This window comes from Sminthopsis crassicaudata, chromosome 2 (assembly GCF_048593235.1).
Source record: "Sminthopsis crassicaudata isolate SCR6 chromosome 2, ASM4859323v1, whole genome shotgun sequence".
Lineage (NCBI taxonomy): Eukaryota > Metazoa > Chordata > Mammalia > Dasyuromorphia > Dasyuridae > Sminthopsis > Sminthopsis crassicaudata.
Window position 1 is genome coordinate 33,893,739 of NC_133618.1, and position 125,041 is coordinate 34,018,779.

The window sequence follows — 125,041 nt, forward strand, 5'->3', positions numbered from 1 at the left end:
AGGAAGATCGTTGGCAATAGGGTCAAATAAAGAATAGGAAACATGCTCCTTCCCTTTCCCCTTGAGAGCAAATAAGGAGAAGACACAAAGAAATTCTAAGATGAGGGTTATAGATTTGGATCTGGTAGATTCCTGCATAATCATCTATTCTAGTCTAGTGCTCTATTTTACTGGTTTGGAAGCAGAGATGCAGATTAAACAATCTGTACTGATAGAGTCCCTATCGGAACCGGGGTCATCCTTTGCTTCTTGTCTGTTGCTGTATGACACTGCTCAGATCTCTTAAATAAGCTAATAAAATGTATACATAATCTTTTAAGGTTTGCTATATCCCCAATAACTCTGAGAATCAGGCATTCTTTATTTACCTTATCTTATAGATGAGGAAACTGAGGCATATAGAAGATAAGAGCCTTGCTAGAATCATATAGCTAGTGTCTGAGACAGGATTTAAACTCAGGTCCTTCAGACTCCAAGTCCATCAATTTATACACTGCACCACCTAACTGCCATAAATGCCTGGAGGGAGGGGGTTAAGTGTTTATCCATGCTTTTTTGTTTATTTGTTTAAATCATTCTAATTTTCCCCAGTATTTCTCCTTTGCCTTCTCCCACTGGGCCATCTTATAAGACAAAGAGAGAGGAAGGGAGGGAGGGAGAGAGAGGAGAAAAGGTAAAGGGGGAGAGAGAAACTCAGACAAAAATTAGTATTACTGATCAAATATGGAAAAATTCTGAAAATATGTGCAATGAATAAGACCTATAGAGCTCCCATCTCTGCAAGGGGGTGAAGTGGAGTGCCTTTTTATATGTTTTCTAAGAAATGCTTGTTCTTTAAAATTTACATTTTATTTTTTTTGGTGGCTGTGCTTTTGTTTTTGTTTTTTCATTGTTACAATCCTTGTGTATATTATTTTCTTGGCTCTGCTTTACTTCACCTGCTTTAGGGTTCATGTAAACTTTATCATGCTTATCCATCTTCATTGAATTTTTCCTTTTCTTACGATAGTTATGTTCCATCACTCTCATGCCACAACTTGTTTAACTATTCTCTTACCAATGAATATCTACTTTGCTTCCAATTCTCTGCTGTCACAAAAAGTGCTGGTAAAAAGATTTTGGTGTACATAGATAGGGCTTTTCTTCTTATCAAAGGTATATAAACCAAGGTCAAAGGGTGTGGACATTTTATTCACTTTATTTGAAGAATTCCAGATTGTTTTCCAAAGGCTTGTGTTGATTCACAGTTCCCGGCATAAAGCAATGAAATATGGAATAATAGTTCAAGTCTTTCTTCTGACACAAATGGGTCATGGCAAGTCTAAAAGTCAACTAGTTTTGTAGCAAGTATTTAATAATCCAGTATAATAAATACCCAGAATGATAGACTCTGCCCTAATGGAGCTTACATTCAATGGGAAGGGTAATACATAAAAGGGAGTTTCAAAGATGGGGAAGGGGGTAATATGACAATATCTGAGTGGGGGCATGGCAGAGAAAGTCGGATGAGTTAGCAGTGCTACCTGGGGAGGAAAAGAACCCGAATCACTGGGCCTTCTTCTTAAAATGAAAATTACAATAGGAACCAGTTATTGAGGAGACGCTGGAAGAGAAAGATGCTTCCAATAGGAGGAATTGAGGGCTCCAGAAGTCTCCCAGGTAGAGGGATAGAAATGTTACTTCTATGTACCTGTTTGGACAATAAATCGCAAAAAATGTACTGATCTGCATGGATAGAGGGAGTTAGTTGACTATATTGATGAAACCATGGATCTGGTCCCTAACCTTAATTTCTCAGTTGAGGAAATTAAAGAACAGAGAAGACTGAGAGTTGGTCAAAAGTCACATGATGACCATTTTTTTAGAAAAATGAGTCACAATAAGGGCTGAAAGAATAAAAACTGTAATGATAACATCTGGGATTTTAACAGAGTGATGTATTGATTTCTAAAATCACTGCCAACAGCAGCCATGAGACTTCATCTGAGATTACCAGCATAAATTTATAATAGATAAAAGGATACTCTACAGGTCAGAACTTCTGTTCAAATTTCCTTAGATCCTTCCATTTGAATGAATAAATTTTTTTTTCTGTTTCTGGTACTCTGCTGAATACCAAAAACTATAAATTAGAAAAGACAGTCTTTGTCCTCAAAGAACTCACATTCTAACGGGCAGAAGTGATGCAATAGGGGACTGGTGCTCAATGAAGGGAGTTTTGGTCTGGAATGTCAAAGATGGAAAGCTTACCTAAAGGACACTCAATTGAATGTCTTTTCCATATTTGATGGTAGTACTGATTTGAGTGTCCAAAAAAAAAAAAAAAAAAAAAAAGTATTTCACAGCAGGTATATGGCAAAATGACATAGCTGGGATGTGAGATGAATGCAAAGCCTTTCATTTTATTCAGGTTGCGATTCTATCTGTAGCTCATGAAAGTTTTAGGGCAACTTCATCCCCACACCCACTACCATCGTCAAGAATTTAGGTTTTGAATATAACCCCCCCATTTGGGTTCCCAGCTAACAATCCAGTGCAAAGATTTTGACCTATGTGCTTCCTTCTAAGACTATGACTTAAGAATCAATTTAGTGAGTCAACCTTAATATGTGTTACAGGAGCCAAATATTACCCCAATATCTGTGGCACAACCTCCCACAAGTACAAAAGGACCTGGGGAAAGTGGGCTCAAGCTTAGGAGCTGAAACTCCTTTTGTATTATTTATGGAGGGCCCTTCCCCACACACAATAATATTTTTTTTCCAATTACATGCAAAGATAGTTTTCAATATTCATTTTTTTGTAAGATTTTGAGTTTCAACTTATTTTTTCCCTCCTTTTCTTCCCTCCCTGCTCTCCACGATTGTAAGCAATGTGATGCTGTGTTAGAGACTCTAAGTACCATGAGTCTGTGGGATCTTTGTCCTTGACTCCCAATGCACTCACTACTGCAACGAGTAGTATTAATAGCAGCCAATCCCGAAGTGACATTTAAGACACTGACAGTAATTCTAACTTTCTCAGACCCTCGAAAGCTCTAACTCCTCTGGCCAAAGTTCATTGTGGGGAGAATGAAGGAAATTTGGCTGAAATCAATGCCTCTTCTCCCATCCCGGCTCCCAATGGTAGTAGTTAATGTACTCCAAAGCCACATATATTCATATTTCTGGATAGACTCCCCTTCCATCTATCGACTCACTCTTTTATACATGATCTAGAGGGTATAATAAAATTAGCCAATTGCAACACACGTTTTTCTGGGCTCATTCCACTTCAAGACTTTTAAAGACTTTTCAAATTTAATCTAAGGTCTTCTGATTCATGTAATAGTCATCAAGCTACTATATGATGAGGGTTGCATTCAGTCCCAATCTTATGCATCTATTTTTAGGTTCTTATTCCACCTTTTAAAAGTTTTTTTTTCCCGTTCTTGTTCTTGACTATTATCCCTAATCTAGGGATATTCTAGTACTTAAGGACTTTATTTACCATGTTACTGTAAGTTTCCTGGGGTGAAGAAGGGAATCCCTACTCTGGAGGTATAAGGTATAAGACATCTACATTAGGGAGTCACAAGAAATACTGTTGGCTGTTCATGAATCTATTTATGCTTTTAGAATAATGAAAGTGAGACAACTTTCAAATTGTTGATTTACTGCTTAACAGAAAGAGAGGACGAAGTTTAACATCTAATGGGGAGCTTAGGCTTAATCGTCAATTGCATTTTCCATATATTTCACTCTTACTAGCTGTAGCCCATAGATTTTTATCCGACAATCCTTTCCCTTCCTCTGAAATCCTACAGCAATTGGTATATTGGCAAAATCTTTGGATTGAGTCGGGAGATAGGTCGCTATGTGACAAATCACCTGCACCGGTAACTGCTTTTCTGAGGGCAAATTGCCCATCTTTTGCCATTTTTAACAATTTTCTGGGAATGGTTGCTGAGGTTTCTTATTAGTGACTTATTACAGTTTTTCATGAGACCATGAATAGTTTGCAATGCTTCTTTTGAAAACTGTTTATATCCTTTAACGGCAGGGTACCCTTTTTTGTTTTCGTTCTATTTGAATATTATTTTTTCTGACTGAACAGCTTTCCTCATTATTCCGGTGGCACGGGGTGGACAAGAGGTTTTAGATTATGTAAGTGAAATTATGTGATCTTTTTAGGATCAGTTCTCCCTCTTCTCCAACTGAGAACCTCCCCTCCCCCGCCTAGATGTAAAATGTCCTTTTTCGTTTTTTTATTTTAATGCTGTGAATAATGAATACTATCCACTAATTAATTAATAACGGATGAGGGTGGTATAAAATATAGGTCTACAATTAATTTCTGCCAGATTCTTGTTTTCCCAGGAGTCTGACAAATAGGGAGCTCTTCCACGTAATCTCTGCTCTTGAGCTTACACGGGGTTGTATTTTTCCGGTTTTCTCGGTCCGTTGCACGGATCTGCTTTTTCCACAGCACTAGACAGCTCCGCTTACTAGTTCTTTACATTTAGGACAAGCTCTCTAGGCCTCCAATGCAGCCGGAGGCTGGGCCGGGCCTCCTCCCTTTGTCCTTCAAAGCCTTCCCCCATGGCTGCCATCTCCTCATCCCGCACCTTCATTCTTCTGCCTCAGACAAGCCTTCCGAGGCTCCCGCCTTTCCGTCTCCACCAACAAGCCCATTGCGCTAAACTGACTCAATTCTACACGCTCTGCCCTTCAAACACCGCAGGTCCCTCCAAGGTTTGGCCATTCTTCATTTCGCTCAAGATGGCGGGCCGTCCACGTTCCAAAACCAAAAGGCTGTGTCTGCGCCTGCGCTCCCGGACGCCACCTGGCTCAGCGGCCTCCGCTGGCGTCCGAGCTCCGCCCTCACGAGCCGGGTGTCCTTGCGCTGGTCCCGCCCCTCCCGCCGACTCACTCCTCCCTCTCTCTGAGTACGCCTGGAACCGCACGTAGAACTCTCCCCCGGCGGCTTTACCCTCCCCCTCCAAGATCCTTCCGCCCCTCTGAGGAGCGTCCTTGATCCTAAAGAGCAAAAGGCGTTAGTCCCCAAAACTTTACGGGTGATTCTTCCCTGGGGATAGCACGACTTCCTTTTCCGCTTTCCACAAAGTTGAGCGCTTCTGTGGGGGGGGAACTCTTTTATATAGACCCCGGTTCCCCGTTGGGAAAGAATAGGCCGCCGGCGGAGGGATCTTCTGATTCCGCGCAGTAAGTCTGACGGGAGGGGGGGTCGTACTGGAGTTGGAAGGGAGGGGGCGGGAGGGACGCTAAGGGGGTGGGGGAGCCAAGGAATTGTTTTCCCCTTCACCACGCCTCTGGATCGGTGACCAATAGTAGAAGCCGAATCTTCCAGAGGCCCCGCCCATCGCCCTAGCGCTGGCCAATCAGCGGCAGCAGCGGCTGGAGGGGGCGGGCACGGGCTCTGTGCGTGTCTGGCTAGAGCGTTTGGACCGAGCCGGAGGGAGATCACGGTCGGAGGCGCCGCCGTCCGCGGAGCAGGAGCGCCGGCTAAGCGGCCCAGCCTCGGGCGCCGGGGGTAGCCCGGAGCGCACGGCCATAGAGGCCGCGGAGAAGGGCGAAAGTGCGGGACGCCGGCCGGTAAAGCCCCGGCGGGGCCCGGGCTCGGCCGGGACCGGGTGGGGCGGGAGGGGACTGCCTGGAAAGGGCGGGGTGCGAGGGCGGGGCGGTTGGGCCGCCTCCCCGGGGCTCCCCCGGGGCCGCCTTAAAGGCCGTCCAGGCGAGCGGGGCCGCGTGGGCCGGGCGGCGCCCGGGGCGGGGGCGGTGCCGCCTCCCCTCCCCCCTCGGCCCGCTCCTCCTTCCCGGGCGCCTGCCGCCCCCGCGCCCGCCCGCCCGCTCCCCCTTGTTTTCCTTTAAAGGGAGGCGGCGGCGGCTGAGCCCGAGCCGAGTCCGCCCCCCGCGAGCGCCAGCCCGCCCGCCCACCGCCGACATGGTGCTCACGCTCGGGGAAAGTTGGCCGGTGCTGGTCGGCAAGAGGTTCCTGAGCGTGTCGGCCTCCAAGGAGTGCGGGGGCAGCGGCCACAGCTTCGACGTGGAGCGCGTGGACGAGTGGCCCTGGGTGTCGGGCACCATCCGCGCAGTGTCCCACATCGACGTGACCAAGAAGGACCTGAAGGTGAGGGCGCGCGGGGGGGCGGGGCCCACGCCGCGGCGGGGGGGCGGCCTCCTAGCGCGGAGGACGCGTCTCGGGGGTAGAGGGGGGCTGCAGGTAAACTTCGGAGGCGTGTTGGAGGGTAAGCGTGACTTTTGGGAGGCGGGGCTTGCCAGAACTGGCGGTGTCGGGGTGGGCGCTTGTCCATATATGGCGGGTCAGGGGTGGGGGCCTGCTTGTATAGGTTGAGGCTCCGCGTGGGTGGAGCTGTCCGGGGTGGGCTCGGCGGTGCCCGCGTTTGGGGGCCTGGGCACGGGGCGCCCCGGGGCTCGCAGCCCAATCGCCGCGAGCTCTGCTCGGAGCAGCGGCTAGTGCCATTCGCTAATGGAATCAGTCGGCTGGAAGGAGCGTGGAACCCCCGGGAGCGGAGCCATTGTGTCAACAAAGAGCCCTTTGTGCGCGGAGAGCTCGCCCGGGGCCTCGCCGGCTTCCCGGGGCCCCCTGGGGAGGGGGCTTCTGGCCCCCCGGAGCGCGCTCCGACGCGCCCCCGCCCCTGGTTGGGGAAATGGTGTTCGAGGCCGACTCGGTGCCGAGGAAGTTAGAGCGGCCACAATGGACGGGAGCCCGTTGGAGACAACTTGGTCGGACCGCCGAGCGGGTTCAAAGACAAAAGTGTTGTGAGCGGGGCTGTGGGAAGTAGCCTTCGTTAAGTAACGGCAGCAGGAGGACTGTCCCAGAGAAGCTCCGCCGACGTTACTAAGAGCTTCTAGAACCGGGCACTCGGAGGGGTCCCGAAGAGAGCCGATATGGAGCAGCCTGCTCCAGGAGTGAATATTGAAAGGCAGTAACCTGTAAACCGTAGAGTTCTGTCGGGCTGGCCCGCGGTTGTCGGACCGAACCACCCTTGTACTCAAATGTCTACAGCCTAAATACAGAGCAGTCAGTGATAGTGCCTGGATCAGGGAAGGATCCCATAGAAGATGTTTGAGCTTGGAGGGGATGGGTAACAAAGAAGGGGATTTGGTTGAGTCCCCAAGTGCTTGAGGGTTGGGTGCAGAGCAAAGTTGGGAAGGTAGAATGGGGCCAGTTATGAAGAAAAAGCTCTAAAATAGAGGAGTTTGTACTTATCCTAGGGCCATAGGGGGCCAATAGAGAAGTACTCCTGCATGAGGCTGCAATGGGGGAGGAGGCTGTGGGGGAAAACCAGCTTGAGTTGGGAAGCTAGTTAGGAGGCTCTTGGCTAGAGGTGAAGGCCAAATGCAAGGATATGGACTATTCAGGCTTAGGGTGAGTTACGAGCTTAAGAATTGGAAATGGTGGTACCTAGGACAGAAATGGGGGTCTGGAAGGAGAGAGGGGAGGGGAGGCTTTTTGAGGAAAGACAATGTTTTGGACATGTTGAGTAGGTTTCTCCAGGATATCCAGTTTGAAATGTCCTGTGGGCAAGGACTAAACTTGGGGAGGAACTGGGCCTGGATATATTTAGATCTATGAGTCTTCTGCCTAGTTAAATCCATGGGGGTGATGGAGTTACCAAGGGGGAAGACAGTCTTCAATGAGGGGTGTGAGGTGCATGGTGATGATCTACAGTGAGACAGGGGGAAAGAGGAGGCCCAGAGAGGAGTTAGGGGCATTCTGAAAAGTTGGCGAAGAGGATGCGGGAGGGAGGAGGTTAGCTGGTAGGAGGTTTGGGAAATGGACAAGTAAGATGCTGTTGATGACTTTGAAGAGAGTAGTTTTGAGACTTGAAGTCAGGTTACAAAGAACTGAAGAGTGTGGCATGAGGATCACCTGGGCTTCAGGCACAGGTTCCCTTTGGGCACTTGGTTGGAGGATTGATTTTAGAAGCAAAGGCATGACGGGTCTTAAAGGGGTAGGTTATAGCAGTCACATGTCTTGCCTATACCTCATGGTTTGTTTTTTTTTTTTCTCTTTTATATCTGTGCTTATGTCTCCTGCATGTTCTGGTATGGAAGGAAAATTAGTTTAAGATCCCTTTCTGAAGTTGTAGATTGAATGTAAAGAGAGGTCAGTAGTCCAGCATAGTTGCTGTGTCCCATCAGCCTCCTGAGGTAGGCTTTCTTTAGAAGATGGGCTCTTGATATTGAGCCTTTGAAATTAAACAGCAGCCAAACTAAATCTTAGTTTCATCTCTTTGGATCAAAATGATTTGACCAATTGATTAAATATCAAGAATATACTAAGAATGACTCCACTTGGATGCCGGTTGAGCTCCCTGAGCTTTCAGCCTTCTGTTTTGGTGGATTCTGTTTACTGGAGGGGCTCGTCATTGTTCTTAGGTTTTCATTGGTGAAATTTTGACAGGAAGTGGGTGGAACAACCAAGAAGTGAGTTGAGTTATCTTTGAATAGATTGCTGGACCAATTTACTGGGTTGAATATGGTGATTCCAGTTTTGATATGTATATTTGGGCTAATTTTATGCAATAAAAGTTTTTCAAAATACTAGAAACTTAATGACCATGTCCAAACCCACATATTAAGGGGAGTGCTGGATGAGAAGGCTTGAATTAGCAGCAGCTGTCACTACTGGGAAAAAAAAAAAAAACCAACTTCAAAAAAAATAACTTCATCCCTACCATTGATAAAGTGCTTTACAGATTTGTTTGAACAACCCTGGGAGGCAAGTGCTATTATTTCCTTTTTTTTTTTTTTTTTTTTTTTTTTTTTTTTTTAAACTAATGAAAAAATTGAGGGAGTCAGGGGTTGAATGAATTTCCCTTGGTCCCAGAGCTAGTGCTGAGGGAGATTTGAATTAGGGCTTCCTGACTTTTCAAGCCCAGTTCTTGATCCACTGGCCATATCTCTCCAACTTTATTGCCTAACCTCCTAATAGAGGGGAAAGAGTACTATCTTTGACAGAAGACCTTGGTTCAAGTACTGTCATTGCTACTAGCTAACATTGTGATTATGGGTAAGTTACTTAATTTCTTTAAGCCATAGTTTACTTATGCGTAAATTAGGAATAATTATGTTTTTAGGATTCTAGAGAACCCAAGGAGTAAAAAGAAATTAGGCTGTTGGCAATATACATAAAAAGTTGGATGTCAGGAAAACTACATCGAGTGCCAGGGACACTGAAGAACTGAAGGCCCACGGTGATGTGAGGAGAAAGTTAGCCTAGTCCTTAGAGAATTGTGTGTTAGCAAAAGGGGTGAAATGAAGACAGCCTGACAGCTCTATAGGCATCCTTGAAAAGTTGGGAGAAATTGAGAAAGGTCCCTAGCCTGATGGGTGCTGGGCTATAGCAAACTTTTGGGAAGACTTGGACGAGGGTCTCAGGGACAAATGAGTTTTGTGTGATCTGCATTGTTAAAAGGAACTTCTGACTTGATGAGATCATCCTTAGAGTTGGAAGGGGTTTCAGAGGCCAACTTTGTCATTTAACAGATGAAGAATCCAGCTTAGAAGAGTGATATGATCTGACTGGGGTTAAGTCGCTAGTAAGAGGCAAAGGTAATCTTTATCCAAGTTCAAAAACCTGCTTCTCCTAGGCCCCTTTGAGTATTTAATAGGACGAACTGCTCCCTTGGAGCCCTCCTTCAGACTGAATTCTGTGCTCAGTGGGTCTTAGGTAGATTTAAGAGCAGGAAGACTCACATGTCATTTGATCCTATTCCAGGCCCTATTGTTTTCAAAGGCAGTTTTCTCTTTTGATCATTTGGTATTTCTTTCTGAGACTTTGGAATTTAGTTTTTACATCAATTACATCTTTATGATTTTTTATTAATACTTTTTCTTTGTCAATTTTTGAGGCATTCTTTTTGTGATTTATGCATGCAGCTGTATTTAAAAAGCAATCTGGAAATAAACAATCTGGGAAGTCTATTCTTTTATCTGTTCATCAGATTGATAAACACCCTGGAAATTTAAAAGCATGCCCCACCTTTAAAAAGGTTTTACTAGTCTGTTAGGCTGTTGGGATATATGGATTAGGATCTCTTATAATTTTAAAATCTGTTTTGTATTTTGTCAAGCCTCTATGATCACTACTTACCAAAAGCTAGATAATGATTGGATACTGGATGTGAAGATAGCAAAAAAAAATTGTGTGCAGTTGAGTCTATATTGTTTGATTAAATTATAAAATAACTTTAGATATGACACTTTAAAACAGTGCACTTACTCATTTTTATGTGTATTCAGAATATTTTCATATATTTAGTAATTGTGTTGATCAAGTGGATTTAGGTGTAAAAGGTGTCCATCCTTGCTTGTCTATTCAGTATCATTTTGGTTAGTATTCTCCTGTAAGATGCCACCCTGAGTTCACTCAATGTGCCTAGGTTCCTTCCCCATTAAGAATGTAGTAGAGAAGCAACTGGTCAGTCCAGTTAACCCTCACTCTGGCATCCTATGCCAGTACACTTTAGGTGCAGTCTGCTCACACCTCTCCATTGCCCTCTGATGATAGCCATCTTGCATGTGATTTATCTAAAATATTTACATTTTTAAAATAATGTATAATTTTAGCTCTAATTATGATTTGTCCTGTAAATATGGTGTAACCAAGAAGTCACTTAATCTCAGTTTACTTATTTGTAAAATAGATGCCTTAATCTGTCTTTTAGACAGATTTTCTAAATGGCTTAATAACTGTACTGTTTCCTTAGTCGAAAACTTTGTTAATTTTATTGTGTCATATTAAGAGGGCTTATTTTCTTGTGTCAGCTTTTTCTTATGAATAGTTTTGATGCATCATGAATTAACCTTAATTACTAAAGATTGAATTCAATTAACCTAAGACCCTGTTGTTCTGCTGTAACTTGGAGTTGATGTCATTTTCCTAATCAAAGTAAATTCAAGATATATTTTACTAGTATCTAGATAGATCTGGGATTTCTTCCATATGGGTATTCTCTCCATGAATGTAGCTCACAACCTAGCCATGCCTTCTTATGTTTTCATTCTCGTCCATGTCTTTTAGTAAAACTGCCTTGGCTGGGCCAGTCAAGGAGCAAGGCGTCCTTACTCAAACTCTCGGCTTTTTTGGTTGTTCAGTTCAGTGATGCCTGACTGCTGTTGCTTTCGCCTTCAGTCTTTCCCAGCATCAGGTCTTTTCAACAAGTCCTGCCTTGGACTTATTTGATCTTCCAGGAATAGCCTGAATTTTAAGTATTGGCTGATTTGATCTCCTTGTCATCCAAGGGATTCTCAAGTCTTCTCCAGTACAAAGTCCATTCATTGTTCAAAAGCATTAATTCTATACCACTTGGCTTTCCTTATAGTCCAACTCTCACAGGAATGCATTCCTACTGGAAAAACCATAGCTTTGACTCTAGGACTTTTGCTGGAAAAGTGATGTCTGTATACTGTCCAGATTTGCCATGGCTTTCCTTTCAAGCAGTAAGTGTCTCAGCTTTATGGCTGCAGTTGCTGTCTACAGTGATTGTTACTTTTCTTCTAACTCTTTTCCAGAAAGGGGACAAGTTGCCAAAAATCTTAGGTTTTTTTGATGCTTATCCTCTCCTCTTTCACCCTTATCAAGATTTCTTAATTCTTCTTTACCTTCTTTATAAAAATGGTATTTTCTGCATTATTGAGATTGTTATTTCTCCTGGCAACCTTAATTCCGGCTTCTGATTTTCCAGCTTGGCATTTTGATAGATGTATTCTGCATATAAGTAAATAAGGTGACAGTGTACATACAATCTTGTTTTGTACTCCTTTTATAGTCTTAGGCCAATCAGTTCCATGTTCAGTCCTAACTTATTTCTTGGCTGGTATATAGGTTCCTCAGGAGAGAAGTTGATCCCATCTTTTTAGCACTTGCCATGTTTTGGTTTTGATCCATATAGTCACAGTAGTGTGATTGATCAGTGAAGCAAGAGGCATTGTTTACTTTCTCCATAGCCCAGAAAAGGTTGGCAATTTGGTCTCTAATTCCCCTGTCTCTTCAAAAACCAGCTTGCTCTTCTGGTAATTCTTGGTTAACATTGCTGCAGTCTATCTTGCAGAATCTTAAGTATAACCTTGTTCCCATGTGAAATGAGCACAATGAACATTCTCTGGTATTGCCCTTCTTTAATATGCTGTGATAAAAATTTGTGATAAAGTGAAGCTGAAGCAATAAGTGAGATCCTGAGCTCCTAAGTGATATAATAATAGTAATAGTAATATAATAGTAATAGTAATATAATAATAATAGTAATAGAGCAGACAAAGTGGTTTACATAGAATGGGTTTACATTTAGCTTGACTTACAGGAGGGAATTTCCAGTACTTGTGATTGTTTTCTCCACTAATCATCCTTCTGTAAAGCACCTGTGAATTAACAGGTTGGAGAGGCATAATATCTTGTTACTCCTCCTGTTCAACAAGAGTTCAAACTGTAATCCAAAGAAATGGGGAATTTACTCTTATTAAGAAGTTAGACCCTTGCTAATGTTAAGTAGTCAAAACTGTCCTTTAAATAAATTTCTCAATAATTAATGTAGAATAAAATGAGATAAGTTTCACAAGAATTGGGACATACACTGATTCCCTCCCCCCCCCACCCCCAATCCATTGACCACTCTGGAGTTTTCCAAATCTGCTAGCATTGAGTGCAGCTCTTTTACAGTATCATCTTGTAGGATTTTAAATAAGTCAGCTGGATGTTCCATCACCTTCACCAGCCTTATTGTTGGCAGCTCTTCCTAGGGCTCACTTGACTTCACTCTCTAGAACATCTGGTCTTAGATTGTAGATCCCCTTGTGGATATTAGGGATGTTAAGTTCTATTTATTGGGGTTACCTCTTAATGTCTTCTATTTCTATTTGTCTTTTATCGTGCCTATTTGTATATGAAATTTCCCCTTGGTAACACTTAATTTTCTTGAAGAGATCTCTAGTCTTTCTCATTCTATTTTTTCTTATTTCTTTGAATTGTTCCTTTGAGAAAACCTTACTGTTCTCTTGGATACGTCTTTCCTTTTCTCCTTTATCTTTCACTTTTTTTCAGCCTCATTAGACAGCCAGTTTGTTTTCTTGATCTTTTTACTTGGAATGTTTTTGTTGTTTGCTTTGCTAATCTTTGTCCATGATTCTTCCATGGTAGAGGTATTCCCTCTATCAGATCTAATCCCTTAAATTTATTCATCACTTCCTTCATATTTATGTTATTTAAGTTACACTTATTTGGCCTGATGGTTTTCCCTACTTTTTTCAATTTAAGTCTAATTTTGCAATAACAAGTTCATGATCTGTGCTACTGTCAGCTCTAGGTTTTGTTTTGACTGTTTGGAGCCTGTCCACCTGACTGCAAAATGTAGAATCATTTTAATTTCAGGATTGACCATGTAGTGAGGTTACTTCTTAGGTGAAAAAGAGTTATTTGTTGTGACTACTGAGTTATTTTGATAAAACTTTTAGTATTTACCATGCATTATTTGTAGTCTCAGGCCAAACTTGCCTGTTATTCCAAACATTTCAATTCCCTGTGATGAATCTTGATTCTTTCTTGATGTTAATTATAGAAGTTGTAGGTTTTCATAGAATTGATCATCTTTAACCTCTTCAGCATCAGTGATTGTAACATAGACACTTGCATTGCTGTGATGTTAATACTTTGTCTTGGGGGCAGCTAGGTGGCACAGTGGATAAAGCACCAACCTTGAATTCAGGACCCTCCCGAGTTCAAATATGGTCTCAGACACTTAACACTTCCTAGCTGTGTGACCCTGGGCAAGTCACTTAACCCCAGCCTCAGGGGGGAAAAATACTTTGTCTTGGATTTGTGTCATTTTTGAGATTATACCTTAGTTCTGCTTTTCACACCCTTGTGCTGACTAAGGTCTATTCCATTTCTTCTAAGGGTTTTTTACCCACCATAGTATTTGTAATTACTTAATCCATTTCCCCCATCCATTTAAGATCACTCACCCCAGATGTTGTTAATCTTTCTATCTCCCATTTGAATCCATCCAGCTTACCTTGGTTCCTAGAGCTTACATTCCAGGTTCCAATGCAATACCTTGATGTTGTGCAGCATCGATTTTCCTTTCATCACAACCACAGCTGAGTTGCTTTTTGCTTTGGCCCATTCTTTCTGGGACTACTTGTAGATGTACTTTGTGTGGTTTTCTTAGCAAAGATACTGGAGTGGTTTGCCTTCTTCAGTGGATCACCTTTTGTCAGGACTCTCCACTATGACCTTTTCGTCTTGGATTCCTTATAACATAGCTTATAGCTTGAATTACTCAAGTCCCTCCACTATGACAAGTTAGTGATGTTGAGGGTGAAAGATACCTCAGCAAAGTTAAGGGTTCCCCAGGTCTGTTTTGCAGGAATGGCTAAAGAATTCTCAAGCTCAGTTTGTTACCAAGTTTTAAGGGGCAAAGATTTATTATGGGCTAAGGATGAGCAAAAGAATTAACTAAAAGGATTAGTAAGGAACCAGGAGCAAGAAGATAAATTTATAGGAAAAGTCAGATCAGGTTCTTAATGTCATTGATATGTCTCAGAAGCCCGTTATCACTGACCAACAGATTTGACAGATTGTAGGACAATAGCACTCTTTGGAGTGCTTAGGGGCCTCAGGATTACTGCTGTAGATTTCCTAAAAGCTGCACCCTATCAGTGCTATCAGGGCTTTAGTAGGGGCTAAGTACCATTAGATTCTGTGAAATTGTGTATCATTTTATAACTTGCTTTCTACATGACCACTCTTCTATGCCTTATGCTCTTTCTCTTAAACAAGACATTTGCAAGTTGCTCAAACCCTCCATAGGCTTCATCATTGCTGTTTGGAGCACCCCACAACCTCTTCCTAGCCCCTTACAGCATCAGTGGAAGAATATGTTGCTAAATTTGGACCTTTGTTTGAGGAGGAGATTTGGGATCATTTGGAGGGCTGTGATGTTTCCCAAAGGCTAGCCTCGTCCTCCACCTTTTTAGTTTTAGGCTCAACTCATTTTCCATCTTCATTTGTGTGTGTGTGTGTGTGTGTGTGTGTGTGTGTGTGTACACACATAGCTCTCTGTCTTTATTTGTTACTGGGAACAACTCAGTGGGCTGTCCATCCAGCTGTTTATCATACTCTATATAATAAACACTCTTTATCCATTTTTTCCTCTTTATGACAGCTAGGTCAAACAAGAGTTGTCAGTGATTGTAGATCTTTAGAATGTTCTGGGATTTGATGCAGCTGGCCAGAAGTTATATACAAACAGCTGGGGCTGGTGGTGGGAGTCAGGAGATGGGCAGTAGAATCGTCCCCCACAGGGAAACTTTATGATGCAGGACTTTGTGGCTGCGTGTGCATGATGGGCAATTTCATCTCATTTTGCTTGTGACAAGGCAGCTATACAGCTTCCTGTAAGCTCCTTGAGGATAGAAACTCTGTATCCCTCTACATCTTACTGTTTTATATCTTAATTTTGAGGATTGTCTGGACAAAGCTCTCTCAGCTATATCTTTGCAGGCTTTTTTTGCCTTGTTTGTGAGAGACAGTTTTTGTTTTTTTGTTGTGTTTTTTTAAAGGAGAGTCTTGCCTCTTTATAAGCAATAAATGCTTATTTGTAAAGTTAGGTGTTTTCTAAGCCAATTATTACTGAATCAGATGTGGTTTGCTGCACAATATTGTTGGGAAAAGCCTGCCTGTTCGACTCTCTAAACATGATCAAAGATCCCCCCTCAAAGCTTGTATCAATTTCCTAGTCATTTCTAGGACAGGCATGTCATCAGTTTGCATATTTTCTCTAATCTTTGCTTGCATGCCTTCTGTGCAGCTTTTAATCCTGTCATATGTTGCCTTAATATTATTTTAAACTCCTCCACAAATGCTGCTGCCTGCTTGTGTCCACTGTGTGCCTCTTTATTTCCTTTGAGGAATGGTACTCATTTCTCTCTAGTTACAGGTTGTTGTTTTTTCCATGACTGTTTCCTGACATTTGCCTGGCCATCCATTTTTTTTCTTTTTATGGTAATATTTTAACAAAATAATGTAAAAATTATATTTTAGGGAGATACTCAGATGCCATATGTAATTTCTAGTCCAGCTTCCTTTGTTTTACATGTGACACTATGGTCCAGAGAAATGTCATAATTTACAGTTAAAGGTAGAACTAAGCCTAGAATCCAGGTTTCCTGACCCTTCTAGTGTTCTTTCTATACCTCATTCTAGTAAATCCAAATTCAACTAGATCTAAAGCTAAATCTGAAGGCTTTTTTGACTTTTCAGCAGCATCTTGACACTGCTGAAGATTTTTAAAATTGTATCTTAATATTATGTTTTTTCTTTAATTTCTTAGTACCATAAAAAATTCTTCCCCTGAATTATAAATGTATGGCTAGAATTGCGTTACCTATCTCTTAATCACTTTTAAGATTTAAAATTATTCTCTCACCTCCAGAGTAGGTTCTGAATCAGGAATTTCATTGGTATACAGTCAGGCTTCTTAAAGTTTTTCCACTTGTGACTCCTTTTCACAAGGTGAAATTTTAATTCATGTTCCCAGGTGACAGACAGCCCTTGGATAAATTTGGACTAGATGGCCACCAAAATCTCTTCCAATTCCCACACCCCCTGTTACTGTTTTTGGCAAGTTTTCACACCCTCTCCTGTTATTTTTCCCCCTAGATAAATATCAGTCATTTAACAAACAACAATCAATTCCAGTTCCATATCACCAATGGCCTATTGATCATGGCAAACTGGATGTGCCATAGGGAAGACTACAAAACGGAATTCTTTATTTCACCCACAAACGTTCCTGTTTTCTGTTGAAGACATGAACCATCTTACAGTTACAAAAGTTCACAACCTCTGAGTCATCCTTGACTCATCTCTCCTACCTACATAATCAGCTTGCCAGGTTTTATTGATTTTACCTCCACAATAGCTCTTAGATCTATTTCCTCTCTACTGACATTGCCAACACTCTAGTTCAGGTCAGTTTTTGCCTTGTAAGCTTCCCAAGCTCCTTTGCTCAAGACTCTCTCCCCTTTCCAATCCATCTTCTATCAACTGACACAAAGTGAGTCTAAAAAGAAAGCTGCAGGCCTGACCTTGTCATTCCTGATAAATGAAATTTTTTGTTTAATCTTTTTCTCAATTACATGAAAACCAAAAATTTCAATATTCTTTTTATTTGTTTTGATTTTAATATTCTTTAAAAAAATTGTTGATTTAAATTCTTTTCTTCTCTGCTTCCCTCGCTCTTGAGAAAGCAAGCAATTTGATATAAACTAAAAGTAGTCATGCAAAACATTTCCATATTAGCCATATTGCAAAAGAAAATGCAGACCCCCCAAAAAAATTTCCTCAAGAATAATAAAATTAAATATATATATACACACACACACACATATACTTCAGTCTTCATTGAGTCTCTCCGTTCTTTCCTGGGTAGCATTTTTCTTCATAAGTAAATCCTTCAGAATCATCCTGGGACATTGTATTACTGAGAATGGCTAAGTCATTCTTGATCATAGTACAGGATTGCTGTACTATGTTCTCATTTCACTTTGCTTCACTTCATCTAAGTTTTCAGGTTTTTCTGAGGCCATGCTGCTTTGTCTTATAGTATAATAGTATTACCACAACTTATTTGGTTATTCCCTAATTGTTGGACATCCCTTCAAGTTTCTAATTCTTTGCCACCACAGTGCTGCTATAAATATTCTTGTACATAAGTGTCTTTTCTTTTTCTCTCAGTATAGACCTAACAGTAGAGTTGTTGGGTCATAGAGTTTGCATAGTCTTACACTTTTCTAGGCATAATTCCAAATTGCTCTGCAGAATTGTTGCATCAGTTAACAACTCTATCAACATATCTCCTCTAACACTTGTCATTTTCCTTTTCTGTCATTGGTATTCTGGTAAGGATTAAGTAATTACTCAGTTTAACTCGCATTTCTGTAGTGATTTAGAGCATTTTTTTTCCCCATGTGACAGCTTTGATTTCTTTGGGAAATGCCTTTTCATATATTTTTATTATTTGGGAAATTAATTCTTTATAAAATTGATTCATTTCTCTGCATATTTGAGAAGTATGTAAATTCCTTCCCTCCTCCCTAGGTTTCCTTCTAAGCTTGGCTGTATTGATTTTATTTGAGTAAAAACTTTTTAAGTTTGATGTAATTAAAATGAACTATTTCACATCCCATAAAACTTTCTATTTCTTTTTTCGTCATAAATTCTTTCCTTATCCATCAATCTGACTGTTAAAATTTTCCATACTTCCCCAATTTGCATCTTTTATCAACTCTTTATGTCTAAATCATGTACCTATTTTGACCACATCTCAGGTATATAGTGTAAGATGTTGAACTACTTCCCGGATTTCCTAGTTTTTGTCAAATAGTGTCCCAAAATGTTGGATCTTTGGGTTTATGAATTTTACCTTTTTGTCATGGACACGTGTATCTATCTAATCTATCTTGGCTATCTTATCTGTTTATCTGTTTGACAGTGAAAACCCTTCACAATCTTCTTCCAACTTACCTTTTCAGGTTTATTGTACATTGTTTCCTTTCATACATCCATTCCAGTTATTCTGACCTATTTATGATCTATCCATCTCCCATCTCAGTGTCTTCAAAATCCTGTAATTTTTAAGCCCCATATATACTTGATGTTCTGGGGATATAAAGACAAAAATTTACAATTTTAAGTTTACAGTCTAGTTAGGGGATGGGGAGATGTGTACATATAGAAGTACAATATAAAAAGAAGCCTGTGGAGTAGTTCAAAAAGATGTAGACTAGGTATGGAGTGTCTTGTATGAAGAACATCAAGTTTTTTTTTTTTAATTATTATTATTTTTTTTTATTTTATAATTATAAAAATTTTTTGACAGTATATATTCATGAGTAATTTTTTTTTTAAATACCATTATCCCTTGTATTCATTTTTCCAAATTATCCCCTCCCTCCCTCTACTCCCTCCCCCCGATGACAGGCAATCCCATACATTTTACATGTGTTACAGTATAACCTAGATACAATATATGTGTGTAAATACCATTTTCTTGTTGCATGTTAAGTATTAGATTCCGAAGGTATAAGTAACCTGGGTAAATAGACAGTAGTGCTAACAATTTACATTCACTTCCCAGTGTTCCTTCTCTGGGTGTAGTTGTTTCTGTCCATCATTGATCAACTGGAAGTGAGTTGGATTTTCTTTATGTTGAAGATTTCCACTTCCATCAGAATACATCTTCATACAGCATTGAAGTGTACAGCGATCTTCTGGTTCTATTCATTTCCAAGTGCTTAGTTTTTAACCTTGAAATAAGATTTGGTTAGGGGATTTTTATTTATTGATTTATTTTTTTGAAGTCTTTTTCAGGTCTAAAATTTTCTAATTTTTTTGTCATACCTTCTAAACTAATGATTAGAAGTTTATTAGGGAATAGAGATAATCCGTGGTCTCATAGATAAAGAGAGCTGGAGTTTAGACTAAAAGGCATGGTATCAAGTCCTGCCTCGGTCACTTAATAACTGTGGCTCCAGCCAAGTCCCTTAACCTTTCTGAGCCTCAGTTACTCAGCTGGAAAATGAGTGAGTTGGCCTCTGCCATCCTTTCCAGCCCTCTGCTCTGTAATCATATGACTTCTATTTTGAAGTCTCTCTAGGGTTCCTAAATTAAGTGTTCTCACAATGTTTGATTCAGAAGAAGCATCATAGATTTAGAGCTAGAAGGGACTTGACAGATCATTTTCCTTTACAGAGGAGGAAATTGGTATAGAGCATTTTAAGTTACACTATAACTAGCTGGTCTTTTAAAAATAATTAGCATTTACAAAGGGCTTTAGTCTTTATGAGGCATTTGATAAACCTACATTTGGTTTGATCCTTTCAGTAATTTGCTATAGAGTAATAATAATCAGCTCACATGTTTTTCAGAATTTTACTCACAATAAAACAACCATTTTATTTAAAAAAAATGTTTTTAATCAATACCAAGCTTCTCCTTTCTCCCACATCCCCTCCCCCCAGTGCCATCCCTTACATTAAGTAGAAAAACAAAACAGTTCAGCCAAGCCTACCCCCAGAGGTAGTTTTCCGTAAACTAGCTGCTGCTCCTTCACACTAGCAGTCTTTTATCAGCCCTTGCCGGAAGCTGAAGCCCCTGCTTTGTCTGGCTCAAATTCTTGGGTCCTCCCTGATCCAGAGTGCTTCCTTGCACTGTGCCTCATGTGCAAATCACCGTTGCCACTGAGGGGGAACTTGAGATCACGAGCAGAGAGGCTCTTCACTTAGATGAGATTTGTTCAGTCCCGGCTCAGGAGCGGCAGTTGTGAGGATGTGCAGTTTGCTTCAGCATTCCCATCTCCTGCCATAGACCATATGATTTTGCTAGGACTAAGGGAGGAAGAAAGGTGATAGTGGCCAGTAGTCTCAAGGAGTACAGGAAGTCCTGGGGAAAATTGCATAACCCAACCTGTACCACGTAGGACTTGCCTTTTTTTTTTTTTCATTTGATTAACTTGAAGTGACCTGTAGTTATTTTTCCTGATTTGAAGTTTTGCAAACCAAAAAGCCTGTTTTACTTTCCTTATTCATCATGAACAAGGAAACATGATAATAGTACTACAGAGTGGTCAAAGGACAGAGAAAAATAAAGAGAAAATTCTGTATCTGAGGTTGTGGCTTTGGGCCAATAAACGTGGGCGTGGGGTAGTATCTTTCTCTGTTGCCTGGTTTGCATAGTACTGTTTGAATTAAATTTTCTCTTTCTCTGTTCTCCCTCTGTGCTAGGTATGTGTGGAGTTTGATGGAGAATCATGGAAGAAAAGAAGATGGATAGACGTCTATAGTCTCCAAAGGAAGGCATTTTTAGTAGAACATAACCTGGTTTTGGCTGAACGGAAGTCTGCTGAGATTGTGCAGTGGCCAGCAATAGTGAGTAAAAAAATATATATATTTACTTTATATATGTATATAAATATATATATATACGCATATGTAAAACCTTATGAGCCTTCTGCGGTGACATGTAAGAAAAAATCTTTAGTAGTTTATATTATCCTTGTCCTGATTTGGGAAGGAATACTGGATATTTGAAATTAGCTGGCTGCCTCACTAGATTGCTGAGCACATAAGTGAAAATAACTCAAAGTACATTTGTTTCTTGTTAGTTGACAGTAAATGAAATTCAGGAAATATTTTAATTGGGATTTTTACCTTGTCTAAAATAGTTTATTTTAACTTCATGTAGCTATTTAAAACCTAGGAGTTAAGTCTGACTGTCTCTTGAAATCTGTCAGGTCTTCATAATTTTCTAGACTATAAAAATATGAAACCTATGTTGGTTTATGGAACCTAAAAATGGGGGTGGGCTCCTGTGGCCCATCCTCCAGGATATCATTGCTCTGGGTAGGTATTTGCCCAACTGTGTGTTCTTGACCCCCTTCGGCCTTTTGGATGTGTGTAGAAGAGGAATATAGTGTATGGGGCCCCCTCTGAACTTTGGAATGGTTTGTCTTTCTGGGTAGTTCTGTGACTGCCACAGTTAAAGTGAATGAAGTTCATGGGTGATTTCAGAGGAAGGAAGAATTAATGGAGGTTATAATCAGATCATAAGTGTCAAGAATTGGGCCAAAATTTGAGGTCATTTTGTCTATAGCTTTCTCATCTATACTGACTAGCTAGGATCTCTGGTATTCTCTGAGTGGTACAGAGAGGTAACTTGGTAGAAAAGGTAAAATTTGTGCCATGCCTTGAAGGAAAATTGAATTTAGATTGTATTGCTGGTGTGTGGGGATGACCCTGGAGCAGAGTGAACCAATACAATATGCTACATTAGAAATAGTACATGCTTACTTGTCCGTAGCAGGAGAATGATTGCAATCTTAGGACTTGGCTTCATATTAGAGGTGTTTAATATACAGTTTTGGAAAGGGGAGATTGGGGCCAGATTGTGGAGAGCTGCAAAGGTGAGATAGAGCGTCCAGAGGCAGCCTCAGTAGGAGCCAGTGATGGCCCTAGAGCTTGTTAGAGCTGCTTTGTTTTGGGGGGCCTTTGTTTCCTTGCCTACAAAATGAGACTCCTCTCCTTCTGAATCCTGCAAATTTGACACAGAAAAGTAAAGGAATAAAGGGCTGGTGGTTTTGTTTTAGAGGGTAGGAAGTGCAAGTAGGCCCTGAAAATGGGGACTTCAACTTCACGGTTCAGAGACCAAAGGTAGTATTAGCCTGGGAGCACCATGGGAACAAGGGCAGGGCTGCACTTTGTTTCCCCTGGGGCCTCTGTGTTGGGTCCAGCTGTTTGACCTGATTAGAAAGAAGCTGGGGGATGAACCATTCAGGTCTTATAACTTTGCTGATGGGAGACAATAATTGTGTATGGTTTTGTGGGAGGAGAGATAGCCTACGGGTGCCAGGGGAAGCAGCTTGTTAGAAAGACTGAAGGTAAATACAAGGAATAAACTGGAAAGTGCTTTATTAGAATAGGTGAGCTCTGCCCAGGGAAGACTGAGGAAGGAGGACAGGAAAGATGGCACTGGGGCAGGGTATGGAGGGGCCCTATAGACCTGGTCAAAATTGATGGTAGGGTCCTCCTAATTGCTTTCTATGACCTCTCTGTTTTCCAAAACATTGGCACAGAAGCTTTAATTTGTTGTGGTTTTCTGACCTGGCCAGAGTGACCCTCTTTGCTTCTGCTCCTGGGGACTTGTCTTATTTGAGCCAGACTGGGTACTGAGGCATTTATCGGCTTTTGCCCCAGTGCAGCTCAGGATTCTCCAACTCAAGTTATCTACCAGCCCCAGCCTCCTGTGGCACCCCAGACATTGCTGGTCCAAACCATCCTCCTCCAGGTACTTGTCAGCTTGGGTTTTGCTGATTGGAGGCTCTCTGCCATTCCTGGTTAATACCTCAATTCTAAAGCTGTGTCTCCAAGAGAACATTGAATGAAATAAGTGTAGTAATTGAATCTGAGATATGAACCAAGGAGACTTGACTATGCCTCAATATATTTTTAAAAGACACTGAGCCTTGAAGAGTATTTGGGATATATTTTTAGCTTGGTAGAATGGAAAGCTCTTGGTAGAGAAGATTCTTGAATGTTTCTTTGTCCCTGTCTGAAGCTTGCCATACATTTGCTGACCCTTTCCTTAGAGAAGGTACTAATTGAAAAGTTAACAGCAGGTAGAAGGGAATTTGTAAAGCTGGTAAAGCTTTTACCAGGTGAAGAAATCCATACCTTTTTTTTTTTTTTTTTTTTTTTTTTTAGATTAAGAGATGAGATCATCTTCCAGACATACAGGATGGGGGGGATGAAATAGTGTGCTTATTGACAATCTAATGCAATACCTAGGAAATCCACATGAGAGAAAGCAAAGGATTCTACACTAGAGGCACTTAATTTTGTTTTAATTAATTGGAAGGACAGCCAAGGAGCAGCTTTTGTTTGGACCCAGCAAAGCTGGAAAACTGATTTTCCCTCTTCCTCAGTGACTAGGCCTCAGTAAATTTGTTAGGGAATTTTATCAAGGCCCTCTAGGAATTAAAATGGGGAGAGATGGGCACCAAGGTTGTTGGAAATCTAGTTTGGTTTGTATGAAGTAGACATGGCAGAAAATTGTTGTCTATTGTTGGGTCCTTCCCACCCCCACCCCTCAACCTCTTCCCTTTATTTTAAACAAGAAGAAATAGAGATGTTGAGAGGTTAGATAAGTGTCCCAGGCCCATGAGATACAGTCAGGAAACAGCAGAACTTGTATTGAACCCAGGATCTCTGACACCACATTTTCTATTCCCATACCCCTTCCTCCCCACTCCCATTGAGAGTGTAAATGAGGATGGCATTGAAGGGGATGCCCTGGAAAGGCTGGGGGAGGGGGAGAAGTGAAGATGATTATCTAGGTTCAGGGGATTGGGGGGGGGGTTGAAGCTGAGAGACAAGGAGGAAAAGTTAATAGGTGAAGAAGGTTGTCAAAGAATGGGAGAGTCACATTAGAGACCACTTCTGTGTGTGATGACTTCCAGATGGGAGGCTGCTGCTGGTGGATGCCCAGACGAGCAGGGAGTGTTGAAAGGATGGTGAGGCTAGGTGTCTGACTCTGTATCAGGGGGCCTGCTGATGTCCTGGTGTTAGGAGATAGAGGTAGGGAGGTAGAGAGGAAGAAAGGAAAAAGGAGCCAGACGGCACCCAGAAAGGTGGCAGAAGGTGTACCGGGCAGCATGAAAGCATTCAAAAAACAGTCATGCAGCTTGAAAATTTGAAGCAGTTCAAAGATTTGTTTTAAATGCACTGACTGACATGGCACAGTCAAACAAATTTGATTATTTGAATCTGACAAAGTTTGTTATGAGAAAAAAATATTGTAGATTGCTTTGCTTTTAAAAAAATTCTTCCTGTTTCCTGGGTTATGGGCATATTACAAAATCATTAGTTTTCTTTTATGTGATTCTTTATATCATAAAGCTTATAATTATGCTTTGATCCTCCCTGCATCTCCTAAATATAATCTCTTACACTCAGGTGTTAATTATCCCCCTTGGTTTTTTTTTCTTCCCCAAATAAAAAAACTAATTCAGAGGAATTGGGGTCATTTGTCCAAGTTCACATGACTACAAAGTGGTCAACTTGAACTTGGGTCTTCTGACTGGACCTTTTATTGCCTCATTATAGCTCCTGACTAAGTGGTGGCATTTTAAATCACCTTTCCCTGATAATTTTGCTTCCATCCCTCCCACTCTGTTTTGTGTCATTCTTTTTATTTTAACTTGTACAGATATATCATTTGTGTATGTAAACATAAGGCAAAAGAAAAAGGAAGACCAGGAAAAAAGACACATTTTAAAAATAATTGGGCATTTAGGCAATCTTTCCATTTCTCTATCCAGAGGTTCTTTGTTCTTTCCTACTTTTCCATAACAATTGCATTAGTATTTCTGATAATCTGGATCTTAGATTTCGGCCTCAGAGATCTTGGTGGGGGGAGGGAGAAGGCTGAATCCTCCCTTAAACCAAACCTAGAGACATTGGCTCACCTTGTGTGTATGTCACAGTCTTTGGTTCCAGTTCTGGTCCTGGAATGACCAATCCTTAAGACCTGGCCAAGGGAAAGCTTTCTTTCCCTTAGGGAGAAAATTACACTCTGGTTCTTTTTTTAAAGAAACACTGTTGACTTTTAGGATAGACTTTTTTAGAAGAATTTGCTGGGTTTTCCAGATACAATTGTTGAGGGAAGTAGCATTTTTAGATTTTAGAGAGGAAGACTTTAGGAGAACTTGAGCTCTGCCTTTAGATTTTCCAGGCTATTTTGCATACCTCCTGGAAGGCAGGTTTTCTACATAAGAAAGAATTCCCCCCCAAATTATGCCTAATTAAAAATAGAATGGATTCTTTTGATGGGTTTCTCTGTTGCTGCCAATATGCATTAAGAATGATCTTTGTTTTAGAACAGGAAGGGAATACTTGAATACACTATAGGCCTGGAGAAATGTAGTGACTCCTTTAAGGTCATACAACTTGTTAATGGAAAGAGATTGAACTCTTCCTGATTTCTCTTTCTCTTTCCTTTTAATTCCATTATAATAAATATCAACTGAGCAACACTTAATTTTTCAACTGTAGCTTTTTCTTTTTTGTAGGTTCTTTTAACTAAACTGTAGGTATATCTCAAGACAAGAATTTTCAATTTCAGCTGGTCAGTAAATTAGCATTTTTAACCCCTTCGATGTTCCAGGCTCTATGTTAAGTCTAACTGTGCAAAAAGAGGTAAAAAAATCCTTGCTCTCAAAGGTCTTACTCCCTTGCAACATCTCCCAACCATTTCCTCAGACACTGCCAACACCCCAGTGCAGGCCCTTGCCATTCCTGTCCTGGAATATTGCAATAACAACTGGGGGTCTGCCTACCTGATTCCTCCTGAATGAAATACAAACTGCTCTGCTTGGCATTTGTAGCCCTTGCAATCCAACCCTCTCCTCCCTTTCTAGTCATCTTGCATCCAGTGAAGATGGCCTCCTGACTGTTTAGCAGAGGAGATATTGCATCTCTTGCTTTGGGCATATTCCTCATGCCTGGAACACTTTCACCTCGTTTTTGCCTTCGGGCCCCCTTAGCTTCAAGGGTCAAGATTCAGTTAAATTCACATCCCAGTCCCTGTTAATTCTAGTGCCTTTTTCTCTTTCACTCTTGGCCTTTTGTATGTAGCTTGTTTATACATACTTGTTGTCCCTCCCATTAAATTGTGAGCTCCTTGAGGGCAGGGCTTATTTTTTTCCTCTTTCTGTATCTCCAGTGAACAGCACAATGCCAGGCATGGGGTAGATGCATAGTGTTTGTTGATTGACTCTATTCTGAACTCTTCTCTGTATCCTCTGGGTCACCTGTGTTATTAATCCTGAGCAGATAACTCAAATCTGTTCTGCTAGCCCATGTCTCTCTTGAACCCTTTCTGCATCATGAGCTGCCCGCCTGTGGAATGTCCTGTTGGCACAGCAGATTCAGTATTTCTAAAGCAAACTCCCTAATTTTTTCTCGGTTTCTGACCTTTCCTCTCTTAGAGCTAAGGCCCCCATCAGCCTTCTAGTCATTTCCACGGGGAATAATCCTCTTCTCCTTACTCATGTTCTCCCATTTCTGGTGTACTGTCAGAACTTGTTGGGGCGTTCTTTATGCATCTCCCTCGTATTTATTTCCCTTTCTCTCCCCTCCATTTGCCCTTGATTTGTTGTCCAGACTGTTAGGAGAACTTTGCTGATCTCCCTCCGTCAAGCCTCTGGTCCATTTTCTACACCGATGCTAAAGGGATTCTCCTAAAGTGCAGATTTCATTTGCCTTCTGCCCCACTGGAGAAGCTTGAGTGGTTTGTTTTACTTTAAGGATGAAATCCGGGTCAACTCTTCTATTTGCCATGTAAAGGGCTTCCCGTCCTGCCCATCCCCTGTCTGTTCATCTGTTCACACTTGACTCTTGTGTCCCCTCAATATTGACCTATCAGTTCTGCTGTCCACATAGCACTTTACTCTTCTCTGTGCCTCTTCTCTTGCTCTTTCCCATGTCTGAAACACTTCTCCCAGAGGCAATGTGAAGCACCAGCTTCTTTATGAAGTCTTTCCAGGTCCCCCTCATTCTCTCAACTACCTTGAATTTGTTTTATGAATTTTCTTTATATACTGCTGTGAAGTCCACAGCCTCATTACAATGGAAGCTTCTTAGGGGTAGACTTAAAACTTTTTCGTATCCAGAGTACTTCAGTCATCTGATTGATTAATCTGTCAACAACAAATTAGGAAACAGTGATTTGGATAGGAAACATCTGGTTCCTAAGTAATTGTGATACTTTTATAACAATCTGTGATTAAAAATTGGAGGCCAGAATTTTTTTTTTTTTATAGAATGCTTTAAAGTTTGCAGAGTACTTTGCATAATAAAATTGAATAATAATTGAAAGTTTGTTTTAAAAAAAAAAAAACTATGTGACCCTGGGCAAGTCACTCAATCCCAATTGCTGCAGCAAAAAAACAACCACCACCAAAAAAACCCCTTTCATACATTATTTAAATTAAACTTCTGGTCTTACACTCATTTCAGAGACTAAGGAAGCAGCGTGGGGTAGTAAGAGACAGAAAAGCTGATCTGAAGGAACAGAAAGCTTGGGGGCAAGTCATTTAGCTTCTCAGTGTTCCAGATCATTGCTGTCAAAGCCAAATAGAAACATATCCCTGTTTGCATGTATTGACTTATATTAGGTTGTATTGTGTTCTTACTTTGTTAAACATTTTTCTGTTGCATTTTAATTTGTTTAAAATGAGTTTGATACTCTTTGCAGAGAAGGTGCCTAATTGCATTGATAGAGGGAGAACTCTTATTTATTTTGGGTCAGTAATATCACAGGTCCAGTTTACAGAAGAGGGAAGCAGGCATTAGGTTGATTGGCTTGCCCATTATCTACCCCTATAGGGTAGAATTTGGGTCCCCTTCTCCTTTAACAATCTTCCTATCATACTACACTGTTTTCTGCTTCCAAAAGTTTGCTTTTTACTTAACTAGCTTAAAAATTATTTTAAAGGCCATAATTTTTCCTTTAATCAATCTTATTCTACTTTAGAATACATGTAACACATAAGCATTGTTTGTTATATTTGTTTCAAAGACATTTATTGCATCTATAATAAACAAAGCTACATTCTGATTCTCTCTTAATGGAGAATTACCTGTTCTAATTTTCAAGAGTTGTGCTGGTGTCATTTGTACTGATACTTACATCAAGAAGTGTGTGTAAATGTGGCTTTGTTTTTGTGTGGTTTTAGCTATACAAATCCCTGTTGGACAAGATTGGTTTAGAATCCATTACTTCTATTCGTTTTCTTGGAGAAGACAGAAGAATATTCATTTCTAAAGACCTTCTGAAGCCCATACAGGTAAACTTCAAATTAAATCTGCTGTAAACATACAACAATTAAAAAGTTGATCTTACTACTGGGTTCTAGCAGTGGGTTATCATACCTAATTAGCTTATAAAAAAGAGCCATCCTTAAGCTTTAGGGTTGACAAGTTGAGACTTTGCTATGGGTTCAGCTGTTGCTATTATTTTGGGAGAGAACAGATGGTAGTTATGGGAGTTAGTTTCTCCAGCCAGTAAAGATCACAGGCTCATTTACATATTATTCCACATACATAATTCCACAAACTTCCCTTTCTCTCAAGAAAATTGGATTGTAAGGATGATTTTTCCCCCCTTCTTTTCATGTATATCTTCTATTTTATGCTGCCTTTTTGAATTTTTTTTTTTCCTATAAGATTGCCATTTTCATATTTATTTGACTGTACCTATATGCTAATATTAGAAGAAGTTGTAGTAGTACTGTTTTGTCAGCCCTGGGGAGTTCTTCATTTACAAAGTTAAGTAGTTAATTCTCTTGTTTCCAGCAGTTCAGTCAATCTGAATGTCAGACTATGTTAACTACTTACTTTTGGGGGTTAAGGGACATTAAAATAAACATCAAACACATAAAATCTACCCCAACTTTTGAGCCTTTAACATGGCAGAAGCAAAGAAATTGTGAAAGAACTGACAAGCACCCAAGAGGCTTGCCTTTGACCTTCATCTGTTTTCATGATGGTTGAAAATGTCAGAAACTCCCCTCCCTTCCACCCCCCCCTTTCTTTTCCTTCTTCCGCTCCTTCCCCTCTTCTCTCTGCTGCTTACTTCTAAACACTTCTCTATGTCCATCCGACAAAATTCAGATACTTGATGGCCTTCAATAACATTGTTTGTGCCTTCCCTCATTACTAGTTCTTGGTTTTTGGATCCTGGAGTTGATACTGTAAGACAGTTCTTTTTGCTTTTCTTCACTGAATCTAATGGGCAACTCAGCTGTTATTACTAGTCTTAGAAAGCAGCAGAGACATTAATTGATAAAGGAACTGACCCGAGTCGCAGACAGCCAGTTTTTGTCAAAGAAAAGACTGGAGTCCTGGCCTTTGTTAAACTGAATTCCTCCATACTCTATTCCAGCTGTTCTTTCTCATATGACTTCGGTTTCCCGTCCCCGTTGAGTTGCTCACCCTCCCTGGTCTTAGAGTGTGCACCCCCTTGGCCCCACCCCCCTTTATGTTGTTTCCTTCCCTTCCCCCAGTTCTTTAGGCAGCTTTCTATCATTCTCTGAAGTTTCTAATGAACTTTTCTATTCAGACCTCTTTTAAGTATTTTTTCATTAAAAATTTATTTGACACTTCATAATTATCAGAATCAACATTCAGATAGATGGTCATTCATGGCAGCATAAATCCCAAATTAAAGTTTTTTTAAATGAATACATATTTAACAATATATGGTCCATTTGTTACCCCTACTCCTTCCTAATCTTTGTTGAACTTAACTTCCTCTGGCCTTTCACATTTTGCTTGTTCATCTCTTAGATGCAATTGTATTATTATTTCTCCTAGACTAGAAGCTTCACAAATGGAGGCAGTGTGTCTTATTCCTTCCTTTCACAATAGCTTATAGAGAATATGTGTGTGTGTGGGGGGGTATGTGTACTTGTACTCAGCTGCATAACTTTAAAAAATACCCTTTTTAAAAAAATTGCTACTTATTTCTTTTAACATTTGTTTCATCATTTTAATTCCAGTAAACATTGTTTCTAGTGGTCTGCCTAAGAAGCATGCAAATTGTTTGGTTTGAAAAATAGTTTAGCTGCAGGAAGTAGGTGGTAACTATTTACTTCAGAGATCTCTATTTTATCAGGATGTAAATGGTCTTCGACTTTCTCTTATGGATCATCAAAACATCAGTAAAGAATTTCAAGCCTTGATTGTCAAACATTTAGATGAAAGCCATTTATTACAAGGTATGTATATGTGTGACTTGGATATTTATAAGATATTAAGGCCAAGTTGATCTTTTGTAATTTTGATTGTCTCTCTCACCATGGTAAAGTTTTTTATTTTATGCTTCATTTGTCTAATAGTACTTAGAAATGCCTTCCTGCCCCCCCCCCTTTTTTTTTGATGCAAACTGTATTCTGTGGCAAAACTTGATTAATTCATGAATATTATTACAAAGAGAATTCAGAGTGCCTGAAATTGTCACATTTAATCAGCTAAAAGATGCACATCTAGCTAGTCTTGGCCATAGAGCAGCAAACCCTCAAAATATTAAGTCTTGCAAAATTGATATAATAGAAGAAATTTGGTATGCACAATCACATATTTCCCATTACAAAACATTATTGTCTTGCTCTGGCAGTTTCATAATAAAAAAGAAGTTTACTGAATCTTGTAAGCTAACTAGACTTGGTTTCCTCGGCAACTTAAACCAGTCTGATTTGTTAGTTTAGACGAGGTGAGATCAGGTGTGTTATGGCAAGTCTCAGGTGTCAGTGAGAAAAGGGTAGTCATTAAAAATTCTGTGTAACAATTACTATCTTTAAAAGAACACACCTATTCCTTCCAGAGATCCCAGATTTATTTTTCTCTCCATTTTTCCTACACTTAAGGCCAAGGAAAAGATTATATTGAAAAATTGGTGTTAATGGAATAACTAGATAAATTTTAAGGTTCCATTTTTCTTTTTTTCTTTTTAAGGTGACAAAAACTTAGTGGGTTCAGAAGTAAAAATTTATAGTTTGGATCCATCTACCCAGTGGTTTTCAGCAACTGTTGTAAATGGCAATCCAACTTCAAAAACACTTGAAGTGCGTTGTGAAGAGGTAATTTAAGCTCTTAGAATTTGTGAAGGGCGGGGAAGGGGATAAGTCTCCTCAGGGGTGGTCTTCCCCTGCATTGAGAGAAATGCAGAACCATTGTGGTATCCTAGTGCTTAATAGTTCTTTTTTTAATTCATTAAACATTTGAGGTCTCCTGGTGGACTAGGACATGTTTCTGCCTTCTCCACGATTCTGTTTTCCAGAGTAATGGTCCCTTTTTAGTCCTTCCTCACCTAAAGTGAGGAAGAAGATGCCTAAGTGGTTGCCCTAAAACTGAAATTAGAGCCCAGTGCTCCTCTCCTGTGTGGCCATGGACAAACCTGAATCCAAGATCAAATACAAACTGCTCCAGCCATGGATTTTGAAGCCATTGTGGCCCGGTTTTTCCTGGCTTGCCCGGCCTTCTGTTATTGCAGCTCTTCCTGTATTTAAAGGCTCCCTTAGAGCAAGAGGTTCTCTTGTCTGTTCCTCACTTGTCTCTATGCTTGGCACTGGCCATACCCCCATGCCGTGCTTCCCCCCTGCATCTCTTTCTCTTGGTTACCTTGGAGACCTATCCTAACATGAAGCCTCTCCTGGTACACTCCTTCCTTCCAAAGTCACCTCGATAGATGCCCATTGTTCCCCTGAGAAGTGGGGTTTCTGGGAAGAGCTGTTTGCTTTTTTTTTTTTTTTTTTTTTTTTTTTTTTTTTTTTTAGTATAATGCCTGTCAATTAATGCTCCTTGGTTCATGAATTGGGAAGATAAGACTCCAGCTTGAGGATTTCAGTAACAGGGAATTTCCTAACAATTTGAGGATGGTGTTTTGTGAACCACAACAATAAAAATTGGCTCATAGGGAGAGTTCCACCTGTATTGTTTGGCTGTTAAGTTCCTCTACAAATGGCTTTTGTCCTAGTGAACAATTTTAGAAAATTTTCCCCTAGTAAAATAACTTTTAAAAACTTTATGCTTACACTCTTTTTGTCCTTTGTTTAAAGATTCCAGCTCTAAAAATTGTTGATCCAGCACTAATTCATGTTGAAGTTGTTCATGACACTCTTGGGAATTGTGGTAAGAATTAATTGCTTGGTTCTTCCAATGCATGCCTTGCCTTCATTTTGATATTAGAAAAGAAAAAGGACCTTGACAAGTCTTTAAAAATATTACTTTTTCCTTAAAGTAATATTTCCCCCCCAATTATGTGTAAAAACTTTTGAAGGTGTGTGTTGGGGGGACAGCAAATGGAGTTAAGTGACTTGCCAAGGATCACTGATAAGTGATCTAGCTGATAAGTATCTGACTCCGCATTTGAATTCAGGTCCTCCTGATTTCAGGGCCGTTATGATATCCACTGTGCCATCTAGCTTCCCCTTATAAGAAGGTGCTTTATATATATATATATATGATTTAAAAAATTTTATATATATATATTTGATTTTTAAAAGTTCCTAGTTCACTGCCCTCTCCACTTCCTAGGATGATTATCAGGATAATTGGTTTGACAGAAAGCCTTGTTTTTGTTTTTTTGTTTATAGGAAAAGCTAAAAGAGTAAGTGCTGTAAAGCGGAAGTCTTCGGAGAACAAAGGAGGCCTCACCCCAAAGCTACCAAGGCCTTGCTCTGAGGTAACCCAGAATTCTTTTTACTAGGAGATTTCAAAGCGTGGCAAGGCACCCGCTCCAAATACTAAAGGCTAATGCTTGGTAGAGGACTTTGCCAGGAGCAGATAGCTATTCTTCCACACCAACAGGTGGTGATAAAATAACTTTTACTTTGTATTGCTTGGAGTCTTCCAGTCCGTTTGAACTTCAATATTTGGAGGTGTTTTCTGGAGGGACTGATCAAAAGATGAGCTTTTGGGGTTTGTTGAGGTCTACAGTATTCTATAACGTGTACCTGTCTTCAAAAGTCTGCTAACATTCAAGCTTGTTAGCTTAGTAGGGATATTAAGGTATATTAAATGGTTGACTTCACTTTGCCTTGTGTCCTATTACAGTATGAGGGTTGTATCTGAAAGCTCCTTCATGGAGTATATTCCAGATAATGATGGTGAGCTGGAACCATGGAATATAATTGCAACAGTGATCAAATTTAGGAAGAGAATCACTTTCACCATGGTTATTAACAAACTAACCTGTGCCAGGATCAGTTCTTTTCTGCATTCAATTAGCTTTTTGTTTCAACTTTATTCATTATAATTTTTTTAAAATGATGCCAGGATTAAAAAAAAAAACAACCAAAAAACTATCCAAATATATTTATATTTAATTTTAAAATCATCCGAAGTGATACAAAGTCCCTACCCTGTAGGAACTTTGACCTACAACTAGCTACATTGATACAACTAGGACCATTGGGTAACATCCTTGGGTAACAGCCAGGAATTGAATGAAGGGCAAGGAGCTGTGTCTAGACAGCATCTACAGGAAGGCTCCAAGTGTGGAAGCAGGGTGGTAGCTGCAGCTCAGACCTGAATGTGAATCTAGGATCATTTTAGAAGACGGGGTGCACACTGGTATCAAAAGTTAGGACAGGGAGTAAAATAATATCAGTTTGGCAGTTTAGAACCAGTCAGGACAGTAGGACACCTAGACCCAAGTAGGAAGAATTAATTGAGCTAAGAATTCCTAAATTTATTGATCTGAATATAATTTGAGTCTGACTGAGCAATTAAAGTGGAGGACCTTGGGATGAATTGATGGGGAGAATGGGATAGTTACTGACAGCTGATGATAGATGGCAGCTAAATCAAGAGCCAACAACCTAAGCAGCAGTTAATATAGGGGAAGGTGTATGCCTCAATGACACCATTTTCCTATTAATACTTTTGTATATCCCAGTTGGGTGCTTGTTATCTTTATTCGACAAGAAAACTTATGACTTGGAAGGCCACACCAGGAATTGAAGAAGCATTGACAGCCAGCTTTACTAGTAAGATAAACCCATGTTCCCAGAAGTCACGCTCAGAAAGCCAGTTTTAAGCAGTAGACAATTTATGTCAAGGGAAGTGACACTGATGTCATTAAGGATCTTACTGAGTGCTTTTTTGTTTTGGTGGGAGGAAGAGGAATCTTGTGTGTGTGTGTGTGTGTGTGTGTGTGTGTGTGTGTGTGTGTGTGTGTGTGTGTGTGTGTGTGTGTGTGCATGTAGAGTAAGAAGTTGGTGGGAATCAGTTTTATTGAAGGTTAAGTTGAATGAATGATAGTCTTCCCAATGTGGTATTTTGATGTGTTAAGTTGTAAAGCTGGTATGGTAGCATGAAGAGGGTATCATGGATGAACTCGGTGTCTTTGTCAAAGGGAAATCATGAAGAAAGTACATTTTGAGTCTTAGATGGTAAAATTCAATGAAGGGTCTGTGGAGCTCTCAGTGATTGAAAATGCAGATATCCACAACCAATTGGGGGATAGACGGTATGTAATATATAGAATTAAAATCCACCTGAATTTCCTGTGGGCCATAGCGTAGGCCTCTTCCCCCCCTACCCTCCTCCACCCCCGCCTCACTTTCTCCTGCTATTAAACAAGGAGGAGAAACATTCACTGTAAAAACAGTTTCTCATCTTTGTTTTCTTTCTAATCTTGATTGCACTTGTTTTGTTTGTGCAAAAACTTTAATAATTTATTATAATCAAAAGTATTCCATTTTGCATCTCATAATGTACTCTATTTCTTGGAGCAGATAAATTCCTCCCTTCTTCAGAGATTTGACAGATTAACTATCCCTTGCTTTCATAATTTGCTTATAGTATCACCCCTTATTTCTAAATCATCTGATGTCATCAATCTAGGTCAGTGGCAGATTTTGTGATTCCATGGTAAAAATATTGGATATTTGACCAAGATTGAAATAGTGCAATTTTTTTTTTTTTTTTTTCACTTTAAAAGTTTGTCAGAAGTGCATTTATGGCGAGTATACCATAAAAAAATCTGTCATTCTCTGTGAAACAGATTTAGTTGAATTGACATATTGAAAGAGAGAACCTGATGGGGAAGAATCATAGATTTAGTGTGTCAAAGAAAGGATTTTCTGGACGTTAACTAGTTTGATAATTGATTTCAGTACCGTATTGTGTTTGCTGTAGTGAAACTTGTTATGGGAGTGTTATAGAAGCTACCTAGTCTGAGGTTTCTTTTGGTGTTTAGGATAGGGTCCTGAGAACTTTTTATACAATATCTTGAGGAATTCTAGCATTGCCCATTTCCTGATGGTGGTCTATGGTCTGCTAGATTAGAATATTCTTTAAATTGATCGCATTTTCTTGGTTAGTATTGTCATGAGTACTAGAGGATACCACTAAAAAAAAGTTTCAGGTAAGACACATTAACCCCTTCACTAATTAGAGACCAGTACTTGGTTCTTGCTGTTTTTCAGTCTTTGCTGATAGCCTATGGAAATGTGAACATTTGTTTGGTTCATTTTCTGTTTAAGTGAAAATCACCCAGCTTGGCTGGGTCTGGTTTGTGTTAGCAGAATGATGACATTTTTACTGCCTTTTCTTGTCCTTGAATCCTCTCTTTGGTAATTGACTCTTTGCTTAGAAACGGCTGAGCGCAGTGGATGTTTGTCTCTCTTAAGTTTCTCAGGAAGAAATTATCCACAATTGATCCCTGATAATGGGTAGCTCTTTATAAAAACAAAATCCAATTAATGTTTGCATTCAATTTGCTAGGTATGGTAGAGGCCTGGAAAAAGAAGGAAATATTGGGACAGATAAATGGGAGTATTGTACCAATGGTTAGGGAGCCAAGTGCTCATTGCCAGGTCTGATATTGGAAGATTATCACTTAGGATGCTCAGGACAGTTGAGCCTTCTTGAACAAAGAGGTGATTTGAGGTCATCTTTGGGTAGCATCCCAGAATCATTTGAGTCTGAGAATGGAATAATTTAGATCCAGTGATTTTTAGGTCCCATAAACACTTAAAGATGGTTCTCTAGGGCAGAAAAGGTAGGTGAATGACTCATTCCAGAAGCTAGCTAGTAAGAGACCTGAGACTAGAGTCTCAGATCTTATGGTTCCCAATTCAGTATTCCTTCCCTTATAGGAGAGGAATGGGTAATTAGCTAAAAAGCACTTAGAGATAAAACATTGTAGCAGTGGTGAAAGGAGGGCTGCCTCCAAAATATAAAAGGACTCAATTCCCTAATAATGCCAAATGTGAACAGATGTTTTTCATTTTGAGAAGATTTGATGACTACTTAAAATAAATCAGGTATAAAAACCTTATATACTTGTAAGGTGTATTTACTAAGCAACTACTAGGAAATTTTTCTTAAGACTGGGCAACTGAGTGTTATCTTATAGTTAGAAATGAGCCCTTGAATGACAAGAATTGTGTAATTATCTCTTCTTTAGATTTACTCCAAAACAAAAAAGACACACAGTGAATGATGGGTTGGGAATAAAGAGCTATGTAAAGTTGGTGGGAAGAGAGGTTGGTAAGATTTCTGATTATTTAAGGCAGGCAAAGATAAGGGAGATAGAGCATTCTATGCTTTAAACACAGGCCATGGAGCTGAGGTTTAGAGGTTCAGTCTATTCTGCTGCTAAGTCCTTTGATGTTGGGGAACACTTAGAAGTGTGAATTCATTGCTAAATATAGAATGCTTTTTCCGAAGTTCGAGTCTCCTACTTAGAATTAGGCAGCTGTCACAATCTTTGTTGGCTCTAGGCCACCAAATAGTCCCATCTCTATCAGCCTCCCCTGTCTTTTGTGAACCAGAGTTCTTTAAGGCTGTGTCTGTTAACTTTTGGTGGATCTTATTCTAAATAACTTCTATTCCTTCTGATAACTGATTTTTATAATGTATGACTTAATCAACATGTGATAATTTTTTTCCAGTTGCCCACTTAATTCATCATAATATATCTTGCTTGGGATGATTTAACTATCTTAATCGAGTATAATTTTGAAAGCTTTTGGGGAAAGATGCTTGCCATCAGATAATAGAACTTGTTTGAGTGACAGTTCTTGTAGGCTTTGACAATATCTGCTGCTTTCAGTTACATTATAATTTGTGACTGAGCTAGTGCTTTTGCTCGGTGTCGAGGATCATTTCCAGAAGAGTCTCTGTCTTGATTGTTTGGTATTGATATCTTTCAGGCCCCTTCTAGTCCAGGTCCTGGCCAGTCTGTTTCCACGCCAATTTTTAGGGAAGTGCTTCCTGGATGCACCGCAACTACTCCAGCTAGTAAGGATCTTAGACAAAGCACTCCTCCAGCAGCTAATTCTCCACCTAATGTTGGAGCACAGTCTCCTCGAGGGTAAGTTGGTTAAATATAAAAACTTGAAAAACAGTGGTTTCTAGTGCCCTGATCTTAGTTTTACCAAGGAGGCCAGAGTGCATAATGCATGATCAAACTGCCAGCTTTCTGAGCATAAGGGAAATGAGAACTGCCTCAGGAATGCCGATCTTTGGCCCTTTTATAATAGTGCTAGGTTGCCTCAGGAGAAAGGCCTCTTTGGTTTGGGGAGTTGAGTTTTAGGAACAGTGCTTCCATTCTCACCTTCTCTGTTTCTGTTCTGTATTTATGCCCTTCAGAGATCAGGCACAGAGTTTACCCGAAGGATTTTCTTCCTCTTTAAACATAAAGACAGAGACACCAATAGTGAGCACAGAAGTGGAGGCACTTTGTAAGCAGCCAACTCAAGTTGGAACAGGGGACTTAACAAACCCAAGTGAACCCAAAGTGAACTATACCCAGTTGAAGACTTTGAACGAGCTTCCTTTGACCAGCACACAAAACTATGATGAAAGTGAAAAGAAAAGCATGATTGAATCCTTAGTCAAATCCCCTGTGGACTTTTCTTTGGAGGACTTACGGCCACTCACACAGCAGCCACAGGAACCTTCCCAGGAAAGATCAGAGGGGACAGAGACTTCGGAATTGCAGAAGCACCTAGACTGTAAGCCTTCCACATCGGAGATCTGTGCCGCTCCTGCCAATGAGCCTGCAGAGAAAGCCCCACTTCCCAGCCGGCCTCTCAGTGCCCTGGGAAGGAGGCTTGAAAACTCTGCCTTTTTGTGTCCTTCTCTCTGGGGCACTTGCAGAGAGACGGCCGTCAGCCTGAAACAGGAAAGTGACATGTGGCACACCGGCAACAGCAGCAAAGTCCAGAGCGGTAAGTGGCCTTCCCCTTTTGGGGTGATGTACCTTTTTTAACCTCTAAACCTTCTTAACTGAATGGCAAGCTCTTCTAGGTCAAGTATTGCCTTCCTCCTATTCATTTTTGTGTTTTCTCTGCATTACATCCTCATTCCTTGAATAGAGTTAACACCAGAAAAAGATCTATCAGATCAAACATATTTGAGTTCTGTACATTAAGCACTGAGCACCACGCTAGGACAGACAGAGATGGGAGATAGGTAGCAGAATAACAGAATAATAGAATAACAAAGTAACAGAAAGTCAGGATGAGTGAGGAAGAAAAGCTTTTGGGGTTAGAGAGCTCATGTTCCAGCTCTTTTCCCTTAATATCCTGAAGGCTCTTGCACAGTCTTTAAAATACTGTCATCTCCCCATTCTTTTGTCTAGGACTTTGCTGGCTGACACTAACACACCCTTTTCCCAACCATGTTTCCCCAAGCCCCTCACTTGACTGACCTGTTCTTAGCTTAGTGTTTAAGATAACACAAAGAGAAAGCACATGGTATTTCAATACCATTATAAAATATTTTTAAAACTACTCACAAGCCCTAGGTATAGAACCATTGCTCTCTTTTCTCTCTGGGACATGACCCCATTAGTTCTCCTGGGTGTAATTATCTGTGTGCATATGGTTCACAGATCTTTATGTACAGCTCCAGATTTCTCAGAGACTTCTCCAACTCACCAGGTCCCCAAATAGATTTCTTAATCCTGCTCTTGCTGGTGGCCTTCTCAGCTTCTGTGCCATGGGACATTACCTCTACTCCCTTGTCCTTCCTTCTCAACCTGGCTTTATCTGACCTCCATTTTACGAGAGGTTTGTTGGTTTGTGGGAAGTTCGGGAGTCACAAATGCAAGAGGAGAGAGAGAGGGTCTGATGGCCCACAGGCCGAGGAGGATTTGGCAGCGGAGGGCTCTCCACTCACTTGGATAGAACAATGTCAGGAGAATGATGAGGCAGGCAGAGAACAAGTCCTGCCTTCTAGGAGTTCCCCGTCTAACATGTACAAACAGGGCTGAGCAGGAGAAATTGGAGAGAAGTGCACATTGAGGAGGATCAAGATCGGGCTTCCACTGGGCCTTAAAGGAAGCCCAGAGATGCATGACGAGGAGGGAGAGACTGAGAATGCAGAGGTGGGCAGCAAGGGCAGACCAGGCTTGCTTGTTGAATTGCTGGGGGAAGGAAGTTATAAGGTGGGGAAAAATAGGGACTGGTGTCAGGTCTGAGGATCTTTGGAGGCTGTAGGAAGGAATCTAGATAGGGAGAGGTGGAAGATTGAGTCTGGGGAAGGGAAGTTGAGGCTGCAGTCTGTTACATAGAATGAGCCAGGGTGAATGATAAATCAGATTTGGCATTGGGAGTTGAGAGCAGAAAAGGATGGCAGAGATTGTGGATGATGAAGGAATGGCAGAAGAGGAAGCTTGTAAAATTGCCCCAGAGCCCTCCTCTGAGATAGGAGAGAGAAAGAAGAGATAAGAGGGTTGTTAAAGAGGGAAGAAAATGTGATGGCTTCTGTGGGAGGTGGGAGAGGGGGTTGCTTAGTGAATAACTGGGAGACGGCCTTACATCAGTAAGGATCCAGTGGAAGTCGTATGATATGGCTGGTGGGAGTGACTGAGGGCTGTGTCTGGGAAGGGATGAGTAGCAATAGGAAAAGGCTGTAGAGTGCAGTTTAAATGGTGAGCCATGAACTTGAAGCTGGAAAGGGGTGGATGAAGGGATTGGGGAGTAGGACTGAGAGACAGGGAGAGACAGACAGAAAGAGAGGGAGTGAATCAGGGTGAAATAAATGCAGGATATGACTGAGGTTGGGAAGGGTAATCACCTGCAGAACTTCAGGTGGGAGCATCCAAGTCAGCACAAGGACGGGCCTGGGAGGGGGCAGCCACAGTTGGGCTGAGTGGAGTGAAGCTTTCTGAAGAGCTGGTCTAGTGAGCTGGGCTTTGGGGAAGTGGAAAATTGCCAGACAGACCATCAAGCTGTGTCATGCTCAGGATGGGGGTGACACTCTCTTGTCAAGTTCTTCAAAACTCTTTTGAAATGAGTTTTGTGGAAAATCCTTCCATTCCACTTTTGGGAGTTTTTGGAAGAATCTTGAACTCACATCTTAATGAGGCCTTTTTTTGCTACCTCAGCTAACAAATCCTAATGATCAGTTTTCCTCTGATTTCCAGGTCAAATCCCGTGTTTACTTTTTACTTCTATTACTTTCTTTGCTATTTGGGTTAATTTGTTGAATCCTTCTGTACTGGTGCCTGGTAGGGAAGGTGTGGGAGGAGGAGCAGCTCAGTAATGACCTGAGCTGTCCTTCTGAACTTCCTCTGTTTGTTACAGATTTCCTGTTTTTCCAGCTGTAAATTGTGCATCATAATCCCCTTTTTCTTTTTGCTGGGTACATCACAACCTCCCTTGTTTCTGGTTTATATGCGTTTGACTACTTTTAAAATTAAATTTGGTAATGGTTTGTCCTTTTTAATTGGTCTCTTAAAAGTAACTCAGCTTTTAATTATTTCAATTCTTTTGTTTTCTGTTCTATTAATTTCATCAACATTATAATTAACACTCCCTTTTTCTCTTTGGGTTATTTTGTTCCTTTCCTCATTAAATGTAGATTAAATCAGATTACCTTAAAATACCCTGATAAAAAATTTCTTTCTGAAAATGACTCAGAATCTTGAGTTGTAATATTCATTATAATTTTTTTTCTGCTTTCTGTGATTCAGATGTTTAATCATGTTTTTCTATTCTATCTGCCTCTTTATTTTTTCATTTTAATGTATTGTGGGCTGACATTTAATATGTAAATATTCTGCCTTTAAAATTTACTTGAGTTTTTAAAAATCTGTATACTTGAAAAGAATAGTTCTTTCACTAAGTTCTCTATATGTCTCCAATTCTAGCTTATTAATTTATCTATTCATCTTCTAATAATATGTTTGAGATCTCCCACAAATGATTTTTTATGTAGCTTGCAAAATTGTGAATTTTTCTCTTTATTTATTAGGTAGAAACTAAAAATAGAACTTTATCATTTTTATTATTTCATCACAATACGCTTGAGCTATTAATGTATTCTGATTTGAATTCATGAGACTCGGATTTTTGTTACTGCTATCTCTGAGGCTGCAAGAAGATCTGTATTAGGCAAGTTTTTCAATTGATTTCTTTTTAAAGCTTTTTGTCTTAGCTTGCTTCCTGCTGCCAGCAAATAGCTATGTTCTCTTTTAATCGGCTCCTCACTTGTTTTTTCCTGTGGGTGAATTCACTTCACAGTCACTGATACAATTGGTAGAATTCAATGTCTACCATTAGTTTGTTGAAAGGGAATGTACTTAGAAACAAAACAAACAAACAAAAAAAACCAACTAAACTTAAAATTAAAAATAATTCCTATACTTTTTAAATTTTGGCATTTTTCCTCACTACTATCTCTCCCATCCCCAGGTAACTGGCTTGTTTTTTCCATTTTCTTACCCTGTCCTTTGTTTTTTTAAAAAAAAACTATTTGTCTCTCACTTCATTTCTCCTCCTCATCACATTTGATGTTCTGTAGTTTTAATAAGTTACATTCTTAGCTTATTTCTAATCTTCAGGGACTTGGATCTCAGTAGTTAACAGTGATTAAGTAGTTTTGAGTATAAAGTTCTTATCTCTTAGGTGGATTTTAAGGTGAATGATTTTTAGGTTATAAATCTGAATGCATAGTTTTACAGGGAGACAATTTGAAATCAATCATTAATCATTTATATATACACATTATACATCATCCTCTTGTCCTTTTTCTGCCTTAGGTAGAATTGCTTGCTTTCTGGTGACTTGAAGGATTTTTTTCTCAATCACTATAGTTTTAAAGTGTGATCACAGCTGATATAGCACTGTAGGTTTATGTGCTTTGCCAAGCTAGTTGAATTGTAAATTTCTTACTTGATGTTCTGTGACTTTTTTTCTGTTTGTATTGTGATCTTAGAGAAAAAACAATCTTTTATTTTAAAAGATTTTAAAAATTCTTTTTATTTAAAAATTTTAAATTCATTTTAAAAAATTAAGAAAATTCCCTTGATTCATCTAATATGGGGTTTCTGAAATGTTTCTATTGGCAATCCTTTTTCCGCCCAAGAAATTTTGTTTGTTTTTTGCTTTTTGCTAAGGCAGTTGGGGTTAAGTGACTTGCCCAGGGTCACAAAGCCAGGGAGTGTTAAGTGTCTAGGACCAGATTTGAACTTGGGTCCTCCTGACTTCAGGGCTGGTGCGCTATCCACTGCGCCCCTCACCCAAGACATTTATGTGAAATATGAGGTAGTTTCTAAATTTCTTTTTCCTTTTGGTGTTCATTGGTGTTTCCTTTTGTTGTTTGGTGTTTTGGTGTACTTTGTTACTTCCTGAGGGTCAGTCTTTTTTTAAAGTTGTGTTCAGGAATTCAGTTTTTAGGTAGTTTACCATAACCATTGTCTGTGGCAAGGTGAAAAAAGAAGTTAATGAAAGTGATAGAAAATTGGGGGAGGGAAGGGTCCATCTCCCTGTTTTTTAGACTCTTCCTATTTCCCTCCATCATTAACATCCATAAAGGGAAGTGACTTGCCTTGTTTCTTTTGTTTCCTGTTCCTCAACTCTGTGTTATCGTGTTAGTTTGCCCAATGAATCTATCTCTTTTCTAAATAGAGTTCTGGGAATAAGGCTTTCCTTCTGGTTTTCAGATCTTGCCCTTTGGAACTCAAGCCCAAAGGGGGCAAAGGTGTTATGCTTTCGGGATCCCCAGTCAGAAGTTGAACCAAACCAAATTGTAAGCTTTCTAGTCTCCTCGTTTCTAAATAGGCTTTTTCCTATATTTGGCCTGAACTATTAGGGTTTTTCTCCCTTTTTCCATATTTATGACCTTTACAGAAAAAAACAATCTCAGTTCATCCTTTCTTCCCATTTAAAAATCTATTGTTATCTTTCCTCAGAGAATATCCATTAAACACTTAAATACTATTCATTTACATGGTAGGATCAGACTCGAACACCTATAATATACACTATGAAGAAGAGACAAGGACCGAGAGAGCAGTTAAAAAAAAAGTTTTGAGTTTAAAGTAATAGAAACATTGCATGTAGACATTTAGACTAATTGTTTATATATGGTGGCAACATCTGTAAAATGAATGCTTAGAGTTGGTTTCTTTTAGAATAACGTAGTAGTTGGAAAGTGCTTTAGAGAGTATAGGTTCTTTGGTCTGTACTTTACAAATAGATTGGCCAATTCATTTCTTGCTGATGAGAACCTCTGTGTAGTCCAGCTCCCTCAATTAACAGTGCCTCACCTTAAGTTTGCAGCAGTGACAAGAAAAACCCAGTAAGAGTCTGTGGCCCAGTGTTCTCTGCATGATGCTCGCCTTCTGTGACATCTATCTTCCTGACGGGCCATTTTTGTCCTAGAAATGTCACCCTGAAACATCCTTCCTGTCTTTAGCTGTGACACGTGCTGGCGGTGTTGTAGTGGTGGATATAAGCAGTATTGATTTTTTTAAAATAGTTTTGGATCGAGGGGTGACTGATGGATTTGACTCCATAATTGCATACTGGGGAAATAAGAGTTTCCCCTGAATCATTAAAACGATTTTTAAAGCTGTATTGATGCACAGCATCTGAAACTTTGTTGTGAGGAGTAGGCAGGTGCACAGAGCCATCTGTCTTGAGCCATTTCTTAGTTGAGTATGTCAATCAAAGAGTCTTCCTTCTTTGTCTTTGTTTTCCTAGTCACTGCTCGGAAGTCAGTGTTGATGGACCCAGCCAAGGTCAAGAAACTGCAGCAGAGTGGTGAGGCCTTTGTACAGGATGGCGCCTGTGCAGCGATTACTGCAAATCTGTCCAAGTGCCGAGAGTGCCGGCTGGATAGCTACCGGAAGGACAAGGATTCCCCTGTCTTTTGCAGATTCTTTCACTTCAGGAGGTGAGCCCTTTTGGGAAGTGAACAGAGCAACTCTTTGGTACAAATTAATTCATTCTCTGTTGCTTTTCATTCATAGATGGTATAATTCTAGAAATTAAAACAAAAAATGAGACTTTAAATTCAGCTATTATCTGGGGAATTTAATATTTGGCTCCATATTCTTTTTCCTTTTCTGTTTTTTTAAATTAAATTTTAAACTGCTTCTGAGTATAGAAAAAAGGCTACCTTGTTTATTGATAGAAATTTGTTATAGCCACTTCCACCTTTAAACTCCTATGATTTTTGTTTATATATTCTTTCTATAAGATGGTCCTTTATCTCAATGAATTTTACAAGCATAATTATTTTTCCATCACCAAAACAGTGATTTACATCTATGAAAAAGTGGCTCTGGGGGTTTTAGCTGGGAAAGTATTCCATTTTAATGGGGTAGCAAACTTTGGCAATGATTTAGTTAGTTTTCCTTTCTGAGCATCTGTAAAATTATTTTTGATAATTGTAACTATTATACTACTTAGAAATTTTATCATGATACCAACAGGTGAGTGTATTGGGACCTTAAATTTTCTGGTTTTGTTCTTTTAAGAGGAAAAAGTACAATTATTTACATTTTTAATAGCAGTCAAAGGGGCCAAGTGATAAGAGGAGGAAGTCATTATGTCATTTACCAAAGACTCATGGAGCATAGTTTTCCAAAATTTTTTGACTGGTTAGAGTGATGATCGGGTTTGCTCTTGTGAGTTTTCTTATTTCCTTTTCATTTCAAAATATTTACCTGAGCCATCTTTTTTCCTTCCACTTGGAAAGTGTTATTTTTCTGTTAAAGATCAAATCTTCTGCCTCTTCTTGATTTATACCATCTCACTTCCACTAGGATATTGCCTTGTTAATCTATACCTCTTTCCTCTAACAGCAGCAATAATCTGTTTTTCTATTATCACTTCTTTTTCTCGCAGCTTATTGATAGGTTGAGGTTTTAGAAAAAAATCTTGCTTAATTCTGCTCTGTTGCCTTCATTTCTCTTTCCTTTCTGAGGGTATCCCTCAGCTCTTCTCTGTATCCCTTCAAGTATCATCCTTACTCAAGTGTTCTCTCTTGACAATTTAGTTTGATCAAGTCCCTCCTCTCCCTCCTTGCTGAACATTGCCTTCAGATGAGGCTCATCTAGGACCCAGGCTGTCACCTTTTCGTCTCCTCAGTCATAACTTACTGCTTACTTTGAGGAGCCCATCATCCAGATTTAACTCGCTGTGCCTTTTCTACTTATCTTCCAGAAACATGGACTCAATCTTAGTGATTCACTTATGTGCTATGTTTTTCACATTCATTCATTCCATATTTTAAACTTTCTTCTTTGGAAATGTATCTTCAAACCTTCTAAACCTTTATCTGTCCCATTTTACTGAGAAAACAAAAGAAGCCATCAGAGCCAGCCCTTCTAGCTGGGCCTTGAGGAGCTTGCTCTCTAGATGATCTCGATCTCTCTCGATCTCTCTCTCTCTCCTCTCTCGATCTCTCTCTCTCTCCTCTCTCTCTCTCTCTATCTCTCTCTCTCTCTCTCTCTCTCTCTCTCTCTCTCTCTCTCTCTCTCTCTCTCCGGCTTTTTTCTCAGCTGCCTATAGAAATGCTGAGGTTACATCCCCTTCTTAAAAGTGAAATCAAACTCTCAGGGAGCTTGGCAGTCCCGTTAACATCCTTGGAAGAAGCTTTCCTGTTTCTGCTGCTGCTTTTACCACCCACTTGTGATTTCTACCCCTAGCTCTGGACCAAGATTGTTCTGAAGCTGGCAGCATCCTTGACCTCTGTTCCTGAGACCCTCTGTCCCCCAGCTCCTGCCACTTTTGTCCAGGCTTCCTTGATACCTGAATTTCCTCCTTGGCTGGGAAACATGTCTCTCCTTGCACACTTTCCTAATGTTATGTCCCATGGGTTCCAGGATTGTTTCTCTTCAGGTTCCATGTCTGTCAGAACTTTTGTTCAGTGAATTATAGGCCCTGAAAATAAGTCCAATACAGAGCTTCTTTCTTGTCTAATTTGGCTGAGACCATTGAGCACTGCTTTTGACCCCATACCTCCTGCTTTTTGTGAAGCCGAGGCCAAGGCCAGGTCTCCGTCTCCTGCTTCTGCCCCTGCCCTGAACTGTGAGCTGTTCTCACGTTGGAGCATGTTTTCTCCCTTTGTTCTCTAAAATTGTCTCCTGCTCTTATTTCACTTTACTTTTCTCTCTCTGTACATGTTGTTGGTCCCCAATAGAAGGTAAGCTCCTAGAGGACAAGAACTGGCCATTTTCTTTGGACACTCTTAATAAATGCTGAATTCTCCTCCCAAAAAAACAAAACAAAACAAAACTAAAAAAAAAAAAACAACAACAACAAAAAAAAAAACAACAACCTGCCCATGATCTAATTAGATCTATATTCAATTGTTTGCCCTTTTCCCAGTCTTCTTTTCTACATTTTCTTAGAAATAGCTTCCAGATAAAAGCTAGAAAGGACTTCCTTTTTGGTGGGTATTCTTTTTATTCCTAAATCTGCAATGGTTCACTTTAGCCAACAGCAGTGGTATTAAATCAAATAAAAAGTGGGGGCTGCTAGCCTATGCAGAAGGCTCCCTACAAAATTCCTTTTTGATTTCGTTTTAAAATGAAGTGTTCTCTGTGCTTTGTGTTTTTATTGATTTTTGTTAAATATTTTAAAAAACAAGTTTTCAACCAGTATCTATTTGGTTTAATCCCTTTGAGTTTGTTGCCAAAGAACTCCAAACTCAAACTATTGGAGATCAGAAAACATTTTGGAAATGTATTTGTGAAGAGGGAAGACAGAAAACTGCACCAGGATGGTGACCAGTCATGATATAACTTATTATCTTCCTAATTTTATTGTCTTTCTCCACAGGTTACAATTTAATAAGCATGGTGTGTTACGAGTAGAAGGCTTCTTGACCCCTAACAAATATGATATGGAAGCCATAGGCCTGTGGTTGCCTTTGGCCAAAAATGTGATGGGTACCGATTTGGACACTGCAAAATATATTCTTGCCAACATTGGAGACCATTTCTGCCAGATGGTGATATCTGAAAAGGAGGCAATGTCAACCATCGAGCCACACAGTAAGAGCATCTTTGGAGGAGTGGGGCATTTTAAGATGCCTTGACCCCTAATTTCTCTATTTACTTTTTAAAAGTAATATATCAGAATTGTAAGGAGAAAATGTTTTACTTCTTGTTTGGACTATTCATGACTTAATGTCACAGTAAAGTATGCAGTTGCTTTACTAATTACCAACAAAGGGTAGTAGTTGTGTTTTCATGTGGAAAAGTGTAATTGCATAAAGACAAGAGGGCTGAATGTAGTTAGAAATCTGGATAAGAATTCCATCTCTGCTTTTTAAAGTTAAGTAAATTTGGACAAATCTTCAATCCCTCATCTCTGAAATTGGTAAAACTACCCACCCATCCTTTGTGGTGAAAGATAAAATGAATCCTGTACATGAAAGTTTTATAAAATGTACAGTGTTGTACCAGTAGAAGGAGTTGGTTTTATTTTTCCTGTGAGAAATAATGCAGCAAAAGTTACAGGGAGAAAAGGGAGAGTCATTTTTTCTTTTTCTCTCCTCACTCCCTCCCTTTGTTTTTTGATAACTTGAGCTTTTATAAAGAGAAGGGGTGATGCCAGACAAATAGCAAGGCTGGCTCTGGAACCACCTGAGACAATAACCCAACCGAGGAGGAACTGGCTGTCTGGTGGAGAACCCGAAGGAAGCAGCCTTAGGTAGCTTGCTTTTGTGAAATTAGTAGCCTTGATTGGAGAGGATGAATGGGAATACCCAGTGCAACAATTGGTGGTGTTCAGGCATTTCAGTCATATCTGAGTCTCCGTGACCCTCTTTGGGGTTTTAGCAGAAATGCTGGAGGGGTTGGCCATTTCCTTCTCTGGCTCATTTGACAGATGAGGAAACTGAGGCAACTAGGGATTAGTGACTTGCCAAGGGTAACACAGCTAGGAAGTATCTGAGACCATGTTTGAAATCATGAAGAGGAATCTTCCTGACTGTGGGCTATCTGAGCCACCTCGCTGACCCCAACATAGCAAGTTCTTGGGTTGGAACTTGACGGGCTCGGAAGATGGGCCAAATCCAAGCTGGAGAGAGAGGGATGATTGTCAAGTCCTTTAGAGAAGAGTTAACAATGTGTGCTAGCACAGTCACCCCAACTCCCACCACTGACCCGATAGATTAGTGTCAGAGTCAAAATCCTGAATTTTTATAATCATTGACCAAGTTGCTGCCAGAGGAGATGCTGGTGGGTGCTTGGACTGAACAGAAGAGAGAGGGAGTATAATCTCAGCACTCTACTTGCAGTCAGGAATGACCCTCGGATACTTAAGATGGTGTGACTTTAAGCTAGTCCCTTGGCCTTAGTTTTCTCCCTTGAAAAATGAGAGAGTTGGACTTGATGCACTCAAGAGATCTTGGATGTCTTCTAGTTCTAAATCCAGATGTCCATAATTTCATAATATATAACAGTGTAAAGAAAACTGGATTGCAACAAAGGAGTTATTATTAGGTGATGACTAAGGGTCAGTAAAGTTCTCATTCTCTGAGAATCATCAAATCTCAGTTGTGTCTCACTATGGGACTTGGGAGCAAGGCATTTTTCCTTTTCCACATCTGTAATTTATTTCTTGTTTGCTTGCTTTTCCATGAAAAAACAGAAACTGAAATCTAATTCAAACACATGGAGTTCTCTTACCTTTTTCCTTAGTCCCCCCCACACTTGTTATTTTAATTGTAACTTTCTTTTACCTATTTTCAACCAGTTGGGGAGATTCAAAGAGAGGAATATATGGCATCATTTTAAATTTTGATGAAATCCTTACTACTATGATAGTAGGAGAAAGGCAATAGAGGTTTTGGTTTGACTGAAGTGAGAATATTACTGTTACTGTCAAATTGGACAATTTATGCAGATATTCTAAGAAGTCATTGTCCACTCTGAAAAATGAAAAACAAATTACCAGCTTTCTGTCCCAGCCTCTTCTAAGAAAGATGTTTTTTCCCCCATCAGGACAGGTGGCTTGGAAACGTGCTGTTCGAGGTGTTCGAGAAATGTGTGATGTCTGTGACACTACCATCTTTAACTTGCACTGGGTGTGCCCTCGCTGTGGGTTTGGGGTGTGCGTGGACTGCTTCAGGATGAAGAAGAAAAATGTCCAGCAAGGTGAGGAAGGACTTGTTTGGGGACTCGAGGCCCTCCTCTGAAAATGTAGCCTCCGTCCCCTTCTGCCTGCTCCTTGAGAACATTTGATGTTACTTGAGAGGTTTTCCAATGGCGGTGGGCAGCTGCCGACTCAGGCGGTCACTGGACTTTTGCTTGCAGGTGGCACGTACAAGACGTTCTCGTGGCTTAAGTGTGTGAAGAGTCAAATCCATGAACCCGAAAACCTCATGCCCACACAGATCATTCCTGGGAAAGGTAGCGTGGGGCGCCGCTTTGGGAAGGGCGCTGGGAGGGCTGACAAAACTTGAGCCATTTGGTTTTGTTTTAAGACAAATCCACATGGTGCATTATCAGCTTAGTCGTGGCCCCAAAATGATTTGAGCCTGGGAGAGGCAGGTTTTGGGGGCTTCTTAGCTGGGGAGTGGGGGTGTAAGGAACATACACATGCCTTTGAGAAAAATGCGTGCGACAAGATCAGCTTCAGTTGTGATCTCATTGCCCGTCTTTTTTGTTTGCCTTTCTCTGTAGCTCTGTATGATGTGGGAGATATTGTTCACTCAGTAAGAGCAAAATGGGGAATAAAGGCAAACTGTCCTTGTTCGAATCGGCAAATCAAACTCCTCTCGAAGCCACCTCCGAAGGAGGACACGAGACAGGTATGGCTGCTGTCCCAGGCCCCGCCGCCATCCCCTTGTTTGCCAGATGACTTGGGAGATTTTGCTGCCAGGAGTGTTGGGAAGGGGATACAGGCAAAGAAAGGTTGCCGTGTTTCATATCAGAAATTCTTATTCACACAGAGCCCAGCAGAGATCACAGCTTTTCAAGCCAGAAAATTAGTTTTTCAGCACTTAGGTATAAAGAGCACCAATCCCTCAATGGAGTGCTTCACTTTGGAGACATTAGTTCTCTTTGAAATAATGAAGTAAGCCAGTAGTATGTGAATAAATGAGTGAAAAAGCACTGATTAAGCTCTTGCTGAGTATTATGCTAAACACCAGCCCAAGGAGAAGAAAATGTCTCCTGCTGTCAAGGGAGCTTCCAGTGGAGTTGGGAGAAATAAGCCAGCTGCATGGGAGCTAGAAAGAACTGGACTTCATGGTCACCAGGAGAGAGCCAAGGGCATCGCTTGGTTGAACCACAGTCCTGAGACTCTTGTGGGCAGGAGGTGGAGCACTGAAAGGAGTAACATGGTTGAATAACCTCGAACCACTGTTGAGCTCTCGGGAAATTGAGATGGATTCTGGACTGGAAGTTGTAGTTGAAGGGGCAAGGACAGAGAGTCCTTGATCCACAATGGGTACAGAGAGAAAAAAGTCAAGTGAAATAAAAGAGGGTCCAGGAGAGGTGGAGAAATGGGAAAGAATAAGGGACGCCCCCACAGGGCTGGGTTTTCCCACCATCTAGCTATCTGCTCTTTCTAGTTTCTAGTAGTTCTGAGTTAATTGGAGAGCACTTTTTCAAGGTTTTCTGTGTGCTTCAGGGCAGATTGGGGGTATGGGCTTCACCCCAAAATAGTCACTAATGATTTCTTAATTTGGAAGGCAGTCTCTAGTAGAATGTTTTTGTATTCCTAATTCTTAATACTTGTATACAGTAGGTGTTAAATGATACTACAGGAAGCTATCCTTTCTTGCCTCTTTCCTATGTAAGATTTTTTTGTAGATGCCTGCTCACTAAATTCTCAGATGACACTGAGCTCTTTGTTTTTTGGGTATTTTTTTTTTTTTTTTTTTTAAGTCAGGGTATAAAAAGCTCTTGACAGAACATGGGGCCATATTGAGTAAAATGAAAGCTAATAAGAATAAATGTAAAGCCTTGGTTTCCAAAAATCATCTTTGGTATGAGGTGGACAAGGTGCTGTTCTTCAGCAGACCCTCTCCAAAAACTTCTGATACCCTAGAATCTTCCTGGAAATTTGTAGCCAAGAAAGGTGCTGGAGGGAGGCTAGCTTAGTGTCTGGCCCCAGGGATGTGATAGTTGTGCTACTCTTCCCATCACCAAGATATGGTGGCCAGTTGTGATTCTGAATTTTAAGGAGGATAGAGAATGTATCCAGTGTGGTCAAGGATGGTCTCCTAAATATTAGGAATATTTAACCTGGGACCCATTCTAATATCCTAGGTAGCACTTGAACATTTGAAAAGTGCTTTCAGATATTCCTTGGAGAGGTAGGTTGCAGCTGAGGAGATGGAAGGCCAGGGATATTGCCACTTATTGATAGTTTTCCTAGCTGCATTCAGTGTCAGAGATGTTCAGTGAACCCAAGACTTACGGCCCCAAGGCTGGCTTCCTTTATGTGCCTTGTTCACTCCTGTCAGATGAGCTTCCCCCATAGGACAGAGTTAGGAGAATGAGTGGAAGTTTCTGGCCTAGATTTAGGCTTGCCATGAAGAAAAGATTGATAACACTTGGCACAGCACCAAAGGGTAACAGGCTGTCTCAGCAGATGAAACTGTGTTTCTTTCTTTTCTTTTTTACTTAGTAGTATTTTATTTTTTCCAATTTTATATATATATATAGTTTTCAGAATTGACTTTTATAAGATTTTTTTTTTTTTTAAGCTGGGGCAGTTGGAGTTAAGTGACTTGCTCAAGATCACACAGGTAGGAAGTGTGTCTGAGGCCAGATTTGAACTCGGGTCCTTCTGACTCCAGGGCTGGTGCTCTATCCACTGCGCCACCTAGCTGCCCCTACTTTTATAAGTTCCAATTTTTTTCTTTCTCTTCTATCCCTTCTTCATCTCCGAGACAGCAAACAATATGATATAGGTTATATATGTACAATCTTTTTTTTTTTTTTTTTTTTTTTTTTTTTTTTTTAATTTTTTTATTTTTTGCTGAGGCAATTGGGGTTAAGTGACTTGCCCAGGGTCACAAAGCTAGGAAGTGTTGTGTTTGAGGGCAAATTTGAACTGAAATCCTTCTGATTTCAGGGCTGGTGTGCTCTATCCACTGCGCCACCTAGCTGCCCCTGCTCTATCCATTGTGCTACTTAGCTGTCTCTGTACAATCATTTTAAACATTTTTCCATACAACTCATATTTTGAAAGAAAAATCAGAACAAAGAAAGAAAAAAAAAAAAACCAGAAGGGGAAAATAGTATGCTTTGATCTGATCTACATTCAGTCTCCATAGTTGTCTCTGGATGCAGATGGCATTTTCCATCCCAAATCTATTGGAATTGTCTTGGATCACTGAGTTGCTGAGAAGCGCCAAATCTTATCATAGTTACATCATCACAAACTTGCTGTTACTATGTATACCGTACTTCTGGTTTGTGATCCAGCATGCTGCTTCTTCCTAAAATTCTTACAACCAAGGCTGGGGATCACTGTTTGGGGATGAGGTCTGGAGACCCCTTCCAGATCTAGGATTCTGGTTTTTTAGGTTTACTTTATTCATGAGCCTTAGTTTTTCTCAGCCACTTCACTTCATCTTGCTCCTAAATTGCTGTAATATGTATTTTTCAGACTGAGCCAAATATTTGCATGTATGTCAGGTGTTTGCTCTAGAAATGGTGTTTTCAAATCTAAATAGTGGTGACTGGGAGTGGGAAAAGCATTTTTAAGATGGGTTAAGAGTAGAATTTATAGCAATATTTGGTTTAACGAAAAATTGGAAGTCATCCTATATCGATATTTTCTTGGAAACTAAAAGTAATTCCTCTACATTTTTGCCCATCATGTTAATACTATGTAAGTTTGCTCACTTTCCTTGCTTTAACCAATATTATTAGAAAGTTTGTTGGATTGGTTTAAGGAGGAAGGGAGAAAAAAAAATATTTAAAAATTAGTATTTTCAACTACTTTTTTATATTTTTCCTTAACAGAATTCATTAGTTGGAGAAAAGCTTAGTCTAGGAGCAGCCCTCCAGCGAAGTAACAGTGTGTTAGACCCAGCAAACGGGAGCTGTGATCCTGCTACAAAGCCAAGCTGTGGCACCAAGCCCAGTTGCCCAGTTAGTTCTTCTCCTTTGAACTGGCTAGCTGATTTAACCAGTGGAAATGTTAACAAGGAAAATAAGGGTAAGTAGACTCATCTCAGCAAGCATCTTAAAGATGATTGCACGTTAACATGTTTGTTTTTTTTTGCTGATGAAATTTGAAGTTCAGAGCTATCGATTACTTTGTGGCTAAGATGTCGTTGCTTTTATTGCACACTTTTAAACGTGTGCATGGACAGTTGAGGTTGATTTTGCCATGAACCTCAAAATCCCTATCGGTAGCCAAGTAGCTTTTCTGCCAAGGGAGGTAGTTGTTTGCTATGGCCATCCAACACAGACTAATCATTTTCAAGATGGAGGGCCAGGGAGGAAAAACTACTGTTAAGAGCATTAGGCGCTTTCCTCTTTCACTTATATAAATTTTTCTGAATATAATTAGCATTTTATTAGTTTGAAATTCTGTGGAATGATCCTTGGTATTTTTTAAAAAATTTAAATTCTTGAGCTTTTTACTTTACTAATCTTTTTTTTTAATAGTTTTTATTTACCAGATATATGCATGATTAATTTTACAACATTGACAGTTGCCAAACCTTTTGTTTTAATTTTTCCCCTCCTTTCACACACCCCCACCCCCATGGCAGGTTGACCAATACATGTTAAATATGTTAAAGTATAAGTTAAATACAATATATGTATATATGTCCAAACAGTTGTTTTGCTGTACAAAAAGAATCAGACTTACTTTACTAATCTCAAGTAAAGTAGTTAGCATTATTTTAATTTGCCCAAGTATCTCTCTCCCTCCCCATTTAAAACATGTAATTTAATAAGTTACAGTTAGCTGTTCCCCCACATAGTCTTTCTTTGTTTAATCTGGAATAATTTCAGCCCTTCAGTCCTATAAAGTAGTCTCTGAGAGACCTTAAAGTGTTAGAGGTCTGATTTGGGAGCACAGGTGCAGCTGCTACTCAGTAGCTACATAATGGAGGCTAGACTTTGCTGCATACACTTTAGTTCACTATGGAAAGTAAATCCTAAAGTCTCCAAGTGTCACTGTAATGGAGTTGGGCCTGAAGACAGAACTTCCCTCCTACCCTAGCTCTTCCTTTTTCTTCCCAGCCCTTCAAAACAGGCCATAAACTATAAATGATGAATTCATCAAGAGTTTAGGGGGAAATTATCTTTTGAAGAGGAAAAAATTACTGAGGTATACTTGGTGAAGGATAATTACCAGTTTGCGAATCAGAATTCTTCTACCATTTTGGATTTCCTTTGATTTTGAGACCCAGAAATGAAATATAGTTTCAGAAGTGATTGGAGGGTTTTAAGGCTGTTACTTAGATAGGTATAACCTTTTTTTAAGCAGTTTACTCTCTAAATAGTTTTCCTCTTTCTCTCTCTCTCTCTCTCTCTCTTTTTTTTTTTTTTTTTTTTTTTTTTTTAGAGAAACCACTTACAATGCCAACTTTAAAAAATGAAAACAAATCTCTCCAGTCTATGCCCACCCTGACTAAACTTCCTACTGTTCTGCACACCTTTAACAGCACAATATTAACACCTGTAAGCAACAACAACTCTGGTTTTCTCCGGAATCTACTGAACTCTACTGGAGGAAAGGTATGCTTAAGTTTTAGTCATATCAGGAATAAGCAGTGAAGAAACTGTAGAGTGTGTATCAGTGGTCACTGTCTGCTTCTCATGTATCTATTTTTCTATCTATCTGACCATTCATTCATTTATTTATTTTTTGCTGAGGTAATTGGGGTTAAGTAACTTGTCCAGGATTCCACAGTTAGAAAGTTATAATATACCAGGATTTTTTTTTGAAGGCAGAAAGCTACATATATTTAATACCTTTTTTTTTCTTTTTGTAAGTTTAGACTGAAAATGGTCTGAAGAACACACCAAAAATCTTGGATGACATCTTTGCTTCATTGGTTCAAAATAAGACTTCATGTGACATCCCTAAGAAGCCTCAGGGATTGATTATCAAGCCCAGCATTTTGGGATTTGATACCCCTCACTACTGGCTGTGTGATAATCGTTTGCTGTGTCTACAGGATCCTAACCATAAGAATAACTGGAATGTCTTCCGAGAGTGTTGGAAGCAGGGACAGGTAGGGTGGCCATTGCTCTTTGCCTTTTTTGTGTCTTTCCTAAAGCCATCCCTTAATAACCTTATCCACACTAAGAGCAGATCTTTGGTATGTTGGTGTCTACACCTGCTTATGCGAAGTATGTGTGGTTGATGTAGATAAAGCAACATTCATTATCCTTTTTGTTTTAAGTGCCTGGATGTAGACTTCCAAATGAACACAGTTCCCTTTAGACTAATAACTTTGGGAAGTTCCGGACTTAATCCAACAAGATCATTTCAGCAGTGGACAAATTGTCCTGCCCCAGCCTTTTTGGGAATTTGCTTTTCTTGAGAGCCTGTGGTTGGTACTTTATTTAGAATATCATTAGTGGTGATCTTTGTCTCCTAAAGGGCAAATTAAGTGGTTAGTTGACCAATTCTGTAGTGCCATTTTGGAAAGGTCCTAAATGAGTTGGAACTAAAGCGAAATTTGACTTTTTATGTCATTGTTCATTGGCTGTTTTTTTACTGGAAATAGGTACAAAGGCAGCATTGTTGGACTCTTCAGAAGTTCAATTTGAAACAACACAGGGCTCATTTTTCCCCCTGAGGCAATTGGGATTAAGTGACTTGCCCAGGGTCACACAGCTGGGAAATGTTAAGTAACTAACATCAGATTTGAACTCAAGTCCTCCTGACTTCAGGACTGGTGCTCTAACCACTGTACCACCTAGCTGCCCTAACATAGTACTCATTTAAACAGATAAGTTTTGCAACGCTCAAAAAAGTAAGTTTGGAGACAAAAATATAGTGATCACAATTACTTGTGCCTCAATTTCCCTCCATGATGTTTTAATGCTGTAACTCTATTAGTGTCACTAAAGGAGCTTATATGTCTCTCAATATCTTCTCAACATCCCCGTACGATGCTTTTAGGCTTACTGTGAACATTTATTGAAATAAATAGTAGAAAATTTTTTTCTCTGGAATTTCTTGAAGGTGTATGTGTATATATATATATATTTTTTTTTTTTAATTTTTTTTTTTCCTATTTGCTTATAGGAAACTAAATACACTTAGCCTGTTTTCATGTGATTTGGTTTTTGAATATGGTCATATCGATACCAAACGAATTATACATAATAACTGAAGAGAAAACCTTAGCAAGCAGGCTTATACAATTGGATTTCACTAGTCTTCTTATAGTAAAATTTCTCATGTGCTGAATAAAGGTTGGGGTTAATTTTTATTTGAATGAGGTTGGATATCAGATTGCTTCATAAAAGTAGCTTTCTCACACTTGAAAACAAATTTCATTGTGCTTCACTCTTCCTTCTTTTGCTCATGACCAATCTTCAAGAATCAGGTCTGGGCTAGTGCAGAGGAAGCTTTTCATTCTTGAGGAGATAGTTGAGGCTTTTCGTTAAAAATCAATTCAGGATGAAGACACTCAAAATTTAGAGCTCTATTATTAAACAAATACAATGAATGGTATGCAAAGTTTTTTGCCCAGAGACTTAAGACTAAAGATACAAAGACTGTACTAGGCTTTAGCTAGATGACAATTTAACGATCCTTGTTGATGACAGAGTTTCGAAGGAAAGATCATTCTGACATGAGGTCAAGGAAAATGTTGGGAAGAGAAGATTATTGAAACACTCTTTTTCTTTTCTTCTTCTAGCCTGTGATGGTGTCGGGAGTGCATCACAGACTGAATGCTGAGTTGTGGAAACCTGACTCCTTCAGGAAGGAGTTTGGAGAGCAAGAAGTAGATCTGGTCAATTGTAGAACAAATGAGATCATCACGGGAGCCACAGTAGGAGATTTCTGGGATGGATTTGAAGATATCCCAAGTAGGTACTAGAGGATCCAGGGTGAAAGATGATGGTGTTGGGCTGGGTATTGGGTACCAGAGGGCTCTCTTGATCTCAAGGGCACTTCAGAGACCTTGAGCCACCCCAAAGCCACTGCCTTTATGGCTGATGTAGAGTGTGTTGTCACTGTCTGCCAACTGCTTTATTGCTGTATAGAGAGGAATTTTCAACAATATATTTGATTTTTAAAAATAAACATGATTTCCTTGTATTGCATTTAGATTTGCATTGATGTGAAGATGAAGTGCAGGTCTAAAAGCACTAGCTGAGAGAGAACATCTCATTAAAAATACACCTATGTTTCTCTTCACTTAGTAAATTAGATGCTTAGTAACTCCCAAGCAAGAAATTTGTAGGTGAAGCTACTTAATTTTTCCCATTGTTAAAAAGAATCAGACTGTTAAGAATAAGGTTCTTCATAAAACTGATAGGGGGTCACATATTCCAGTAGACAATAAACTTCCTGAGGAGAGAGAATGTTTCAGATATTGTTTTCCCCTCATATTCTTTTATGTGTGAGTGTATGCACAGTGACAGATAATAAATACCTATTGATTGGATCATTTTCCAGAGACAACTGATTCATACTCTGATCAAGAAAAATAAAGTGACATAAATTTATACTAACGAACTATGAGGAGCAGCTGGTTGGTGTAGTGGATGGAGCACCAGCCCTCAGACACTTAACACTTCCTGTTATGTAACCCTGGGCAAGTCACTTAACCACTATTGCCTCAGCAAAAAAAAAAAAAAAGAAAAAAAAAGAAATGTGAAAGTTTTTATCAATAAGCATTTTTATTAAACACATCTGCCCTGCAAATGATATGGAAAGTGAAAAAATTGTTAAGGATCATTTGATCTATCTACAGAAGCCATTCTCATTTTAAAGATGAAACTATTATAAAATATGAATGGATGAGGATCTCATTTTCCATGGACAAATATGAAATACTTGACCTTAATTCCATTTAAACAAGCATGGTTGTTTAAAATTAGCTTGTTTGTGAAAACTTCTTGAAACAAATTTTTGAAGATGAAAATTAATTATGGCATGGCTAAATAAATAAGGTTAACAATAGCCTTAAAAAACAAGGCTAAGGGGCAGCTAGGTAGTGCAGTAGATAGAGCATCAGCTCTGAATTCAGAAGGACCTGAATTCAAATCTGGTCTGAGACACTACACTTCCTAGCTGTGTGACCCTGGGCAAGTCACTTAACCCCAGCCTGGGGCAGGGGAACAAGGCTAAAAAGAGTTCTGATTTATGAATGATATTCCTGTTGATGACATCATCTTTGTGTGAAGTGGGGCTAAAAAGGAATCCTGAGTAGCAATATCAATTAAAATGAAGGACATACAAGATCTAAGTAGGAAAAGCTGTCTAAATAAAGCTTCTGAAAGTGGCAAGTGAAATGCCCAATAATTTTGTCTAAATATAGTGAGAGGTTTTAATCCATGCTGTCTCTCTATAGAGACATTTGCAGTCTGACATTAAAATGTTAAGAGGAAAGAACAAGGATTAGGAAAGACCAGCTTTTAAAAAATGGGTTTCTTGGAGCTTTTGGTAGTCAGAAGGGGACTTTGTATGTAAGCTTGGTATTAAAAAAAAAATTCTAGAAAGCTAAAAGATGTGGCAATAGCAAATCATTGCTTTTATTTCCTTTAAGGTCGCCTGAAAAATGATGATGAGCCAATGGTACTAAAACTTAAGGACTGGCCTCCTGGGGAAGATTTCAGAGATATGATGCCTTCTCGGTACGGTCCTGGGCGCCAACCCCTAGCAGCTCTCGTCACGCTCACCAAGGGGAAAATGCATCAGTCTTCAGAGGGGCAAATCCACAAGCCTTTGTAAAGTCCCTGCTGTGGGCCAGGCATTAAGTGGAAGTGCTGGGGAAATGGACAAATGTAGCCCCCAACCTAACATGGGATACAATGGAACCGATCTCTGAACGGGAGGGGGAACAGGAAAGACTTCTTACAGACTATGGGTTTTTAACTGAGACTGAAGGAAGTCAGGAGGAGGTTTGGGGGAGACTGTCAGGCACGAGGTGGGAGTCTGAGACTGAGGGGAAGGACCCAGCAGACAGGGAGGGTTAGGGAGCCCTCGACAGGGTCTCAGGCTGCTGGGAGGTGGGGAAGAAAGAAGGTAATGGGACCAAGGGTCCCTTGTGGAGGCTTTGGGCTTGGCCAGACACACAGGGCCCCATCTTGTCAGAGACCAGTGGAAAGAATGCTGGAGGAGGTCAATGAGGGTCACATTGGAGAAGAGGAGGGAGGGAAGGTCATGTCGAATGACCTCATTTTTGTAAGGGTGAGCGAATCAGTTAAGAAGGAACAAAGGACTGCAATGCAAATCTGCAGGACTTTGTAACGTAGTCCGATCTTGTGAGGACATGAGGGGCCATGGAAAAGGCAGGTGCTGGGGATGGGGAGCCCGGGTAGGGAAAAGAATGGAATACATTGTGGTGTTAACATGGCTACCCCCATCTTCAAGACTAACGGGGACACCAAGGGAGGTCAGAGCAGGTCATGCCCTGGGATAGTACTAAATATGATAGAGGGACGGATTGGAGGTCTTGAGGAGGATGGGGGGGGGGGGGAGATGTAGTGAGAGGTAGAATTTGTTGAAGATCTGCAACTTTTAATTTGGAAAAATAGAATACTGCTAGATAATAGATCCAGCATGACTGGTATGAAGAGTGAAGGAGAGAAGATCCTGGGGTGTAAGAGAACGAAGCAATTTGGGACATTTAGAGTTTGAGAAAATATTTGAATGTGAAAGGCATGTGCTGGGGAGAAGAGAAGACTAGGGGAAAAGCTCACAACTAACCTGATAAAGCAAGAAATGTAATCACAATTTCAATTATCTGGAAATGGGGTAAATCAGCACTTTTGTAACTATTCCAGTCAGTCAAATCAGATGTGTAAGGCAGAATTACCCAACTTCCATAGGAAATTAAACACCTTTGTTGATTTTACAAGAAAATCCTTGTCTCGGTTCAAAAATTCTTACTTGTCTGATGCTAGGTTTGAAGATTTGATGACCAACATCCCATTGCCTGAGTATACCAGGAGAGACGGCAAACTGAACTTGGCCTCTAGATTACCCAATTACTTTGTTCGTCCAGACCTGGGTCCTAAGATGTATAATGCTTATGGTGAGTGGTCCTCTACTTTTCCCATCACATTCAATATGCTTTAATAATACTGGGGACTTGAAAAGAACACTGGATGCTGCCTCTAAATCTTTTTTTTTTTTTTTTTTTTTTTTCATTGCATTATTCAGAAATAGGGTCATATGATCCCACTGGTCTTTGCAGAATAATGTAGTTTTTGTTGTTGATGTTTACAAATTCAAGCAAGCTCCAGGCTTTCTAACCCATATTATATCTTAGCCAGAAACAAACAGAAAACCCATAAACTATACTTAAGAAGTACAATTGCTTAGTTTTAGTAAGTAGTAGTGATAATCAAGAAAAAAAAAGACTTCTCATGCTACAGATGAAACATGTCCTCCTTAAATTGATAAATTAAAAACAAAAGATTGTATGTGTTAAAAATTAGCAAAAATGAGAATAATGTTTTTAATGAAAATAGCTTTCCTAAGGTGTTTTTCAGCTAAGGAGGCTGGGTAAGATCATCAAGGCAGTCAGAACAGGCAGCTTTATAATTTTTTTATATGTATTTGTCTTGGTTGCTGTCAGGGGCGTTGGCTATTTTATAGATAAGGAAACAGTGTCAGAAAGGTCTGTGGGAATCACACAGGGAGATAGCATAGTTAGGATTTGACCACAGATCTCCAGGCTTTTCTTTTTCTCCTATCTTCTCTCTCCCCCCCCCCCCCAAGGCAATTGGGGATAAGTGACTTGCCCCCCCATGGTCACAGTTAGGAAGTGTCCAAATCCCTATTTAAAGTCAGATCCTCCTGATTTCAGTGCTGGTACTCTATTCATTGCGCCACCTGTCTGCCCCGGGGCTTTTCTCACTAATGATTTTTCCCATGACTTCTCACTGACTATTCTTAGTTAAAAAAAAAAAAAAATTTTTTTTTCCCTTTGGGTGAAGCAAGGTGATAATCTCCTACATCTTAATTTTGAAAGGCCAAGTGAATCGGAAATGGGTAGAGATTTCAAGATACAACTTGTGTGGGAGATCTGGATTGGATCCTAGTTAGCCTTGAGGGAGCCAGACTGTAGGAAGGTCCTCTGGACAGATGAGGCATGTGGGGAGGTGACCTCAGGGTAGCAGGTCACAGTCTGAGGAAGAGATCTTCCTTTGATGTGAAGCATTGCTGTGAGTAGCTGGTGTTGAGTGGAGGATCATGGAAAAAAAGAAGGAAACTGACATTTGTTAAGCTCCTACTATGTGCCAGGGACTGGGGCTAAATATTTTTCATTTGGTTCTTACAGTCATGTTGGAAAGTAGGTTACCATTGAGGAGAGTGGATAAATAACTTGCCCAGGGTCACTCAGCCAGGGATTGGCTGAGCAGGGAGCTGACCTCGGGCCTTCCTGACTCTAGGCCCACCTGTCTTTGAGAATTGGGAGGTCACGGTTTCCAAGGAGAGGGGTGACCGTTACTATTGGTTGCTTTAAGAATGAATAAGGTGAGCCAGTACTGAATTCCTTGAGAAAATGTCATGAGGGCCGAGAGAGAGCTGCTTGGTAATATGTGAGCCTCAGAAAGGTGCATTTAATTAAAGCGTGGTGGTGGGAAAGGGAAAATCTGATCGTGACTCTGTAGAGCGAGGAGAAACGCACTCTTTCCAGTCCAGGAGTTTGGGCTAGGCCCATGCTATAGTCGCCCATAGCTTCTTTGACTAATTGGCTATTGTCCAACATGGGTGTGGTAGTTCCACATTATTATTGTAACTTGGTGTCCTCTTAATTGTAGCAGTTCCAAAATGGGTCTCTTTCTTTCAGGGTTAATCACACCAGAAGACAGGAAGTATGGAACAACAAATCTTCATTTAGATATATCCGATGCAGCTAACGTCATGGTCTATGTGGGCATCCCGACGGGACAGCTCGACCAGGAAGACGGTAAGGGAACAGTGGGTGAATGTATGTGGGGAAGCTCTCTGCCCCTGAGCTGCAGAATATTCCTTTTCCATTAATTTTTTTTTTTTTCTCCCCCCAACAGAAGTACTTAGAACTATCCAAGATGGAGACTGTGATGAACTAACTGTCAAGAGGTTTATTGAAGGAAAAGAGAAACCAGGAGCTCTTTGGCACATTTTTGCTGCTAAAGACACAGAGAAGATCCGATCCTTCCTTAAGAAGGTATTCTTTGATTGTCCACATCAACCTAAGGCCAGGTTTATTGTGGCTCTAGAAAACCTTCTCCCATTCCCAGTCCCTGTATCAGTCCAGGTCCTGGGCTTCTAATCAGAAGTAGAATAGGGTGAGGGGGAGAGTGATGAAATGTGTCCCAAAAACCAGCTTCAGGCTGGGAAGCAGGGGGAGCCATGTAGGCCAACATTTTGTCAAGTTACTTTCTATCTACAATAATCCTATTCTGGGGAAGGCATTGAGGAATGGCTAAGGAGCTGGCTTTAGGGTTCCCGAGCCCATCTCTGACCCTGAGATTGGTTTCTCTGGATGATTTTGAAGGCTCTAGTTAGAAACAGGGCCCAAGCTGCACCGACCTGGCTCTCCGCTCACCTGGCAGGACCAGTTCCTCTCCCCACTGCTCTGTCTTGTGGCCGTGTGTACTCTCAGCCTTGGCCCTCATAGCACAGGTGCCATAGAACACCTAGACATTGAGGAGGTCCAGGGTTAGCTCTGAGATTTAACTGAGTCAAGTCTGTCAGAGACCATTGAGAAATGATGGCAAAAGGCTCAAGCCCGTGGAGAGGAACTGAAAGTGGTCGGTCTGTTGATCTTGTGGGTTTCCCTCTGTGTAGCAGGCCGGGCGGGAAGGCCTCTTGTGTATTGGGTCCGTCAGAGTGGAAATAGAGGATATGAGCAATGTCTTTTTGACAAACACCCCCCCCAAAAAAAAAAAAAAAAAATTAAAGCTAAGTTGGTCTTAGAGCTTTCATTTTAATTATCGAGGCAACTTTAGAAATGGTATATTTTCCACCCTTGGGGGCCTCGTGGAAAGTCTGATTGAGTCTGATCACTGTGGGAGTCACAGCCTCCCACCACACGTGTTCACTCACACACAACAGCTGCAGTCTGACTCTTTAAAGGAAGCCATGCTTGGGTCGAAACTAAACTACACTCCTCATCTTGAAGGACAAATAGGACAGAGCATAGGGGAAAGAAGTCTGTCAGCAGAGCTTTCCTTTGTCCTAATATGTCAGGGTGGGGGTTTTTTGGCATTAAAATTTTGCATAAACCTTGTCCTGGCCTCAAGCCTATACTAAAAAATGAAGTTTTAAGTGAGACATTGCCCCAAAGGGCCAGGGTTTTTTGTTAGAGGCAGGTAAGAGGACACCAGACCTGTTGGCTTGTAATGTATTGAATGAAATGAAGCCTGCAAGGGCGACAAAGCACCACCGGGCAGAGGCTATTTCGGTGTTCCCCAGGGCTCCAGCTTGGCTTCCCCATGGCTCTCAAGGCCACCTTAGTGTGGGAACAGTATTTGAATTTGAATTTTGCTCATGGTCAAATGAATTCTTGTTGAAGGGTCTTCTGTGTGTTCCAGGTCTCAGAAGAACAAGGACAAGAAAACCCCGTGGATCATGACCCTATTCATGACCAAAGCTGGTATCTGGACCGCCCTCTCCGAAAGCGCCTCCACCAGGAATATGGAGTTCAAGGCTGGGCCATTGTGCAGTTCCTGGGGGACGTCGTGTTCATCCCAGCGGGTGCCCCTCACCAGGCAAGAGGCCGCATGTGCTCCCATCTATGCTTGTTTTCTCTCTTGGCCCGGGCAGGGGCCTGACTTTTCTCCTTGTTCCTTAGGTCCATAACCTGTACAGCTGCATCAAAGTGGCAGAAGATTTTGTCTCCCCGGAGCACGTCAAGCACTGCTTCTGGCTCACTCAGGAATTCCGCCACCTGTCTCAGACACACACTAACCATGAAGACAAACTACAGGTGAGTTCTTCCCCAGTCTCACTGTGGCGAGGGGCACTGGGTCACAGAACCAGCTAATAATACATAGGTACATCAGCTTCCTTTGCCTCGAGGACCCAAAGTCTTTTTCTAAGTGTTTATTAGATTTATCTTTAAAATGAACATAATTTTAAATGCGCCTGCTTCATAAAGTGGTTATTGAAGAACCAAATATGGTGTTTAAAAAACCTTTACATGTGTTTCTATTGGTGGGGAGTGATAAAAATTCTTCTGGCTCCTTCTCTACCTTAGTTGACTCTCCTGGATGGACATCTTTTATCAACTTCCTTTTTAAATATGGGGCCCAGAGCAAAATTCTCTAGATAGGAGCTGAATGGGACAGCATGTCACACAGCTGCCGTACTCGGTGAGCTTGTTGTCCAGGAAAGCCCCAGGTCCTTTCAGAACTCTTGCCTCTCCACACTTTGTTGCGTCATTTATTTAGGAAGCCAGTTTCTGTTTGTTTTTTAATTAATTACCAGAGTATAAGACTTGTTGAATTTTAAGCCATCAGGATCTTTTGGGGTCCTGATTGCATCCTTGACTCAGCAATTACTTCCAGCTTTTGTCATCTGCAAGTCAGGTTTGTTTGGAGCTCCATTAAACATTCAAATTCAGTGTAGAACCCACAAAGTGGACAGAAAATGTTACTTCTTGTCCTCTAAAAGCAGCATTTTCACTTGCCATTTGCTGTGTAGGTGAAGAATGTGATCTACCATGCGGTGAAAGATGCGGTGGCCATATTAAAGGCCAGTGAATCTGGCTACCCCAAACCTTAAAATCCAGAAGCTCTAACCGGAAATGAATTCGTGGCAGCTGTTGGGAGCAGACCTTCTGGCTTTCTGTGGACTTGGAACTCGCGTTACCTCATCCTCCTTTTTAAGCAGTGCCTGACTTGAGAAGGTACTTTGTCTAATGTACATTTCTAGTGTTTACAAACACTCAGTGTGTATATGTAGTGACTATTCACTGATCCCTTGGCATCCGGAAACTGGGACTTCTCACCTGCTACAGACTTTTAAACCAAACTAACTAAGAAAATTACCTCTTATTGAGCTCTGGAAAACATCTCTGACTGTTCCCCCACTGTCAAAATGGATTTGTATCTATTGCTTGGAGTCTTGTGCGGGGAGCATATTTTATTTTGTGAATGTTCAGGGAATTTTTTCCCTTAATGTCCAGAGGAGGAGCCAAGAAAACAGTGGCTGGTGCAGTTCTTAATGCATCACCACAAAGACTGGCATTAAGCAACAGTCAAAAAAAAAATCTACTGTACAATTCATGGGATTAACCATCTTTAAGCAAATGAAATCTAATTTAATTGAGGCTTTGCTAATTTCGAAGTGTTAAGCATTTTACATTAAACAATATTCATTTAATATTTTGTGTTGTCTTCTCTGGGTGATAAGATTTAGACCCGTCGAGCCAACTTTCTTTCCTGCTAGCCAGAACACGACCCATTACTTAAGTGTAGGGGTTCGATGCTTTGGTTAACTATACCGATGTGACCGGTACATCATGAAGTTTTGCCCAAGTTTAGCCTTCTGGATGGATGTTAACTGGAAGGACACTGATAAAAGATGCTGTTTTTAGACATGACCATGTAAAGGTTATGTAAATGAGAAGAAAGTCACTTATTCCTTTTTTTTTTTTTTTTTTTTCCCCTGAGGCTTGGGTTAAGTGACTTGCCCAGGGACACACAGTTAGGAAGTGTTAAGTATCTGAGACCAGATTTGAACTCAGGTCCTCCTGAATTCAAGGCTGGTGCTCTATCCACTGCGCCACCTAGCTGCCCTAGTGTACTAGATAAGGATTCCCTATTGGCCCAAAATGCTGCTGCTCTCACACAGGGAGAGTGCTAGAGATTGATGTTGGGGGGGAGAGGAGATCATTTCCTCCAAGCAGTAGTTTCTGGCGTGTCTTCAAGAGCTCTAGAAGAGGGAGCCACCCAACAAGGCATAGTATATATTAGTGCACATTTGCTTACTTTATCCTTAAGAGGGCTGGGGGTAGGTGCTCTATCCTCATTTATGGCCAGCAGAGCTTATGTGCCCAGCCAGGGTCACCCATCAGTGTCTGAAATCCTGGGTCTTTCTAGATCTTTTTTGACCTGGAGCTTTCTAGAGCAAGGCTCGGTGCTCTGTGGGCTCATCCATAACTCTCCCTTGATGCCATATACACACATGTGGCATGGGGGGAGGAGCCAGACCTCCTAGGGAATCCATCAGGGATAAAGAGGATTAAACGAGATTGGGGGGCTCTGAACTGCTGAAGCGAGGCTCCAGCCAGTGGGGGATTAGGGGGTGTCCACACTTTCACACCAAAATGACGCCGGTCAGAGTTGTGCCCATCAGCAACAAAGTGCCAGGCAACCATGGCTGCCCTTGCTGCCTGGGTCTGGCTGGTCAGTGGGCGGGCAGAGCTCCACCCCCCCCACCCCCCTCCAGCGTGGAGTTCTCTAGTGTGCCAGCTGGTGCACGTCCCTTCCCTGGAGATTTCTTGCGGGTGCCCATCAGCATAGTTGCCTCGTCCCATCTCCAGCCACACTAGCCTGGCACAGTTCCAGGCACACACAAGGTGCCTGACTTAGCACTCTGCACCCACACTCTGGGGGAGGGGAGACCAACCTGAGAGGAGATGGCTGGAATGGCTTGTGACTCCTTGTGAACCAGATCTAGTGTTCTTGAGGGCCTTGAAAGCTAGCCCAGCCACTTAACAGGGAAACTGAGGCTCAGAAAGGGGAGGATCACACAGGTAGGACCCCAGGAACAGGCCCCAGATTGCCCCGGCCCCAATCCCAGTGCGTATCCTTGGGGTACAGGATAGGAGAGGAGGTGGGAAACACCCTACAGGGGAATTCTAGGATTCCACCTTAAATGGGGGTGGAAGTCTCGAGACTTGGGAGACAGTGTCCAGGCAAGGGCCCAGACGGTCAGAACGGGAGGGCCTCTGTGACCCCCAGGGTGACCTGACACTCCTGGCACAACCCACCTGGCTTTTCCTTCTGTGCTGAAACACTAACAAAGGCAGGCCCTGGTATGACTGATCTCTGGCTGTATTTAGGAACTTGATTCACAGTCGCTACGGATGGATGAATGGCTGCTTCTCGCCTGCCAGCGCTGACTAGCGGCAGGTGGCCTTGTTCCCTTCTTCAGCCAGAGGCCACGGCACCAGAGCAGAAAGCGAGCCCCCTATCCCAGACAATAAAAGCAGAGCATACAGTCAGTCCTGGGAATATAGCAACGCTGAGCCCACCCAGGGCCAGAAAGGGAGGCTGCAAGAGGAGTGAAGGACGGGGGGCACTCGATGGAGCAAGCCTGCTGCTGGCTCCATTGGGCACAACTGGCAGCCTGTGCCCCATGTGCCCAGCACAACCAGCAGCGGCCATCAGCCAGAGGGAAGCATTCTCCTTCCCCTCTCGGGACGGACTGGGCCCAGGAAATGGCTTGGCAGCTTTGGGCAGAGAACAGAAGGAACGGAGGGCCAGGCTGAAAGCAGAAATTTATTAAAATCCATTTATAGTGTTTTTCAGAAAAATGTACAGAAGACTTAACTTTCAGGCAGCAGCAGAAGACTTAAAAGTGCTTTGTGGGAAGACTACCTGCCTTCAAGGGACTCTGCTCCCCTCTCAGCACTTTTAGATCCCAAAATTATATATACTAACGTGTCAACAGTCATCTCGGCTTAACTGCCCCCTCTTCCACACCCGGGCCAACCCAGACTCTCGAGGGAGTTGAACAGAAATCAGAAACGATCCTCTGTGATGCAGTAACAGACGCACAAAGGATTTGACAGGAGATGCAGAAAGTCGCTAGAGGTGGGGTCCGCCCACTGGCCAAACCAGATCCACTTGCTGCTGGCGGGGCAGGCGCACACACCTAGCTCCGGAGGGTGGCTAATCGAGATTGCATGGCTTCCAGATCATCGTCCTCCTCCTCCTCCTCCTCCACGGCGGCGGCCGCCCCTGGAGGCTCAGGCTCTGGAAGGGCATCGGTGACTTTGCTGGGTGCTTTGCCTAAGGCCCCTAGGAAGAAAAGAGCTTGTGAAGAGAAAGGGAAAGAACCCCGGCTCAGGCACCCAACTGGATCAAAGATGGCCTCAGCTCCCTCACCTGCTGTGATCTCAAAGAGAATCTTGTCGATCTCCATCTCTGCCGCTTCCTCCATTTCCTCCTGATCGTCCATGCTCTCAAAAGTGTCTTCAAGCATCTCCTCTATGATCCCCGCCTAAACAGAGAAGCGCCTTCCTGACTTTGGGCCCCACAGCCCAGGACTAGTGCTGACAGCTTACTGAGCTTACTGGGTCAGAATGGGTCATAGTCTCCCACAGAAAACGAGGTCTGAGAATTGGCTACACCCAGAAAAGGAACACTGGGAATTGAGTGTAAACTGTTTGCATTTTTGTCTTTCTTCCCAGGTTATTTTTGGCTTCTGAATCCAATTCTTCCTGTGCAACAAGAAATTCGGTTCTGCACACATATATTGTTTCTAGGATATACTATAACACATTTAACATATATGGGAATGCCTGCCATCTAGGGGAGGAGGTGGAGGGAAAGAGGGGAAAAGTCGGAACAGAAGGGAGTACAAGGGATAATGTTGTAAAAAATTGCCCATGCATATGTACTGTCAAAAAAATGTTATAAAATTTAAAAAAAAAAAAGGAAGAAAAAAATCTTATTGGACATACAGGGCTAGATTCTTTGAGATGATAGTCTCGTTCAGTCCTGGGACCAAACCGTGGATCTATTTGGTCCCAGTAAATCTCTCCATTTAATAAATTATGTATTGAATACTCTGTAAAAAAAAAAAAAAAGAAAATGAGGTCTGACTCTGGAGGTCTAAGGGTCTGTACTGGCCTACGGCACACCACAAACTACCAAAAGGAGAAGTGGGTCCACTCCAGGGGCTCTCTGTGCCAGGAATCCCCCAAATGGGACATAGAAAACAAGAAACAAGCCCGGACTGCAGAGGAAAGGATCAGGCCACAAGGGCTCTGGGTGAAGGTAGGACTTTAGCCAAGCCTGAGGACAAGGGGAGGAGAAGGGTGGGCAGTCAGATCCTAAAAGGAAAAGCAAGAGTGGACGAGCTGCAGCCAGAATCGGGGCCCCCTGATGGGAAGGCCAGCAATTCCAAAGTGAAGAGGGAAACCAAGGGAGCTCGGCCAAGGAACTGCCAGGCCTTCCACTCCAATGGCATCTACCGGGGCCCCCTGGAGCCTGATGGGACAGTGAGGAGGGAGGGGAGGGAGGCAAAGAACCTTCCTTCCTAGTCCTTGGTCCTAGGAGCCGTCCCTCTAACAGGATGCCAGAAGCTCCCTTCCCTGGAGCAGCCAGCGGAGGGAACATGTGCACTTACTCAACGGGGGGAGATGGGGAGGACGAATCTTTCTGAGGTGGCAGAAAGGAGCAATCGGAGGGGGCTGGAATGGCTGAAGCAGTTGTGATGCAATACCGGTGGAGAGAAGGTAGGAAGGGGCAAAGGGGAGGTCAAACCCCGCCCACAACTGTCTTGGCCCTGTTCTCCAATGGCGCCCCATCCCTTTGCTGGCCCAGCGTCTCCTTCCCTACCTCCCCTTCAAGTTCCCCTTTGCTTGTCTTGGTGGATGCCCAGGCCTCACACTGTCACCTCTGACACAGCGGACCCTCCTCACCTCCCATCTGAACTGCTGGGGGTCTTTACCTAAGCCCACTCCGACTCCAATCCACCTTTTCAGACACAAAAGGTGATTTCCTCAATGCTGGTCCTTCCCTCTCCCCACCAGGACCAAGGACAAAGCTGTGTTTGGTGTCCAAAGCCCTCTCCAGGCCCCTCCCCAGAGGTCTTCCTGCTCTTGAAGAGACCCTCTCATGTACACCTCCTTTCCCTACCTCCTTCCTTATTTCCTGTTGGTCTGTTTGAGAACAGGGGCCTCCTGTCTGCTTTGTACCTTAGCACAGTGCCCAGCACACAGTAAGTGCTTAATAAATACTGATTTGATGATTGTAAAAAGGCTCTATAATATTGGGACATTCTTTGAACATACAATATTCATAATTCACTTGCAAACAAGTAAATTTGGTCCTGCAGTTTTTTCTTTGGGAGTTCTATTTCTGACTTGTTCAACTCCCCCCCCCCCCCCCCATATTGGGTTTAAAAGATTATTTAAGTGGATATTTTATATTTCTATTTCCTCTAAGTTAAGCATATTTTGTCAGCAAAATAGTTTCTAATAATTTCCTTTCTGCCTTTTCAACTGTTCCAAGTTCTCCTTTGTCATTTTTGATAACAATCAATTTTGTTTCCCCCTTTATAAAAATCACATTAGCTTTTTAATATATTTTACAGTTTTTTCCTTTCTAAAAAATCAGTTTTATTTATGAACTCACAAAATTGCCGTCAATTTTTAAAATTCAATGAATTTCAGAATTTTGCCTTTGTTATTTAGTTGGAAAATTTTGATTTGTTTACTTTTTCTTTAAAAGCTATAGCTTTTAAATATTTAATATAGGTATTTAATCCATTGATTTGTTCTTTCTTTTGTTGATGACAGCATTTAGAGTTGTACAATTTCTGATTTAGCTGATTCCCGGTAAGTTTGGGTATGTTTCGTTAATGTCTTTTTCTTGAATGAAGATTTAAAATTTTTAATCTAATTTGTAGTCTCCAAAATTTTAATTATTTATTCTAAAGCCCTAAAGAATGCATACATCCTTTTTATTGAACTGTAATCAGTAAAATCTTTTTGATATGGTTATGATATCCTAACACTGGGTGCCAATTACAGCTCAAGGCGAAGTAAATTCCTTCCTATCCCCATTTATTAATTACCTCAGACCTAACAGCCTCTTAATTTTTCTAAAATTCTATTTAAGTCCCTAACTCTTATATTTGTCTTAAGTTTCAAAGTATAACAGGTATTTCCAGTATGTCTGAGCAGAACCATTTCACAGACTTATTTTCAGACCACAGATTTTTATTTGGGGGGCCCGTCACTTCATGGAGGACTCAGAGCTTTCCATAATTATGAGGTAATCAGAAAGGAGGAAAAGGAAGCTGACAACTAGAATGAGTACACCCTGGGCAGACCTGGGTTCAAATCCTAGCTGTGCATGTGACTTGGGGCAAAGCCCTGGTATCTTCCAGGCCCGCATGCTGACAGGTAGCCAGCAGAAAGGGGAGGAGCTGCCCCAAAGAGGCTCCACAGACTCTGCCTGGAGACGACAAAGTTGAGCCCCGCTCAGCACCCCGGAGGTTTCAGCAGGTGTCATGTGTGACTCCAGCCCTCCTGCCTGCCACCCATAGGGTTCCTTACCTTCATCATCTCCTTGGACAGATCCCTCATGGTGGCCTGGATCTCTGGGATCTTTACCAGGCTCTGCATGGCCCTCATCACCTCGGTGCTCTTCTGTAAGGAGCCAGCCACGCGAAGGACAGCTGTGGGGGAAAGCACGTCCACCATGAGTGCTGCAGGGCTCTGGACCGATGGGCATGGCGGGCACACAGGAAGAGCCCGCCCACGGAAAGCTCGCGTCCTCCCGTGTCTCTGGGGTCCAAGCCCTGTGTGGCCGTTCCCGGGGACCAAAGTGGTCAGGGGTGCCCATCCCCCTTGAGGCTGTTGTCCCATGTGTCGGTGTCACCCCAGAGAACAGATTCCTCCCCTCTCATACTGAGAGGAGGAGAACCAAGAGATGCAGGGTCCTGAAACCAAGGGGGAAGGCCCTCGTGCCAGAGGTCGCGGAGAGGCAGGCCTTTGGGTTTGGCAATTTAGAGACTCTTGTGAGGGGTGGAGGCAGATGGTGGTGTCTGTGATAGAGTGCTGGGAAGGGCAGGTTCCGGCACAGAAGAGCACACAGCTCTGGGGCCACCCCTGACTGTCCGCGGTGCTCACAGTGGGACTCGGCCCTGTCCCACACAGAAGAGACTGGCTTTAACGAATCCCTGCCTGGACTCTCCAGGGGCCTTACCAGAGCCACGTGGGCTTGGGGGAAGGTCATGTCCAGAAAGAAGGAAGGGGAGGAAGGGGGGGGGGTGGGTCTGCGGCCAGACGTGTGTTAGAGACGAGACTGTGACTTTCCATTGCTGAGAGGCTGACTGATCACCCAGTGCCAAGGCTGCAGGCACAGGCCACCATTTTGCAGACTACTGCTTTAAAATATACTCAATTTCTGCCCAGAAAAGGACAGAGAAGCAGATTTTTTTTTCCTAGCCACTAAATTTAAAAATCCTTTGAAAACAAAATTACAGATTGTGTTATGACATAAGATATTAACACAATATTCCTGTACTGATTCAAAAAAAAAGGGGAGTGAATAAAATAATTCATCATTAATATAAGAAATTATTGATAAAGACAAGAAAAAAGGGAGAAAAATACATAGGTAAACAGAATTATCAGTTGGCTATAGAGCACTAACAGATTTTAAATAAGTCTTCTGAGAGAAGCAAAAGAAGGAAGATTTGGTAAGAGTTCAAGAGAAAGTAGAAAAAGACACAGGAATAAAGATCTCTGGTTAAATGTAAAACAACGACCTTTCATAAACGAGGGAAGTTTATCCTTAAAAGATTTGTGCTTCACAACATCAGAAGCCTGTGCTTTCCTTGGGAGGAGCATAGTCTCTGGCTGTGACTCAATAAAGAGTTACTGGGGCAAAAAAAAAAGTATCAAGATAAATTGTAACAAAGGACAAGTACCAAGATGTACCTGAATTAAATCAAATCCTAGAAAAATTTTAATAATTGTAGCTCACATTTCTGCAGTGCTTCATAAGGTTTGTGAAATACTTTACCAATGTTATCTCACTGATCCTCACAATCACCCAAGGTAGTTATGCCCAATTTACAGATGAAAACACTTAATTGGCTTGCCAAGGTTCATACCCTGCTGAGTGTCTGAGGCTGGATCGGAACTCAGGCCTTCCTGCCTCCCACTGTGCTTCTTCCCACCCCACAACTTGAAACTTTTTTATTCAACATTCAGTTAGCCTGGAAAAGACAGGAGTCCAGGGCCCAGATGCTGCACTGCTACTAGTCCAGGCTGGCCATGGGGAAGCTGAGGGGCCCACAGCCAGTGCACCTGCAGGAAGCCTCCTAAGAAGAAAGAAGACCCTGAAGGATAACTGGAAACATATGGGGGGGACCAGCAAGAAGACAGAAAGACAAGGGCGGAGGGCAAATATCCTGCCCCTGAGAATCCTGAGGGAGGAGCCAACGGAGGATTAAAGCAAAGGCAACAAAATGTCTCAAACTTTACCAACGATTTACACAAGGAAAAAAAATAAGATTACAAATAGAAAAGTGAGCGCCTACAAAAAGACTATAGAACATCAGGGGTTATCAACCGTTCTCCCAAATACTGAGTGGCAGGTGAGACCCTCAAGAAAGGATTTTGTACAAAAAGTAACAAGTACTTACAACTTACTAGAAGTAACAAGGGTCAGAGATTAAAACACTGGCTTAAAACTCTAAACAAATGGCCTTACTCAGGTTTTTTGGCATATAAAAAGAGAACAAAAGGTACAATTCTCCTGACTAGTCTAACCAGGATCAAATGGAAAAAAGGCAAAGAATCAAGTTTCCAGTGTTTCTAAGACAACAGAAAAGAAACCTTTTTCATTCTTATAAATCATTAGAGGCAAGATTAGAAAATTAGACTGAACATTTCTTCAGAAACCTCCTTTGTGAAAATTTGGTAAATTAGGTATAAAAGAATTAAACAGCCTAAAAGAAATTGAAGAAATCAAAAGAATCAAAAAACAAACAACCCACAGGAGTCAGAGGATTGAACTGTCTCAAACTCATTAGTAATTCATAATTCCAGTGATGGCTTTGAAAATATTTTTAAGACAAAAAAATTCCTGTGCATTTGGAAAGAAATATATGTATGATAAAGATTGATTTTAAATTAAAATCCTAATTCAAAAGAAAATTACTGTTTTATATTCCTAATGCATATGAATGCTAAAAACCAAACCAAAATACTAAAAACTTATTTTTTCTTTTCTCATTTTTTTCCCTTTATGATTTGACTTCTTGTGCAGCAAGATAATTATATAAATATGTGTGCCTATATCAGATTTAGCAAACCTTTTTTCTTTTTTCTTTTTTTAAAAATTACAGCTTTTTAATTTTCAAAACATTTTTACCATGCTTAACATATATTGGATTACTTGCTATCTAGGGAAGGGGGTGAAGGGAAAGGGGGGGAAATTGGAACACAAGATTTTGCAAGGGTTAATGCTGAAAAATTATCTATGCATATGTTTGGAATCCAAAATTTTAAAAGCTTTAATAAAAGAAAAAAGTTGATCACACAACTTTAGTCGCTGTGTACGTTTTCCTGGCTCAAGCAGATAAATTTAATTTATTTTCAATGATTAGAGGGCTGCATGGGTGACACCGGAGAGATATCAATTCTAGATCCACAGTCAGAAAGACTCATCTCTTCGAGTTCAAATCTGGCCTCAGACACTAGCTATGGGAACTTAACTTTGCCTCAATTTCCTCATCTGTAAAATGAGCTGGAGAAGGAAATGGCAATGCACTGCAGTTTCTTTGGAAGAAACTCCCTAATGGGGCTACAAAGAAGTGGACATGATTGAAAAGCTGAATCCAACAATCAGAAGCTCTTGAATACCAGGGAGAATAAGCATCAGCAACAACTGGGCAAAGTCTACACGAGGCCTCCCAAGGACTAAGTCAGTGGGTTCAGGCAGCTAATCCACATGCAGGAGCCGTCCCAAGACTCCTCTCAGCTGGGCCCATCACTCTGCCTCCCTCCCTCCAGACGGGCCTCTGAGTGGTTTAGCTCCTTGGGGGCATTTTGCCTTTTTTTTTTACTCCTGGAATTTAATAAATGCTTGTTGAGGTCTCTCATAGGTGCTGACTTGCATTAGTGGGAGATTCATCATCGCACAGCCCTCTTCATTAAATGGGGTTCAGGATCTATTCTTATCCATTTGAGTATTTGTATCCCCACTCAGTATAAATTCTATATGGCTCAACAGTGCCTCATTCAGTGCCTGGCACACAGTAAGAATTAATAAATGCTTACCAATTGATTGTTAGGCAGATGACTCCTTGCTTTCTATAACTAGCCTGAGTGTCACTCCTGGTCATGGGTCCAAAGTCACTGACACTTTGAACGGTCCATTCTTCAAGCATCTCACCCTCACTAGCTTCCTCCTCCAATCCATCCTCTTCTGAATCACCTCCAAATTAGCCCCCAAAATCAACAAACTAAAGATCCCAATTATACATCAAAAGAGAAATCTTAAAAACCAAAGGAAAGATCAGTACTGTTTAAAGTAGAAAAATCATTAAAGTAATAAAGCTGATTTTGGAGGGAAAAAAAAAAAACAACACAAAATGATAAAACAGATTTCTAAGAGAAGAAAAACATCCAGTCAGTATCAAAAATGAAAAAGGTGACTATACAACCAACCAACATAAAACATTAGGAGCTGTTTTGTCCAACTATATACTAATAAAACTGGTGAAAATTGCTCAGATTAAGAGAAAAGGAAATAGAATATTTAACCCTATCTATTAAAAATGACAATACTAGTTATATTGGTTTACTCATTCGGTGTTGTACCAATCAATCAAACTAGCAAACTAGAGTTAGAAAAAAAAAATCACAAAATTCATCTTAAAGAACAAAAAATATCAAGAGAATTGATGAGAAAAAAAAAAATGAGAAGGGAGCCCTGGTAGTACTGGATCTCATGTTATACTACAAAGCTATAGTCAAAATAAATTGAAACTGGACCAAAAAACAGAGTGGTTGATCAATGGAACAGATTAGATATCCAATATACAGAAGCAAATGAACTCTGTAACCTAGTGTTTGATAAACCCAAAAATCTCAGCAAATGGACCAAGAACTCACTATTTGATAAAAACTTCTGGAACAACTAGAAAAAGTAGTGTGGCAGAAATTAAACTGAGGCCAACATTTCATACCACATATGATAAATTCAAAATGGTTGCTGGATTTAGATATTAAGGGTGATATAAGCAAATTAATGGAACATAGAATAAATTATCCATCTGATCTATGGACAATGGAAAAGTTCATGACCAAACAAGAATAAAAAGGTTAATGTGAGATTAAATGGGTAATTTGGGTTACATAAAATTAATTTTTTTTTTCCACAAACAAAACCAATGCAACCAATGTTTGAAGGAAAGCAGGAAATGGGGGGGGGGGGGAATCTTTGCAACGTGTTTCTTAAGTAAAGATCTAGTTTCTTAATTTATATAATAGGGAACTGATTTAAATTTCAATAGGAACCATTCCTCAAATGATAAATGGTTAAGGGACATGAAAAGGCAGTTTTTTTGAAGAAGAAGAAATCAAAATTATCAATAGCCACATGAAAAAAATGCTCTAAATCTCTAATAATTAGAAAATGCAAATTAAAGTTATTATCCTATCAAACTGGCAAACATTACAGAAGAGGACAATGGCAAGGCTAGAGGGAGTGTAGGAAAAAAATGGACACCAGTGCCCTGCTGGTGTTGTGAACTAGTCCAACCATTATGGAAAACAATTTGAAACTATGGTGCACCCTGTCATACCACTATTAGGTTTATATACCAAAGAGATTTTTAAAAAGAAAAGGATCTATATGTTCAAAAATACTCAGAGCAGCTTTTGTGGTGGCAAAGAAGCAGGAAATTGAGAGGATACCAATAAATTGGGGAATGGCGTAATAAATTAGAAGTATATGATTGAGATGGAATACTATTGTGCTCTAAGAAATGATAAAGGGGGTCATTTTAAGATAAGTACAAGAAGACTTATGTAAACTTGATACAGAGTGAAGGGAGCAGAACAAGAAGAACAATTTACCCAATATCAGCAATATTGTAAAGATAATCAAATGGGAAAGACTTTATAACTTTGAGCAACACAACGATCCACCACGATTCCAAAGGATTCATGATAAAAAAAATGGTAGTCACTTTTACATAGAAAACTAATGAATTAAGAGTATAGATTGATGCATAATTTTCCCCTTTTCTTTTTGGAACATGTGCAAATATTTCATATGAATAACAGGTATTATATTTCTTGCTTTCTCAATGGGCATGGGAAGAGATGAAGAGAGAGAATTTGGATGGAAAATAAAATTTAAAAACAAAAAGGAAATTCCACTATGCTACCTAACTCTTCCTCAATTCATCATAGCCATTTGAAAGAGTTTGGCTCATGTACATAAAGGAAAAGAAAACTTCATGAAGAATATCTAATTGTCCAGATAATGGTATGTATGTAATTAGATAGTCAACCTATTCATTCTTCAGGATAAATATCTTGGATAAACATTGCAAACAGTGAATGAGTTGGGCCCAAACTCATTGAACTAGAAAAAGAAAGTCTTTAAGAAATTATAAAATTTCTTTAATCTTTTCCATGAATCAAAGGCCCATCTTTTTAGTATTACAAGTACCAGTATTTTTTTAAATGACTGGAGTCATGTAACAGTACAGTCGCTGAAGAATTAAATATGAGGACCACTCAAAAGGGCAATGGGAAGTTATGTAATGGACAGGAACACACTGCAACATATTACAAACAAAAAAACTAAGAAGGAGAATCTGAGTAAAGGATGTCATCAGAGGATGATCAAAAAAGATGGACTGGGATCCATGGGATATGAAGAGAAACTGAGACAGGTTTCCAGTACTTTGGCTGGGCCCCCTATGACAGACAAGAGTCATCCCAGAGGGGCAGGCGGGCAGTGATCTGCATTGACCAAGACGACACAGAGAAGACTGAACTTGGAGATCTAGCTGAGTATTTGAGTTAAATTCCACAAATAGAGTTTTCAGACAAACTTTTTTGTACATGTCACTTATATACTTACAAGATTGATTTTTTGAACCTAAATTTACGTTTATATGAATTCTAAGTTAATTCTATCTTATCAGATTCAGGCCAATGCTCTAGTCCCTTTAAGGATTCCACTCTGGGATGCAATGTTTTAGCTTAGTCTCTTAGCTTTATTACCATTTGAAAACTATCCAAGCATGACTTAGGAGACCGAAGTCCAAATCCTGTCTCAGATACTCAGGTAAAGATGAGAGATGATACAGCACTTTGCAAAACTTAAAAGTGCTATATAAATGCTAGCTAATATTACTAGTATTACTTACTAGCTGGGTCATCAGGGGCAAATCATTTAATCACTCAGTGCCTCAGTTTCCTCATCTGTAAAAGAGAGAACATAGGTTTGATCTCTTGGCAAGCCAAGCAATGAAGAAAAAGAAGGAAAGGTCCTATCAGAACATCTGACTCAAACACTCTTACTGATATGTCAGAAGAGTACCAGAAGCCCAAGGTTGGGTTTCCTTATCCAGACTGCCCTTCATTTTATATTCTTCTAAAATGTAATTCAATCAAACTAAAAACTCCTAGATACAGTTATTTGTATCCCAACACACTCTGCTGTTAGTTTGCTTAAACCACAAGGAAACTCTAATGTACTGAGCATATCTATAAACCTATCATTTGTGTTTGAAACAAAGAGGAAATGGTCTAAGTCAAAAAAGAAACAAAATGAACAAGAGATTCTCCCCTCTGGAACAGAACAACATACGTACGTACACACATGCGCACACACAAACACAACCAAAACAGATATTGCAGAGGCAATATAAGTTAAGAATACCTGGCTGCAAAAATCAGCCATCTGGAAAAAAATCTAAGACACATCCACCAACTTCTTCCATTACAATGTGCTCAAAGCAAGCCTGCCAACTCGGCCAAAAGCAGAGATGCCACATGCTAGTACACTTATTTTTACTAATGCTGTACTGTGTTTCTTTCTTGATATCAGTCTTGAATAAAAAGAATAAAATATACAATGTACCACAGCAATTTTCATTTTATTTACTGTGATCTCACTGATGTGGGAATATCTCTTTATTTCTCGAATCTGCAAGGTCCACTCATGAAGCATGGCTATTTCTTGTTACCACTATTGGGCAGCCTAATTTCTCTTCAATCATTTTTCTGTGTGTGATAATATCCTTAACCTTGTTTCTCCTGTGTAACTCTCCATTAGGAATCTGTTGTAGCCCACATATGCCCATGATGAACCTCTCCACTGCCTACAGGGTGATCCAAGAAAGACTTTAACCTCTGCAGAGTGGGGTTTTCTAGAACTTGAAGCAATTCAATATTAGTGGAAGAATACATGGCTGAAGAAGTTGGGGCTTATGAATGCAATGGAATATGATTGTAGCATAAGAAGTGATGAAAGGATGATTTCAGAAAAACCTGGAAAGGTCTAAATGAAAAGATTTAAAGTAAAGTGAGCAGAATTAGAAGACTAATGTACACAGCAATATTATAAAGATTTAGTAATTCTGATCAATAACAAAGATCCACCACAATTCTAAAGAATCATGATAAAAAATGCTTTTTCTAATATTTTATTTTTACAAATACATGTAAAAAAAAGTTTTCAATATTACTTTTTTTGTATGTGTTCTAAAATTTTCTCCCTCTCTTATCTCTTCCCTCCCCAATTTGATTAGGTTAAACATATACATCCTTTCAACAATTTAAACATGTCCATATCTGTCATATTGTGCAAGAAAAATCAGATCAAAAGGGGAAAAAAGACCAGGAGAAAGAAAAAACAAACAAAAAGGTGAAAATGCTATGCTTCGATCCATGTTCAGTCTCCATAATTCACTCTCTGGATGTGGATGGCATTTTCCATCCTAGTCTATTGGAACTGCTTGGAATCACCGCACTGTTGTGATCAACATCACAGCTGATCATACATATACTGTGTAAATGTTCTGGTGCTGCTCACTTCACTCAGCATCAGTTCATGTGAGTCTTTCCAAGCTTTTCTGAAATCAGCCTGCCCATCATTTCTTATAGAACGCTATTTCATTACTTCCACATAGCATAACTTATTCAGCTATTCCCAAACTGATAACACACATGAAAAATGTTAATCCATCTTCAGAGAGAACTGACAGACTCAAAGTGTAGACTGAAGACTTTTTTGGTTTACTTTTCTTGCCTTTTTTTTTTTTTTAATCTGAACATGATTAATGAAAAAATGTTTTGAATCAAAATTTTTAAAAAATAATAAAACAACAAGGACACCCTGGTGTACATGTAAATCATTGTCTTAGAAACTTTGTAAAGAATAGGAAAATAGAACACATAGAGAAGATGTTATTATTTTGGTCATCTTTTTCAGTAATTATGAAGTCTAAGATTTTTTCTTAAAATATTTGGTATCTTCTTCTCTTTTAAGTATCTTGAGAACAAACCCTTCAATGTCCTCAGAATTGTTGTCTTATCAAATCCAGGATCCTTTTGCTCCAACTGGCCAAGTCCAGTTAGCTATTCTTCCCATGTATATGTTTAGTGCCATTTCCATTTCCTCATGTCCTCTTCAAGGACTAGAGTATCAGAGTCTAAAGATGGCGGCTTCATTTAGATGGATGAAGAAAAATTGGCTATGGAAATCTTAATAAATCTTTCTGTATCACTACAGTACTTCAGATTTACTTAATGTGAATTTCAAACTGACAAGAAGAGAAAAACCATGAAACATTCAGAATCTTAGTTTCAGTAATGTCCAAAGTGCCTGTAGATCACGACTACCTAATAAAATCACAAAAGGGTTAACTTCTCTCTCGGTCTTTCTGACGCAGCTCTCTCCTGATCTCTTTCTACTCTTCTTGGCTGCCATCACCCAGCTCCCGTTCACTAGCGATGGGTGTCCCCCCTTCTTCCTTGCTCTCTCTTCTCTGTATATATCACATGGTGACAACATCCATTCCTACTGGCTCAGTTCCATCTGCGCAAATGATTTTCAGATCTCCCTTAATCTTTCTGCGGACCTCCAGCCTTCACTTGTGCACTGGACATCTCAGACTCATTATCCTTCCTTACTCCCTACTTTCTTATTTCCATTTTTAAATTAAATCTTATTTTTTCAGTTATCAAGCATTTTTCTCCCCCCAACCTCCCCATTCTACTGGAAGAAGAAAAAGAAAATAAATTGTAAAAAATGTAAAAAAAAATGCAGAATCAGGCAAATCCGATTCCATCTTGGCCATCTTCAAAAATGTATTTTCTTCACATTTTGTTCACTTTCTGGCAGGAAGCTTGCTCACTGCTGCCATCCTCTCACTGAGCCAAGCTCACAAGCTAAACAGCCCCTGCCCCCACCCCTTTCAATCAGCTGCCCTGGGCCAGGCCCTCCCATCTAAGACCCAGGGGACCACAGCGTCCTCCTGGCTAGCCTCCCCCCAATTCCTCAAGGGGACCCCTTGGACTCTTGACTTTTTGATCTGCAGAACGAGGGGGGGAGATAGAGACCCCCTGTCTAGAACAGCCCAGAGCTAAAGATTTGCTTCACCCCCCCCCCCCCCGGACCTGATCCCTAGGTGCCCAGCCCGATTCCCCCACCTTCCCGGCATTCCACAGAGAACCAGGGACCTGTCTGCCTCAGTTTCCTCAGCTGGCAAACAAGCTGGACAAGGGCCCGGCCAAGCCCTCCAGTGTCTCAGCCGAGAACCCTCCCAGGACGGCCTCGGCCCCTAACACACCATCCATCTTGTAACACAGGAACCTGGTTCAGGGGTTAGAGCCTCAAATCAGGAAGACTCGAGTTCAAAATCTGCCACAGACACTAGCCAAATCACTTAAATCCTTATACCTGTTTCCTCATCCATAAAATGGGACTCACAGTAACATTTACCTCACAGGGTCACTATAAGGATCAGGTTTCACAAAAATGTTAGCTACTCTGTCCCTTGACAAGCATTAATTAGGCATTTCCAGGAAACACTAAGTGCTTCGACCACAAACATGGACCTCCTAACATTCTGAGGGGGATGCTGCAAAGGGAACCGGGGAGAGAGGGGGCCCTCCAGATGAGTTCAGCCCCCCTGGCCCTGCCTCGGAGGGAGGACGAGATCCAGCTCTGGGGCAGGATGAAGCAGTCTGGGGGAGCGCAGCCCACCTGAGCCTGGAGCTGCCCCTGCCAGTCCCGGGCTTCTCCTCCAGTAGCCCCCTACTCCCCTTCCTCACCATTCTAGGCCCTGCCCTACCCAGCCTTCCAGGCCAGCAGCTTGAAGCCCCCCTCAGTTTCAGAAAAGCTGCCACAAGGTGACGCTCACAGACCCTGCCTCCAGCTGGGGAAACTGCAGCAAATACAAAGTTTGCTCAGACCAGGGCACGCTCGGGGCACATCTGACAAATGCTTCGAGTCCCCCAAGTCAGCCATCCAATGAGAGGAAAGAGGAGGGGCCAAATCCAGCCTCAGCCTGGAGGCGGGATCTCAAGCAAGTCACTTCACCTCTGCTGCCTCCATTTCCTCAACCATAAAATGGGAATAAACGATAATAGTACAGGATCCAATGAGATGAAACTTACTTAACACAGTGCCTGGCACATAGCAGGTGCTTCATAAATGCTCCTTCCATTCCTCTTTCCATTACTTTGCCTCGTAAGCTCTGCCTGGGCCGGTGGGCCTCCCCTCTGAATCCTGCCCCCAAATCTAGGATGACTGCCCATCCAGGGTCAGATTTCCTCTCCTCCTCCAGGTTCCCATCATGCCCCTCCACAACCAGTTCCTCCTTATTAAGGAGATGCAGATGCAGAACGGCATTTACCCTTGTTGGTCCCTCCCCTTTACGATGGATGAAATCATGATTAAGTCAAGACATTATTCGCTCTTCTGTCTAAAGGCGCTGTATAAATGCTTACCCCTTTCCTTTTACCTCCTCTGGCAGAGGGAGAGTTCTAGTTATTAAAATATCAGTGATAACTAACTCAATACGACAGCTTCTTTTACTACCTGACAGCAAGTCTGTGGAGGAAAGAGACACTGTAAGAAACGTTGTTGGGGAAAGGACACAGGAAGTCTGGGGATGCAATGATCTGGAAGCAGCACAGCATAGTAAGTCAAGTCACTGGCCATCTGCCACAGCGTGTGCAGAACGGGGTATGAGAAGGAACAAAAAACAAGCTTTTTGCCTACTTCCAAATTTTGTCTAATGTTGGCTTTGAGCTCAAGAAATGTGGAACTTTCTTTTTCCTTTTCTTTCTGTTCAGGGTCCCCTGCTCCTAGAGCTCCCCCCCCAAATTGGTTTGGTACTACACTACCATAATGCAGTTAAATCAAAGATTAAATGAGCTTTTGAGGGTTAGTTTGGGACTCGCATTGTCATCTATAACATTAATCCTAATGGTTAAATACATTGAGTTCTAAAGAACTACTTGAGATGAACTTCTGAATACAGACCATTTAGAAATGCCCGATTGGCAAAAATCACAAAAAAGAAAAAAAATAGAAAATGACATTGTTAGCTGGAGTGGTGATTTGTTGTGGCCATATTGGAAAACAATAGAATTACTTCCAAAAAAGTACTAACTCTAACCCACTGATGCCTCTACTGAGCTTATGCCCCCAAAAAATCAAAAAAGAGGAAAAAGATCCAATGTAAAAAGGTACATATAGCAGCTCTTTTTGGAGTGGGAAAGAACAGGAATCTAAGGGATTGCCCAATAATTGGGGAATAGCTAAGAAGTTATGGTATATGTCATCATTTATTATTATGCTACAAGAAATGGCAAAAAAGATGGGTTCAGAGAGTCGGAGAAAACCTGCGTGAGCTGATATAAAATGAAGTAGGCAGGTGAAAAAACAACTTACATAATAATGATGACAGAACAACGACCAGCCCCAATTCCAGAGCCTGCTACCCTTCTTCGGTTAGAGAGGAGAAAGATTCAAGAGGCATCATGACGGACAATTTTAGAAGAGGGTGTGGAGCTTGCTTCACTTGCCTATAGAGAGCTGATACGAGGCTTTTCTTTTTCTTTGTTTTCTTTTAACATTGGGATAAAGAGGTCGCGTGGAGAAAAAATAAATGATAGTGATTGAAAAATAAAAATAACTAGGGATGCTTGCACTTCAGAACAATTAAAATGAAAGCGAAAGCTTTCTATAGCACCACTGACCAAGAGAGGAAAGCCCTACAAAGTACGGCTGAGCCCTCCAGGAGTCGTCCCGGGGCACCCCAAGGCCAGGGCTGTGCTTCTTACCTAGCTGGTTCTTCATGCCCATGAGAACAGAATTCATATGGGCCTTGGATGCATAGAGTTTGCTCACAGCCTTCCTCGATCTGATCATCTCCTTGGCCAGAATCACACAGACATCCTTCTGGCCCTTTTTGGCCGCATCCTTCACGGACCGCTTTACTTTTTCTTCTTCCCTCTGGATATCTGAATTTTGAACAAAATAGAAACCCAAAAATCAGAGGCTGCCTGCAGAGGATACTGCTGATGCTGAAATTGATAATTTCTTATTGTAGTTTTTATTTTCAGAGTTACTATATAAATATACAGAAATATAAATGACATACAATTGAAAAAGTATAATCTTCATCTTTTCTAATCCTATTATGAGTCTTTGCCAATTTTCAGATCTGCCTCTGTATATCCTGCACCAATGGTTTTGATACCAATTCCAAAGAATATATAAACTATGAAAATCACAAAAATGCTCTAACTACTAGAACTCTGAATGGGAAGACAATGCAAGGTCAATAACAGGGAGTTTCTATGCTTGATAGAAATACTTTATATATTTCTCTATTTCTGTATATTCCTGGGCTATTCGAGATTCAAGAGACCTTAGCAATGATAGGTTTCTGAGCTTAGTCCAGATGAATCGCCATTATGACATAGCAGACAAGTCTTGGAAAGCTCTGAGGCTGGGGATTCTTCTAAGGCAGGAGGCCCCCCCATCATCCTGCCTACTACCCCTGGATGCTCTTGAGCTTAGATCAAATCCTTCTTACATCCAGAACCAAGGCCCAACACTCCCACTAGAGCCTGATCAAGGCACATCCTATCTGGCTTAATCTTGTAATTTTACAAATGAGGAAACTGAGTGAAGGGACTTGGCGAAGGTCACAGGACTCCTGAGGATAGGATCAGGTCAGTGTCTGGGAGAGCTTATGGGACAGTCTACATTTGTCTTAATTTCTAGTGGTTGTATAGCATAGGCCCTCAGCTGAAGTGGGTGCTATTCTTATCCAAAACACCCCTTTTACAGACAGGGAAACTGAGGCAACAAGGAGTCAAGTGACTTGCCCAGGGTCAGATGGACCAATAACTGTCCCTAAGGCAGGACTCCAGCACAGCTCTTCCTGACCTCAAGCACTGCACTCTCCCTACTGCACCACTTGCCCTCCTAGTCTCTGACCAAGCCCATGGAGCCAGGCTGGTCAAAAGCCTTAGAAGTCTCGAGTTCAGGGCCCGTCTGGGCATCTACAGTCTTGCCTGAGGCAGGCAGCATTTATAATGGGCCTTATTGAATCTGACTGCATGAAGGTCTGCTTTTTAAGAACAGTATAATCAAGACAAAAGAGAAATAATTGATCAGAAAAATTTCTGTGAAATATAATGAAAACTTTCTCAACAGTGAGGTGATTCAGGCCAGTTCCAAGAGACTTGTGATGGAGAGAGCCACCTGCACTCGGAGAGAACCATGGAGACTGAGTGTGGATCACAACATATTATTTTCTCCTCTTTTTGTTGTTTGCTTGCTTGGTTTTTTCCCTCTTAGATCTGATTTTTCTTGTATATGTGGAAATATATTTAGAAGAAGTGCACATGTTTAATCTCTATTAGATTACTTGCTGTTTAGGGGAGAAGGGAGGAAAAAAATATGGAACACAAGGTTCTGCAAGGGTGAATGCTGAAAACTACCTTTGCATGCATTTTGAAAAATAAAAAGCTATTATTAAAAAAAATAAAAAATAAATTACCCCAAGGTGATCACAAACGATCACATTTATGCTCAGGAAAAACCCCAAAACCTAACATCTAAAATTTACATGGATAATCGGTCAAAGGACAAAACCAATTTACAAAAGCAGATATATTAATGGATTAGATAACTGGAGTTATCTAATTAGAACTTGAGTTCTAATCAACCTGATTAGACATCAGAAATGAATTTTTTAAAACAACTTTAATGCAGTACACATCACAAAAACAACCACACCCATAGTGACCAAATCCTTGCATTACTGGGAATACACCAAATATTTCAAAGTCTTATAATGGAAAAAAAAATCCATTTGAAAATATATTAAAGATCAACATTTTGTCATTGGGGGAAAAAAAAATGAACAACATGAATGAGTCACAGCTGGTGAAGAACTGATATAACTATCAACAATAACAAATGAGGAACATCGAGGAATTTAGAAAGATATATGAAATAACAAGAAATAAAATATAAGAGAAAAACACTATGTAATGACTACAACTATAGAATAGATTAATATTATTGATATTAATATAAAATAGACAGTAATTTAAGAAAGACTAGGGGAGTGGAGGGATAGGCAAGTGAGGATAGCTTGTCTGGCTCCAGAAAACTCATCCCCAACAAAAAACAAAGCATGTGATGCACTGATGGTGAATTAGGAGCAGCTATTATTTTGATAGAAGAGGTGATCCTTTGGTCCACAGGAGATATTATACAGTATTCAATAACATACCAAATCTTTCTCTTGCCAAATACATGCACATACAAAGGAAGAAAACAAGGTGTCATCAAATTATTTTCTTTAGTTGTTTTGGAGGGATTTTGGAGGCATTCAGGTTTAAGTGACTTGGCCAGGGTCATACACAGCTAGACCAGATTTGCCTTCCAAGTTCAGGGCCGATGCTCTGTTCACTGAGCCACCTCATATTCTCTATCAATATCTATTTCTTAATGTAAAATGAGAGAATTAGATTAAAGAATCCTTACAGAAAGGAAAATGGCAAATGCTGAAGGTGATGTGGGAAAACTGGGACACTAATGCACCGATGGTGGAGTGGTGAGCTGATCCAACCATTCTGGAGAACAATTTGGATTATGTCTCCAAAAACATAAAACTGGGTATATATCCTTTGATCCAGCAATACCACTACTAGGTCTGTATCACAGAAATATAAAAAAAAAGGGGGGGGAGGGGGCAAGACCTATATGTACAAAAATATTCCTAATTTTCTTTTTATGTAGTAACAAAGAAGTGGAAATTGAAGGGATGCCCATCAATTGGGGAAAATGGGGAATGCCTGAATAGATTGTGGTTGGATTGTGATGGAAAGTTATTGTGCTCTCAGAAATGATAAATAGGATGTTTTTAGAATTATGTGGCAAGATCTATATAAACTCATGCAAAGTGAAATGAGCAGAATTGAGAACACTGTACATAGTAACAGCAATATTATATGATGATTAATTGTCAATGACTTAGCCATTCTCAGCAATATACAATGATCTAAGATAATTCTGAAGGACTTCTGATGAAAAATGCTGTCTGCTCCAGAGAAAGAACAAAGTGCAGACAGAAACTTTTTTTTTTAAGGGGAAGGAGGTGATTGGTCTGTGTTTTCTTTCACAACATGGCTATTATGGAAGCATGTTGTACATGCCTATATGTGTATAACCTAGATCAGATTTCTTGCTTTCCCAATAAGAGAAGAGGGGAAGAAGGGAGAAGGAAAATTTGGAACTCAAATTTTTAAAATGAATGTTAAAACATTTTTTAGATGTAACTAGAAAAAAATTTAATTCTATCCCTTACCAGTCATAAATCTTTGATTCTGTGATAGTTAGCCATCAGACTATTTCTGAGGTCCTGTCCCATTTTTAGAATAGGTGAGTCTACCAATTCTTGTCAATAACACAAAATCACAGTGGAGAAACAGGAATTAAAAGAGTTAAAGGAACAAAAGGAGAACTGAAACTCATTCTCTTCTAAGAGGTTTTGTAAAGGACTTCTGAAGTCCATCTAATATCTGTATGGAACAACAGACGATACCAGCTAAATGGGACATTCTGAAACATTCAGGAGCATGTAGTTTTCATTTTCTTACATCATTTCTAGCCTACTCCTTCTCCAGATGCTTCATGGGAACAGGGAGCTGTCTGTAAGAATGGCTCATCAAAAGGCTATTTCTCAGGATTTGAGCTATCTGGAAAAAGTGGTAACAAATCCCCCTGGAAATGACAATTCTATCTTATCTATTAGGCTAATAAGGCTCAGTTCTGCCTAGTCTAGACACTTTTTCCTCTGTACTAAAACAGCAGTAGGTTCTTACTGTCTGCAGAATCAAATATAAATTCCTGTTTACCTTTGATCTGTTCAAGCATATAAGAAATTCAACATTTAACATTCTATGCCACCCTGTGTTTGGCTATTTCTGGCCTTCCAGTTTCTTCTCATTTTGAGAGAAAGGGAGAATTTTATCCTAAACCCAACTTCCAATCCCCTTGGCAGGGGTGGTGGATGAGGTGGAGGCTTATAACAAATATGTAGAGCTAAGCAAAAAAAAAAAAAAAAAAAAAAAAAAAAAAATTCCACACTGGTCATGTCCCAAACTGTCTCATGTGCACCCCTTTTCTTTGGATGCGATTGTTCCATTGATTAGTTTTTTCAAAGATGTTATTCTTATGTTATTGCATAAACTGTTCCCCTGATTCTGTTCATTTTACTATTTCTCTTGACAGCCTGAGTTGTGCCATTTCTTACATTTTCTATTATATCCATGAGCCACCTTAGTGCCCATTTCAGTGGGCCCTTTGGCCAGAGACCTTGCGGTGGCAGAAAGGGTAAAAGGGCTCGCCAACTTCAGTGGGTTGGGGGGGGGGCAAGTTCCAAAATGCATTCTGAAATGGCTGCACCAGTGTATGATGTCATCAACAATGCATCTGCCCTTCTGACATTTGCCATCTTCCCTTTTTGTCATCTTTACCTGTCTGATGGGTGCAAAGTGGGATCTGAGTTGCTTTATTTTGCATTTTCCTAATTATTAGAGATTTGAAGAATGATCTTATTGCTGTTGACAGCTTGGATTCCTTTCTTTGAATGGCCTCTACAAATTCTTAGGTCATTTATCAATTTGGGGAATGGCTCTTGTCCTTATAAATTTGCATGTGTTCCTTAGTTAGCGAATAGGAGATATCTACCAGAGAAACTTGCAGTAAGAATTTCTTCCCCAATTACCTGTTTCCAGCTGGTTTTGTTTATATAAGAACTCATTAATTTTATGTAATCAAAACTTTCCATTTTATCTCTTGTTATCCTCTCCAGACCTTATTTGGAGAACTCTTATCCAGTTCATGGATCCAAAAAGTGGTCTCTTTTCTCCCTCCTCTGACTTATGCTATGACCTGTTAAAGTCATGTAACCATTTAAAGCTTGATAGATGGTGGGATGCACTGGTTTATAAAGAACTTCTACAGGCTGCCTTTGGATTTTCTTGAAAGTTTTTGGGTTTTTTTTAATTACTTGAATTCTTAGAATGCTTTAGGGCCTCTGTGCACTCTGAGCACTAAGCTTCTATCTGCTGTTTCTTTAGATTGCAAATCTGCTCCATAGAGGTGTTTCTGCTTTTTAACCATGAGAGCAGGTGTGAGGACTCCTGCTTTGTCATAGAATTTTGAAATCCAGCATTGCTAGGATACTTCCTTCCCAATTCTTTTTTACAATTTCCCTTGAGATAAATGACCTCTTGTTCCTCCATCTGTGGTTCATAATTATTTTTTAAACACTATAAAGTAATAATTTGATAATTTAGTTGATTTCAATATTGTGATTTTTATTATACTGATTTAGCCTATCCATAAGCAATTGCAATTTCTCCAATAACACAGATATATCTCCAATAACTCTTTTTAAAAATTTTTTCCCCTCCCCCTGAGGCTGAGGTTAAGTGACTTGCCCAGGGTCACACAGCTAGGAAGTGTTAAGTGTCTGAGACCAAATTTGAACTCGGGTCCTCCTGAATTCAGGGCTGGTGCTCTTCCCACTGCGCCACCTAGCTGCCCCTCCAATAACTTAATTTCTGAAAAAAGAGTTTCTATTTGCATATATACTATCTTGATGGATAAATTGCTTAATATGTCACACCAGATATAGTTATTTGGAAAGGAATTTATCTTTTCCTGATGGGTTTCATTGATTATACCCAGCAGTAGTGATGATTTGTGTGGATTTATTTTTTATCCTGCAAGTTATTATTTCAATTAATTTTAGCTAATTATCTGGGGTTCTATAAATAATCCAATGATATCACATGCAAAGTGATAAATGTATTTTCTCTTGGCCAGGGCTTATTGCCTCGATACTTTTATTCTCTTTTATAGCTACAGCTGACATTTCTGACACTCTGCCAAATGGAAATGCACAACCTTACTTTATCCCTGGTATTACAGAAAAGATCTCTATTTTATCCTCATATAATGGTAGCTCTTGGTTTTAGATACTATTGATCATATTATGAAAAACCATTTATTCCTGTACTTTTTTATATTTAATAAACATAGTTTGTACTCTGTCAAAAGCTTTTGCTGAATCTATTGACGTAATTGTGATTTTTATTGTTAGTATTAATATAGTCTATTATGCATATTGAACCGACACTAAATTCCTGGTATAATTCCAACCTGGTCATAGTATATGTATTCTTTTAACTATATTAATGTAGACTTTGCTAATATTTCATTAAAATTTTATAACAATATTGATATTGTTATATCAATAACAAAATACTGGCACATAGGGTTTTTTTTCCCCTTACTTAGACTAATATCTTTATATATTAAAGAAGAATTTGATAAAATTCCTCCTTTTCTTAATTTTTCAAACAATTTATGTAATATTAGAATCAATTGTTCTGTGCCTACATGATAAAATCTGCCCATAAATCCATCAAGTCCTGGGAAATTTTTCTTTAGGTGTTCATTTATGGCTTGTTTTAATGGTTTTTTTTTTTCCCTGAAACTAGATTATTTAAATTCTCAGTTTCTTCTAAGTACTTTGTCTTACTGACTATATCTCATGATGATAGGGTTCTGAGAAGACCCTTCTTTCTCCTCCTATTAGTACATAAAACTCTTCATCCTTATTTAGTTCCTTCTCATCACTCAATTTACCTTTCCCTTCGTTTTTCAGGACCTCTGCTCTACCACATCACAGAAGCCTCCTCACCCTAGAAGTTCATTTTATTTGAATAGCCCATTCCTCTAGTAGATTAGTTCTTCCCAGAACTTGCATTTTACAGAAAAAAACCTTTATTCCTCTCCAAGAGTCTACCTGTGACTCTCCAAACTCTCTACCATGACCCTGCCTAGATATCTTTCCACTCACCCCATGTCACTCTTGCTGCACAGCCTCCTTTTATATATTATCTTCCCCCATTTAGGTCCCTGAGGACAGGAATTGCCTTTATACTTGCATTTGCACATTGCCTGGCAAACAGTAAACTCTCTGTTGACTTGCTCTTAACTCTTGTATTTACAATTCAATTTTTTTATTTGATTATACTTCTTTTCATCAGGAATGCTTGGGGGGCAGCTAGGTGGCGCAGTGGATAGAGAGCACCAGCCCTGAATTCAGGAAGACCCGAGTTCAAATCTGATCTCAGACACTTAACACTTCCTAGCTGTGTGACCCTGGGCAAGTCACTTAACCCCAGCCTCAGAAAAAGAAAAAAAAAAAAAAAAAGGAATGCTTGGCAAGTGCTTCTATTTCACTAATTTCCTATTTCTTCCATTATTAAAAGTAGATTCTGTTTTGCTGTCTAAGTTATTCTTTGTTATAAAGTTCTACCTCTTGCCTTCGCCACACTGTATTCCAAGCTCTTCTTTCCTCTGGTGGTAGCTGCCAAATCTTAGGAATGCTGACTTCAGCTCCTTGGTAAAGTGAATTTTGTCTCCGGCTGCTTGGAGTATGTTTTCTTTGACCTAGAATTTCCCAATTTGGGTTAGGATGTTCTCTTAAGTTTTCATTTTAAAGTTTCTTTTAGAAAATGAATTATGGCCCTAGGAAGTTTTTATTAAAAATTTCTTGAAATATGATATCTGAGAAATTTTTTCTTTTTCTTTTTGTCCAGCAGGAAGGAAGTTTTCTAGTTTTCCAGCAGGAAAGAAGAAAACAAGCATTTTTTCAATTGTGCTAAGTGCTTTTACAATTATAACTGATTCTCACAGAGCCCTACATCATACAGTTAGAAATGTCTGATGCAGGATTTGAACTTGGGTCCAGTGTTTTAACCATTGCACCATCTAGCTTCTTAGCTAGTGACTAATGATTCTTCTCTATCCCCTTCCTCCTCTCTTTCTCTCTCTTCCTCTCTCTCTCTTTCCCTTTCTTCCTCACTCCCTGTTCCCTCTCCCCCACACCTCCCTTTGCCCAACCTGTTTTTCAGGTCATTTTTTTTGAGAATGGCTTATCTTTTCTTCTGGGGTTTGTTTGTTTGGTGAGGAAAGAGGGGTCTTTTGGGTTTTAATATTTCTTGTTGTCTCATAGAGTTATTAACTTCTATTTAGTTCATTCAAATCTTGAGAGAACCTGTCACTTGCATCAGGCTTCTAGATTTTGCTCCAAGGTGTTCATTCTCCTTCCAAGTGTTTCCTCTAGAGTTCTCTCTTTAGTCATAAGATGCTTGTTAGACTCTTGCTTGATTTCTTCTAGGAATTCCAGTTGGCCAGTGGCCAAGTTGTGTTTTCTTGAAATTGTTTGTAGACCTTTCAGAGTTACCATTCTCTTCTTTTGGGTTTGTACTTTGGGCATCCACAATTCCCTACTAGCCAACACCAACATGTCTTTTATTCTTTGTTTAAATAGTTATTTAGGTAATGAAAACTTTATTAGCCACTTACTCTGTGCTGGGCATTGTGCTGGGGATACAAACAGACTAAAACAAAATGGCCCCTACTCTTGAGGAAGGCAGCTAGATGGCTCAGTGGATAGAGTGCCAGGCCTAGAATCAGGAAGACTCATCTCCCTGAGTTTAAACCTGACCCCAGACACTCACAAGCTCTGTGACCTTAATCCTGTTTGCTTCAATTTCCTCAACTGTAAAATGAGCTGGAGAGAGAAATAGCAAACCGCTCCACTATCTCTGCCAAGAAAATCTGAATGGGGTCATGAAGAGTTGGGAACGACTGAACAGTAATTCTTGAGGAGCTTTCGTGAAATTAGAGAAAGGTCAAACATGATGAAGAGCTGGGAAGCTAGGGGAAAGGGAGGAAAGCGGAGGGCAGGAGGAGAGTGGAGAAGGAGAAGAACGGGGAAGGAAGCTGCCAGAGCGGGCTCAAACTTGGGCTGGCCCCAACAGCAGTCTGCAGCGAGCTGAGCTGGACCAGGTGAGCACAACAAGGGTTCCTTATGGAGAACAGGTCCTGACGCTGAGCCTGAAATGCAAGTGGGCAAGATTGCTCCTAAGGAGGAAGAAGAGCCAGAATCACCTGAGGCCCAAGCCAGCTTCTTACCCTGACCTACTTCAGCCCCTCCCCCCCAACTCTACAATTCAATCAAAATGTACTTCTCACCTTCTTCTCACATAACTTCATCTCCAGTCTCCATGCTCTTGCCTTGGCCACATCCCAAATAAGTGCCAGCACTTCCAAAGTATCATTTGTTTATTCTGTATCTAGTCTAGTTATTCTTACATTCACACACACTGCGAGCTCACTGGGAACAGGGTTTGTTTCATTCTTTCCAAGCACACCCGTGGCTCCTAGAACAGTGTAGCTTCTCACCACGTGTTGGCTAACTGGTGAACTCCTCCTGATACAGTCTAAGCAGGGAAGCTTTCCTGGCCTAGCTGGCCCTGTAGGCGTTTGTGCTCCAATGGCATACATAGCTCACGAGAATCTCAGGTCATACTTATGACAAAATAAAACCTGGTATCCTTACTTTACAGTCACAAGTTAGTCTGTCTGGATCGACTTCCTTTGTGTCCTTCTACCTTAGGTTAGCTCCATTTCCTATATTCTACCCCAATGCCCATGAATTTGGGGCAGTAACAGGACTCAAGAAGGGTTTTGTTGCTCTGGAGCCGACTAAGACTAGAAAGGTCAGAAAAAAACGAATTCAGTTCTTTTGTATGGCTGGTGGATACAACTGGCTGGAGGCCTCAGGAAAAACCCTGAAATCTGGATCACCACAATTCCAAGATCACCTGCCCACGTTCCTTCTCAGCTATAGCAATGGGCTTTTTCTCTTTGCGGGAGCTTAGCCAATTCAGCCTTCTCTGAAAGGACCGCTCCTACAATGTGAACCCACTGTACCTTTTCCCTGCTACCATCCCAGCGGCTTCTTGGCTTCCACAAGTCACAAAGGAAAACTGGTCTCCTTGCTTTATAAGGGTTAAGTGGGAGTACAAACAGGTCAGCATCGATAAATGGACAACGGATTAAGCAGTCTACCAGTGCCTGCTGTGTGCTGGGAGATAGGTAGGTACTAGGACCATGGCCACTCCAGATTAGGAAGGGCACCAGTAAGAAGCACCCATCTGTATTCACCCCACTGCTTCCAGCATCACGGACAGACTTTCAGCTCCTTCTCTCCAGTCTAACCTCATGTTAATCACGCTCAGACATTCTACATTCTGGCCAAAACGGACTACCTTCTGTTCCCAAATTCACATGCTCCTAATGTCTGAAATCCTTAAGATAGTAATATGGTTACCCTTATTTTAGATGTATGGGATTTTTATCTTCTGTCTCTATTCAAGTGAACATACTAAGGAATACTGACCTTGAAGATCAATTTAAACACTGTCAGAATTTTTTCTTTTAAGAATCTATTATGCTGTGGATTGGTACTTTTACTTACCAATGTTATTATTCTTTGATTTCTTTATCAACCTTTATTATACACTGCTTTAAGATTTACAGAAAAACTTTCTTCAAAACAGCTGTGTGAAGCAGGTATTGTGAGCAATATGACCGGTGAGGAAACTGAGGTCTCTTAGAGATTCATGTGGGAATATTTTTGGAGGACCAGAAAGATTCCATCACTGATACCATGTTACCTATTACATAGCACCCTAGCATTAACACCATGTACAATTTTATTTTTATATGTAGAGGAGGATGCAACATTTGAGGATTTTATCCAAGCAGTTCTGTCTTTATAGTATAGTATAGTATAGTATAGTATAGTATAGTATAGTATAGTATAGTATAGTATAGTACAGTACAATAAATCCATTCTCGTGTCATGGTCAAGAATACATACAATATTCTAATTATTAACAGATTTTAGGGTAACTAAGCTTTTTTTGTAAATAGTATTTGAAAATCATCTTATTCTAATTATACTTTTAATAGGTGGCTTCCCTCTGGTAAAAGGATACTCCTGATCCAAAGCACATTTCCAACTCCTGTCCACATCCATTCCTTGTTTCAGTGTTTTTAAGGGGACATGAGGAATATCTTGCCTAATTATTCAAGCCATTTTTTTATCCCAACATTTTTTACCATCACAAGTCATAAGTGCAAGATAGGGGAGGCCCAACAACAATTTGTATTGTTCTTTTAGCCAGCTACAAACTCTGTAAGTGTGCAGTATAATGTGGCGGCCAAAGCACACAATGTCACCCTGAGCTCAAGAAGGAGCATTAGCTCCTGGAAGAAAGGGAGAGTCCCTCTGAGGGCTGCCCAGTCAGACCTCTGCAAAACTGCATTCAGGACTGGGCACAGCAGTGCAAGAAGGATAATGATCGGGAGACAAAAGAATGTTTCACCACGCAAATGTGTTATCGGCCTTCAAGTATGAAGGGCTGTCCTGGGAGGAGGGATTACACTTGTTCTGTCTGGTTCCTATTGGCCATCCCTTCCCGGGTAATGGGAATAGGGATAAAGCTAAGAGGTAAAATGGGTACTGATGTCAAGAAGAACTTCCTCACAGAGCCCGTCCAGAAGCAGTTCTGGCTGCCTGAGGAGGGTCCCCCTGGGATGGCCCAGAGGCTTATTGAGTGAAGGAAGGGGTTCCATCTCCAAAAGTCTGTGAGACCATCACTGTCACTCTTCATTTTAGGTCGATACTTCAAATCTCCTCTACTGAGAACATAATATCCTCAAATTATAACCAAGCTATTTATAATAAATAATTTAGGTACAAATAAGTGTCTGGTATTTTTTCTACTCCTATGTATAAAATTTTTTCATTTAAATTTTACAAGAGACTTACTTCTTTACAAAGTTAAGTTTTTCCCTCTTTTTATCCCTTAGACAAAATTCAAAGCTTGTCCCAATTATTTCTTTATTCTTCTAATATTCATCATAAAATAAACAAGAAAAGTTATCAAAATACATCCCCCAAATCTGCACAAGGAAGTTTTGTTATGTTATTATTATATCAAAAGAAAGAACATTAATCAAGGTAAAGAATATATAAAAGGGTAAGATCATTTACCTCTTATTTGCCTGTCAACTACTCTCATTTCTTTTCTGATCTTCAACGACCATTCATTGACCTAAAGGGGGGAAAAAAACTACCATGAGATGCTAACTCTAGGCAAATCATTCACTTTTAAACACAGAATATGAACACTTAAATTATTTTGCATGAAGTTGACCCTGTGGGCAGCACATACACGAGTCTATTTTCAAAGTTAAGGCTTTAATTAAGACAACTCTGAGATACCACTACACACCTCTCAGATTGGCTAAGAGGACAGGAACAAATAATGATGAATGTTGGAGGGGATGTGGGAAAACTGGGACACTAATACATTATTGGTGGAGTTGTGAAAGAATCCAGCCATTCTGGAGAGCAATCTGGAATTATGCCCAAAAAGTTATCAAACTATGCATACCCTTTGACTCAGCAGTGCTACTACTGGGCTTATACCCCAAGGAAATACTAAAGAAAGGAAAGGGACCTGTATGTGCCAAAATGTTTGTGGCAGCCCTTTTTATATTGGCTAGAAACTGGAAAATGAATGGATGTCCATCAATTGGAGAATGGTTGGGTAAATTATGATATCTGAAGGTTATGGAATATTATTGTTCTGTAAGAAATGATCAGCAGGAGGAATACAGAGAGGCTTGGAGAGACTTAAATCAACTGATGCTGAGTGAAATGAGCAGAACTGGGAGATCATTATACACTTCAACAACAATACTGTATGAGGATGTATTCTGATGGAAGTGGATAACTTCAACAAAGAGATCTAATCCAGTTCCAATTGATCAATGATGGACAGAATCAGCTACACCCAGAGAAGGAACACTGGGAAATGGGTGTAAACTGTGAGCATTTTTTGTTTTTCTCCCCAGATTATTTCTACCTTCCAAATACAATTCTTCCTTTGCAACAACAACAAAATTCGGTTCTGCCCATATATATTGTACCTAGGATATACTATAAGATATTTAATATGTATGGGAATGCCTGCCATCTAGGGGAGGGGGTGGAGGGCAGGAGGGGAAAAATTCGGAACAGAAGGGAGTACAAGGGATAATGTTATAAAAAATTACCTATGCATATGTACTGTCAAAAAATGTTATAATTGTAAAATTAATTAAAAAACAAAAAACAAAGTTAAATCTTTAATAACAATCAACCTTCTTTTTTATTCACTTGATAGGCACAAAACCTAAAATGGATAAAAGAGAAACTTAGCCCAAACATAATACTTTGACTTGATCCTGAAAAACTGTTCCTTTTTAAAGACCAGGCCATCTTGGGCTTGGCATGAAGGAATACTCTAAGTTACCTAGTCCACCCAGTCCCCCATGTTACAGATGAGTAAACCGAGGTTCAAAGAGGCTGAGTGGCTAAACAAGTGGCTGGTGGCAGAACTGCCACTCAGCGCCAGGCTTTCTGATGTAAAGGATGGTTCTTTAGTCATCAGTTAACAGAGATTTTGCCATGTTCTCCCCAGCCTAGAGCCTCTCCCTCGGCCCTCCACATCTCCCTGTCCCCCCTTCTCTGCACAGACTCCTGCCCACCATGGCCCTATTTGTGTTGCATTTGCAATTTGGACGATGGCTCTTTCAGTATTTCATCACCAGCTCATAGCTATTGTTCAACTCTGTCTGACTCTCCGGGACTCCACTGGGGGTTTTCCTGGCAGAGATGCTGCAGCGATCTGCCAATTCCTTCTCTGGCTCATTTACAGATAAGGAAACTGAGTCAAACAGGTTAAGTAAATTGCCACTAAGGGGCTGAGATTGGATTTGAACTCAGGTCTTCCCAACTCCAGAGCAGGCCAGAATGCCACCTGCTGTGCCCAGCTGCCTATATTCTCAGCTCAGCAGACAGCAAAGGTTTCAGCAAATCTCCCACCCCTCATTCAGTCTGGAAAGCAATTTGGAACTACCCTGGAAAAATGGCTACAAATGACTCAAGAAGACAGTTGTAAAAAAGAAAAAAAGAACGGTCCTTCTATTCCAAAATAGTCACATCTAGAGCCTTTTGTGGTAGCACAGAAATGGAAAGCAGATGTCCCCCGAGGAATTGCAAGAGTCTAATGGATACTATGGTGTCGCATGAAACCGCCAACAGGAAGAAAGGAGAAGACACCCACAAATGAGGACCCCAGAGCCAGCACAGGCAGGAAAACCACGGCTGTGCAAACTCTCCAGAAGGCCGCTCCCAGCAGTGTCGGCCTGGTCTGGTCCAGATGAGGAGAGGCTCCTGGGGAAGGCTGGCTCCCTTGGACAAAGGAAGAAGGCCGGATGCACTGATGAAAGAGAGGAGCCGCGTTTCAGACTTCTCATGATTCTTGGCCCAAATGTTACCAGAGGCCCTTGGACAGCAGGGACTGCCGAAGTGCAGTGCCGGGTGAGCTTGGCCGGGAAAGGACCTTCCCCACTGGCCCACTGTGGTGGCCAGTCGGCTCCCATCGTCCCCCCCTCTCACTTGGGGCTGGGCCAGGCTCTTCATGAAGAGAACTCTTAACTATTCACAATCCACTTTAACAGACATCTAGAGCCACTAGGACCAACAATGAGCATTCACACTGTACCATGTGCAGGAAGAACACGACAGATCCATAGGGAGACCCAGGGATCCCGATCCCCTCTCTTTCCAGGCCTGACTTCACTAATTGTCACACACACCTCAAGACCAACCCTCTGACAGCCCTCCCTCTGTGGCCTGCCCACCAGTGCCCCCAAGGGCTCCCCTCACCCAGCCTCCGAGAGCTGAGCCCCAAATTCTCCAGGACCTCTCTCTATTGCACGGCTCAAATCCAGACTCCCTCACTCAGTATTCCGTGTGGCCCCCAGCTGGACCCCAGCCTGTCTTTCCAGTTTTAGCTCATAATGTTCTCCCCACAACTATTGCTTAGTAGCTTCGGTCGTAACCCCATTTGAGGATTTCTTGGCAGAAATGCTGGAGTGATTCAGAATTTTCTTCTGCAGCCCATTTTCCAGTTGAGGAAACTGTGGGTTCTGACAAAAATGAGGTCTCTGCTTCCTGAACAAACACTGGCATCTCCAACCTCTGTGCACATCCTTCTCCATTTTAAAAGTTTCCAGGGCAAGTCTGAGGTAAGGGATATTGATTTTTGAGTTTGGGCCTTATCAGGCAGTGGACTGGAAGGGGCAAGAGGGATTTACACAGCACTTGATATATACCATCTCATTGAATCCTCTCAACAGCCCTGGAAGAAAAGCTCAGTTCTTACCCCCACTTTACAGATGAGGAAACAGGCTCAGAGGGTTTAAATGACTTGCCTAGGCTACATAGCCAAATATGTGAGGCCGGACTTGAACTCAGGCCTTTTTGACTCCAGGCAGGCACTTGATCCACAGACTTTTAGGGCACAGACTTTTAGTGCCAGGCTTGGCACACCATGTGAGCTCTGTTGAAGGAACGTGTGTGTGTGTGTGTGTGTGTGTGTTTGTGTGTGTGTAGGCCCTTTGTAGGTCATAAGCTCCTTGATGGTGACCTTAGAGGGGGTCTGTCCCCTCATGGGCCTGATGCTTCCATAGACTAACTGCACAGTCATGGCTTGGGAGATCCTACCATCACCTCAAAACCAAATCCATCATCCGCCCCCACCCCCATCCTCCACAACTGATCAGTGGCCAAATTCCCTTATCATCTCTCGCAGGCTTCCCCCTACTTCCCGCCCCCTGCTGCCTACTTTTTTGTATATAGGTTCTATCTTTCCAGAAGATTTAAGGTTCTTGAGAAGGCTAGGGACAGTCCCTCCCATTTGCACCACTTAACTAGGCCTGTTATTCCCCTTCCTGTATCCTACTTTCAAGCTAAAACACCATTCTCTGAAACTGCACGGCCCTGTTCTACCTCCTGGCTCTTGCACACGCAGCGCCCATACCCAGAACAGTCCTTCCCCCAAATCTCCCAATGCAAGGCCTTCCTTCCTGAGAAGTCCCCCAGAGTGCTCCCTCATCTCTTCTCCAGCATGAGTGATGGTTGATCCTCTCCTAATCACATGTAACATGGAGCGTTGTATCTGCCCTCCTGGACTCCTTCCTTGAGGGAAGGCAGGCTAATGTCTCTTTTCATCTTTGTGCCTAGTACAGTGCACCACAGAGGCCCTTAATCAATGTTCACTGAATTCTACAACTTCCTAACTTAAAAATTTTGATGAGTCCTAACTAAATAATTTCCAAACTCAAGACACTAAAGCCCTTCCAAATTTTGACATGTCACCTTGTCATCCTTCCCTTTAAATCTCCAGAACTATTCTACTAAGTCATTCACTCTATTTCTTATAATAGCCTTTTCTTTTTTTTTTTAATGCTTTTTATTTTCAAAATACACACAGAGTTTTCAAGATTCACTTTTGCAAAACCCTGTGCTCCAAATTTTTCTCTCTCCCCCTTCCCTAGACAGCAAGTAATTTCAATCTAAGTTAAACATGTGCAATTCTTCTATATGTATTTCCACATTTTTCATGCTGCACAAGAGAACCCAGATCAAAAAGGAAAAAATGAGAAAGAAAAAAAAAAAAAAAGCAAGGAAACAACTACAACAAAAAGAGGTGAAAATACTAGGCTGAGATCCACATTAAGTCCCCACAATCCTCTTTCTGGAGGCAGATGGCTCTCTCCCTCACAAGTCTATTGGATTAGCCCCCATCACCTCATTGTTGAAAAGAACCAAGCCCATCATGGTTTATCATCACATAATCTTCTTGATATAAGCTATTTACTGTGACAGCCAAACAAAATCACTAGGCATCCCCCCATAAGTCCTTCCTTTTCCCTATTCAAACTATTCTGTTCACCTACCATTTCCCATTAACTGTCTGCTGACAAACATGGTATAGAGATTCTAGCCATTTCTATTCCTCACGCCTCTGGCTTTAAAGCAAACTTCCCAATCTTCCTATTCAATAGAACAATAAAGATCCTAGAACTTATCACTAGCCATAAGTGTATAGCTCTTTAAGCTTTTGCAAAATGCCTTCTTTGTATTTGACACGACCCTCAGAATAGAGGTCAGGGTTCTTCCTACTTTATAAAGAAACTGGAGCTGGGAGAGGTTAGTGTGACCAGGGTCCTGCAGCTGGTAAAATGGGATGATTCTAACTCATCTCTTTTTGCTTTCCCAGTCCAGTCCTCTATCCAGAGTGGCCATTTTAGGCAGGCCAGGGAGAAAACCTCTGTTTTAACTTTTCTGCAAGACCCAGTTACATACATTGTGACCTCATCCCCGTATTTGACCAGATCACCCCGACATCTCTGAATTCCTATGATGCTGATTTAGGTTGTACTTATTCATATTTGCCTTATTTCCCCTAACACTCAGCCCGTTGTATTCCTACCAAACCTCATAGGGAGTATCCCTTGTAGGAAGTATTCCTTGACTGTACAGTAAATGCCATGTTTTTTCTCCCTTTGTTTGCAACTCTCGATCTTTCCCATTGCAGAGGGTGTCCCAAAAGTCTTGGTGTGGTTTTAAGCGGGAACACGAGGTGTGTGCATTAGGCCTTCTCCCCAGATGGATCTCTTCCCACACCTAGGCGGGAGCGCCCCTCGGAGGAGGTTTTCCACCAGTGCACCCTGAGCTGCACGGACTTGCTCCCATTCACCGCCTGTTTGGGCCCAGGTCGGTTTTTGCCCATGATGAAGTCGCCTCCTCGCGGACGAGCCAGGCTCCTTTTTAAGAGCTCCTCTTTTGTCCTGCACCGGGCTTCCCGAGGGAATCTTCCTGCAACAAGCGCAGGGACAGGCCCTTCTCTGCAGAGTGCAGTCTCGGAAGAGGTGAATGATGAGATCAGCTCTCCCATCTCGGGGCTGAACCGGAGGAGCCAGTTTTGCCAGGGGCTGATCCCGAGCTCTAATACTGCCTGGGCACCAAACCCGGGCCTAGCACACGGACAAGTCCGCACAGCGCTAAGCCCTGGTGGTAAAGAGCCTGCCCTCAAGGAGCTCCCGTGTGAGCCGCACAAGCGAGACGACCAGGGCGGAAGCAGAGCCCGCACACGCTCTGCCTTTGCTTGGGGACCAGGAAAGCCTCCTAAGGACCATTTAAGCTAGGTCTGAAAGGACATCATGAAATTAAGAAGCGGAAGTGATGGATATGGGCCAAGTGGCAAACAAAGGCCCCTCCAAGATGGGAGATGCGCCAGCTGTTCTAGACAGCCAAAAGGAAAGTGCCGGCCAAGATCTCACTGGAGCGGCCAAAGGCCTTGATGCTGGATCCTGGGGGTCCCTGGGCAGGTGGGGGAAGGGCTGTTGGGAGGCGTGACTCCTACAAGAGTAACGAGGACCAGAGAGAAGCGGCCTAAAAACTATAAGACTCCGCACTGAGCTGGGGCTGAGATCCTAAAAGAGATCAAAAAGTCCAATGGGGGCAGAGGTCACGAGGGAGGGCGGCACAGAGTTCAGGGCGTGGTTAGCCGTGACCCGGATGGGAATCCAGCAGATTTTAAAGAACAGCCAACCAATGGACAGACCCAGAAGGGGAGCAGGGGCCAGCAAGGGCAGGAAAACCTACAACTGAAAGCAAGCAAGCCCCGGGCCTTTCCTGCCCATCCACCGGGTAAGAGAGGCTTCCGGCCCGGCAGTGGTTCTATTCCACGGAGCCATCCGACGCCTGTTCAGAAAGCACAGAGGTGGGAGGGCCAGGGTGAGAATCCTGCCTCAGACACTCTCTGGGCAGGCCACCCTATTCTCTGATCGGTCCAGGAGGGCCCCGCAGTGTCCCGAGCCTGCAGGGCCGGCTGAGGAGGCCAGGGCCTGCCTTTGCAAACCTCCCAGCAGGCATTAATGCAAGCATCCTGGCTGGACAGGAGCGCCCAGGGAGCTCGAGAGCTCACCAAGGGCCCAGGGCGGGCAGCACGCTCCCCTCCAAGGAGAGCAAATGCAGAGAAGCCGGGCTGGACCAGGGGAAGGACTTAGGTCCTGTGGGTTCCAGGGCCGAGGAAGGGGCAGGGAGCCACGGGACATCTGTCAGGCTGGAGGCCCTGGCCTCCCTCTGGGCATTAAAACGCCACGAGCCTCAGACTAGGGAACAGGCACTCGCCCGGAGGCTGGGGTTAGGAGAACCAGGCGCGTGCCCAGCCGATGCACAGTGAGGGGCGCTCTCACAGCCTCCCACAGATGAGGAAACTGAGGCTGGCAGAGGCAGTCCGGCCTCGAATCACTTAGCAGCTGCCGAGTCCGGGGCAAGCCAGCGGGGCTGGCTCAGTTTCTTCACCTGTGAGATGAGGATGGCGTCAAGGGCACCCAAGGCCCAGGATGCCGGGAGGATCCAGAACCCGCCCGCAGGCTCCTTTTTGCCCTGCCCACCTAAGCCTTTCCCCTAAGCGTCTCCCACAGCCCACCCTCAGCTCAAGGAGCTCTCAGGCTCCGCCCCATTCATTTGGTCCCCACCCATTCAGACCCCCGTCCCCTAAGGCCCCGCCCTGCTCAGACCTTGCACCCATTCAGACCCCCTCCCCAGGCCCCGCCCTCTCCCGGGCCCCGCCTCGAGCCACTCCGGGGCTCCTTGCCTGAGGGGGCTGAGGGTGGGTTGGGCCATACCAATTCGGAGGGAAACAGGGCGGACAGGAGCTCGAGGCCAGGGGCGCGAGGCGAAACGTGAGGGGAAATGACTTCGCTCCGCCTGGAGCCGCCCGGGATCGCTCCTTCGCGGCAGAGGAAGCGCCTCGAAGCCCCCTCCGCTGGCCCCTTCGGCCTCCGGCCGCACTGGCCCGGCCGGGCCGCCCCCGAGGCGGAGGAGTGGGTCTAACCCCCGCCGCCCCTCTTACCAGCTCCTTGGGAGGTTTCTCTTGCGTCTTGCCGAAGAGCCCCATTGCGAATCATAGGATTCCGGGTCCTTCCGCCTTCGGGTCACCGGCGCCGCGGCCGCCTGGGCGGGGCCCCCGAGACGGGGCCGAAAAGCCAGGTCCAGAAGGAAGCGGCGGCGGCGGCGGCAAAGGCTGGGCGCAGGCGCACCGGGCGACGTGTAGCCAAGGGGCGGGGCCGTACCCGGGCTTTCTGGGGAACCCACGAATCGTTCTGCGTCCGCGCGGGCGCGCCGCCGAGCTGTGGGATTGGGTAAAGGGCGGACTGCGAGCGCGCCGGAAAGTACCCGGCAGCACTAGGGCTCCGAGCGCGCGCCCGCTTCCACGGGGACGGCTGTGCTGGGACCAGCTCTCCCCGGCCCGGCTGTGGTTAAACCTCGGAGTGAAAGTTACACCTTTGGTTTGCAATTTCCTGCATAATCCAGATATGCCAGGAGGCCAATTCCACTGTAGTGCATGATCTACCGAACGCATGAAAATGCAAAAAGATACGGGACCTTTTATCCCAATAGCCGGTAGTTAACTGTCGCTCCACAACCACCTAACGATTAGGGGCTATTATATCTTGACCTGTAAACTGGAAAAAAATTAGCATCTATTTCCCAGGATTGTTGTGGGAATCAAAGAAGATAATACTTGTAAATTGCTTCGTGTGGCGTGTGAGAACCTGTGCCAGGCCCGTGGAATCCACTTAAAATCTTCCCTCCCTTTCTTCTCTTTCCTTCCTGTTCGAGAATAAGAACTCTGGTGCGGAGCCGTTAAGATTTAAATCTGTGAGGGGTAAAGTCTCTCTCCTTTTGGTCTTAGAGCCATGGACTCTCGCCAAGGATACTGTGAATCACATTTACAAAAATCTAAATCGGATCAATTGATTCAGTCTTCTGAAAGTTCTTAAGTACCCAATTAGAAATGTTTATTAGTCTCGTCCAGCTGCCGGAGGGTGGAGAAAGCCCTTAGTTTTTCCGGTTTTTCTATAGCCCTCCAGCTACCAGAACTAGGACTTATACTTTTATGTAAAGAGAGTTTTCAGCTTTCATTTTTGTAAAACTTTGTGTTCCAGTTTTTTCTCTTTCCTTCCTCTACCTCCCTCCTCGCCAAGAGAATAAACAAAATGACAAAGGTTAAACTTGTGCCATCCTTTCAAACATCTCCATATTTGTCATGTTCAAGAAAAGAAAAATCAAACCACAAGGGAGAAAAGAAAAGCAAGCAAGCAAAAAGTGAAAATACTATGCTTCAAGTCACATTCAGTCTCCCTAGTTCTCTCCCGATGGGATGGCTTTTTCCATGGAAAGTCTATTGGAATTGTCTTGGATTGGAATTCTCAGCCTTGCTGAGAAGAGCCAAGTCCATCCCAGTTGACCATCACATGATTTAAAAACACATAAGTAGAACTCATCCCTTGTCCATTTAAAGGTCTCCTCTCTTGGTCTCTGTTGGAACTTGAGTTTTAAGAAGGAAAGGACAGATGTTGCTACTACCAGAGCTGCCAGTGGCAATGCTGGGGAGAAAGACAAAGCATCTTCTTAACTACCTCCCCTTCCTTCCTCTTGTCCTCTCTGGTTTCTTTAGAGTCAAAGCATCTGCAGGAGTCAGTGATTAGGATAGAGATGCCTGGATTATACTACCCATATTGGGGAACGTTGGAGAAGGGGTTGGCGCACTAGTGCCCTACAATTCTGATCTTGGTAAAAATGCAACATCAGGGGTCTTTTGATCCTGCTCACGTATTGTGCGAAAGCCTCCTTGGGCCTCTGCAAACCAGAAAGCACTAAGGAAATGAGAATTTCAGTTTGTCAAACACACTACATGTAACGCTATGCAGATGCTGGACACCTTCTGAGTGCCTAAGCTGTATGGGGCTGGAAAGTTGGTTAATGACAACGAACTATGTAACAAGGCCCTGACAGAGGAACCCCTTGCTAACTCAGGCTCAGCAGGGAGCATTATATAAATATATCCTATATATAGGCCTACAGTCCCTCCAAGATAACCCATGCAAATGGCATCTGCCCATAAATGGGAGCAGTATTCTAATCCCTGACTCCTTGCAAATTACACTAATTTTTCCTCAACAGAAATTGAATGGGGAAGGGAAGAAGTGGTAGATACATATGTATCAAGTCTCAGATAGGTAAATACTGTTGATGGGCTACTTTTCATCTTTTTGATTCCTTGAACATAATTTATCCCATCTAGAAAGAAAGAATTTCCTGGGAAGTAACAGGGAAGTGAAGTAATCTGATCACCTCGACTATATGCCGAAAGCTTCCAAACTCTCCTGTACAAGTCTGTTTCAGTCTAAATTCCAAATTCATGTTCCTAGATGACAGGGACTGTTGTTTTCTGTTTCTTTCCATCTTCAGTCCTTGGTGCAATGCCTGACACATAGTAAACATTGAATAAATGCCTGACTGGGTTTTTAAAATGAGTTGAGGGGGTGTTAAAATCATCCTCAAAACTTAATTAGCTCAGGGGACTAAAGACTGGAGCTGTTAATTTGGAACTATGTCCAAAGATCTATGAAATTGCATATCCTTTGATCCAGCAGTGTCTCTACTGGGCTTATATCCCAAAGAGATTATAAAAAATGGAAAAAGATCCACATGGGCAATCTGATGGCAAGGAAGTAGAAAATGAGTGAATGCCCATCAATTGGGGAAGGACTGAATAAGTTGTGGTATTTGAATGTAATGGAATACTATTATTCTATAAGAAATGATGAATAGGCTAATTTCAAAAAAGCCTGGAAAGACTTATATGAACTGATGCTGACCAGGAGAACATTATACATAGTAATAGCAAGTAATAGCATAGTAATAGCAAGATTACTAATAGCACTATGATAGCACTAAGATTACTAATAGCACTATGATAGACTTAGTCTTTCCAGCAATACAGTGATCCAAGACAATTCTAGTAGACTGGAATGGAAAATGTCATCTGTATCCAGTAAGAGAACTATGGACTGAATGTGGTTTGAAGCATACAATTTTTACCTCTTTTTTTTTCTTCTTTTCCATGCTTTTTCCTTTTTGTTTTGATTTTTATTTCACAACATAGGACTAATATAGAAATGTGTTCAAAATTATTCTTTGCATTTGGTAGGAGAGAGCTAAACTGGGTGAGAGTAAGCTAACCATTGCTCTTCCCTCAATAGTGGCCAGGAAAAAATAGATTTATTCTAATTCCCATAAAGGACAACATAACTTCTACTCAAATATCCAAAATATCTTTATGTATCTATGTAGATACACAAATAAATAGATATATAAATATTTCTCTTCATTCTGTCTCTTTCTTTCTGTACATCACCATTCTGGTGTACGTCATTTCCCAATTTAAATGGCTCTTTGTGTTGTGAGGAATGTGTCCCTGAGAAACTGGGGGAATGTTTTTGCCTTTGTTCTTGTTACATGTTTAAAGTAAAAATTCCTTTGTGAAGGGAAAAAAAAAACCCTCCTTCAGGAGAGGGATTGTGTTTGCTTTTGCAGCTAGTGGTGCAGAGAATACTATCCTGACAAGAATTCCAAGCCCAAGTAAATTTTGGGAGATTTTGGGGAGTGCTCCCAAGTGTTAGACTTTATCCCTTTTACTAAGTGATTTTATTTGTTTCTGGTTGGAGAATGTGGTAGTTAGGTAATTCATCAAATAGAGTGCTGAGAGAGATGGGAAGGGGTGAACCTGGGCAAGTCATTCAATCTCTCAATGTCCATTTCTTCATTATAGGAATAATAATAATAGCACTTGTAAGGATAAAAGGAGTCAACATATGTAAAGCGCTTTTCTTTTCTTTTTTTTTTTTTTTTTTTTTTTTTTTTCTTTTTTTTTGGTGAAGCAATCAGGGTTAAGTGACTGGTCCAGGGTCAGACAGCTAATACATGTTTAAAGGTCTGAGGTTGGATTTGAATTCAGGTCCAGTGCTCTGTCCACTGTGCCACCTAGCTCTCTCTATGTAAAGTTTTTTGTAAACCTTAAAGTGATACACACACATACAGATGCTAATGTTATAATTATTATATATATAAAATATTTATACCTCCAAGTGCTTAGCAAAGTGTTTAGAAGTAGTGCTTGCTTAATAAATGCTTTTACTGGAATAAAATGCTAGGTAATTCCACCTGTAAGGCTAATGCAAATAGAAACTGGCCATTGCTCTTTAACATTCTTTAAGATTCTAAGGACTCTTCAAGCTCTGGAAGGAAGCTCTGTAGGAAGAGGGCCTAAATGATTTCCCAAAAGAACTGCCTAGATCTTCTGTTTTTCTTTAATAAAGTCACAGTGGACTGCTTATGAACAGATATCTAGGTGGGACCTTGGTCTCAATGTGGCTAAAATAGTCCAGGCAAGGATCTAGGAGGTTCTGATCTACGGAAGTAGTGGTAAATGAACCAAGAGAAGATGGAAAAGATAGAGTTGTTTCATCATGATTCCTGATTGGTTGAGTGGGAGGGAGTGAAAGTCAAAGGTGACAGTTTTACAGGTTTAGATGACTGGTAGATAATAGTACTTGCAACAATAATGGGAAGTTTGGGGAATAAAGAAGGTTTATGGGGGGAAATAAGATAAGTTCTGTCTTGGATGTGTTGAGTTTGAATTGCCTATAAGACAGGAGGAAGCATTTTATTAAATACCTATGATATGCCAGACATTGTACTAAGCAGTTTTACAAATTTTATCTCATTTGATCCTCATAACAAAACTATTAGTTAGATGCTATTATTATCCATATTTTACAGTGAGGAAACTGAGGCAAATAATTAAGTGGCTTGCTCAGGGTCTACTAAGTGTCTGAGGCTGGATTTGAATGCCAATCTTTCTGACTCTAGACCCAGCACTTTATTCATTGTGTTATCTAATTTCTAAATTATAGCAAGATGGAAATGTCCAATAAGCAGTTGGTAATATTGAACAGGAGAAAGTGCACGGAAGAGATTTGGACTGGATAGATAGATGTGAGAGTCAGCATTGTAGAGATGAGAATGAAGTCCATGAGAGCTGATGAGAGTAAAGAGAGAGAGGTCTTTGTTTGTAGACTATGGAGGAGCCAGTAGCTAAGGAAAGACTGAAGATGAGACCGAGAAAGTGTGATGGACAGGATAAATTCCCAGAGAACATACAATAGTTTTTGGACCAAAAAAAGCATAGTAGAAGGGTTGTTTGGGGCCAAAAGTGACTAGAACAAAGAAAAAGATGTAAAGAGATTTTGGTGTGGTATTAGGGGAAAAAAGGAGTTCATAGCTTTTAATTTTCTTATTAAAATGGAAAGTAAGGGTCTTCTACTGAAGAAGTTGGGGTTGTGGTGACATTAAGAGCTTTAGAAGAAAAGTTAATAAGACTTTACAGAAGTTTCTCTGATAAAGATTTCATTTCTAAGATGAATAAAGGATTGAATTCAAGTTTACAAAAGTAAGATCATTCTCCATTTAATAAATGACATTTCTCAAAGGAAGACATGTCCAAACTTTATGTCCATGGTTTAAAAAAAACTTAAGAAAACTTATGTGAATTGATGCAGAGCACAGAGCAGCCACATCAAAAAGTGTTCCAAAAACCTAAAGAAATGCAAATTAAAATAACCCTGAAAACCTATCTCACACTTATCAGATTAGCAAAGGTGACAAAAAGGAAAAATGCTGGAGAGGCTGGGAGAAAACAGGTACATTAATGCACTTTTAGTGGAGTTATGAATTGGTCTAGTCATTCTCAAAAGCAATTTGGAACTATGCCCCCAAAATCATTAAACTCTTTGATCTAGTGATAATGCCTTTACTAGGCCTATAGCACTAACAGATCTAAAAAAAAAAAAAAAAGAAGAAGAAGAAAATATACAAATATTTACATATAAATATACAAAAATATAGCAACTTTTTTTTTTTAAACAATGGCAAAGTATTGGAAACAAAGGGAGTGCCCATTAATTGGGGGATGATTGAACAAATGATGGTATATGAATATAATGAAGGGAAGGAAAGGGAGGAAAGAAAAAATAAAGCATTTATTAAATAGTTAGTATTGTTATACTAAGAGCTGGTGTTCCAAATAGAAAAGTAAGAGTCCCTGATTTTAGGTGCTTATATTCAAACGAAAGAGACATCTATAGAAAGTTTTAGTCATAAGTAAGTTGTAAAGTCTTTAGGGAACAGCAGAAAAGCAAATATTAACATTTCTTTATTGTCATTTCTACTGATAAATTATATCGATTGCTGATTCTAAACCATTTGACAGTGCCAAGGACTTTGGTGGCAAGAACTTTCTTTTCTGGATCTTCAATACATAAGGCAGGGGTACCTGAAGGAGCAGTTGCCAGGCTATATCTCCATGGACATGGTTTCTAGGGACGATGGCCCTGGGTCCTGAGCTTACAGCATTACCATTCTTAAGGTTCCTAAATTCAGAGTCTTAGATTGTCTCTTCAGTGTCTGAGGGGAGATGAGTCCAGGTCAAGGTAATGATAATGGTCTGGCTTTTCTGGCAGATGTTCTGCCTCCTGTCTTTCCATCAGTGTGCCCTGTTGTGTTCATTGTGCTATAAGAAATGATAAAAAGATGGTTTAAAAAAACTTAAGAAAACTTATGTGAATTGATGCAGAGCACAGTGAGTAGAACCAGGAAAACAATTTATACAGTAATAGCAACATTGTAAACTTTGAAAGATTTAAGCACCTTGATAGCTGCAATGAGACCAGCTTTGACTCCAGAGGACTCATGATGAAGGAGTCCTGGCAGAAGAACGATGTTCTCAAGGAGCAGAATAAGAGATTCTTCTTTAGACGTGGACAGTGTGGAAATTTATTTTGCAAAACTAGACATATTTGATAAGGTTGTTGTTGTTTTAATTGTGGGGCCTATGGAAGGTAGAGAAATTGAAAAATAAAAGGAAAATTTTTAAAGTTAATGAGAAGAATAAAAAGAATATAGTTGACCAGCAAAAGCCCAGTTGAGATTAGATAACATGAACCTGTAGCAGATTGTCAGCATGATTGTATGAATTTCCTCTGTAAAGTTAACCGATTCAGAGGCAGGAACAGAGGAGGACAGAGAGGGTAAGTCAGAGCAGAGAGTTGGTAAAATGTAAAGGAAAAACATCAGGAATGCATTGTTGAACTGGAGTCAAAATTATGAGGGAAAGAAATAGGCCAGAAGAGGGTTGTCCTATTGGGAGAACAAGGAGAAATGGAGGGACTGGAGTTCATAGAGAGGACAAAGAACAGGTTTAGAAGGAACAAGGCAAGGGAGGAATGGAAGGAGAGGAAATTATAAATAGAAGAGAATTAGAATAGAAATATTAGAATTAGAAATAGAAGAGTTCATGCTCACAGAAGAGGCAGTTATGAATGAGTGAGCTCTAAGGTGGGTGGTTGACGCAGAGTGGAGATGGAGGTCACAGGAGTTAAGGAAGTTCCTGAAATTAGAGGGTGAGGTGTTCAAAAAAGGACAATAGAATTAATATTAAAATCCCCGATTATGAGAGCAGGGGTTGGAATAATGTAAGTGCCAAGGGAATGTAGTGAATAGAGCAAGAAGACCTAAATTCATAATTCACCCTCAGATACTTATTATCTGTGTGGTCCTGGATGAGTTACTTAATCTCCGCCAGCCTAAATTTATTTTTCTATAAAATGGAGATAATAATAATAGCAATGATCTCCTAAAGTTGTTGTGAAGATGGTATTTGTAAAATGCTCTGCAAACCTTGATGTATTACATAAATTCCAGTTATTATCACTATTATGACCCAACGACTAAATTCACTGAAATGATAAATCAATCTGGATGAGGGGAAATGACAGCAACAAGAAGCTGAACTATTAATCTTTATTCTAATGACACTGCCTGGGTGTAATTATATTATTTTCTTACCAGAATATGAATTTTTATTGAGGATATCCAATTTTAGATTTTAAGATTATTGAAGCAAGTGCCTTTTTAAATATTTCCAAAAATAAATCACCAGTCAAATGTCATCTTTGGAAGAGAGTTTGATGATGGATGTTTTTCAGGTGTCTCCAAGGTAAAACTTTCTTCACATGATGAGTCTTTTCACAGTTACTTAGTGTTCTGCTCCCTCTCTCCCAGAATTACCCTACTGGGGCACTTCAAGAAAAATTAAGAGGCAGTGATGAAGGCTTCGGGCCATAGCAGAGATAACTGTTCATTGATCTTCATAACTGGTAGCAGTCAAGGCTTAAAAGAGGATATAATTATCAAAAAGGCTCATATCTATCATGGCAGAATTACAATGTAGACAGATTCCAAATAAACTAGGTTTTATGGATCAATGACAAGGTTCCCCCTGATGTTCCTGTTGACATCGAATAACTACTTCCTTGATGACATGGGCAATGAACCAAATGGGACAAGCTAGATCCACTCTGCTGAAGTAGATAAAGAACCATGCTTAGAGTTAGGAAGTTCTAGATTCGAGTCTCACCTTTGACATCCTGGCTACAAGTCACTTAACCAACCTTTCAATGCCTTTGGGATCCTCTGAGACTCTAATTTGCAAAAGAGTTGATAGTGTGCATCGGGAGAGGGAGATTCCATGTCCTGTTAAGAAATCCAATGACCTTTTGTCTGTCCTTATTCTCCTGGACTCTGCAGCTCTGATACTGCCCACCATTCAAATACTCTCTTCTCTCTGGGTTTTTGGACACCGATCTCTCCTATCTCTCTGACTGTTCCTTGTCTGTCTCCTTTACTGGATCCTCCTCCAGATGACACCCTCTGACTGCAGGTGTCCCTCAAGGCTCTGTTCTGGATCCTCTCCTCTTCTCCCTCTGCATTACTTCCCTTGGTGATCTCGTTAGATCCCGTGGATTTAGTTAACCATCTCTGTTAGTGATTCTCAGATTGACCTTTCCAGTCCCAACTTCCCTGCTGACCTCTGATCTCCAGCTACCTCCTAGATATCTCAAACTAGATGTCCAGTAGTCATCTTTAATTCAAGATGTCCAAAAGAGGACTTATCTTTCCTATGAAACCCTTCCCACCTTCTGTCTTCCCTGTGACTGTCAAGAACACCATCCCAGGCTGCCCGCCTAGGAGACCTCCTGGGACACTCCTTGTGTCTCATCCCTGTGCACTCTCCCCTCAGCCCCCCACCCCAATCCAAGCTTGTTGCCATAGCCAGTGTCACTTTTGTTACATCTTCTGAAGACGCCCCCCTTCTCTCCTCTGATACCCTACCTGGTCTAGGCCCTCATCCCCTCACACCTAGATTATCGAAATAGCTGCTGCTGAGGCCGACAGCTTTAAGCCTCTCCCCACTCCGATACAGCCATCATTCAGAAACTACAGTGGTTTTCCTAAAATTCTACTAATGTCACACTTCTCCTTGCCTCACCCATAAAGCCCAGTGGTACCTACTCCCTCTAGATCAAACACAGAATTCTCTGTCAAAACCCTTTTTAACCCATCCCTTCCTACCTTCCAGTCTTTGTACACCTTACTCCTCCATCTGTACTCTTCAATCCAGCTATCCGAACCTTCTGACTATTCTCTGAATAAGACCCTCCATCCCTCTGTTCTGCCATTTTCTCTGACTCTTCCCCTCTGACTCCTGAACGCCCTGCTTCCTTTAAATTCCAACTAAGATCCCACCATCTCCAGGAAGCCTTCCCTAATCCCTATGGCTTGTTCTCCGTTATTTTCCTATTCATCCTGTATCTAGTTTGTATATAGTTGTCTGGCTGTTGTCTCCCCTCAGATTGCACACTCCTCGAGGGCAAGGAGTGTGTTTTGGGTTTTTTGTATCCCCAGTGCTTAGCATACTGCCAGGCACAAAGTAGGCTGCTGGTAGCTCTGCTGGACAGCTCGGTGACTCCACAGACCAGTTATCTGCCCTAGCCACTGCTCCTCCCATTGCTGTTCCTCCCACTAGATCACAAGCTCTGTCTTTTGCTCACTGGAAGGGAAGCCCAGAGAAAGGGCACACTTTCTCAAGGTCACATAGGAAGTGTAGAAGGAACATGACCTTGTTAGTTTGGTGTCTTGACCTCGACCCCATCTACCTACCACCACCTAAGGGAAATCCCAAGGTGAGTTGCAGAAGCAGTGGTGGCCATGGAACTTCCCTGGGAGGTTATTGATGCTCAAAAGATGAATTTTTATTTTGGCTCAAAGCTCAGGATTAAGCTCTGAAACTTTGAAACTTTCCATGAGGTTTCCAAAATGCATACCCAATCCCTCCCTTCCTCCCCTTCAGCTCTGGGCCCAGCTCATTGTCCAACACAAATGAATTAACCATAAGAACGTTTCTGGGGCCGGGGAGGTTTTGCAAAGTGCTTTGTACACGTGAAGTGTCTGATTGTCAAAACCCCCATGGAGGCAGGTCCTGCAGTCTTTCCTTTGGCCTTTATGCAGGGAAGGAAACTGAGGCTGAACAGTGGACTTAGAGTCGGAAACTCCCAGGTCTTCCTTATTCCAGCTCTGTCATTTTATCTTTGATATAGTGATGTCTTAGGATCTTGAGCCGTGTGACACTGGGCAAGTCACTTAACTTTTTTGCCTAATTTCCTGACCTATAAAATAGGGATAATAAATAAAGAGGGATAATAATAGCACGTCTCTCCCAGGGTTGTTAAGGGGATCAAATGAGAAAATATTTGTAAAAACTTAGCACGGTGCTGGGCCCATCATAACTCAAAAGAAACTTGAGGTGTACAAATTTAGAGAACTCACCCCAAATGTTCACATGGACTGTTTCTTCCCAACCTGTGATACAACTTTTTGAGCTAAAGTGGAAAGAAAACTGGCGCATGTCTTTTTGTTTGCAAATGATTGTGCACTCAGTGCAACCTCTGAAACTGAGATGCAACAGAGTATAGATTGATTTTCTGCTATTTGTGCTAATTCTGGCCCAACAATTAACACCAAGAAACCAAAGGTGCTTCAGCAGCCGATCTATCCACACTTAGGACTATTGGTTACAGTAAACGAAGAAGTTTGAATACTGTGGGTAAGTCACTACCCTTGGCAGTGAACTTTCCAGGGATGAACACGTTGATAATGAGGTTGACCAGAGCCAGCTGAATGTTTGGGAGTTTTTGAAGGAAAGTGTGGGAGAAAAGGGATTAGACTGCCTACCAAACTGGAGGTCTACAGAGCTGTTGGCTGTACGCCTGTGAAATCTGGACAGTCTCCAGCACCAGGCCAGGAAAGTGAATCATTTCTATTTACATTTTCACAGGAAGATTCTGAAGATCACCTAGCCGAATAGGAAATCAGATACTGAGGTCCTTTCTCAAACTAAACTGCCAGCCATTTCAACTCTACATCAGAGAGTGTACTGATCATAATGTTCTAATGCAAGCGTACAATTGCCTAATGGGCTATTTATGGAGAATTCACACAAAGCAAGAGCTCACATCGTGGGCAAAAGAAGCAGCACAAGGACACTCTCAGATTCTCTGAAGAAATGTGGAAATGATTGCACCGGCACAGGACTGCTCAGTCCTGCTGAGTCCTTTGGTCTCAAAGAAGGTGCACTCTCTGAGCAAGGCAGAATTGAAACCATCTTTTCTTTATTTTGCTATGCTATTGTTTTATTCCATAAATTTAAAATTACATTAACAAATATTCAAATCTAATGGCCTTTTCTCAACCCTCCTTCTGGATCTCTCTGCCGCTTTTAACAGCAAAAATTACCCTCCTCTCCTTGATACTCTCCAGGTTTTCTTGATGTTTTCTTCTGGCTGTGCTCCTACTTGTCTCCTTGCCTCCTTTACTGGGTCTTAGTTTGTACCCCTTGGGTTGTCCCCATGATCCTGATTTCTGCCCTCTTCTCACTTACTCTATTTCTCATCAACTCCCATGAATTCAATGTTCATCTCTATACAGATTATTTTTAGATCTGTTTCTATATCCCTACCTAACTTCTGCCAAGAAAACTACAAGTGGGATCATAAAGAGTCAGACCACAACAAAAATGACTCAACAATGACAAAAACAACATTTAACCCCTCTCCTGAGCTCAAAATAATCACATTCTTTCTTTGGTTCTTCTTTGGACTCCATTCCTTACTTCCTGGACTTCTTTCTTTCCATCCCACTGTTAAGTTACCTTTCCCCTCTCCATTTTTCACTTTTTGGGTGTCCCTCATCTTTTGCCACCTTGTAGTGAAACTCCTGAATGGGCTTGGAGTATGAGTTCTGCCTAGCCCCCAGGGACCCTATTTTCTTCAGACATCAAGATATTAGTACTATAAGACATAGAATTCTCTGGAACTCATAGGCAAGGAAGATGTGCATTGACTATTCTCAGTTAACGTAGGATCCTAGAAGATAGGTGGCCCTTATCAACCGGTCAATCCCCATCCAAATGGCCAGCAAATAAATACCCACCTCTCCCTCTCCTTATCCCCATGCTTCAAATCTATATCTGCAAAGATGAAAACACTCCTCCTCTCTCATTCTTTTGTTTCCCTCTCCACCCCAGCCCAACCCTGTATACCTCCAATTATCCTCTGTTCATTGCATCCCCAGGGATCCTCGCTCCATCATTAAGAGACTTCTCTTTATCCTTGATCTTGTCACTTTTCTTCTTTATTTGATGCACAGAAACCTGTGCTCAGAAGACACTGCATCCTTTGTCACATTCTCAAGTTCTGGATGACCCCAACACCCTGGACCAGGAGGAAAAGAGGCAGGACTCTAACTGCCCCCATCCGGGCCATTTCTTTGCCACCAAGAGCAGCATAAAAGAGAATGTGTCATCACTCAGCAACTTATCTTCCTTCCAGGTTCATTCTCTCCCTCTTAATCATACACTTCACTTCTGCTATATTCATTTACCAACTTCCTTTATTTAGTAAGGTGTCCCCTTGCTCAGTCTTCCTTTCCCAACTAATGGTATCTGTCTAAGGACTCTAATCTGCATCTCAAAGTCCCCTTGAAGCAGGAGCAGTTTGGAGCCAGCTAGTTAGAGCTGGGAGTGAATTCTCAAATTTTCAGTGTGAGTATTTAGACCTTATATATCACAAATATTACAAGCCATGTTTTGATTTTTTGATTATCTAGACTTTAGAAAGTGATTGAGAAAATGGTAATAATGCAGATTAAATTTGTAAGTATACCCTCCCCCCAATTTTTTTCTCCCAAGAGAACTGATTATTAAACATTTACCAGAATACTACTGCGTTGAACACTCTGTTTGCTAGAACCAGTATTTACATGAGTTTTCCTCTCATTTAAATTAGGTTCATTTTTATTCTAAAAGACAAAGAAACTATTGCCAGGGATCTTTATGTGAGGGGGCTAAGACTTGCAACGCAAATCTCTGTTGATGACTTTCTGGCTTCCTTTAAGTCCCAATTCAAATCCTATCTTCTACAGGAAGCCTTCCCCAAACTCTCTTAATTCCTTCTGTTAATTATTTCCTCCTGTGTAACTATTTTGAATATATTTCTTTACTTGTCACTCTTTGAGGGCAGGGATTACCTCTCTTGAAACCTGAGTTCGAATCCTGCCTCAGACACTAGCAGGGTGACCCTAGTCAAATTCCTTACCCTGTTTGCTTCAGTTGCTTCATCTGTCAGTGATCTGAAGAAGGGACGCAAATCATTCTAGTATCTTTGACAAGAAAATTCCAGAGACTTCTGGGGGTAGAGCCAAGATATTCAAGTACTTAACATAGTGCTAGGCAGCTGGTAGGAGCTTAATAAATGTTTATTGTTTGATTGATGCAGCTCCTTAATGGGTGTAGACCATAAGTGTTCTTTGTCACCTAAGGGGACAAAAAGCTGGACCCTCATACAGTAGTACCCTTCATACTTAGCAGGTGTCCTAATTCTGAGCAAGTTGTTACACCCTGCCTGCCTCTAAATCCCATGAAAGGAATAGAAAAGAAGTAAGAATTTATACAGCACTTACTGTGTAACAGTCACTGTGCTAAGTGGCTTTAATAAATATTACCTTATTTGATTTCTATCACACCCTAGAAGGGAAGTGCAATCTCCATTTGTAGGAAACTGAGGCAAAAGGTAGTTAAATGATTTGCCCAAGATCATACAGAGAGTAAATAGTGGAGGACAGATTTGATTCCAGGACCACTGGGCCACCAAGTTGCCTCTAAACAAGAGGTCAGATTAATGAGTGATCACGCCAGGAATTTGTTTCCCTTTACTATGGGATATAGTCAGAATTGACCAGTGTTAGGATCAGTCCCTCACTCTCTTAAAAACAAACTGCTCTTCAGTACAGCTTGAAAATGTAGGCTCCAGGCTCTCTTTTTCCACTGACTACCAGGATAACAGGAGTCAGCACTCCTTCCTCCTGCCTGCCAGACTCCTGGGCAGCAGATAGCGCTAAATGAGCAGGAATTCCAGCTCTTCTTCCTTGCTAGATACACAAGCATTTCTGAACATAATCTAATGGAATTAAATCATTCTCTAGCTCAAGATAGACCAGAAGGACTTCCAGAAAGGTCATTCTCACTGGGGGAAAGAGGTATTCAGCTCAGCTCAGACAATGTCTGGAAAAGCCAGTGAGAGGGTTGGAATCACAGCAGACAGCAACTGGAATGTAATGGCTTTAGGAGACATCAAGAAGTAGTCAAATGAAAAAGAATTAAAAAATAGAAGAAAATGTGAAATATTCATTGGAAAAACAGGTATCTTAGAAAATATATCCAGGAAAGAAAATTTTAAAATTCTTGATCTACCTGAAGGCCACAACTAAAAAAAGAACCTGGACAGCATTTTTCGAGACATCATTAAGGAAAATTTCCCTGATATACTAGAACCAGAGGGCAAAATAATCATTGAAAGAATCCATCCATCATCTCCAGAAAGAGATCCCACAAGAGAAACCCCAAGAAACATTGTTGCTAAATTTCAGAACTATATAATCTCAAGAAAAAAATACTTTAAAGGGCCAGAAGAAAAACAAACAAACAAACAAACAATTCAAGTATCAGGGAGCCACAGTCAGGATTACCCAGGATCTGACAATAAGGAACAGATTGCCTGGAATATCATATTTTGGAAGTCAAAGGACCTGGGATTACAAGCAAAGAATTAACTACCCAGTGAAACAGCATCATTTTACAGGAGAGGAGATGGATCTTCAATGAACTAAGGGACTTGCAGTCATTTCTATTGAAAAGACCAGAATTAAATAGAAAATTTGATCTTCAAACACAGGAGTCAAGAAAAGCATGGAAAGGCAAACAAGAAAAAAAATTGTTTAAAGGTTAAACTGTTTACATCCCTAGATGAGAAAATGATACTTGTAACTCTTGAGGAAATCTTTATCTTTTATTAGGGCAGTTAGAGGGGACATACATAAACAGAAGATGTATAAATGGTATGGTGATGATATTAAAGAAAAAGACATTAAGGGAGAGGGAAAAGTATTGTATAGGGGTGGGAGGGAAGAGAAAAGGGGAGGTAAAATGGAAAAAATTAGGTTACATGAGGCACAAAGGACCTATTACAATAGAGGAAAAGAGTAGAAGAGAATGAGCATTGTCTGAAGCTTAATCTTATCAATTTGGGCTCAAAGAGGGAATAATATATTCACTCAGTTGAGTATCTAAATGTATCTTATCCTATAAGGAAGAAGGAGAAGAAAGGGGAAGGAAAAGGGATGGCCTGGATAGAAGGGAGGCCAGAAACATTAGGAGAAAAAGGTAGGAGAAGAAAGAAGGGGTAATAGAAGGGAGGGCAGATTGAGGTCAGGGTGAATCAGAAACAAATACTACTGAGGAGCAGGGTGGAAAGAAACAAAAATATATATGGGGAGAAAATAGGATGGAGGAAAATACATAGTTGGTAATCATAACTATGAATGTGAATGGGATGAACTTGAATGGGATGAACTCCCCCATAAAACAGAAGTGAATAGCAGAGTAGATTAAAAATCAGAACCCTACAATATGTTGCTTACAAGACACATTTGAAACAGAGAGATACATACAGAGCAAGGGTAAAAGGCTGGAGCAGAATTTATGATCCTTCAGCCAAAGCAAAAACAGCAACAACAAAACAAAAACAACAACAACAACAACAAAAAAAAAAAAACACAACCTGGGTTAATAATTCTAATCTCAGATAAAGCAAAAGCAAAAATGATGTAATTTCAAAAGATAAGGAAGAAAGCTAAATCTTTTTAAAGGGTATCACAGACAATGAAGTGGTGTCAATTCTAAATGTATAATACACTAAGTGGTACAACATTTAAATTCTTAGAGAAGTTAAACCAATTGCAGGGAAAAAATAGACAGCAAAATTATACTAGTGGAGGAATCCCCCCTCAGAATTAGATAATTTTAACCACAAAATAAACAAGAAAGAAAATAGGAAGGTTAATAGAATCTTAGGAGATTTAGATCTGACTGACCTCTGAGAAAATTGAAAAGGGATAGAAATGAATATACCTCTTTCTCAGCAGTATATGGCACCTACACAAAAATTGACCATATATTAGGGCATAAAATCCTCACCATTAAATGCAGAAAGGCAGAAAAAGCAAATGCTTTCTTTTCAGATCACAATGCAATAAAAATTACATTCAATAATGGGCCAAGAAAAGATAAATTAAAAACCAATGGGAAATTAAATAATCTAATTCTGAAGAATGAATGGGTCAAACAACAAACCATAGAAACAATAATTCATCCAAGAAAATGGCAATTATGAGACAACATACCAGAATCAATGGTCTGCAGCCAAAGCAGTTCTTAGAGGAAACTTTATATCTCTAAATAGTTAAATGAATAAAATAGAGAAAGAGGAGATCAATGAATGGAGCAAGCAACTAAAAAAGCTAGAAAAAAAATTACACCCAATTAAATATTAAATAAAATATCAAGTTCAATTAAATATCAAGTTTAAATTAAATAATTAATTTAAATGTCAAGTTAAATTAAATTAAATTAAATTAAATGAACAAACTATCAATGAACTACCTAAGAAAAAGTCTCCAGGTCAGATGGATTTACAAGTGAATTCTACCAAACATTTAAACAACTATCCCAATATTATGTAAGCTATTTGAAAAAATAGGCAAAGAAAGAATCCTGCCAAATTTCTTCTATGATGCAAAGATGGTGCTGATACCTAAACAAGGAAGAGCTAAAACAGAATGAAAATCACAGACCAATTCCCTAATGAATACTGATGCAAACATTTTAAATAAAATATTGGAAAAGAGATTACAATAACTTATCAGCAAGATAATATGCTATGACCAGAGAGATTTAAACCAGGAATGCAGGACTGCAATAAAACTATTGGCACAACTGACTATAACAATAACAAAAATAGCAGAAATCATAATAATCTCAATTGATGCAGAAAAAGCTTTTGACAAAATGGAGCACCCATTCCTATTAAAAAAAAAATTAGAGAGCATAGGAATGAAAGGAGTTTTCTTTAAAATTATAAGCAACATCTATTTAAAACCAGAGACAAGTATTATCTGTAATGGGGAGAAGCTGGATGCATTCTCAATAAGGTCAGAGGTAAAACAAGGATGCCCATTATAACCACTATTATCCAATGTTGTACTGAAAATGTTGGTTTTAACAATAAAAAAAATTAAAAGAATTAGAGTAGGCAATGAAAAATAAAATTATCACTCTTAGCAGATGATATGATAGTATACTTAGAGAATCCTAGAGAATCATTCTAAAATCTACTTGAAATAATTAACAGCTTTAGCAAAGTTACAGGATATAAAATAAACCCACACAAATCATCAACATTTCTGCATGTTATTAATGAACTCCAGCAGCAAGAATAGAAAGAGAAATTCCATTAAAAATAACTGTAGATAAAATAAAATATTTGGGTGTGTACTTGCCAAGACAAACCCACATATGGTTTATGAACACAATTACAAAATACTTCTCTCACAAATAAAGCCATATCTAAACAGGGGTTGGGCTAGTTAATATTAATTAAATCCGTCTACTTCTTCAGTGCCATACCAAATTGCCAAAAAAATTATTTTATGGAGATAGAAAAAATAATAACAAAATTCATTTGGAAGAACAAAAGGTCGAGAATATTATGGGACTTTGTGGGGGGAAAATGCAAAGGACTGTGGCCTAGCAGTACTATACCTAAAACTCTATTATAAAGCAGCAGTCATCAAAACCATATAGTACTGGCTAAGAAATAAATTGGTGGATCAGCAAAATAGGTTAGATACACATGACACAATAATCAATGACTATAGTAATCTAGTGTTTGATAAACCCCAAAACTCCACTTTTGGCATAAGGGCTCACTATTTGACAAAAATTGCTGGGAAAACTGGAAAATAATATGTCAGAATCTTGGCATAAACCTATATCTCACACCACATACTAAAATAAGGTTAAAATAGCTACATGATTTAGGCACAAAGACATATTATAAGCAAATTAGGAGATTGAGGAATAGTTTGCTTATCAGATCTTTGGAGGAGGCAGGAATTTATGACAAAAGAAGAACTAGAGAACATTATGAAATGAAAAATGGACAATTTTGATTACATTAAAGTAAAAAGGGTTTGCACAAACAAAACCAGTGCAGCCAAGATTAAAAGGAAAGTACAGAGCTGGAAAAAAATTTTTTTTACAGACAGTGTTTCTGATAAAGGCCTTATTTCTAAAATATATAAAAAACTGAGCCAAATTTATAAGAACATAAGTCATTCCCCAATTGAAAAATGATCAAAGGATATGAACAGACAATTTTCAGATAAAGAAATTAAAGCCATCTATGGTCATATGAAAAAAAAATGTTCTAAATTACTATTGATTAGAGAAATACAAATTAAAACAACTCTGAGGCACCACCTCACACTTCTCAGACTGGCTAATATGACAGGAAAAGATAATGATAAATGTCGGAGGGGATGTGGGAAAACTGGGACACTGATACATTGTTGATGGAGTTGTGAATTGCTCCAACCCATGTGGAGAACAAATTGGAGCTGTGCCCAAAGGACTATCAAACTGTGCATATTCTTTGATCCAGTAGTGCCTCTACTTGCTGTTTCTCAAAGAGATGGTAAAAGAGAGAAAAGGATGCAGAAATGTTTGTAGCAGTTATTTTTGTGAAGGCAAAGAATTGGAAAATGAGTAGATGTCTATCAGTTGGGGAATGGCTGAATGAGTAATGGTATGAAAATAATGGAATATTTTTGTTCTTTAAAAAATGACAAACAGGCTGATTTTGGAAAAGTCTGGAAAGATTTACATGAAATAATGATGCAGAGTGAAACAAGTTAAACCAAGAAAACATTATACACAGCAACAGCAAGACTGTACAATGATCAGCTATGACAGACTTGGTTCCTCTCAGTGATTCAGCGATCCAAGGCAACCCCAATAAACTGTGGATGGAAAACACCTTCTGAATCCAGAGATAGAACTACGGAGGCTGAATGTAAAGACAATGTAAATCATTACATGCTATTTTTACTTTTTTTCTTTTTCTTCTTTTTTTTTTTCTCGTAGTTTTTTCCTTCTGGTCTGATTTTTCTCTTCCAACATGATTCATAAGGAAATATGTAAACACATGAATGTACATTTATAACAAAAAAAAAATGTTTTCACATGCAATTGGGGAAAATAAAAGAAAAAAAAAAGAAAATTCTAAATGGAGCAGTTAGGTGGCACAGTGGATAAAGCACTGGTTCTAGAGTCAATCTGACCTTAAATACTTGATACTGTGTGACTCTGGGCAAATCACTTAATCTTGATTGCCTCCTCAAAAAAGAGGAAAAAAACCTCAAATGGGGGCATAACAGAAATGACTGAACAACAAGGTGTCACAGAATAGAATTAATAGTATTATTTTTAACTACATGTAAAAATAGTTTTCAACATTTATTTTTGTAAGATTTAAAGTTTCATATTTTTCTTCCCTCTCTCTCCTCCCTAAAACAACTCAGCAAGCAATCTGATATGGGTTATTCATGTACAGTCATTTTAACCATATTCCTATATTTATTAGTCATGTTGTGAAAGAAAAAAGAACAAAAGGGGAAAATCACAAGAAAGAAAAAAACGAACAACAAAAGCAAAAATGGTATGTTTCTATCTCTTGGGTCATTGCTCTGCTGAGAAAATCTGATTCTTTCATAGTTGATTATCCCAACACAATGTGTTTAGTGTTCTATTCACTTCACTCAGCATCAGGTCATGTAAATCTCTCCAGGATTTTCTGAAATCAGTCTGCTCTTCGTTTTTAATAGAACAATAATATTCTATTACATTCATATACCACAACTTGTTCAGTATTTCCCAATTGTTGGGCATCTCCTCAACTTCCAGTTTCTTGCCATCCCAAAAAGAGCTGCCATAAATATTTTTGTACGTGTGGGTCCTTTTCCTTTTTTATGATTTCTTTAGGCACAGACCCAGTAGGATTGCTGGAATAAAGATTATGTACAATTTTATAGCCCTTTGGGCATTGTTCTAAATCATCCTCCAGAATGGTTGGATCAGTTCAGTTCTACCAACACTGTATTAGTGTCCCAGTTTTTCCACATCCCCTCTAACACTTATCATTTTCCTTTCTGTCATCTTAGCCAAACTTATAG

At 40.8% G+C, this 125,041-nt stretch overlaps 2 protein-coding genes across 3 annotated transcripts; one reads left to right on the forward strand and one right to left on the reverse strand.

Annotated features, from left to right (window-relative positions):
- Nucleotides 1-5,439: 5,439 nt before the first annotated feature.
- Nucleotides 5,440-65,836, forward strand: KDM3A (lysine demethylase 3A). Its single transcript, XM_074285669.1, has 26 exons — nucleotides 5,440-5,594; nucleotides 5,873-6,129; nucleotides 20,811-20,954; nucleotides 28,319-28,429; nucleotides 30,259-30,361; nucleotides 31,098-31,222; nucleotides 32,201-32,273; nucleotides 32,738-32,826; nucleotides 37,307-37,467; nucleotides 37,746-38,326; nucleotides 44,090-44,282; nucleotides 47,177-47,391; nucleotides 49,348-49,500; nucleotides 49,660-49,755; nucleotides 50,029-50,156; nucleotides 53,329-53,524; nucleotides 54,890-55,062; nucleotides 55,326-55,562; nucleotides 57,204-57,375; nucleotides 59,061-59,148; nucleotides 60,421-60,551; nucleotides 62,316-62,435; nucleotides 62,536-62,675; nucleotides 64,045-64,221; nucleotides 64,305-64,439; nucleotides 65,156-65,836. The coding sequence occupies exons 2-26, from the start codon at nucleotides 5,944-5,946 to the stop codon at nucleotides 65,234-65,236; spliced, it is 4,008 nt and encodes a 1,335-aa protein (XP_074141770.1). The 5' UTR covers nucleotides 5,440-5,594; nucleotides 5,873-5,943; the 3' UTR covers nucleotides 65,237-65,836.
- A 1,658-nt stretch (nucleotides 65,837-67,494) lies between these two features.
- On the reverse strand, nucleotides 67,495-104,717 carry CHMP3 (charged multivesicular body protein 3). 2 transcript variants are annotated; one of them, XM_074285671.1, is made up of 7 exons: nucleotides 104,469-104,717; nucleotides 96,704-96,764; nucleotides 84,531-84,710; nucleotides 71,751-71,872; nucleotides 68,569-68,683; nucleotides 68,336-68,481; nucleotides 67,495-67,648 (listed from the first exon to the last, which is right to left on the reverse strand). In XM_074285671.1, the coding sequence occupies exons 1-6, from the start codon at nucleotides 104,511-104,513 to the stop codon at nucleotides 68,336-68,338; spliced, it is 669 nt and encodes a 222-aa protein (XP_074141772.1). In that variant the 5' UTR covers nucleotides 104,514-104,717; the 3' UTR covers nucleotides 67,495-67,648. The 2 variants fall into 2 exon arrangements, with proteins under 2 accessions (XP_074141772.1, XP_074141773.1); XM_074285672.1 differs by lacking the exons at nucleotides 67,495-67,648; nucleotides 96,704-96,764 and having other exon boundaries at nucleotides 67,947-68,481; nucleotides 104,469-104,647.
- Nucleotides 104,718-125,041: the final 20,324 nt, after the last annotated feature.

Excerpts from the sequence above, each read along its gene's own strand:
- KDM3A (XM_074285669.1), top strand. The coding sequence starts at position 5,944 with ATGGTGCTCACGCTCGGGGAAAGTTGGCCGGTGCTGGTCGGCAAGAGG. Across the intron at positions 32,827-37,306 it reads TACCAAGGCCTTGCTCTGAG|GCCCCTTCTAGTCCAGGTCC; the intron begins GTAACCCAGAAT and ends GATATCTTTCAG. Across the intron at positions 49,756-50,028 it reads ACAGATCATTCCTGGGAAAG|CTCTGTATGATGTGGGAGAT; the intron begins GTAGCGTGGGGC and ends CTTTCTCTGTAG.
- CHMP3 (XM_074285671.1), bottom strand. The coding sequence starts at position 104,513 with ATGGGGCTCTTCGGCAAGACGCAAGAGAAACCTCCCAAGGAGCTG. Across the intron at positions 96,765-104,468 it reads AGAAACCTCCCAAGGAGCTG|GTCAATGAATGGTCGTTGAA; the intron begins GTAAGAGGGGCG and ends TCCCCCCTTTAG. Across the intron at positions 68,482-68,568 it reads TCTCTTTGAGATCACAGCAG|GGGCCTTAGGCAAAGCACCC; the intron begins GTGAGGGAGCTG and ends TTTTCTTCCTAG.